At 44.9% G+C, this 144179-nt stretch overlaps 1 protein-coding gene and 2 long non-coding RNA genes across 7 annotated transcripts; 2 read left to right on the top strand and 1 right to left on the bottom strand.

Annotated features, from left to right (window-relative positions):
* The first annotated feature begins 15756 nt into the window (after positions 1 to 15756).
* Positions 15757 to 34139, top strand: LOC107973436 (uncharacterized). The gene is made up of 5 exons (XR_001715719.3): positions 15757 to 16005; positions 22478 to 22663; positions 24247 to 24321; positions 31779 to 31947; positions 33916 to 34139. It is a non-coding gene; the product is annotated as an uncharacterized LOC107973436 (long non-coding RNA).
* A 6729-nt stretch (positions 34140 to 40868) lies between these two features.
* LOC104004947 (uncharacterized) lies at positions 40869 to 119435 on the bottom strand. Of its 5 annotated transcripts, none has more exons than XR_008546378.1 (6): positions 98177 to 102402; positions 79986 to 80188; positions 67625 to 67821; positions 53828 to 54025; positions 47462 to 53744; positions 40869 to 43461 (listed from the first exon to the last, which is right to left on the bottom strand). It is a non-coding gene; the product is annotated as an uncharacterized LOC104004947 (long non-coding RNA). The 5 variants fall into 5 exon arrangements; XR_678052.4 differs by having other exon boundaries at positions 47462 to 47530; positions 98177 to 102361; XR_001715720.4 differs by lacking the exons at positions 47462 to 53744; positions 98177 to 102402 and adding an exon at positions 117603 to 119435.
* On the top strand, positions 66145 to 67571 carry LOC744940 (large ribosomal subunit protein uL10-like). The gene is made up of 2 exons (XM_024354300.2): positions 66145 to 66405; positions 66738 to 67571. The coding sequence occupies exons 1-2, from the start codon at positions 66217 to 66219 to the stop codon at positions 67500 to 67502; spliced, it is 954 nt and encodes a 317-aa protein (XP_024210068.1). The 5' UTR covers positions 66145 to 66216; the 3' UTR covers positions 67503 to 67571.
* Positions 119436 to 144179: the final 24744 nt, after the last annotated feature.

The raw sequence follows: 144179 nt of genomic DNA, 5'->3' as shown, positions 1-144179 counted from the left end.
CTCTGAAGTTGGTGGGAGCATTGCGTTGTATCCTGCCCTTCCAGTCTACTATAAATCTTACTAGATGGTTCTATGGCCTACTTTGTAGCCCAGTGAAACAGCAAAACCTACCAGGTGTGTATCACCTTATATATTTCCTTGCCTCTGTTCCTCTGTGGATGAAACCGGACTTACCTGAACTAAACAGATTATATTATAAAAACTTCTGGGAAGTCCCAAAAGAGTATTATCATGTTCATTTAAATGATCTTATAGTTGCTACAGACTTTGCTTTTTGAATGCAGAATATGCATTGATTTTTTTCATATCCAAAGCTCTAGGGGTCTCTTTATTAGCATGCTTTAACTATTGTGTACTCTAATTAAATGTGAATATAGCCTTAATCTAACTGACTCCCTTGATATTACCCCAATCAGAGATCATGAAACATAGTTATAGCGCCCATGTATTGAGTGTCTACTATGCACAGGTCAGGAAATGTGTCAGGGACTTTACATATGTTATTTTGGTCCACCTTCACAAAGGATTTGTAGAATTAGCTTCAGTTTACAGCTGCTGAATCTAAAATGCAAAAAGGACAAGTTACACAAGAGCACAGGTGCAAGTGGTAGAACTCAAATGCACACTCAGCTATGTCTGGCTCCAAATCCAGTGACATGACATCCTTCTTTGTCTGAGTAGGAACAGTCATAAAAATATTGGAAGGAATTCATGGAGCCTTCTTTAAATAAAAGGCTCATGGTGTCCACAAGATGATCCCACGCTACTCCACCCCAGTGACACCTTGTCTGGGGTGTTGTGAACACTTGTAAAAGCCACATTTTTTTTTTTTTTTTTTTTGACGGAGTCTTGCTCCATCACCCAGTCTGGAGTGTAGTGGCGTGATCTCGGCTCACTGCAACCTCTGCTTCCTGGGTTCAAGTAATTCTCGTGTCTCAGCATCCCTAGTAGCTGGGATTACAGGTGCCTGCCACCATGCCTGGCTAATTTTTTAAATTTTTAGTGGAGACAAGGGTTTCCCATGTTGGCCAGCCTGTTCTTGAACTCCTGACCTCAAGTGATTCACCCGCCTCGGCTTCCCAAAGTGCTGGGATTACAGGCATGAGCCACCACGCCTGGCCAAAGCCACAATTTAATAGGAATTAATACTGGCAAAGGAAGTTGACAAGACAAAGTGGGTCTGAAAATGCAAGGAACTGTTGAAGAGTAATTAGTTTGTTGGAAAAAAAAAGACGGAGAATAGGAGAAACAATCTAACAACTCTCTCAATATTTGAAAAGCTGTAATGTAGTAGAAATGGATTTTGTTCATTCACTCATTCATTCATTTCTCACACATTTCTCAGACACCAAACATGGGCCAGACACTTGCTAGCCATTGGAGAGCAGCTAGAAAGAAGTCAAATGTGCCTGCACAGCATAGCAAGAAAACCAGATGTGAAAAAGCATTGCAAGTGTGATGATTTCTGCAAGGTATAAAAAGGAAGCAAGAAGAAGTCTTTGTTCTTACTCCCTAAGATTCAGTAACACAGAATGACTACTCCTTTATTTTTTTTATTTTTTTTTAATTTTTGAGACAGAGTTTCACTCTTGTCGCCCAGGCTGGAGTGCAGTGGCGCAGTTTTGGCTCACTGCAACCTCTGCCTCCCAGGTTCAAGCGATTCTCCTGCCTCAGACTCCTGAGTAGCTGGGACTACAGGTGCACACCACCACACCTGGCTAATTTTTGTATTTTTAGTAGAGACGGGGTTTCATCATGTTGGCCAGGCTGGTCTCCAACTCCTGACCTCAGGTGATCTGCCCATCTCAGCCTCCCAAAGTGCTGGGATTACAGGTGTGAGCCACCACGCCTGGCCTAACACAGAATAACTCTTACTGGGTAGAAATATCAATAGGTAAAAATAAAAGGGAGGCAGATTTCAGGGTAGAGTAAGAAAAGCTGTCCTGAGTCCCCAACAATGAGGAAGGTGTCAGGAAGAAGTGAGTCCCTGGCAGTGGGAGGGTTCCATTGGTGGCTGACTGACCCCCTCCCTGACACATTCCACAAGGGATTCCCTCATAGGAGAGAAGGTTAGCATAAGCACTGTCTACCAGCGCAGATGCTGAAGTCCTAGAGTCTTGGACTTCATCTTCGACAGAGTGAACAAAAGTTCTCTGAAAGAAAGACGTTTTTCAGTAATGCTGTTCAGCTCTTCCAGTGTGCTACTGTCCAACAATTCAATAGAGCTGTCCAGTCTGCAGGGAAGAAGGCAAGGGGCAACTTAATCCCAAATAAGTAACATCCACTTACCTTTAGCAGATAAGTGAAACCTCCCCAACCTATTGTTAATAAAAGCTTGGGTGAGGGAGAACTTACTGGGTAGAAACTGTAGCATCCAGAACTTAGAGTTACCTGTGCCAGCTGCCAACAATTTTTGGACAGAGAAATGTTTTTAGGAATCCATTTTATCATTGCTCTGCACCATAAATTCCGGAGAGCACCCTTTCTTATCTGCTCAGCCTTGCCTCTTAAGAATGGTTGACTGCTCATCAACGATTCATTCTGGTAGAATAAGGAAGAATGCTCTTGTTTTCTATGACAAAGCCTCCATTTTCTATTTTCATGCTGAGGCAAGTAGCTGCAAGCCTGAGAGATTTATTATTTTATGACTTATGCCAATTTTGGAAGCTTGCAACTTTGAATCAAACTAGGAATGTGAAAAAAAGGGAAAAAAATTGTACAAGCCTAGCAAGCCAGTGTGGAAAACTCAGGAGATAAAAAATATATCTCCTTTGTCCAAATTATTCGAGTTGGAAACATCCCACCTCACAGATCAATTGCCCATTTAATCATAATGCCTTATAGCCACGTGGCACTTCAGGGACAGCTTACAAAGTATGTTCTTGTTTATTATCTTCTAGCCCTCCCAGCAGTCCTCTGCAGTGGGTATGGCTCATGCTATAACAGAGCAGGTGTTGGACTATGAACCAGAAGAATCAGGCTCTATCTCCAGCCACCTCTTTAATTGATGTCTTCGGGCAATTTCACTTAAGCTCTGAACCTCAATTTTTTCTTCTGGCCAAAGGAACTGAAACACCCAGAGACAGATGAAGCTCACAAAGCTTCAGCTTCAGGGCCTGCCACTTGCACAGGTTGTGAACCTAATTTTGAATTCACGGTTTTGTGTTCTTGTCCTTAAAAAGGGCTCCCCAAATTACAATTTCAGGCCACACAAAACCTAGATCAACCTCTTAATAATAGTATACCTCCTCAGCCTAATTCTAGGAAGCCAAAATACAACAGGTGTCTCTATGATCTCAGCTCTGCCCAATGGCCTGTGTTGGTCCTATGGCTCCTCATGTCACAGGTGAACTCTGTTGGTGCCTCTCCTTGATGGCTGCAAAGGGCTCACAGCTGGCCTCTTCTCCAGAGAATGCCCTCAGCTGCACAAGAGGCCCTCATCCTGGAGTGTACACCACCACTCCCATCCAGGATAGCCAACCAACTCCTGATTGACGGGGAGTGATCCCCTATACACAAGGCTGCACCCCTGCCTGAAGGTCGGAGCAACTCTGTGGTGCAAGTCATGTCCTTAGGGGCCAGACTGAAGCTAGACTCCATCTGGGATCACATTCTTGCTTGGTTCCTTCCCATGTCTCATCCTGTTTCACTCACCCCTTTCTGCTACACCGCTGCCCCATTAACATGTGCACCTGAACCCTCACCTGGGGATCAGCTTCTAGGGCACCCAACCTGAGACGTAGAATGATAAGAAGAGTGCCATTTATTTCCTATGTTGAAGACTGTCTGGTTAACTTTCAAACATAGTCAAAGAGCCATAAGCCTCCAAAACCCCTTGCAGCTCAGTCTGTGGTGGAGATGGGTGTATATATATGTTCCTTAGCCAGCAACTTGGTCTGAGACCCATCCTGTGCCCCAAAGTCCACAGTTAAGAGTTCTAAGTACCTTCGGAATAAGTACTTTTGGGAGGGTGAAGGTGGAAGAGCTGACTGTTTTGTGATACCCTACACTGTGACCAACCACCCTAGTGTCTTCTTAGAATCTTTAGCTTTGGGTGTTAGGAAGGACACCAAAAGATGAGAAAAGAATGAACAGTAGCATCGTGTCACTTTCATTCTCTTGGCACCTTCTACCTGCAGGAGATTTATAGCTAGTTCTTTGTCCTGGATAAATAGAGGAATCAAAGAGCTCTCCAATGTTATCTGTCAGTTTAGAGAGAGGCAGAGTTTAGGAGTAAAGGGATTTACAGCCTGCTTCTGTCTCACCTCGTACTCAGTTTGTGACTTTAAAATGAATTAATCATTCATTGCCCTTTAGCACTCCCGTGTATGGCATGCAGGTTTACTTCCACATCTCACAAAGACCAAAGATCCCGAAAAGGATCATCATAACAGCAAGACTGCCATCCATAAGAGAGACATAATTTTTAAAAATTAAAAAAGATAGGCTGGGCATCGTGGCTCATGCCTGTAATCCCATCACTTTGGGAGGCCGAGGCAGGCAGATCATGAGGTAAGGAATTCCACACCAGCCTGAGCAACATGGTGAAACCCCATCTCTACTAAAAATACAAAAACTAGCTGGGCATGTGGCGCTTGCCAGTAATCCCAGCTACTCAGAAGGCTGAAGCAGGAGAATTGCTTGAACCCAGGAGGTGAACGCTGCAGTGAGCTGAGATCATGCCACTGCACTCCAGCCTGGTTGACACAGCAAGCTTCGTCTCAAAAAAAAAAAGATAAAGACAGAGTCTTGCTATGTTGGCCAGGCTGTTTTCAAACTCCTGGCCTCAACCAATCCTCCTGGCTCAGCCTCCCAAAGCACTGGGATTACAGGTGTGAGCCACTGCCCCTGGCCAAGACATAATTTTTAATCATCAAAAAGGACACACAAGAAATTCCTCATGAAGGGGAATAAAATGTGAGGCAGGAAGGAAATATTCATTACCCAGACGGGTGCTTGCTCCCCTAGACTCTTACCCCGAGGGATCTGGAGATAACTAGTGCTCTATCTCCTTCCATTAAAGAGATAGGTATGGGCTTTGCAGGCAAACTGTGAGGATCTAGGTCAAATCCAGGGTCATCATTCAAGGGAGAGATCATTCAACGGGGGGCTGATGAGCTGCAGATTTCAGAATCAGGCTACAAGAAGTTGGGAAAGAGGCCGGGCGCAGTGGCTCATGCCTGTAATCCCAGCACTTTGGGAGGCCGAGGCAGGCGGATCACGAGGTCAGGAAATCGAGACCATCCTGGCTAACAAGGTGAAACCCCGTCTCTACTAAAAATACAAAAAATTAGCCGGGCATGGTGGCGGGCGCCTGTAGTCCCAGCTACTCGGGAGGCTGAGGCAAGAGAATGGCGTGAACCCAGGAGGCGGAGCTTGCAGTGAGCAGAGATCGCGCGGCTGCACTCCAGCCTGGGCGACAGAGCAAGACTCCGTCTCAAAAACAAACAAACAAACAAGAAGTTGGGAAAGACTGACTCAGAGACTGGGGCCCATGGCACTTACCCAGATGAGGCTCCCAATGCCCCATCCAAACCTTAGCAGAACCACGGATATCTCTTTATGCAGAACCATTGGTTTTCTGAGCCAGCAGCTTCCTGTAGACTCTTGGAACTGATCTAAGGATATGGGAGCCTTGAACTTGAGCGGGGAGCAAAATAACTGTATGTGGCTTTGGTTAAATTGCTTGCTGTCCATTCCTTCATGTCTCCTTTACTCATCTTTCAAGGCTGATATCAGATTCAGATTGAAGCACTATGCATGAAACTGCTCTGATGTAAACTGTAAAGTAACAAATGTAAATGTAAGACAGTGGTAACTGTGGAATAAATACCAAAGAGGGCGAAGAGGAAAGCTCTTCAGAATTGGAAGTTCAGGCTCACAATGCATGTAGAGCCTTCCCTACTGTATTAGTCGGTTCTCACACTGCTATGAAGAAATACCGGAGACTAGGTAATTTATAAAGGAAAATATTTCAATTGACTCACAGTTCTGCATGGCTGGCGAGGCCTCAGAAAAACTTACAATCATGCAGAAGGCACCTCTTCATAGGGCGGCAGGAGAATGAGTGCCCAGTGAAGCGGGGAAGCCCCTTATAAAACCATCAGCTCTTGTGAGAACTAACTCACTATCACAAGAACACAATGGGGAAAACTGCCCCCATGATTCATTTATCTCCACCTGGTTTCGCTCACACACGTGGTGATTATGGAACTACAATTCAAGATGAGATTGGTTGGGAACACAACCAAACCATATTACCTACCGTTGAGGGGGAGGTGAAAAGAGTCCCATGCCCAGTGTTCCTGGCAAGAATGAATCTGTGTCTATAGGAGTGTGCACCTGTAGTCTCCCTATCACAAGCAACTGCACATGGCCCATCTGTATTACTGTTCTCTGCAGTGACCTCTGGTTCCAATTACCTTTCCAGCTCCCTGTCCTTCCATGAACCCTGGTAGCACTGGCAGGGGCCCTGTTTGTTCTAGTCTCTTCCCCAGGACAGATGGATGCTTGAATAAACATGTTGGATACAAATAGCGCACCCAAACTCTCCTTAGAAATCTCATTTTGTGCCCTGCATGTTCAGCCCAGATAGAATCTCCACAGACCAGACCAGCTGGATCAGACTCAGCTCTACCCTAGCTTAGTGGTTTGGACCACAGGTCCTCCTGTGGAGGAGGGGTCTCAAGCCACTTTCCCCAGCTCTCTCCCCTCCACTCTAAGTCAACATTGGTCCCAATTACCTCCCTCCTCCTCATTAGGGGCCCACAGTACTGATAATGACCATTTTAAATACCTTTTTCTAAAAATATCACCAAAAACAAGAAAGGCACAAGATAGAAGGCTCAAAGAAAATACGAAACATGTAGTTTTAAATTTTTCATCCTTCAAAGGAAGGACCAAAGATAATTAAAATATTAGTGAAGGAAGTACAGGTAGATAAAAATAGGTATTTACATATATGCTGCCCCTTTAGGGGGGACTTTCAATTTTAAAAACTTAGCTGATAAAAACGATAAAGCTGGCCGGGCGCGGTGGCTCACGCCTGTAATCCCAGCACTTTGGGAGGCCGAGGCAGGCGGATCACGAGGTCAGGAGATCGAGACCATCCTGACTAACACGGTGAAACCCTGTCTCTACTAAAAAAAAAATACAAAAAATTAGCTGGGCGTGGTGGCGGGCACCTGTAGTCCCAGCTACTCGGGAGGCTGAGGCAGGAGAATGACGTGAACCCAGGAGGCGAAGCTTGCTGTGAGCCGACATCACGCCACTGCACTCTAGCCTGGGCAACAGAGCGAGACTTCATCTCAAAAGAAAAAAAAAAAAAAACCGATAAAGCTTGCAAAACCCAGGATGCCTGTGAAATAAACATACCTTGTATGTGCTGCACAAATTATCAATGATTTTTTTTTTTTTTTTTTGAGATGGAGTCTGGCTCTTGTTGCCCAGGCTGGAGTGCAGTGACCTGATCTCAGCTCACTGCAACCTCTGACTCCCGGGTTCAAGCAATTCTCCTGCCTCAGCCTCCTGAGTAGCTGGGATGACAAGCGCCTGCCACCACGCCCGGCTAATTTGTGTACTTTTAGTAGAGATGGGGTTTCACCATGTTCGCCAGGCTGCTCTCGAAATCCTGACCTCAGGTGATCTGCCCACCTTGGCCTCCCAAAGTGCTGGGATTACAGGTGTGAGCCACCACACCTGGCTATTGATGATTTTATAGTGTATAAATATTGTTGATGTACTGGGTGTGATGGTTAATTTTCTGTCAACCTGACTGGGTCACAGAGTACCCAGATATTGGTCAAACATTATTTTGGATGTGAGAGTGTTTTTGGATAAGATTAACATTTAACTTGATAGACTGAGTGATATGGTTTTGATCTGTGTCCCTACCCAAATCTCGTGTTGAATTGTAATCCCCAGTGTTAGAGGTGGGGCCTGGTGGGGAGTGATTGGATCAATGGGCAGATTTTCACCTTTGGTGCTGTTCTCATGATAGAGTTCTCAGGAAATCTGGTTGTTTAAAAGTGTGTGGCACCTCCTCCCTCTCTCTTGCTCCTGCTCTGGCCAGGTAAGATGTGCCTGCTTTCCCTTCACCTTCCACCATGATTTTAAGTTTCCTGAGGCCTCCCTAGAAGCTGCTATGCCTCCTGTACAGCCTGCAGAATGGTGAGCCAATTAAACCTCTTTTCTTTATAAATTACCCAGTCTTGGGTATTTCTTTATAGCAGTGCAAGAATGGACTAATACATTGAGTAAAGCAGATTCCCCTGTCTGATGTTCAATCAGTTGAAAGACTGAAGAAAACAAAAGTTTGACCCTCCCCTAAGTAAGAGAGAATTCCTCCTGCCTGACTGCCTTTGAACTGGGACATTCGTTTTTCCTGCCTTCAGACTCAAACTGAAACGTCAGTTCTTCTTGGGTCTCAAGCCTACTGGCCTTCAGACTGGAACTACACTATCAGCTCTTCTGGTTCTTAGGCCTTTCCACTTTAACTGGAACTACATCATTGACTCTCCTGGGTCTCTAGTTTGCTGAATCACCCTGCAGATCTTGAGACTTGCCAGCCTCTAAAACTGAGTGAGCCACTTTCTTTACACACACACAAACACACACACATATCCTACTGGTTCTGTTCCTCTGGAGAACCCTGACTACCACACTGGATCATCCTCAAATAAAACAGGTATTAAGCTGTTGGACCAGAGTAAGATTTGTTTTCTCCTGCAGTCATAACTCAACCTACTGACCTCTAAAATTCATCATTCTTGTAGCACCAACGATGACTACAGCCCAAAACTTAGACTATCCAAGCATCTGGAACTGAGATTCATACTTTGTTTAGTGGGAAGTCCCGACTTCTTTTATCTTGACTATTGTGTTAGTCCATTCTCACATTGGTATAAAGAACTACGTGAGACTGGGTAATTTATGAAGAAAAGAGGTTTAATCGACTCACAGTTCTGCATAGCTGGGGAAGCCTCAGGAAACTTACAATCATGGCAGAAGGTGAAAAGGAGAAGCAAGGCATGTCTTCTCATGGCTGGAAAGCAGAAAGGGAGAGAGAGCCAATTGGGAGGGGCTATGCACTTTTAAACAATAAGACCTAAACAACCAGATCTCACGAAAACTCACTATCATGAGAGCAGGAAGGGGCAAATCCACCCCCACAATCCAATCATCTCCTACCAGGTCTCTTCCCCAACATTGCAAATTACATTTCATCAAGATTCGGGTGAGGACACAGAGCCAAACCATACAAACTATTAAGAAATATGATTAACCATTTAAGTCAAGTCTGGCAAATAAAACAGGTCATCGAGTGGGTAACATGTTTTGGGACCCAAAATCCTACAGTCTGTATAGTGGGAGGATGTAGGGCCTCTGACTAAAATGGCCATCAGGGGTTTTGCTAGAGCTGGCTGGTTATAAACGTGGAGAGCAGAAGGTATATCCTGTCAGAGAGCAAGAGTGACCAGTGAGAGAAGAAGAGGAGGGAACTTCATGTGGGCCAAAAGCTGGAATTGCCACAGTTACTCTCCTACTTAAAATTCTTCTTTGGTTTCCCCTTGTCAATGGGGAAACTTCAATTTCCACTGCCCATTAACGTGACACACAGGGTTTGGCTCAGCCCTATCTCTCTCTTTTTTAAATTTTTAAATTTTTTTTTTTTTTTTTTTTTGAGACAAGGTCTCACTCTGTCATCCAGGCTGCAGTGCAGTGGCGCAGTCATGGCTGGCTCACTGCAACCTCCACCTCCCAGGCTCAAGCAATCCTCCCTCCTCAGCCTCCCAAGTAGCTGGGACTACAGGTACTCACCCCCATGCCTGGCTAATTTTTTAAATTTTTGTAGGGATGGGGATCTCACTATGTTGCCAGGGTAGTCTCAGGGGCTCAAGCGATCCTCCCATCTCAGCCTCCCACAGTGCTGGAATTAAAGGTGTGTGCCATAGTGCCTGACCTAGCCCTGTCTCTTCACATGACCTACAGACTCTCACCTTCGGGCATCCAGACTATTGGCAGCTTGGTTGACCCAGCGGTGTGACCACATATCAGCTTTTCTCCCTCTGGAATAATCACACATTCTATATGCCCATATGCCTTGGAATTGCCCGCTTATCCTCAAAAATTAGCTGCTCCCTCCCCAGTAACTCATCTCCCAGTTGACCATTCCCTCTTGGGCCACTACAGTAGCCTCAGCACTTATTTAACAACTCTGTAAATCCCTCCAGGTGGAGATGACCATGTCTTATCAGCCACTCTATTTCCAAAGCCCAGCACTGTGCATGCCACATAGATACTTAACTGATGTTTGTTGAATCAAATTGGATTTAAATTAGCTGTGATTCCAAGGTAACAAGCCATTTTCTTTTTCTTGGTTGATTCATAAAAAGTGTGAGAAGAAAAATAAAGTTATAAGTGTATATCGTCCCCAGACAAATTAAAAGACAACTTCCATGTGAATTTTGGATATGGATATACTGGACTGGGCTCAGTGGTTCATGCCTATAATCCCAACAGTTTGGGAGGTTGAGGTCGGCAGATCACTTGAGGCCAGAAGTTCAAGACTAGCCTGGCCAACATGGTAAAACCCCGTCTCTACTAAAAATACAAAAATTAGCCAGGCGTGGTGGCAGATGCCTATAGTCCCAGTTACTCAGGAGGCTGAGGCATGAGAATCGCTTGAACCTGGGAGGCAGAGGTTGCAGTGAGCCGAGATCACACTACTGCACTCCATCCAGCCTGGGCGACAGAGTGAGACTCTGTCTCAAAAAGAAAAAAAGAAAAAAGAAAAAAAAAAGGCGGGGCACAGTGGCTCACTTCTGTAATCCCAGCGCTTTGGGTGGCTGAGGCGGGCAGATCACCTGAGGTCAGGAGTTCGAGACCAGCCTGGCAAACACAGTGAAACCCTGTCTCTACTAAAAATACAAAAATTAGCCAGGTGTGATGGCAGATGCCTATAATCCCAGCTCCTCGGGAGGCTGAGGTGGGAGAATCTCTTGAATCTGAGAGGTGGAGGCTGCAGTGAGCCGAGATGGTGCCATTGCACTCCAGCCTGGGCAACAGAGCAAGATTCCATCTCAAAAAAGAAAAAAGAAAAAGAAAATTCTGCCAGGTTGTAGATGGAGGTAAAACCAAATTTGTCTCCTTAGTTTATTGTCACACTTTAGGCCCAGGATTACACTCAGTTAACTTTATCTATTAGTAATTGTAAGAGGAATGGATGTTCTGGTTAAGCAAATAAAGAACCATATAAAAGAAAACAGAAGGCTTGGGTTCTTGTCCTGATTTTCCACTTACTACCACCTATGGACTTTGGGCAAGTCCCTTCATCTCAATTCCTTCAGTTTTAAAATATGGTTTATAAAATGTTCTTGCTGAAAATGCGGGATAAGCTGGAAATAAATCTGCCAGTTTAAGGTATTATTAGGCATAGATAGCCAATTTCCCAAGAATTAACTTCAGATATATTTAACACCATAAAATATTATACAAATATTGCAGCTTTCTTGCATGATTCAGAAGGCACTTAAGTGAGTGCTCCAGGCTCTTCATGATAAGTATCATTTACCATTACAACATAAATTTGTGCAAATACCAGTTTATAGACAGTTTCATTTGATAGAATGGTACATAAGCCACTTTTAAATAATACTGTATCATTTTGGTATCGGCACCCTGCAGAAAAATCTAATGAGATGATCACCAAGCCAAGCTTTAAGGTTTCAGGAGTTAAATGGATACTTACGGATGTAAAGGTTTGTTTCAGCTCTGTCAGCATAATCACTGTTTACTGGTCCGGAGTGGGTTTGGAAGGGTGGTGGTAAGCATTATGATGTGTCGTCAGTGACTGACATCCAAATCATTGTTTTCAGGCCAGTGCATCAAATATTTGGCCTTGTAAACTTCTTAGTTACAGGGAGGTTGGGCAGCCTTGGGGATTAGTTTCATCCAAAGAGAATTTGAAAGGCTGTCCTTGACTGCAAGCCTGAAAATTCTTCTTTACCACGGTGACATAGAAACTGCATTCGAGGGAAAACATCAGTGCTCCTTCAGACTTTCTAGAAACTATACATTGTGATGGAGGTTACTTCATAAAGAAGTGGCCTGGGAAATGAACGAAAACTAAACACTGAGTCTATTCTAATTTTACCCACCATTAAGAGATGCTAATTTCATTCCCGGGTGGGACCAAAAAGAAAAGGTGGAAACTATTCTTGGTGCAGACTGTGCATTAAAATCTCTAGATTAGCCAGGAATGATGAAACACACCTGTAGTCCCAGCCGCTCGGGAGGCTGAGGTGGGAGGATTTCTTGAGCTCAGGAGTTCAAGACCAGCCTGGGCAACATAGCGAGATCCCCCCCATCTCCAAAAACAAAAAAATCTCTAGAGAAATAAAACTAGTTTGAATAGAGAGAGGAGGCCAGAGAATTGAATGAATGGGAGATTCAAACTGAGAAAGGACTGGAAATGAGACCAAGAAATAAAAAATCATGGTAGAAGGGAAAAAGAAGCTACTGGAGAGACTTTGGAAGAGAAGATTTCCCCTATGCAATGTTGAAGGAAGCTTTGTAAAGCTTTCACATTTTTGACATCATGTCCAAAAAAAAAAAAGCACTGGCAGTGATCCAGGCGGTAACAGTGATCTGGGAGGTGCTAGAGAGAACCAGAAGTCAAGAGTAGCAGCAGTGACAGAGAGTGCCATTACACTACTGCTTTGAAGGTACAGTCTGTGCCGGGCCTTACTTCTCCAGTGAGGTCCCTGGAGCAGCAGCCTCACTGGGAGCTGGTTTGACCAGAAGAATCCCAGCCCTTAGAGGCCTACTGAATCCGAACCTGCATTTCAACAGGATCCCAGGAAACTGGATGCACTTTCAACTGAGCCTTCACCTTTTTTAGGGCTCTTGCAACCCTATCTCCTTCTTCTATTTTTTTTTTTTAAATTAAGACAAGGTCTCGCTATGTTGCTCAGGTTGGTCTCAAACTCCTGGGCTCAAGCATTCCTCCCACCAGGGCCTCCCAAAGTGCTGGAGTTACAGGCATGAGGCACAGTGCCCACCCTCCTTCTTCTATTTTTTCTTTTTCTGGAGACAGATTTTCCCTCTGTTGCCCAGGCTGGAGTGCAATGGCATGATCTTGTCTCACTGCAACCTCCGCCTGCTGGGTTCAAGCGATTCTCCTGCCTCAGCTTCCTGAGTAGCTGGGATTACAGGCGCCCGCCACCACGTCACGCTAATTTTTATATTTTTAATGGAGACGGGGTTTCACCATGTTGGTCAGGCTGGTCTCAAACCCCTGACCTCAAGTAATTCACCCACCTTGGCCTCCCAAAGTGCTGGGATTACAGGTGTGAGCCACACTGCCCGGCCACCAGTTTTTCTTCTTTTCCCCTTCCCTTTTCATCATCTTCTTCCTCAAATTCCAAAAAATGGTCACGTGTGACAATCAATATGGTGGGTGTTTATATCTCTTCCTGGTCCTAATTCAAAGCCCAAGCTAGCCTCAATTCATAAACACGTGAACAAAACAGTTGCATTGGGCCCCAGAAAGCCATCAGGCAAGATGAACCCTCCCCCATAACATCTATATTTGTGTCATTTATTTATACAGAGGCTTAAGTATACACAGTGCTCTGTAGGGGAACATGCCAAGAAAAGAATACAATCCCTGCTCTTTACAAAATATTTTTCTTTTTCTCTCATAACCCTAGGGAATAGCCAGGGTGGGGATGGAATTATGAAATCTTTGGACCAAAATATATAAAATGAATAGAAGGAAGCCGTAGGTATTTTTTAGAGCCTCCAGACCTCTAAGAAAACAAGACTTTCTCAAACAATATGCATGAGCAGATTTTCGCTTCATGTGAAAACAAGCTCAGTTATCTGAAGGAAACTCAAACACACACACACACACACACACACACACCAGAAAAGACACTTTAAAGGCATTTTGTCAAAGATATTTATAAAAGTGCATTTTAAAAGGCTGGAGTGAAGTGGTGCGATCTCGGCTCACTGCAACCTCTGCCTTCTGGGTTCAAGCGATTCTCCTGCCTCAGCCTCCAGAGTAGCTGGGATTATAGGCATGTGCCATCATGCCCCACTAATTTTTGTATTTTTAGTAGAGATGAGGTTTTGCCATGTTGCCCAGGCTGGTCTCAAACTCCTGGCCTCAAGCGATCTGTACGCCTCGGCCTCCCAAAGTGCTGGGATTATAGGCGTGAGCCACCACGTCTGGCCTGGAATAATTTTAAATTTATAAAAAAGTTGCAGAGATAGCTCAATGAGCTCCCATATAGTTGCCCCCCAGCCTCTCCTAATGTTAACATCTTATTCAACCAGGGTACATTTGTCTAAACTAAGAAATCAATGTCGTTAGCTGGGTACAGTGGCTCATGCCTATAATCCCAGCACTTTGGGAGGCCGAGGTGGGTGGATCACCTGAGGTCAGGAGTTCCAGACCAGCCAGGCCAACATGTTGAAACCCCGTCTCTACTAAAAATACACAAATTAGCTGGATGTGGTGGCGGGCACCTGTAATCCCAGCTACTCAGGAGGCTGAGGCAGGAGAATCACTAGGACCCGGGAGGCAGAGGTTGCAGTGAGCCAAGATCATACCATTGCACTCCAGCCTGGGGGACAAAGCGAGACTCCCTCTCAAAAAAAAAAAAAAAAAAAAAAAAAAGAGAAAGAAAAAGTAATCAATATTGTTACAATACTATTAACTACAGACTCTTATTCGGACGGCACCAGTTTTTCCACTAATGTTCTTTAGTCCAGGATTCCATGTTGCATTGAACATTAATACATTTCAGTAAAACAATACAGTGAAGTCACAGGATAACACATGATAATTGATTATCAGATGCAGATGGTGAAAAGAGCTTTGCCTCAGGTCAGGGGGGCCTAACACTCATCTCAGCAGTGAAGGGACGCAAGTCGCGCCCGCAGGGGTGTGAGGTTGTTTCACACAGCGTTGGGGCAGGCATTCCAGCTCTCAGTAAGAACTAATATGGTTCAATGTACGCTAACTCCCCCAAGGAATCTGCAGTTCACATTAGGCAAAGGGTATAAAGCTCTAATTATGAACTCTGCAGCCAGAGTGGACCATGAAGTTGAACATTTCCACAAAGAAGAGGAGAGACTTACTTTCCCATGCTCTGAAGTCACACTTCCTGCCCTGTACTCTAGGAGCGATGCGAAGCCTCAGGACTCAAGCTTATTTCTGAAGCAAAGTCTCAAGTAAAAAAAAAGAAAAAGAAACATTTAGACTTGCCCCTTCTGAGGAGTCGCTGTTCTGTGCCTCTCTAGGGGCCACCTTTGCTCAGAGGCTCCGTTAGGCTGGTGAAGCAGGGGGCTACAGTGGGAGGGAGAAAGGCTGAACATTCCTCAGCGTCGGCGTCCATGGGGGGCTCTCAGCGATGGCCTTCTCCGCTTGCAAGGTCATTGGTCTTTGAGCCGGACTCGCTGCCTAAGGCAGGCTAAGACTGGCATATTAGCATTCCATCTACATTTAACTTGGAATAAATTCTAGATTTAGCCCTGCAGCTAGGATGGAATTTTTCCCCTTCCGCTGCCCTCCCGCTTCCTGCCTTAGAGCTGGGTCTAGGGTGAGGCAGATGAGGGGCCAACAGCGTAACATGCAGGGAGGCTCTTGCACCACCGTGAGAGTGAGCGCATGTCTCCTACAATTTTTCCACTCTAGGTCCTTTGCTTGTCACACAGCGTGGTTACCTCTTCCTCACCTGCAGCTTCAGCCCCACTGTGTTGTCATAATGACTTAGCACCTACAAAATGAAAAGAGGGCCAAAAAAAACCCAAAACGTCTAGCTTCCCCCTCAGTTAAGTGTTCAAAGTGTCCTAACTTCCAGCTTTGAAATAGGACTGAAGATGAACCATGCTCCTGGCACCCCCTGTTGAGAGCCCAAGTTCAGCAGATTGCAGCCATGGGGGACTGAAAATGGAACCCTGGACAAAGACACTTGCTGGGTGACCCAAGGCAAGGTACACTTTGACTGGCACATCTATTGAATGAGTATATTAAGAGTTTGGGGTTTTAGGCTGGGGGCGGTGGCTCACGCCTGTAATCCCAGCACTTTGAGAGGCCAAGGCAGGCGGATTGCCTGAGGTCAGGAGTTCAAAACCAGCCTGGCCAGCATGGTGAAACCCCATCTCCACTAAAAATACAAAAATTAGCCAGGCATGGTGGCAGGCCCCTGTAATCCCAGCTACTCAGGAGGCTGAGGCAGGAGAATCACTTGAACCTGGGAGGCGGAGGTTGCAGTGAGCCGAGATTGTGCCAATGCACTCTAGCCTGGCAACAGAGTGAGACTCTATCTCAAAAAAAAAAAAAAAGGGTTTGCGGTTTTAGAAAGAAGAGAGATTCTAGAATCTCAGAGATTTCCTTTTTTTTTTTTTTGAGACAGAGTCTCATTCTGTCTCCCAGGCTGGAGTGCAACAGCACAATATCAGCTCACTGTAGCCTCTGCCTGCCAGGTTCAACCAATTATCCTGCCTCAGCCTCCTGAGTAGCTGGGACTACAGGCTCCCACCACCACGCCCAGCTAATTTTTGTATTGTAGTAGAGATGGGGTTTCACTATGCTGGCCAGGCTGGTCTCAAACTCCTGACCTATAGAGATCTGCCTGCCTGGGCCTCCCAAAGTGCTAGGATTACAGGCGTGAGCCGCTGCGTCTGGCCGACCCTCTCAGATTTCCAACTCAGAAATGTAAACAGTGGAAAGAAGGCGAGAGAGCAGGCTAGTAGTCTCCAGAGAGATCTAATTGGCAGATAAGAACAGAACTATAAGGGTTATTCTTCTGCCTCCAGATTACCTGGACATCCAAGCAGGACTAGCAGCTCAGAATTGCCCCCAAGCACTTCAGTCTTAATCTTCTCATATGAAAAATAAAGGAATTTTGATTAGTGAATGGTTATCAACCATGACTATTCATTAGCATCACAAGGAGGCTTTGCAAACATCAGTGCCTGAGCCCCACCTCTAGAGATGCTATTGAATTAGTCAGGCCTAACCACTAGTCCTTTTCAAACTCCCCAGATGGTTCTACTCTACTGCCAGGCTTGAGAACCTCTGTGATGGGTGATGTCTCAGATTCCCTCGCTGACACTCTATGATCCTGAGAGATAATAGTTAACTGCTTTTTGACTTGGCTTCTCTGGACAGAACCCAATTCAAACATTCCCATTAAAATGACCAAAAGTGTAAAGAAAGGTAAAGGGTCTTTAATTAAGTCTCTGGCCCCCTGGAAGAAGGAAGCTGGGGAAAAGACAGCCATGAGGGCAAGGTTAATGGTACATTTTTAAGTAAAAACGGCTCCAGAGACTCACAGCCACAGTGGCAGCTAAAAAGTCAAAATTAAGTTTCTCTATGTGCTCTGGCCCAGCATAGGGGCATGGCCTTGTAGCCCCGATCATTATGCAGTTATTCAGCTGCCCTCCCAGGCGGGTGCAGGCCCTTGGGTAATCAGCCGACAATCTCAAGTTGACCTCCTGGGAGGCCACCAAAGCCAATTAAACTAGAGGTCACCTGGGTTCGGCAAGAATGGTGGCCAGCCTAGGCTTCACTGAGCAGCAAGTGAACAGTAGGCTGCAGTGAGTACAGTAGGTGTTAGAGCCTCAGCAAGCTGATCACATGCTGAGCACAGTAAAAGCCTGAAAGGCCCATGGAAGATTGGGCAACAGTGGATTGCAGGACCAAAGTCCCAGGGCAGAAGTTCATCTAGTACCTCACAGTAGATATTCCTAATCCAGCTGCCTAGTGCATTACACAGGGCAGGCTCTTTTCCAGGGCATAAAGGTGTTTTTTCTGTTGTTTTTTGTTTTTAATTCCCCTCCTGTTTTCTTTAGTTTTGCTTTTGTTTTTTTATTTCTCTCTAGACTTTCCATGTACACTATGAATGCCAAGTGCTGTGAATACCAACCCATGCTTTCAAAGAGCCTGCTGCCTCAGAGCATGTGATGTGGAACTTTCTGGTGGCCTGGGCGTGGAGGTTCTCAACCTCAGCTGCACACTGTGTTTAGTTGGTCTGGAGCGAGATCTAGGCATCAGTATATTTTTTAAGCTCCCCATGTGATTGTAATATGCAGCCAAGAATAAAAAAAAAACACTGGGCTAGGTCATTCCTGGCCGAGGTGAGGAGGTGGTGAGATGGATTGGAAGGGGACCATGGCAAGGATTCTTAGGGGTGTCAAGGAGGAGATGAAAGGAGGACTCAGACAAGAGGATCTGGCAAGTTTTCAGAAATCACCTACTGATGACTTTTAAAACTAATGCCATTATTGAATCTTAGTCATCCATTCATCCACTACTCACCAGTGACTAATATTGATGTGTTTTAGAAATATAAAGATGAATTAAGACCCAGTCCCTGCCCTTAGGCAGCACACAGTAGGAGAGACAGACTCATGAACACATGGTGGTGTAATCAAAGTTAGTCATGGACTGTATATGTACTCAATTCTGGGGCCCACAGGGCACCCCATTCTGTGTGTAAGGGGCAAGCTCACCCCAATGTCAGGCATACTAGGAAGAGGCTAAAGCTAAAATATCCAATGAGAGCCTGCAAGGAGGGCCTTGGACAGGGGAAAGACAAGAACTTCTTGGGCTTTCTGGGCTTCCTCTCCAGAGCCTGTGTCCTGAGAAGTCTGTGAAGTAGGTACACTCAAGGATACTCTACTGGACAACTCTGGGGGTGTCATTCATTTGTATTTTATGAAAACACTGCCCACTAGAGTTGTGCACCTAGATGGCATTGCGAGTGTGGTAAGAGAAGCTGACTCTGACCAGAGGGCTCCGGGAGGTGCCTCTGCCGTTTGATAAGGAAGCTCCTATGAGAAACACGGGAACAGATCTATGCCTGTGGGCTCTGAGAACAGCCACATCCAGAAGCCAGGCAGAAGATCCTCTATTTTTCTTTCCGGTTTTCCCAGAGCCTTCAGTGAAGTAGAATTAAGAACAAGTCTGTGGCCACCCTTTGGGCTGGCATGGTTCCAGACACTGGTATCCTCTAGGGCCAGGGTAGTTGTGGCATCCCCAGAACTGCAGAGAGGCTCACCACAGCATGGGCAGGGCTATGGTTTGCACGTGTCTCCCAAAATTTCATGTGTTAAAAACTTAATCCCCAATGCAACAGTGTTGGGAGGTGGGACCTAGTAAGAGGTGACTGGGTCAGGAGAGCAAAGCCCTCATGAATGGATTAACATCATTATTAAAAGAGTGGGTTGTTACAAAGCAAGTCTGGCTCCTGGTGCCTGTTGGTCTTCGGTGCTCACTTCTGCCTTCACCCTTCCACCATGGGATGACCCTCACCTATTGTCAGTGGCATGCTCTTGGATTGCCCAGCCTCCAGAACTATAAACTGAATAAATCTCTTTTCTTTTAAGTTATACTGTGGTTTTCTGCTGAAGCAGCAGCACAGTGAACTAAGATAGGCAGTGACCCAGAGGGATGAGGTCCCATGACTGAGACCTCACCCAAGCACCCACAGAAATATACTAGATGGAAGGGAGGCTAGAAAGGGGAGTTGAGGTCCTGCCACCATGCTGGTGGGGATGTGTAGCCCATGGGCTTGGGTTTAATTTTTTTTTTTTTTTTTTTTTTTTGAGATGGAGTCTCACTCTGTCACCTAGGCTGGAGTGCAGTGGAATGATCTCGGCTCACTGCAACCTCTGCCTCCCAGGTTCAACCGATTCTCCTGCCTCAGCCTCCTGAGTTGCTGGGATTACAGGCGTCCGCCACCACACCTGACTAATTTTTGTATTTTTAGTAGAGACGGTGTTTCACCATGTTGGCCAGGCTGGTCTGGAACTCCTGACCTCAGGTAATCTGCCCACCTCGGCCTCCCAAAGTGCTGGGATTATAGGCGTGAGCCATCACACCTGGCCACCGTTGCCAATTCTTGATGACGTCCAGAATTTTTTCTTGCTACCTGTGCCACATCCTGCTTTTGGAAGAAAGGAGGAGAGCGGTGGGCTTCTGTTGAATCACTCACCACCCACGTTTCCCCATAGCTGACAGGGAAGGAGTTGGCCATGGCCTCTATTGCATTATCCATTGTTCATTCCCATAAAAACAAAGGGATATCTTTCAATATCTAGGCAATGCAAAAACCTTGCCTTCCAAATAAGGTCTAACCTCTCTGATTCAACTTATCAAATAGCTAGCTCTACAGCCAACGGTAAAACAAAGAGACCTCAGCTTTGGGCTGCAGGATTCAGCTTCCCAGATGGGAAGTGAGAGCTTGCTGGGCAAGTTCCTCCTCCACCTCCCACTAGTTCACTTTGACCTTCCTTTGATGGTCAAACCCATTTCTCCCAACCACCAGCATGATTCTGATCACTGTTTGGGTCAACCTGCTGCCTCCTTCTCCACTTGGTCCTCTGCAAGAAAGCAGTGTGAAGCCTCTGGGCTTGTTGATTCAATAATCATCTTTATACTATACTTACTTAGGAAAAAAATGTCTTTGTGAGAAAAGACAGACAACAGACACCATGCCTGATACAGTGTCAGAAAGAAGCACTGTTTATTCAACTGCCTTGATTAGTGAGTGCCAGACAGCTATTAGAACAAAAATCATGTTTTGGGGCAACAAAATCATGCTTTGGGTCTATTTGTGTCATGGCAAGCCTCCACAGAGTGCCCAGATAATGCTTGTTATCGTCACCCATATTAGCCAAATGTTTGGATAAATAAAGATGTTGTATGAAATTCCCTATCTGTTGCTTTAACATAAATTGACATGGAGTGGTACACTGGTGAGTCATGTTCCATTTCATGGCTATATGGTTTCCATGGCCAAAAAAATGAGAAGAGGGCTTCCTTGGGCTGGGAATCTGTGTAAGAATGTGCTTGCTTAATCTGCTGCCCTCCTGTTTGCCTCCTCTGTGTACATACACCAGGTCCACCCCCAAGCCTATGGTTCATTGCACATTAGGTGACCTAATCCTTGAGTGATTGCTGGAATTGTCCACCTGGGGCTAGTGTTTACTCTAAATAGACCCACTACACACACAGGTCAGAGGCCAACACAAGTGAGTCTTGGGCATGCCCCTCCGGTTGACAGCCGCTTTCTTAGATCATCTACCTTTGTTTCCACTGGGCTCTGACTCCTTGCTCCATTTTGGTGTCTAGCTGGCTTGAAACACTTTGGGCTTTGTGTCTTGTTCCCAGGCCCTGGTTGAGTATGATCTAATTCTGTGTCCTTGCATTTGACTGTCAGCAGTGGGCTGGTACCAGCCCTGAAGCTCCCTTGTAACCATACCCCAGCCTATCAGCATCAGTGAGGCCCCTCCAACTCTCCTACCGGACAAGTTCTGGTTTCCCTCATGGACGAGGGTTGAACAAAAATGAAAGATAAATCAGTTGTTATGACTAGAAAAAGTGATTACCAGGCCCTCCCTAGAATCCCACCTCTTTCAGAGATATCCAAGTACAACACAGAGAACCAGAAGTGGCCAATTCATTTTGCCAATCAGGCTACATAGACTCATGAGTCACCTAAGATAGACACACCTTTTGAAAAACAGCTGCAAACAGACCTGGAACAAACACTTTCTTTTGCTGAGAGCAAATAAAAAGATTACGTTAGATGGATCTAGAAACATTTCTTTTATTTTTTTGAGATGGAGTCTAGCTCTGTCACCCAGGCTGGAGTGCAGTGGCATGATCTCAGCTCACTGCAACCTCCACCTCCCAGGTTCAAGCGATTCTCCCCCTTCAGACTTCCGAGTAGCTGGGATTACAGGTGCCCACCACCACACCCAGCTAATTTTTGTATTTTTTTAGTAGAGACAGGGTTATACCATTTTGGTCAGGCTGGTCTCGAACTCTGACCTCAGGTGATCCGCCTGCCTCAGCCTCCCAAAGTGCTGAGATTACAGGCTGAGTCATCACTGACAATACTAGGAACATTTCTAAGATTCAAGGAAGAATCAAATAATCCAGTTGTTAAAAAGGCTTGGATGCAGCTGAAATTCACAAACAGCTAAAACCAGGAGCTACATCTCTGCCAGTCTCTGCTTCTTCCTACAGGAGGTCAAGTTCCTACTCATCTCTAAAGTCCAGCTTTCTCTTCACAGTTGAAAACCTGGCCACCAACAACTCCTGGCTATTTCTTTTTTTTTCTTTTCTTTTCTTTTTTTTTTTTTTTTTGAGACGGAGTCTCACTCTGTTGCCCAGGCTGGAGTGCAGTGGCACAATCTTGGCTCACTGCAACCTCCACCTCCCACGTTAAAGCGATTCTCCTCCCTCAGCCTCCTGAGTAGCTGGGACTACAGGTGCCTGCCACCACGCCCAGCTAATTTTTGTATTTTTAGTAGAGACAGGGTTTCACCATGTTGGCCAGGCTGGTCTCGATCTCCTGACCTCATGATCCACCCACCTCGGTTTCCCAAAGTTCTGAGATTACAGGCATAAGCCACCACGCCCAGCCTAGCTTCTGGCTATTTCATCTTGCAGGTTCATCCACCGGAGAGAGGACCTCCACCCCCGCTCTCCTCTGGTCAGCCATCCTAAACCCTCAGAAGGAGCCATTGGTCCACCTTGTAATACGACTGCTTCTACTGCAGTCCCTTGATGGGGGCGAAGGTGCAGCACGACATGACAGTCCCAAAGGAAGGGAACTGCTGCAAAGGGCCAGAATAGGTGAGATTTATCACCTCATCTTGGTTCTCAGTTCCACCAATCCCAGCCCCATCCAGCAAAACAAGAATTCCCCTGTTGTGTTCAAGCTATGTCCAAAGATGAAGGCTACAGTCTGTTTTCCACAAGCCACTTTTGGAATCCTTACCAAGTATTGGCTTGCAATACAAAGGATCCCTTCTCCATTACTATGTAACTAAAAAAAAAAAAAAAAATTGAGCTGCCCCATCTGAAAAGTCCCTGTGTCTTAGAAAAAGGCTTTGTTCTGTATTCTGGATGAGGCCAATCCTCAACAAAAGGCAATATAACAGAGAGGTTAACCTCACGGCTTCTGGAGTTAATTTAGGGATCAGTTCAAATCCCTGCTCCAACAGTTATAGGTGTATGACACACAGCCTCGGCTTTACTCTCTATAAATGAAGATAACTGATAGTCACTTCCTGGTGTTGGTATGAGGATAATTTGGGGCAAGGCATGAAGAGCACTTAGCATGGCACCCGGGACACAAAAGACCTTTAATGACACTGCATAGACTTGGTCTTCAGTGATGTCCTCTGCCTTTTTCTGCCATCTTCCCCCTCCTGCCATTCCCCAGGGAATCCAAGGCTCTGCCTCCAGGAACAGATGTTTCCCACCTGTTCCTCTTCCATATGACTTTGCAATGGATCTTCATGAAACATACACTCCCACCCCAATCTAAGACCCTTCATGTCTTGTTAAAACAGTGAAGATAAAGTTAAACTCCCCTAGAGTGGGCCCCAAGGCTACTTTCAATTTGGACCCTGCCTGCCTCTCCTGCCTTGCAGTGTCTCCTTAAAAAATCTCACCATGCTAGATCACTTGCTATTTCTCAGATATGTCATGCTCTTTTACCACAATGCATGACTGCAAACACTGTCCCCTCTTCCTGGAAAGCCCCTCCTCTGGCTAGCTCCAACTAGCCTAACCAGTTTTCATGATGTTTGTGATCAGGGGATTCCCAGAAACTTTTGCTGACCCCAACCCCCATTTCGAGTTAGACAAGCTTCCTCTGGCTCCATTCATGCCCACGTTTCCCTCTATCAGAGTCCTTATTACACTGTATTTGCTTGTATGTCTTTGTTATTAAATTCTGCTCTTCTTGAGAACAAGACTACATTTCCAGCATGAAGCACAGAGCCTGGCATAAAGGTAATGTTCAATAAAGTGTGATTGTCTGAAACACCAATGAGTATATTTAGGAAGCCATGTGTCCTGGTAAGAATGAAGATGAAATGTACAGTCCTTTTCCTCTTGTAGCTAAGTGAGTCACTGGGTACAAAACCCATGACCTTGCCCACAACACTCCAACTGGCACTTTCAGCTGCTTCATGGGAAACAGAATTCAACACTGCATGTAAAATACTGGATTTTAAATCCAGAAGCCTACCTGCAAAGTCCCTCTTTCTTGTGATCTTGGTCAAAATGCTTAGCCTTGTTTGCCTTGCCTGTGAACAATTTTTTTTAATACTTGGCTATAGAAAATAAATACAATTATGCCTATAAAATTAAAAAGTATCTTTGATGTTTTTTTCCTACATGGCATTGTCATGGCTGCTATTGAAAAGATGACAATTATCCCAACCTCTAAGCCAAAGTTAGTCCTTGTTCCTGAATACCATCAAGTCATCGTCTGTTACAAGGTAACACTAGACATATTTTGTGCTTTTCTGGTGTCTGAGTATTGCATCTCAAGTGGAGGCCTGGGTCTTTTGTATATGTCTTGTATCTCTCATGACTTTTTATAGTATTCACTAGAGCCCGACTGTGGCCCAGAGCTGTCCTCAGAGGCTATGCTGTGGGACAAGGCCACAAGCAAAACTATAATGAGCTCTTCCTGGTGTTGCCAGAAAAAACAACTCTTGGATAAGGTCAACGAATCTGTCCTTACAAAGATCTCTGTGTTTTCACAGGTCAGCCTCTAGTGAGGTAAGTAATAAAAAGGAAAAGCTGAAAATAACTGCAAGAACAGAGGTTGCATTATTCATCTGTAAGGATTACATATTGGGTTTTAAGAATGCATATATTAAACATTGCTAAGCTTCATCCTGTCTATAATTATTAACACGTTGCTGAGGGACTCATGGTAATTATCATCTGGGAATCCCACTCAGATACTGCGCAACTCTAAAAAGATGGACTAATTCCTAAGGTAAGGCAGTGTTGAGCAGGAATGTCAAAGTGAGCAGCATATAAAATAATAAGGTGGCTGGGCGCGGTGGCTCACGCCTGTAATCCCAGCACTTTGGGAGGCCGAGGCGGGTGGATCACAAGGTCAGGAGATTGAGACCATCCTGGCTAACACGGTGAAACCCCGTCTCTACTAAAAATACAAAAATTAGCCGGGCGTGGTGGCGGGTGCCTGTGGTCCCAGCTGCTGGGGAGGCTGAGGCAGGAGAATGGCGTGAACCGGGGAGGCAGAGCTTACAGTGAGCCGAGATTGCACCACTGCACTCCAGCCTGGGCGACAGAGCGAGACTCCATCTCAAATAAAATAAAATAAAATAAAATAAAATAAAATAATAAGGTAACCATGAGCAATAAAGCCATAAATACATCTAAGAGGCTTGAATGACCCAACCCAGGAAGGAGGAACGATGGCCTTGTTAAGATTCGCACATTTCTTAACTTTATTCTGTTACTAATGGAGCAATCTGTGGTTAGCGTCCCCTAGATAACCAACATATGGAAGCCAGAATGTAACTGAGACAGAAGTCAGCAAGCCTTTGTTCATTGCATAAACATTTAGGAAGCACTCACTGAGTGCCTGGCACAGCAGCAGGTCTATTAAGATAAGTTCCTGGCCCCAAGGGGGAGGTAGACGTGTAAACCAGTGATGTGATAAGGGCAGCGTTCCGTGTGTACACAGAGCATCAGGACAGCCCCAAGAAAGGAGTGGCTAATTCTTCCTGGGAACATTGAAAAGGATATCTTTGAGGACGTGGCTTTTAAACTAAGTCTTGAGAAGCTCCTTTGGCTGAGAAGTGAGGAAAGCGCATTTCAGATGAAAGAGAAAAGCAAGAGCTGTTGGACCCCTGGTCACCAGGAGCCAAAATGGGGCCCTCCAAAGCAAGCTGGCCAGGAGCCTTAAAGCCAGGCTGAACAGGAGTCGGGAGAGCCAGAGAGGAGTGCCAGTCAAGCCCTTTAGAGAGCTGGGAGGTCAACATGGACAAATCAAGGTCAGATGGCAACAGAGTCAAAGGATCAGAAGCAGGTAGAGCAGGAACAAAGAGGTGGGCTGCAGGAGACGGAGGCTCCTGTTTATTGGTGGCAGCCACTTCGTGGGTGGGTCTGGTTTAAAAGCGCAGGGCCAGAATAGACAAGTTTCTAGGCACAGAGCTGGGTGTTTGGGGAACCGTAAGCATTCAGCAGAACAGGAGCAAGTGTTCTTGAGGAAGCAGAGAGGCAGGAGGAGAGCCCAAAAATTGGGGCAGGAGCCAATCGTGGAAGGTCTTGGCTGTTAGCTGAGGAAGTGGGGAATGATTATGTTACCTTAAGCTGGGGAGTGACGCAGAGTCTATTATGACCCACCTCGCCTGGTCTGGTATGTTTATCTTGCTATCTCACGTGTATCTATCCACAACAGTGCAATAAATGCTAAATTTGAAGAAAAAAAAAAAAGAAACTCACAAGAACATATTCAACTTCTGTGAATTATTTTCATGAAATAAGGGCAGACCATGCTCTATAATGCTGAGTCCAGTGGTTTTCAACCCTGACTGCATATTAGAATCACCTAGTGAGCTTTTCAAGATTATAATGAGGGTCAGGAGTGGTGGCTCACACCTGTAATCCCAGTACTTTGGGTGGCCAAGGCAGGTGGATTACCTGAGGTCAGGAGTTGGAGACCAGCCTGGCCAACATGGTGAAACCCCATCTCTACTAAAAATACAAAAATTAGCCAGGTGTGGTGGCACGTGCCTGTAATCCCAGCTACTCGGGAGGCCAAGACAGGAGAATTACTTGAACCTGGGAGGCAGAGGTTGCAGTGAACTGAGATCGCGCCACAGCGCTCTGGGGTGGGCAACAGAATGAGTTCCATCTCAAAAAGAAAGGAAAAGATTGTAATGAGACTGTCAGGTGGGAAGGGTTCCCTGGCAAAACTCCGACCAACCTGTGCACTGGGAGAACAGGGTGGAGCCTTGGGAAGTTCACACCATTTGCAGGAGGGAAGAGCCAGGCATCCTCTGTTCTCAGGTTCCTTTTCGCCTAATAAATTCCATTTTTCTCATCCATCAAAGTGTCTGTGAGCCTATTTCATGGCCAGGTGACAAGGACCCAGCTCTTAGCTGAACTAAGGAAAAGTACTACAACAATAGGAAGCTGGACCCCATCCTAGACCAATTACATCAGAATCTTTGAAGGAAGGGGCAGTCCTGGCATCCGTGTATTTCCAAAACTCCTCCAAGAATTCTAATGTACAACTGGCGTTAGGAACTGATAATCAAAAATGGCAGAGAAAGGAAAAGGAATTTTGTTACTTTTCCCTAATCAGCATGAGAATACAACACAGTAGAAATGAGAAAAGTCAGCAATTTGCAGGCTATAAAGACTCAAGGCTGGATTTCATGGCATTAATCTGAGAGAGCCAGTTTACCATCTTTTAAAAGAATGCGTGTTTTCTTCTGCTCCCAAAGTGCCAAGCTTTCAAGAAATGCATATCTTTTCATTATCCCTGTTTGGAAACCAGGACAACAGATGGCAGGATAATGGATTGTGTCGGCTCAAGTTAGAGTTGCTTTAATTTGTGAGATATCAAATTCATATTGACTGTGGGGACAGGCTGACATGATTTATTTCAAATGGAAATGGAGCCTTCATGGGCTCTGTCTTTGTCCATTACCATAAGACAAAGTCTCACCTTCATAGGTGAGACATATTGGATTGCCATTGATAGAAACTATTTGCAGGGGCTGCAAGAGGTAGCTCTTGTTCTCAGTGACTAAGTGTTGGAGAATCTCCAGATGCCCAACCAGGAAGCCTGAACTTCACAGCAGTGAGGGCTCCCACCCAGCACCCCGCTCCTCCAGATCAGTCAGCAAAGTACAAAGGAAGCCTTGTTTATATTTATTTTTCTTTGCGGTTAACACTTTATATATTCCTACATGTACTCTCAAAAATGCAGCATGACATTTTGAAAAGAAAACGCAATAGGTGCAACCCATTCATTCCTGAAAGAAATTATCTTCAGGGACAAGAAACAGACCCTGCTTGCGGCTCTTGGCAATCCCTCTTCAGCATAGCAGTGTGCAACCCTGAGCCAACAATCAGTCAGAGGCTGCTTGCTGCCAGAAGTGCTCCTACCTCCTGGCGAGGGTGGCTTAGAGAAAATCCCCAACCTCAGTGGGAAAGATAGAGCAAAAGGAGAAGGAGCCGAGGGAAGAACAGGAAAGGCTAAAAGGCAAGCAGTGATTGTTCCCTTCCTGGAAAGAGGTAAAGAGTAGAGCCAAGCCTCAATGGCCAGGCACCTGCTATCTCACTCTGACCTAGCAATGCTTAATGACATTTGGAGAAGTGTCAATGATATGAAATTGGCCTGATATGGTTTGGCTGTGTCCCCACCCAAATCTCATCTTGAATTGTAGTTTCCATAATCCCCAGGTGTCATGGGAGAGACCCAGTGGGAGGTAATTTAATCATGGGGGCAGTTACCCGCATGCTGTTCTCCTAATAGTGAGTGAGTTCTCACAAGGTCTGATGATTTTATAAGGGGCTTTTATAAGTGCCCTTTTGCTCGGCACTTGTCCTTGCTGCCTACATGTGAAGAAAGACGTGTTTGCCTCCCCTTGCACCATGATTGTAAGTTTCCTGAGGCCTCCCTAGCCCTGTGGAACTATGAGTCAATTAAACCTCTTTCCTTTATAAATTACTCAGTCTCAGGTATGTCTTTATTAGCAGCATGAGGACGAACTAATACAGGGCCTTAGCAATCTTCTGGTTCAGAGCTCCCAATTTACAGATGAGAAAATGAGGCCAGAGAAATAACTGACTTGCCTAAGATAGTGAAATAAATCCAGAGCAGTGTTCAGAATTCAGGTCTTCTGATTCTCAAATCCTTTCACTTTGTATCCCCAATAGATTTCAACCTTGGCTTCACATTATAAATTCCTAGAGAGCTTTCATAAAAACAAAACAAAACAAAAAAATACTCAGCCCCAGTATTGGTGGTCTGGTGTATTTTATAGCTCCCCAGGTGATTGTCACTGAGAACCCCTGTATGCTGGCCTAGGCTGACTCAGTGGTCTGTTCCATTTCGCACCATAATGAGCCAAGCCTTGTGCTAAGGACTGGAGCTGTGAAAATGAATCAACTTGCTTCTCAAGCTGCTCAGCATGTGGCAGAGGAGCATGCTGTGAAGAGCTCATTCCAACAGCAGAGTGATGAGTAACAATATCAACATAAATAAGTAATAGCAGTGATTAAGTCTGTATGGGAAGATTGAGGGAGGTGGCATTTGAATCCACATTTAAAGGATGAATAGAAGTTTGTTGAGAGGACGGGATGCAGAAGCATTTTCCAGAGAGAGGGAATAGCATGGACAAAGACCTGAAGGCATGAACAACACAACGTGTTTGTAGTTTAGTTTATCTAAAGCAAGGTGCAAGGTAGGAGCCGTGGAATCAGAGCTATGGAGGTAGGTAAGGGCTGGGTCACACAGGGCCTGATAGTAGAAGCCATTCTAAGGGTTGGGGATTATCCTGAAATGATTGTAAGCACTGAGATATGCTATGCAGAAAAATGATGAAGTAAAACTTGTAACGGGAAAAGAACCCTAATGGTGGTGTCGAAATGAATCGGAAGGGGAAGAAGCCAGAAACAGGAGGAGCAGTTGAGAGAGGAGGTGAAGAGATGATGAGGGTCTGAATGAGCTGGCAATGTAGACTGACAGCAGAGGACAAATTAGCTGTGTCCCAAAGTCACTGCATTTATTTATTTATTTATTTTTAATTTTTATTTATTTATTTTTTTTTTTGAGACAGAATGTCATTCTGTCACCCAGGCTGGAGTACAGTGGTGTGATCTCGGCTCACTGCAACCTCCACCTCCCAAGTTCAAGTGATTCTCCTGTCTCAGCCTCCTGAATAGCTAAGATTACAGGCATGCACCACCATGCCCAGCTAATTTTTGTATTTTTAGTAGAGATGGGGTTTCACCATGTTGGCCAGGCTGGTCTCAAACTCCTGACCTCAGGTGATCTGCCTGCCTCGGCCTCCCAAAGTGCTGGGATTACAGGCATGAGCCACTGTGCCCAGCCAGCCATTGCATTTAGAGAGTAGAATTGATAGGAGAGAGATGGTAGGTTAGCCAAGGGGTAGAAAGGTCTAACTCCAACCTAACTTCTCCCTATTCTCCTTCTCTCCTTCATATACTCTGGACTGAAAAACTCACTCTCCACTTCCTTCAAAAATCTAGTTGTTGTTGCTTTTTTTTTTTTTTTTTTTTTTTTAGAGACAAGGTTTCATTCTATCACCCACGCTGGAGTGCAATGGCACAATCATGGCTCACTGCAGCCTCAAACTCCTGGGCTCAAGCGATCCTCCCACCTCAGCCTCCTGAGTAGCTAGAACTACAGGCATGAGCCACCATGCCTGGCTAATTTTTTTATTTTTTTGTAGAGATAGGGTCTTGCTATGTTGTCCAGGCTCTACTCAGCCTCCCAAAGTGCTGAGATTACAGGCACAAGCCACTGCACCAAGCAAAAATCTAGTTTTTTAATGAAGGAAGGAGTAAAGTTCAGCAAGTCCATGCTCCATGTCCTGAACAGTAGGAGGCATGTTGCCTCCTGAGAATAGTCTTCTTTCTCATCTGCATGGTAAATTACCATTCCTCCAAAACTCTGCTCAAAGTCAGCTGCTCTGGGAAGATGTCCTTGGCCCCTAGAGCCATGGGATGGGTGCCCACAGCACCTCTATATTCCTATAAGTATTAAGAGAATTGTCCCATGGCATCAGTAGTTATGACTTTACACATGCAGCCTGTTCCCCAACCCACTGCTGACACACAAACTCTTTTGAGACAGGGGCACTATTTTTTTTTTATTGTCTCCTGTCCTAACACAATGCATAGAAAAAATACTTGATAAAACCTCATTGAATGAATGAATGCCAAAGGCTGAATTCATGAATTCTAGGGACGTGTTCTACAATAGTAATGATGATGATGCTTCTACGACACTGCAATCTCTCCCTCATAAGTGAGCACCTCAGATTTAACTATCCAGCATCATTTGGAGCACAGGGCGGAGGATTATACTGAGGAACCACACCCATGTCATTTGAATTGTCCACAAGACCACTATAAGGACTTTCCAGGACCATCACAAGGCTGCAAACCGCATTTGAAGAGCTGCTTCTGGGGCATTCTTTCCAAAGAGCCTTTTAGCAGGGCAGGGAGTGAAAGGTGAGGACAACCCTAGGAAATACATAATCCAAGGCTAGGGAGATAGAAGCTTAATATTTACTGCCGTGCCTGGGAAAAGTGAGGTTTGTCGTTGTCATCTGGGCAATTCTCCCTCGGACTAGCTCCTCTCTGTGGCCTCCTGGGGTAACTAATGTCTTCCAGAAGCACTTCTTGCTCCAGGAATCTGGAATCTTAGCTGAGTGCTATGAAGACGGTTCTGATTAATTGATACACTTAAGGTATGCACTAGCGGTTGCTATCCTAATCCTCCCAGGAGATTACCTTTTCAAAGCGCTGGAAGATTAACGAGAATTTCAGATGCCGTAGCAATTTGAAGGGAAAAAATTGTGGCCTCCACAGTGCCAGCTTGCCTGCCATGAGGGAGACATATTTGAGAGTCCTTCAGCTCCCTGTGGGCTGTACATCCAAGCAAGAAAGTCCAGATCTTGCATCTGAGTTGGCAACTGAAGGAAGAGACCTTGAATCAGCACAGCAGTCAGAATTCTGCTTGAGGGCAGCTTTGCTGAAACTAAAAGGAACAACTTTATCTAGAACAGTCTCTCTGCACATTCTCTTTCCCCTGTGGCAGTTGCGATGTTAGATTAAGTCTATGTATATGTAGGGCAGAAGCGAAGTGCAGGAGGGGGTGGAGAGAATGATGGGAAAGAAAAGGCTCCCACTAAACACACATGTATGTCAGCATTACCAGGTGCTCTGCTGAAACCGGTAGGATGAACACCTTCCGAACAGGCTGCATTCCTCCTGAGGAAACTGAGGAGTGTAACCTCACAGTGAAATTCCTCCCAAGGCTTTGGCTCTGCAGGAAGCTTCTGGCTATTTTTCAGGAGATGCGTTTGCTGCAGGAGGAGGTATGGAAGTTGGGCAAGGCAGGCCTGGTAGGGCTGGCCCAGGCTGTCTCTCTCAGACAAGTCTAGACTCAGGACTGTCATGCTACCTGGAAATGAGGTCTGGTAGGAATGTCCAGGCAGAAAAGCTGCTCTTCCTGGGAAAGTTGTCAGCTTTAAATTACCTAGAGAAATTCTGGGGTGGAGGCTCAGCTTGGCACCCTTAAGGTAGTTGCAAATAAGGGGTGAAAGAAACGCTGAGGACAAGTTTAAAAGAAGTTAGTCAAAATGAAAAACACGACATCTGCATCTAGAGTTTCTGTAGCACCTGTTGATCAGATGGGTCAATGTGTTCTTTCAGGGTAATGCTTGGAAGCCTTCACAGGCTTTTTCTCCATCAGGTTGCTTGACTTGATTCCATTATTATTATTATTATTATTATTATTTTATTATTTTTAATTTTTTTTCTTTCTGAGACGCAGTCTCGCTCTGTCACCCAGGCTGGAGTGCAGTGGCGTGATCTCGGCTCACCACAACCTCTGCCTCCCAGGCTTAAGCGATTCTCCTGCCTCAGCCTCCCGAGTAGCTGGGATTACAGTCATGTGCCACCATGTCTGGCTAATTTTGTATTTTCAGTAGAGACCGAGTTTCTCCATGTTGGTCAGTCTGGTCTCGAACTCCCGATCTCAGGTGATCCACCCACCTCGGCCTCCCAAAGTGCTGGGATTACAGGCGTGAGCCACCGCGCCCGGCCTGATTCTATTTTTTAAGGCTAGATTCTTTCTGCCCTAGACCTTAAGTCTGACTGCCAGCATTACTGGACCGGGGCCTCACTATTGACCATTTGAGTTTTCAGTAAAAACATCCCTGTGTCCCCAGATTATATTTTTTCCTACTCTGATTTTAGAAGGAGCTTCTTGCCTCTGTCTCTCTAGATTTAGCTATAGAATTTTCCTACCTCAACATGAAGTTCTCCCAGACTCTAACCCCAGAACATTCAGCATCATCTAAAGCCTCCAAAAGAGACCATCCCCAAAGTAGCGTTCTGGGTGGATCCAAGGTTTTATTTAGCAGCTCCTCTTTTTTCCAGGGCACTACCTACCAAACAGAAAGGCCATTTTTCCAAATGGCCTTGAAGCTTTCCCTAAATGTCTCCTTCTGGATTGGTTTGGCAAACATTATCTAAGTATCTGTCATATGCCAGCCACTTTGCTAGACATTGGGAATACAAAGACAGTAAGACTAGAGAGAGGAAATAGCAAGCCCGAAGGTTCTTTTCTCTGCTAGGAGTGGAGGACTAACCATAAAGTCTGACAGCTCTTAAAGATAGCTTCAACTGAATGGTCTCAGATGGTTTTACATCCCAGATTTTTCTAGGGCTCACTTGCTACCGTCACGGCAATTAGTCTTCTGAGTATTGCCCCATTGACAACTAAGCCAAGCTCTACTGCAATTTTTCTCCTGGCACAAATACATATCTTTGATCCTGGAGGAAAGGTGTCAAAGAAGAGGAAGCAGGTGGTGGGGAAGGCCAAGCCACCCCATGCATTCTGCCTGTAATTTGGCAGTGCCGCCATCTATTGGTTTTTTCATATGTCCAAAGCCTGCAACTGCAGTCTTCATGTCCTTCCCTTTCCCTGCAGAAATGGGTCAGGAATATACAACTATGCTAAAACCAGTCTGAGAGTCTTGACCCACTTTTGAGAGTTTCCAGACCAGTGCAGCTGAAGCTATCCTGCAGCTGTGCCCTTAAGAGAATGATGCAGGCAGCCGGGTTCGTCTTTCTCTGAGCTGCCATGGGGAAGGTGTGGTCTTTGTTTCTGAACATGTTTCTTTATTGCCAGAGTCTGAAGACTTGGAGGAATTATTGCAAAACAGCTCACCTTCCCTCTTCCCTGGGAACACAAGGTGAAGGAAATATCAAAGTCTTAAAGAGCCATTACATTCAGAGCAAGAGTAATCAACGAGCATTTTCATTCCCTTCCTTTACAGTTGGTACCAGTCTTCAGTTCTCAGCCTGTAGGCCCCTGACATGGGGCACTATTCTGTACAGTTCCAGAAACCAACAACAGCCATTCAGCAGGAGTGTTGAAACTGCAGATTGTTCTCCACTGTTCTTCACTGTGGCTGTGTTTGGAACTACCAAATACTAATCCTCAGAACTTGGTCTTGGACCTGGTTATAAATCTCATTCCTGCAACTCTGAACAGTGTGATCTTGGGAGAGTTACTTAATTTTTCTGAGTCTCAGTTTTTCTTATCTATAAAATGAAGTTAGTAATAGTATGGACTTCATAGAACGTATGTGATGATTAAATTACAGAGCACATGTAATGTGTGTAGCACAATGCGTGGTACATAACTAGGGCTCAACAAATGGCCCAAAAATGTGTTGTTGGTCTAGGGTGGGAGACAGTAATCTCCCTTTGACTGTCATTATCTTTTGACTGGGAAGATTGGGTAGGCAACAGTGTTGCCTGTTTGCTGTACTTAGCTCTACTTTACTCTTTTTTTTTTTTTTGAGACAGAGTCTCACTCTGTCACCCAGACTGGAGTGCAATAGCAGAATCTTGGCTCACCACAACCTCCATCTCCCAGATTCAAGCAATTCTCCTGCTTCAGCCTCTCAAGTTGCTGGGATTACAGGCATGTGCCACCATGCCCAGCTAATTTTTCGTATTTTTAGTAGAGACACCATTTCACCATGTTAGCCAAGCTGGTCTCAAACTCCTGACCTCAGGTGATCCACCCACCTCAGCCTCCCAAAGTGCTGGGATTACAGGTGTGAGCCACCGCACCCAGCCGTCTACTTCATTCTTGCTTGGTTGTTTGCTTCCTGCTCTCACCAAATTGTAAAGCTCATTGAGGACATGAACTAAGATTCTGTGGCCAACAGGGTCTTTCTACATAGTAGATAGTCAATAAATATTTGTAGATGGATGCATGGATATTTTTTCAACTGACTAGTTGAATATGACTTCTGATACATATGAATATCAGTACCCAGGGAATACATAATCCAAGGCTGGGGAGACATGAGCTTAATATTTACTAACATTTTCCCTTACCTGCCACCTGTTTCTCTTGAGACATTAAATCCAAAGGCTTTAAATCCTGCTGCTTTGCATGGCTGGGTTAGATTGCATATGAGAATTTTGCAAAGCAAAAAAGATACATCACACCAACTGGCCTCTCAATGTATGCTTCCCTCAAAAGGCTTTCAAGCCAAAAATCCCTCAGCAGTAATTATGTGCAAGGCAAAGAAATTAAGAACTCTGACTGGGAAGACATTAAATGAGTCTCTGGAATGTTGTAAAAGACATATATGCAAGGCTGTATCCTCCCACTGGATTCTTTTCTTGCTCCTTGCCACAGGATCTATGGAGAACAAGTTCTCATACAGGAATTTCCCCTTGCATATTGGGAGAAGATACATTAAAATCGGGTTACGAATCACAGCTGGGTGCTTTGAATTCAGTTATGTCCCCATGCACAATAATGGTGTGTGCAAGGCATCACTCCTAAAGACAACAAAAACCTATAAAATATAATTTCTAAGGCACAGAGTCCCTCAGTAATAAAAATCTGCAAGGGCCAAACAACCTAGGAGTTATCTTTATTCCCTGCCATTAGCAATCCAGAGAACATCTTCTGGGCTTCCCCCTACTGATCTCTTAGGAATCATTGTGAATGTGAGAGCTTAGGGAAGGCAGGTGGTTGATGAACATGAGTGGGTTATTATAGTCTAGAGTGGATATATTTAAAAGACGAGTCTGTTTGCAAAGGAAGCAAAGGCCCAGCCTGGCTTGTAATGACCCTGAGGGAATCAGAATCCCAGAGAATCCAGAGTGAGTTTTGTTTGTGGGGTTTTTTTGTTTGTTTGTTTGCTTGCTTGTTTTTTTTGTTTTTTGGTTTTTGGTTTTTTTTTTTGAGATGGAGTCTGGCTCTATCACCCAGGCTGGAGTGCAGTGTCATGATCTCGGCTCATTGCAACCTCTGCCTCCCGGGTTCAAGCGATTCTCCTGCCTCAGCCTCCTGAGTAGCTGGGACTACAGGCACCCGCCCACCACACCTGGCTGATTTTTGTATTTTAGTACAGACAGGGTTTCACCATGTTAGCCGGGCTGTTCTCGAACTCCAAACCTTAAGTGATCTGCCCACCTCGGCCTCTCAAAGTGCTGGGATCACAGGCATGAGCCACCATGCCTGGACTTTGGTGGGGTTTTGTTTGTCTTGTTTTATTTTTGAGACAGGGTCTCACTTTGTCACCCAGGGTGGAGTGCAGTGGCATCATCATAGCTCACAGCAGGCTTGATATCCCAAGCTCAAGAGATTCTCCAGCCCCAGCCTCCCAGGTAGCTGGGACTACAGGCATGCACCACCACGCCTGGCTGATTTTCTTTTTCTTTTTCTTTCTTTTTTTTCTTTTTCTTTTTTTTTTTAGTAGAGACAAGGTCTCGCTATGTTTTCCAGGCTGATCTCGAACTCCTGAGCTCAAACAATCCTCCCATCTTGGCCTCCCAAAGTACTGGGATTACACACACAAGCCAGCACACTGGCCTGTGTTTGTTTTAATAGAGTAATATGAATAGGAAACGTTTCTCAGTGCCATCTGTAGATTTGCTGCTTGAAGGAAAAAGACTGTGATAATGATGAGACTTCCTCTTTCTTTTTTCTTTTTTTTTTTTTTGAGAAGGAGTCTCACTTCGTTGCCCAGGCTGGAGTGCAGTGGTGCCATCTCGGCTCACTGCAAACTCCACCTCCCAGGTTCAAGAGATTCTCCTGCCTCGGCCTCCCAAGTAACTGGGATTACAGGCACCTGCCACCACACCCGGCTAATTTTTTTAATTTTTACCAGAGACGGGGTTTCACCATGTTGGCCAGGCTGGTCTCAAACTCCTGACCTCGTGATCCACGCGCCTCGGCCTCCCAAAGTGCTGGGATTACAGGCCTGAGCCGGTGCCCAGCGAGACTTCCTCTTTCATCAGGGAGAGGCCCCAAAGGCTATACCGAGGCTTTGCCTGCCAGGTGAGCATGGCTAGGTGGTCGCCCTTCCCATCTTCGAAAATCATTTCCTCTGGGAATCCCTGCCCAGCTGACTCCATTCAGCTTGTTTGCCAGATCACCCCAGGAAGCTCTTAACCCTCACCCACTAGAACATGAGGCACCCACATGGCCCAGGGTTTCCCTCCAAAGATTTCACCATAGTCCCCACAAGTAGGCTTGTGTCTAGCAGGTGTTCTCAGTGGGGAAGGCAGAGGTTGGAAAGAGCGTCCATGGCGCACATCTCTGTAATAATAATGGATCCCGTTTCCCAGGTCCTCACCTCTTCATGCCCCCTCCCAGGGAGGCCTTCTCAGATATGCTAAATGAAGTAGCCCTTTCCCCCCTCCAGCACTCTCTATCTCCTAACCTGACTTTACTTTTTCCCACAGAAATTTTCACCTTTGACACAATTTATTTTTATTTATGTGCTTTCTGTCTTCTTTCACAAGATTGTAAGCTTTAAGAAAGCGGGGATTTCACTCCCGCCTGAGCGACAGTGAGTCTCCATCTCAAAAGAAAAAAAAGAAAAAAAAAAGGAAGCAGGGATTTTTGTCTATCTTGTTCTCTTTTTCCAGCACTTAGAACAGTGTATGGCAATAGTAAGTACTCAATAAACATTCTTGGAATCAATGCCTACTGAGAGGCAGGTGCTTTGCATTGATCACAACCTCCTGCAAGTGAATATTGGCCTCCCAGGGAAGCCGAGAGTCCTCCCCATGCAGGGGTTGAGTGTTCTAATAGGGTATGTTTTCATGGCTGTTGTGTTAGTGAGTGGAGTCATTCTGCCTGGTTAAAAATCTCAGAATATATGGTATGTTTTCTTCTGTTTCTTTCTTAAACTGAAACCGTTAAAAGAACCAGACTCTGCCCTCTTCTTCCTTCTTTTCTCCTCATTGGCTTCGCTTCTGTCAAGAGGTCTGCAGAAAGAAGTCAGCCTTGGCCTGAAGATTAATCTACCTGGAAAATGGCGGGTCACCTGCTTCCTTGTTCTCACTGGAAGAGGTGGCTCAAGGTGGAAAGGGCCAGACTGTCAGCCATGGTTCTTAGTTGGACAACAGAATCCCAACTCTCTAATTTAAGTAGAAAATATGTTTTTTTTGAGAGTGGTAGGTAGTTCACAGAATTTCTGGGAAGGTCAAAGAAACAAGCCTAGAGGCTGGGCAGCTGGAATAACGCCCCAAATCACTCCACAAAAGTGGTCCTGGGGAGTCAGCGTTCTTGCCACTCCTGGGCTCACGAGGGCTCACCCCATCAACACCCAGGCCTGGAGTACTGAATGCTACTACAGGAACCTCATCCACACTGCCTGAGAAAGTGGATGTGGCTGATGCCACTCTCACTTCAATAGGTTCACACAGCACCCACTCCTTATATGACTTGCCATGTTGAGCAGGTCTATGCCGACCTGCAGACCTATCTCCAAAGGCCAAGGATGCTGAGAGGCAGAAGAAAGAGCCTGACAAATTCAGTTTCTCAGAAGGAAGCATTTAATAGCGAACTTGGGAATAGCAGCCATGTCTGGGGCTGCTGCTGCAAGACGGCGATCCACCCTCCAGAAAGTATCCTTTCTATAGCAAGCTTTTAGGGTAAAGTATGGGCAGCTGGTCACACTTTACACTCATGGCTGCTGGGGAAGTTAGATACACATCTCTGTGAAGGGTTATCTATGCTACAGGCATTGTTTCTTGAACTCGCTGTGGGAATGCCTTGGTATACGGGAATCAGACATCGGTCATTATGGTGGTTTTGCTTCAAGATGTCATTATTCTTGCCGTGCAACAGCCTGTTTTCCTACAATAACCAACTACAGAGTCTAGCAAGTGTGTCAGGCTGAGCCTGGCTCATAGGCTGGCCCTTAGGCAGCAAGAGAGGCTAGGGAAGCAAGTACTGACTTACCTTCTATTGCGGGAGGTGAGTCCTCATAAAATGGGGTGGGGCACTCCCCAAATGCTGAACCATCAACAAAGTATGACAAATGTCCACCTCATAGATACACTTAGGTGTCCCAGCCAAATACACTCTTACTAGTACCTTACTCCAGCATTAATTTTTCTTTTTTTTAAACAGCTTTATTGAGATAGATTTTCATGTACCATATAATTTATCCATTTAAAGTGTAAAATTCAATGATTTTTAGTATATTCAGATTTGTGCAACCACCACCACAACAAATTTAGAACATTTTCATTATCCCAAATAGAAACCCCATTTCCTATGGCTATCATCTCTATTCCTCTGTTCCTCCCAGCCCCAGCCAACTACTAATTTACTTTCTGTCTCTAGAGATTTGCCTATTCTGGACATCTTACATAAATCAAATCATACAATATGTAGTCTTTTGTGACTGACTTCTTTCACTTAGCATTCATGTTGGCAAGTTTCACCCATGTTGTAGCATGTAACAGTACTTCATTCCTTTTTGTGGCCAAATAATATTCCATGGTATACAGACACCACATTTTGTTTATTCATTAGTTAGCTGATGAACATTTGGGTTGCTTCCACTTTTGGCTGTTGTGAACAATGCTGCTATGAGCATTTGTATACAAGTTTTTGTGTGAATGTTTCTGTGGATGCATGTTTTTGTTTCTCTTGGGTACCTAGGAGCAGAATTGCTGGGCTACATGGTAATTCTATATTTAACCACTCAAGGAACTGCTGGATTGTTTTCCCATTAATTTCTAATAGTGAAATCTTACAGTCCCCACTTCACAAGAGAGATGGACACAGAAAGGTTAGCAAACTTGCCCATGGTCACATAGCTAAATACACGTCAAAATGGGTATTCAAAGTCCCAGCCCACACTTACTCCACTGCACTTTCCTGCCTTCTACCACCGGTTGTGTCTGCTTTCCTATTCTTTTTTTTTTTTTTTTTTTTTTTTTAGACAAAGTCTTGCTCTGTTGCCCAGGCTGGAGTACAGTGGCGCAATCTCAGCTCACTGCAACCTCTGCCTCCTGGGTTCAAGCCATTCTCCTGCCTCAGCCTCCCAAATAGCTGGGATTATAGGCATGTGCCACCACAACCGGCTAATTTTTGTATCTTTAGTAGAGAAGGGGTTTCATTGTGTTGGCCAGGCTGGTCTCGAACTCCTGACCTCAGGTGATCCACCCGCCTCAGCCTCCCAAAGTGCTGGGATTACAGGCGTGAGCCACCACACCTGGCCTGCTTTCCTATTCTTTACTATCTAGGTCCTCATGTATATTTTCATTTTGGTCCCATCTCCCCTGTTATAAATTCCTGAAGGGGCTGTGTTTCACTTACTCTGTAACTCTGTCCTTGACCTTGTTCTTCCTTCCATCACACTTCAACCCACTGAATAAAGCTGGGAGGGATGCCAGAGGTCTGCTGCATAGCTGGGGTTTGTCCACCCAACAGCCATTCCCCTTTTCTCTCTGGCTAACAGAACCTGGGTTTCTTTTACCTGACAATGGACTGGGCCTGGGATTGAATGGTAATTGGTCTAAACCAGTCATGAAAATACCATCTTCCTCTGCTAGTGATTGGTTTAGCAATAAGCATGTGACCCAGTTCTGGCCAATGAACTGTAAGGAAAAGTCCACCTGGACTTCCAGAAAAGATTTTCTTCCCTCTTAAGAGAGAGTCCTGGGAGAGAACATCCCCTTTCTGCCTGCTGGGAAGTGGGTCTGAGAGGACAAGGTGGCCGCTGGTCACCAGCTGCCAAGCTGGGAATGCTGGAGGAAAGCCTGACCTTCTAGGCATGGGTGTGTAATGCACATGTTCCTCAGTGCTCCAGTGCTGGTGCCTGTATGCTTCACCCTTAGAAAACGTGGGCCTTCTCCCCACATATCCGTGAGTTCCAGCAGCTATTCTTTTCTGTCCTTACTTCTTGTATTAGTCCATATATTCACACTGCTATAAAGAAAACCTGAGACTGGGTAATTTAAAATGGAAAGAGGTTTAATGGACTCACCGTTCTGCATGGCTGGGAAGGCCTCAGGAAACTTACAATCCTGGTGGAAGGCAAAGGGAAAGCAAGGCACCTCTTCTCATAGTGGCAGGAGAGAGAAAGAGAGAGCAAAGTGGGGAACTGCTAAACACTTTTAAAGCATCGATCTTGTGAGCACTCACTATCACTAGAACAACATGGGGGAAATCTGCCCCCATGATCCAATCACCTCCCACCAGGTTCCTCCCCGGACACATGAGGATTACAATTCCAGATGACATTTGGGTAGGGACACAGAGCCAAACCATATCACTTCTCTCCTCTGGGATTCCATCACCCCTGATTCCCTGACCACCTTGGCACCTCAGACCAACTGATTCCCACCCTACTGTCACCTGCTTCACTCCACTCCTGTCCACCCTCTGGCCTCATACTTCACCCTTGGCTCTCCTAAGAGCTCTTCTCAAATAATATTGGCTCTAGGTGGATAAAGTTCCCTTCACCCCTAGAAAGAGGTGGTAGTTGCACAGTGTTACCAATGCACTCAATGTCAAAGAACTGTATACTTTAAAACGGTTACTTGTGGCCGGGTGCGGAGGCTCACGACTGTAATCCCAGCACTTTGGGAGGCCAAGGCGGGTGGATCACTTGAGGTCAGGAGTTTGAGACCAGCCTGGCCAACATGGTGAAACCCCGTCTCTACTAAAAATACAAAAATTAGCCAGGCATGGTCGTGGGTGCCTGTAATCCCAGCTACTCAGGAGGCTGAGGCAGGAGAATCACTTGAACCCTGGAGGCAGAGGTTGCAGTGAGCCAAGATCATGCCATTGCACTCCAGCCTGGGCAACAGAGTGAGACTCCATCTCAAAAAAAAAAAATAGTAAAATAAAATAAAATAGCAACTTGTTCCTAGAGAACTTCACAAATCTCCCTCTCTCCATAGCCGCCCCAGACCACCAAGGCCACATCTCATTGCTGACTCCTCCAATCCCCGGCAAGCAGTTCAGTGTCTCCATTCTGTTCACCCCCTGTGGCCCTGCTCAAATCCTTGTCAGCTACCCATGCCATGGGCAGCCCCTTGCTCCAATGTCTAGACTCATGTGTGCCTCACTCTTGTCCCTTGTCTTAGGCAAATGTCTGATCTGGGGTCTCTCTCTGCCTCTCATTCTCTAGTTTTTGCTCCCAGGCTGAAGAGATGGCCATAGAAAACCACAGAACCTAACTACATATGCATTCTTGCTTTGAATGATTACTTCGCTCTGCTCACAATGCCGTTTGCCTCTGCTGTTGGACTGGAGACTGCTGCCCAAGACATTTCATCTCCTGCAGCTTCCTGGAGCCCCTTCCTCACCTTTTCCTGACCTCCTATCCTCAGCCTCCCTTCCAACTTTGTCAGGAAAGTCAAAGCCATTAGGCACACTCCAGGTTTTCCCTCTGCCCTGCTTTCCTCTTCCACACATCACTCGCCTTTCAAGCAATTCCCCTTTGCTTCTTGCTCTGAGGAGCAGAGTCTGCCCAGTGTCCAGGCCACATCATTCTCCAGGACTCCTGATGCCGCAGCTCCTGCTCGCATCCCGGCCGGTGATCCTCAAGGGCTCTCCAGTGTCTCCAGCCTCTCACATTTTCCTCATTCTCTCCCCTTTGCCCAGAAACATACACAGATGTCCAACATAAAAATTCTTCACTGGACCTTGCTGCTCACATATTCTATTTACTTTTCACCTTGACAGAGAAACTTCTCAGAAAAGCACCTTCACTTTCTTAATCCACTGTCCCTCCTCAACCATCTGCTATGTGGCTGCCACTCTTGGCATTCTACAAAAATAGCTTTTCCAAAGGCCTCCAGTGACTTTGTAATTGCCACACCCCAAGGCCTTTCCTCAGTTTTGGGAACCTCCTGTCCCATGTTTTCTTCTCTTGACATGTCTGCCCCTGCTCTGTCATGGCCCATCCTGGCTTGTCTCTTGACTTTCTGAGAGACCCAGCTTTGACTCTTACTTGCTCCCCATCCTTCTCTCTACAAAGTTGCTCTTAGTGACCATCCCCTCTCAGCACACACAGTTTCCAAATCTATATCTCCAGCTTCTGTGTGACCATGGGCAAATGATCTCACTGAGACTCAATTTCATCATTTATAAGTCAACCATTTGACACCCCCTGAGGTATTCAATGGCCACCTCAGAATTATTACATTTCACCCTGGATCATCCTTTTTTCCCCCAAAACAACTCTTCGTCCTGTTGCTGTTGCTGTTTCTTCTTCTTCTCCTGTTGCTGTTTCTTCTCAAGATACCTGTATTGGATAGTTAGGCTAAATTCATCTGCTGTGACAAAGAAGTCCCAAGTTTCAGTGGTTTGTAATAACAAAGGTTTATTTATGTTACATATGCCATGTAGATCAGCTCTCTTCATTCTGGAAGCCAGGCTAACAGAACAGCCCCAGTCTGGGACATTGCTTATGTCAGAGGGATAAGAAACAAGGTGATGGACCAGTCTGTGGTTCTTCAAACTTCTACTCACGTCCCATTGGTCAAAGCAATCTTGTGGTGAAGCCTGATTTCATGAGGTGGGATATATCGCCTTCCTAAGGGACCCATAGAGAAGGGGAGAAGATTTTTGAAACAAACTGTTTAAGCATGTGTTGTTGTTGCTGCTGTTTGACGGAGTCTCGCTCTGTCACCTGGGCTGGAGTGCAGTGGCATGATCTCGGCTCACTGAAACCTCTGCCTCCTGGGTTCAAGCAATTCCCTTGTCTCAGCCTCTGCAGTAGCTGGGACTACAGGTGCGTGCCACCATCACTGGCTAATTTTTGTATTTTTAGTAGACATAGTGTTTCGCTACGTTGGCCGGGCTGGTCTTGAACTCCTGACCTCAGGTGATGCACCCGCCTCAGCCTCCCAAAGTGCTGGGACTATAGGCGTAAGCCACCACACTCAGCCTAAGCATGTTTTTTAAACAATGATAAAATCTTCTAGCGTTAGTCTCCCAATCACTGGGCTTCATACGCATCTCTGATCTCTACCTCTCCCTGATTCCACATCACTCACTTGCAAGGTATTATTATTGTTGTTGTTGTTGTTGTTGTTATTGAGACAAGGATCTTTCTATGTGGCCCAGGCTGGCCTCGAACTCCTGGGCTCAACAAATCCTCCCTCCTCAGCCTCCCAAGTCACTGTGACTTACAGGTGTGCACCACCACATGCAGGTGCCAGCTACTGTTAATTCTTTTCTCACAATGTCTCTTGAATTCAATACTTAATACATGGTATAATTTTAATCATGGTTTTTATTTTATTTTATTTCATTTCATTTTATGTTTTGAGACAGGGTCTCATTCTGTTGCCCAGGCTGGAGTGCAATGGCGCAATCTCGGCTCACTGAAACCTCTGCCTCCCAGGTTCAAGCAATTCTCCTACCTCAGCCTCCCAAGTAGCTGGGATTACAAGTGCCCACCACCACGCCCAGCTAATTTTTGTATTTTTAGTACAGACAGCATTTCACCGTGTTGGCCAGGCTGGTCTCGAATTCCTGACTTCAAGTGATTCACCTGCCTCAGCCTCTCAAAGTACTGGGATTACAGGAATAAGCCACTGTGACCGGCCTATTTATTTTTTTGAGACAGGGTCTCACTCTGTCATCCAGGCTGGAGTGCAGTGGCATGATTGCAGCTCGCTGCAGCCTTGACCCCTGGGCTCAAGCGATCCTCCCATCTCAGCCTCCGAAGTAGCTGAAACTACAAGTGCATGCCACCACACCTGGCTAATGTTCGCTTTTTCTGTAGAGACAGGGTTTTGCCATGTTGCCCAGGCTCATCTAGAACTGCCTGCCTTAGGCTGCCAAAGTATTGAGATTACAGATGTGAGCCACTTGATCATAGTTATAATTTTTATTGCTGATTTCCCCAACTCCAGTCTCTGTCATATTAGTTAGTGCTCAATATACTTGTGATTATGTTATTTTGCTACTCAGAAACTTTCAATAGTTCTTCATTGCCTTGGGAGCAAAACACAAATTCATGAGCCTGGTGTTCAAAGTCTCTTCACGGTAGAGGTCCTAATCTATATATCTAGAATTATCTGTATGAACTCTCCACTGTGGTCAACTTAATCTACTTGCCACTCCCCAAACGCACCTCTGCCACTCTCTCTCTCTGGAATTCTTCCCACCTTGTCAAAATGCTACCCATCTTATAAAGCCTATGTCAAATATTTGTGTATATTTTATGGTCTCTATTGGATTGTGTGTTCCCTGAAGACAGACAGAGTATCTTTCACATTTGTGTGTTCCATGGGCACCTTGCCCATGGTAGGGGAAGGGGAAAAATTAGCATTTACTGAACACCTCCCGTGTGCCAGAGATAGTGGAAATTGCTTTACATATGCTATCTCATTAAACCCTGAGAGCAACTCTATTCAATAGGGATTATTATTCTAATTCATTGATCATAAAACTGAGGTTCAATGGCGTGATTTTTCCAAGGTCACAAAGCTAGTTATTGGTAGAGTCAAAATTTGAAACTGAGGCTATCTAACAATAAATACATTTGAGGAAGGAAGAAGCAAATAATTATGCTCACAAAGGATAAATCACAAAAGAAATACAAATGGCTAAAAAACACATTGAAAAATTCAGCCTCACTCATCAGCTTTCAAACAGTAATGTTTTTTACCAATCAAAAGTTATTAAACATACTGGCCGGGCATGGTGGCTCACACCCTGTAATCACGGCTGAGATGGATGGATCATTTGAGGTCAGGAGTTCAAGACCAGCTTGGCCAACATGGCGAGACCCTGTCTCAACTAAAAATACAAAAATTAGCCAGGCATGGTGATGTGCACCTGTAATCCCAGCTACTTGGGGGGCTGAGGTAGGAGAATCGCTTGAACTGGTAGGCGGAGGTTGCAGTGAGCTGAGATCAAGCCACTGCACTCTAGCCTAGGTGACAGAGTGAGACTCCCTCTTATTAATATGCAATAATATGTTGGCAAGTGTTGGGGAACAGGGACATTTTGCACTATTGGTAGAAGCAAAAATTGGATCATCTCTGGAAGGCAATATGACCTTTAAAAATGTGCAGAGCCTTTGACCTAATTAACTCCACTTCTAGAAATGTATCCTGAGGAAGCAGCAAGAGATGCATAAAAGCATTTATAATTAATTTATAATTAAGGATGTTTATCTTGGCATGGAAAACCAGAAACAAGCTAAATATCCAACAAGCGGTGTTTATTAAATACACTGTGCTCACACTTATCATAGAACCCAGTATAGCAATAAAAAAATTATAAAAAGATACTTCATGACATGGGAATGTGCTCATAATGTATTAAGTAAAAACATAAACCAGGTGGCAAAGCAGCATTGCAACATGATGCAATATATTTAGAAAATTATGAATATAAAATGACTCAAAGGATATATTCTAAAATGTCTAATAGTGTTTATTTCTAGAGGTGGGTTTTATTTGCATTTTGCTTATTGATATTTTCAAACTTTCCACACTGAGTGTATATTACTTTTTAAAAATTGGGGCCGGGAGCAGTGGCTCATACCTATAATCCCAGCACTTTGGGAGGCTGACAAAAATTAGCCAGGCATGGTGGTGCGTGCCTGTAGTCCCAGCTATTCAGGAGGCTGAGGCAGGAGAATCGCTTGAACCTAGGAGGCAGAGGTTGCAGTGAGCCGAGATTGCACCACTACACTCCAGCCTGGTGACAGAGTGAGACTCTGTCTCAAAAATTAAAAATAAAAAAAAAAAAAAATTGGAGCCAGGGCATGGCCAGGGGGAGGGGGAAGAATGTGTTGATATTAACTATGCTTCCTAGGATCAGAACAATCAAAACACATCAGATATGAGGCTTTCCGAAGGGAGTGTCATCCACTGCCCAGCACCTGCCACACCACACCCTTGGGCTGGGCAAACTTCTGGAACAGTGGGAAGTGCGGGGGCGAGAGCGCCTCACCTCAGTCTCCAGTTCTGTTGCTTGTCAGAACAGCACCCAAGGGCCTGTTAGGAGGCATCATGGTGGTGCCTAGCTGACGGCCAAGGCCCCAAGAGAGGCTTCAGTGTAGGAAGCCATTGAAACTTAAAGCTGAGGAAGAAACACAGGTGCAGATTCCAGAGGAGTTCACATATTCACCTCCTAGAATGCTATATGGTTTGTGGTCAACCTCACCGCCTGAGGAGCAGAGCAGGCTTGAGGCCAAGTGAGAACACAGCCTGGGAGTGAGTCATGGGAGATGGGAAAAAAAGGCGTAGCAACCAACAGAGACTTAAGCTGAAACCAAGTGTAGGAGTTGACAGAAATGAAGGTGGAGATACAGACTTGCAAGGACTGACTTTGAAAAAAAACCTGTTTTTCCAACCAGGGACCTGGATGTTTTTAAGGTCAGATTGCCTTCTAGAGTAGATCTAATTTTTGCTTTTACCAAAAGCAGGAATTTTTTAGGTCTTATGTAGCCCCTAGCTCACACAAAACCATTGGTGGTTGTTTTTTTAAAAACAAACAACTTTTGATTATAAAGAAAATGCTCAAATGAACAATATGCATATGATTCAGCCCTCATGGAAACTTTTTAATACCTGCAAAGCCCCTGACTTCATTCTTCACATCTGTCTTTCAAGGTAGACTAGCAATGGCATGGTCTCCATCTGGCAGATTAAAAACAAAAACAAAAACAAACAAACGAAAAAAAAACCTGAGAAATTAAAATCACGTTTCCATAGCTTGACCATGTTGAAAGGTGATACCACAAGAGTCTACCTCACTGGTTGATTTATTGCTCAAAAGCAGTTCTCAATCCCCAATTCTTTTTTTTTTTTTTTTTTTTTTTTTTTTTTGAGACGGAGTCTGGCTCTGTTGCCCAGGCTGGAGTGCAGTGGCGTGATCTCAGCTTACTGCAACCTCCGCCTCATGGGTTCAAGCAATTCTCCTGCCTCAGCCTCACAAGTACCTGGGATTACAGGTGCACACCCCCACGCCTGGCTAAATTTTGTATTTTTAGTAGAGACGGGATTTCACCATGTTGGCCAGGCTGGTCTCGAACTCCTGACCTCAAGAGATTCACCTGCCTCGGCCTCCCAAAGTGCTGGGATTACAGGCATGAGTCACCACGCCCGGCCCCCAATTCTGTGAAATTCCATATGACAATATTTTTTTCTGGGAAGGCCAAAGCTGTGATTTGGTAGAAGGAGTGGAGGACTTGGAGCTGGAAGAGCTGCCAACCACCTCACTCTCCAAACTATTGCAAACCATGAAAGTGTGAGTTCTAACTCCACATTTCAGAGAGCTGATTAACCTCTTGAGCTGTGGTCTCCTTGTATGTAAAGTGCAGTTCACACCTCCAACAAATATCTGCTGAGCACCTACTGTATGTCGGACATTGTGCTAGGCACTAGCAACACAACTATGAGCCCTTCCTGACCCTCAGGGATTGGTAAACTACGGCCAGGGACTGTCTCTGCACCCAACAAGTTAAAAATGTTTTTCACATTTTTGGATTTGTGAAAAAAAATCAAAAAGAATGTTTTGTAATTTGTGAAAATGTATATAAAATTCCAGTGTCAGAGTCCATAAATCATCTGTTATTTGAATACAGTCACATTCGTTAGTCTATGCATTGTCAATGGCTGCTTCCAGACCACAGTGGCAGAGCTGAGCAGTTGTAACAGAGACCATATGGCCCCCAAGGCCAAAAGTACTTACTATCTGGCTCTTTACAGAAAAAAAATTTTTTTTAATTGGCTGACCCTTGGACTAAAGGAAAAAAACAAGGTAATTGCAGATTCAGAAAAGTTCTATGACATTTAAAAGGTAGGGACCGGGTGCGGTGGTTCATGCCTGTAATCCTAGCACTTTGGGAGGCCGGGATGGACGGATCACTTAAGGCCAGGAGTTCGAGACCAGCCCGGACAACATAGTGAAACTCCATCTCTACTAAAAATATAAAAATTAGCCAGGCATGGTGGCATGTGCCTGTAGTCCCAGCTACTCGGGAGGCTGAGACAGGTGAATCGCTTGGACCTGGGAAGTGGAGGCTGCAGTGAGCTGAGATTGCACCACTGCACTTCAGCCTGGGCAACAGAGTGAGACTCCGTCTCAAAAGAAAAAAAAGAAAAGAAAAGAAATTTAAAAGGTTGGGGGGCGGGTGGAATTTTTCAAGGCTGTTATGAAGGTGGCAATTAAAGCGCCTAGAGAGGACACTCTGTTAACTTCCACAACTGGAGTATTTCCAGGTCCTACTGGCCCAACCTGGTACCAACCAGTTGAAAATAACGGGTGTGTCCAGAACGTCACTGGTTCCTGACCTCCGATCCCACTCAAGTCCTGCGGATGCTCTGTGCTGCGCTCTCAGGCTGCCCTCTGGGGATACACCTGTGTGCATGCCAAGGGTGCTGCTTCCACTACACCAGCGGTGTAGGTGCCAACATGGAGTTACACCTCTGCTGCCCTCACACTCACAGAGATGCTTTGCTGCACAGCGGGGTGAGGACAATGACCCTCTCCTCCACTCAGTATCCCTGAAGTTACTTTGGAACCTAAGCAGATAGCTGTGGCCTCTGTCTCCCTGACGCCCTGCAGAAATGGCTCCTTTAGTCCTTCCCTGCTGCCACCTGCCACTGGACTGGAAGACAAGGTCAGGGATTGGCACTGCATTTTTTCTATGCAAAATTCTTCCCCCGCTTCCTCTCTTCCTATGTTGTCTTCCCCCTCTCCTTCTCCCATGTAAATGCCCCATGTAAATAGATGCCTGTATGGACTAACGAAGCAGTGTCCTCTGGCTGTGTAATCTGCTCTGGCTGTGTAATCTGCTGTATAATTCATATGATATGACATTATCGGCATTTCCTAATCTCCCTCCTAGTTGGCCACCCAGCCCCTTATCTTTATCCTACCCCAACTCCCTCACCCAGAGATACACAGTCCAGTATTTGTTGATTTGAATTGACGGAACTTGGGGCCCAGCAGTTCAGGCAGTCAGTCCCAGTCTCCTTGGCCCCTTCGAGACGGGACCCAGGCAGATCTGTGAGTGCATCAGTCCTGGACCAGTCTCTAGGTGCTCAGCGTGCTGGGGGAGATCTGGGTGTCTGGGGAGGGACCACACAGCGGGATCAGAACCTTGAAGGAGGCTCCTGCCCCTGGTGGCCTGCAGGGCATGCTGGCCTGCCCTGAGCTTCCGCTTGTGGCCCCGACATCCTGCCACTTCTTGCCTGTCTCTCTGCACAGGCTCTGACTGGGGTATCATGCTGTGAAGGGTCCACCAGGCCCTGTGCCACCAACTAGGCCTTCTCACAACCATTACTTAAGCTTACCTGAACTTCACACGCCCCCTGGACCTTGCACCTGTGTGTCCAGGCTGGGTCAGCACCTTGCATTGTTCTCTCCTCACCCCTGCTTGAGCTTCCTACCCCTAACTTAAAAAAAAAAAAATCTTCAGCTTCCTTCTTTAGCCCAGAAACTCTCCTCAGCTTGCATGAGAGAGGGGTTAGGCACAGAACAACCCTGCTGTTCTGATGGGTTAACTTCAGTCTTTCCCAGGCCAGCTTCCTCCCCTTACCCTGAGGGGCCTGTGCCACCAAGGTCCCAGCGTCGCTCAAGGCTCAAGCTCACTTAACCACCATGGCAGCTGGTATCACCGCTTGGCTCCCTCTACTGGAGCAGAACAAAAGGTGGGGAGACAGGTGGAAGGGGCAACTATTAACACACATTGCACTATCTCTCGGTGGGCTCAGAAACTGGGGTGGGCCCAAACTAATGGGACAAGGCATCCAGTTACCATTAGGTGGAAAGACAGAGGGTGGCAGTGGGAGGATGACAGGCCAGTCCAGCGCCCTTCAGCAGGGCAATGTCTATATTCTTCATTTATATACCATTTGTTCTTTTTTTGTTTTGTTTTGTTTTTTGTTTTTTGTTTGTTTGTTTGTTTGTTTTTGAGACCAAGTCTCACTCTGTTGCCCAGGCTGGAGTGCAGTGGTGTGATCTCAGCTCACTGCAACCTCCACCTCCCAGGTTCAAGTGATTCTCCTGCCTCAGTCTCCTGAGTAGCTGGGATTACAGGCGCCCACCACCAGACCTGGCTAATTTTTGTATTTTTAGTAGAGACGGAGTTTCACCATGTTGGTCAGGCTGGTCTCGAACTCCTGGCCTCGTGATCCGCCCACCTCGGCCTCCCAAAATGCAGGGATTACAGGTGTGAGCCACCGCGCCTGGCCATCTCTGTTCTTTTAAGGAGGCAAGAAAGTAATAACAAAGGGACAGAAGAAAATGTACACACAGGACTGCCAAGCAATCTTTCTCTGCTTCTCCTTCCAAGCATGTGATGTGTCCAACTCCCTCGTCTCTCTGTCCCTGCTAACCAGGATAGGATTATTTTAAGTAGGTGAAAAATGTCTTTGACCATGTAAGGCCTCCTGTAACTCTAAAACCTGTTTTGTAAGAGTCTGTGCTCATTTTAATTTAATTAACAAACTTGGAATTGCTCACACTGCTTTCTGATTCTGCAAGATTCATGAAAATGTATGCAAAATGTTATGGGGAATTGGTAAACTATGGTACTCTGTGTCTGTACAGCAATGCCCTTAAAAAGCAAGCTATCTGAGGCTGGCGATCAGGCAAGCTTCAGAACTATTCTCCCACTGGGTGGGAAGTTGGATGGGTGGCTTCCAAGTTTCCTTCTAACTCCAAGATCTTACGACACTAAGGTTAATGGACACTGAAATGCAGGCCAAGAAAAACCATCTAACGTGAGGGGTTAAAAAAAGACTTGACAATGTTTTTTACCCAGAACACGGTGAGCTGAAACATTTCCAGCTAGAGCTGTCAACAAAGAATGTGTTTGCAAAACATTCAGAATTTAAAGTAAACTTCAGCAGGCAAATGATAAACCTTCCCTAAAAAGGTAATCACATGGTGAGTGACCAGATTTTGGATGTGGTCCAAAATGCTTTCACATTTTTAACTCCAAATGGGCTGGGGCACTTGCTTTGGGGGTCAAAAACATGAGAAGTTAGGATAATTGCCTCCTACTCAGCAGGCAGCCATGCGAAAGCTGTGAGAAATAAAGTACCTGGTGGCGACTCCGAAAAGCCAGCCAACCCCTGAGGATTGTGGTGCAGGAAGAAAGGGGCATAGAGTGGGCACACAGCGGTCCCAGAGCCATAGGAAGAGGAGGTCCCGGGGATACCAGGGCACCCCTCAGTCCAGCTGCCGATGCCCTGGCCAGGGGGCAGTGTGGGTTGCTTTGCCATCCTCCTTTCTCCCAGATGCTATTCCAGCCAGTACAGCACCACATCTGGAAAAGTCCTCATTCCATTGAGGCTCAGACTCTTCAACCACATCAAACTCTACCTTTTATTGGGGTGTGGAGGAGCTTTGGTTTTGGCTATATCTGCTTTACAATTTTTTTTTTCATTGTGAAATAGATCGCATTACAAAAGAATGTGCATAACGTATATGTCCAGCTTAAAGAATAATAATAAAAACCAGATACCCATATCCACACCACCCAGCTTAAGGAATTGAACATTGCCAATACCATGAAGCTCACTCCATGCCCACCCTTCCCAATTGTCTTGCTCTCCCTTCCCAAACCCTGGGGCAAGCCACTGACCTGACACAGGTGTTACTCATTCCCTGGCTTTCCTTTATAGTTTTAATCCATTTGTTGTGGATCCCTAACCAATATACTGCTTAGTGGTGCCTTTTGTGAATTTCATGTGACAAAGCCATGCTAATTGTAACCTTCTTAACATGCTGTCTTTGCTCAACAGTATTTTTGAAATTTGTTCATGTCGATGGGTGTAGCTGTAGTTTATTTGGTTTCTTTGCTATATGGGATTTCATTATGCCAAAATTTCTTCTTTATTCTATTACTTATGAATATCTGGGTTGTTTCCTTTTTTAGCTATTATAGACAATGCTACTATGCACATTCTTGTACACATCTCGCATAGAGTATGTGCAAGAATTCCCCTCGGGCACAGCTACTCACAGTGTAGCTGGCAGACTCACTGCTGGTGCCCAAACTTTTATTGTTTTACAACAAGGTCAGGAGCTTGAGCCAGGATGTAAAGCAGCTACATCATTCACTTCACCATTTAGTTCAACTGCTACTTTCTTTCATAGCAGGACTTCCTTTCAAAGGAGCAAGTGGGCCGGGCCCGGTAGCTCACGCCTAAAATCCCAGCACTTTGGGAGGCCGAGGCGGGCTGATTACTTGAGTTCAGGAGTTCAAGATCAGCCTGGACAACATGGTGAAACCCCATCTCTACTAAAAATACAAAAATCAGCCAGGCATGGTGGTACGTGCCTGTAATACCAACTCCTCAGGAGGCTGAGGCAGGAAGACCACTTGAGCCAGGAGCCAAAGGTTGGTCACCAGTGAGCCGAGATCAACCACTGCACTCCAGCCTGGAGAACAGAGAAATATCCTGTCTCAAAAAATAAAAAATAAAAAAATGCAACTGATTTCATTCCAGAAGAAGCTCCTCAATTCCTCCTTCTTCTGCTGCTTGGCAGGGCCCTTGGTGTCCTCTACCTTTTCTCTTCACCTTCATCTGCCAATCTCTGGGGACCCTGTCCCTCATCAGTGAAGACTTTGGTCCCTCACTCAGCCTCTCAGTTTTGCTCAGTAAAAATGTGCTGCATGAGTGAGCTGAGATCGCGCCACCGCACTCCAGCCTGGGTGACAGAGTGAAACTCCGTCAAAAAAAAAAAAAAAGTGCCACATGAATGAATGAATGGTGTGTTCTTTCCAACCCAAACATCTGCCTCAGGAGCTGCCATGTTCTTCCATGAATTCCACCTCCCCAGTTGATTTTTCCAGGGGATGGGTAAGAGTCAAAGTCCTCCCCAGACTTTTTCATCCTGGAACCAAGAAAGGCGGTCAGTGTATCTCCAGTGTAAAAGCTAAGATGTCATTCACCAGGGCTGGCAGCAGCCCTACTTACCACCTTGGGAGGAAGCTGCCTGCAGTGACAGAGGACAGAGTTGAGGCACAGAGAAGACAGCAGCAACACGAGTCGGAGCAAGCATCTGGTAGCACCTGGTCCCTGACTCCTGGGTCCCTGGGCCTGCCTGCATTGGTTTCTCAGCCCCATCTTGGCTTCTCTCTTTTGTCCAAGCTGGTTGAAATGGTTGTTTCACATCTGGAAAGAAAATGAATAATACACCCAACTTTAGGCTTAGTGAGCTGCAGAAAGCTGGAATCAAGGCTGCCCTTTGGACTGCAAAGCTGGTTATTACGAACATTTTTGAAGAATGTTGCTAATTCTTCAGATTGGTGTTACTGCAAATACCAAACTGAAACCAAAACCAAACCAAACAAAAACTCGCAAGCAAATAGGAGATCTGAGGTTGCCATATTGTAGGGCGTTCCCATCTTTCCTGCCGCAGCTCAGGTATCAGCTGGACAGTTCTGCTTGGCGTGCACCACACGACCACCCATGCCTGAACTCTGATCTCGGCTCGGGTCTTCCCAGGTCCTCTTTCCAGGGGTTCCCACTGTGGTCCATCACTCCATGTCACTTTACACCACTGGGAAGGCTATTTCACCACATCCACATGTAAGGACGGGAAAACAGCCAAACGGCACACAACTCCAGGAAGAATTGTTAACACCAGCAGGGACAGCTAGGGATCTACCTCATACAAGAAAAAGGAGTACATGAGAAGCTCTGAGAAACAGCAGGACTCTCCCAAGGAATACTTAGTCCAGAAATAATTCTTTAAAACTGGGTGGAGCTTTAAAACCATTTTGCCACAGAAATCAAAAGCCCTTTATGGGCATTTCATCTGTCCCAGTCCCACCTAAAGTGGACACAAAGCACAATTCCAGTCCCTATCATCACGCCTATATAGGACAGAACAGATCAGCAGTTCCTCCTCTTCCCCATCCCTAGAAGAAAACAGCAATTATTCTTGGGTCACCTGATCACAGAGTGTACAAGAGAGGGGCACCTGGATATGTCATTCATTCCCATGTTTGAAGGTAGCTAAGGCTCAGAGAGGTTAAGTGAATTATCCAAAGTCACACAGCCATATAGTAACAGAACCCAGACTAGAAGTCAGAAACTCTTGTCTAGTGCTCTTTTCTCTCCACTGTGCTGCTTAGGAGCACTTCTCAGGCAATACCGAAGACATTTCAAAGAGTGTGAATCAGAACGTGAAACCAATAAAGTAACTAGAATGTCCTCAGATATCCACATGACAGCCCTGGGATGTCTTGGGCATTTTTTACCCCCAGCAGACATGCAAAGAGGTCCATGAGGGGCAGATGGACTCCTGTGGAACTGTAGGGCTGTGCTTTTCAAACCCTGGATCATGAAATCAACTTGTGGACTGAATAGCTTTTCTGAATAGAATATAAAATACCAACACTGTATCATATGGTAAAGTTAAATATTATTTCACAAACCTTTGATACCATGTGTGTGTGTGTGTGATGTAAAAAGTTTGCTTTTTTTTTTTTTTTTTAAACAGCGATCACTGTCAAAATGTTTTGAAAACTCTGCTTTAAGGAATAACTTCTGGAGAAACTCCCAGCTGTTACAGTTCAATGCTTTTATATTCCCTGCAGGTAGAAATTAATGCAAAAATGCTTTTTTTTTTTAATGTAGTAAACAAGATTTAGAAGCTATTTTAGTAAAGATCCAATTAACCAGAACACTCAGGGAATTTAACGTCCTGGTTAATTGAATCTCTTCATTAATGAGGACAAATTGAAAACCCTTGTCAAGATACAGAGTCATAGAACATTATGGGTGGAAGAGACCTTGGAAATTGGTTTTCACCAACTCCCTCACTATCTTGCTGGCAGAAGCTGAGGCTCAGAAGGGGAAAGTGGCTTGCCCTAGGCCCTAAGGCTAATTGAGGGTTCAAGCCAAGACCTCAGCCCGTAAATCACCTGCCCAACTCTCTTGTGAGACTGGGTTGAATCTTAGTGAAATCATACATAATAGCCCTTGGGCTTGCTTCTTAATATGAAAGCACAGCATTTAGCTTGTCTATTGCCATTTGCTTTTTCTTATAGCTCAGTAAATTTGGTTTTACAGAATTTAGAACAAACACCAAAGATCTACTGGTAGCATCAAAAGGTTGGTGTGGTGTGGTTGAGCATCTTTCTCTCTGTCTCTCTCTCCGTCTCTCCTCTTCTTTTTTTTTTTTTTCTTTGAGACAGAGTCTCACACTGTTGCCTAGGCTGGAGTGCAGTGGAGCGATCTCAGCTCACTGCAAGCTCCCAGGTTCACACCATTCTCCTGCCTTAGCCTCCCGAGTAGCTAGGACTACAGGTGCCTGCCACCACACCCAGCTAATTTTTTTTTTTTTTTGTATTTTTAGTAGAGACGGGGTTTCACCGTGTTAGCCAGGATGGTCTCCATCTCCTGACTTCATGATCTAACCACCTCGGCCTCCCAAAGCGCTGGGATTATAGGTGTGAGCCACCACACCCAGCCCCTCTCCTTTTCCTTTTCTTTGTTTGCTCTGATCTTTTTTCTTCACATACATTATTGGTTTTTCGAGACAGGGTGATAACCTTTTTTTAAAATATATTTTTTATATTGCTTGAGGCTGAGAGAAGCTATTTTCATTCTTGGAACTCCCTAAACCATTCCTGTGACCGGTTTCTGTCTATAAGCGACTACTTAATGAGTTTTATCATATGGAGAATAAACCCTGGGAAACCAAAATGCATAGTCTTGTCCTTTGGTGGCATGCACTGTTCTCTGGGCACATTTGTTCGTTGAACACATACACATAATGTATCAGGCACTAAGGATGCAGCAGGGAACAAAACAGAAAAATCCCTGCCCTTAGGGAGCTTATACTCTAATAGTAACAAATAAGCAGACAGTAAACAAATAAGCAAATAAGCACATAGTAGGTCAGATGGCAATAAAGTCGAAGGAGTGGGGAAAGGCAGGCTAGAGGAAAATAGGGGTTGCTGAGGATGGGTGGTTACTATTTCATATGGAGTAGTCAAAGAAGGCTTGTGAATCAAGAAACAGACGTCTGAAGAAAGTAAGGGCATGAGGCAGCTCACAGTCTGGGAGAAGAGAGCTCCTGGCTGGGGAAAAACAGCATTGTGTCAGGCTACAAATAACTTCCACCAAGTACCAGTGATTTCTGACTCGTCAACTCCACCTTGCCGATGACACTGTCCTAGAGGTTAGTTTTTTTCGTTTGTTGTTTGTTTGTTTGTTTTAATTTTGAGACGGAGTTTCACTCTAGTTGCCCAGGCTGGAGTGCAATGGCACGATATCAGCTCACTACAACCTCTGCCTCCTGGGTTCAAGCAATTCTCCTGCCTCAACCTCCCGAGTAGCTGGGATTACAGGCACCTGCCACAATGCCTGGCTAATTTTTTGTATTTTTAGTAGAGATGGGGCTTCACCATGTTGGCCAAGCTGGTCTCTAACTCCTGACCTTAGGTGATCCACCTGCCTCGGCCTCCCAAAGTGTTGGGATTACAGGCATGAGCCACGGCGCCTGGCCCCTAGACGTTATCAGACACTGATTTAGGGAGAAGACATTGCGCTGTTTCGTTCCATGAGCAAGCACATGTACTAAGGATTCTGTGCTGAAAGATACAGATGATCCCTGCCCACCTGATATTAGTGACAAATCAAAAAATGACTGTCCATGCTGGTCAGGCTACGATTGCAGTAAGAATGCTGCAAAGAAGGGAGGTACAACATGCAAGTCTTCCGGAATAGGAAGAAGGATAATTTCAGGCAGAGGAAATAGCAGGCATAAAGGCACAGAGGTAGAGAGGATGGTGCATTCAGGGATCCTCTAGCTGTTTGGTCTGGTTGGGAGGTGAGTATCAAGAAATGAGGATAGAAGCAAGCAAAAAGTAGAAGCAGAAGGTTGGGCATAGTTGCTCATGCCCATAATCCCAGCATTTTGGGAGGCCGAGGCGGGCAGATCACTTGAGGCCAGGAGTTCAAGACCAGCCTGGCCAATATGGTAAAACCCTGTCTCTACTAAGAGTATGAAAATTAGCCAGACGAGGTGGCATATGCCTGTAATCCCAGCTACCTGGGAGGCTGAGGTACAAGAATTGTTTGAACCCAGGAGGTAGAGGTTGCAATGAGACTGCACTCCAGCCTGGGCGACAGAGTAAGACACTCTCTCAAAAAAAAAAAGAAAGAAATGATGATAGAATTGGGCAGAAATGTGGGTGTCACTGTACTCTCTGTACATTATTAAAATGCTCTCTGTAACACTATTAAAATCCTTCCTAGTTGAAATGAAAGAAGTGGGCTGGGGTGTGGTACTGTCATGGGGAGGCTCTAGAGAGGAAGACAGGAGCACACATAAAATCATAAATTTTAATTTACAGCAGAAAAATAAACTGATCAGACTCGCCTTTTATAAAGATTTCCTTGATACACAAGGGATGCAAAGAGGGAGAGCGTGGAAGCAGGTGAATCAGTGAAGAGGCTGACAGATCCATGGTAATCCAGCTGAGAAATTCCCTGGGCCCGCCCAGAGGGACTGACAGAAGACAGGAAAGAGTGGGTTGAAACTGACGGCTACTGTGAAGACAGGATTGACACCAGCCGAGGGGGGTTAGATATTGGGCACAAGAAACAAGAGTAGGGGAAAAGGGAGTTGTTCTCTCATAGAAGACAGATGTTGGCTTTAACACAGTAGTTGCAGAACTGGCCAATGAATTTGGGTTAGTAGATTCCAACTACAGAATATCACAAAATACAAGATAAGATATGAAATGTCATTAATTCTTAAAAAAAAAAATACCAGGATTTACATATCTCAATATCCCCTCCTTGGAGGCTAGGCATTTCCTCCTACAGTGACGTCACTTCTAAGAATTACTCAGGGCTTCTGAAGGGGACTTCCCTTCATAACCGTATCCCAAGAGCTAGAAAATTCTCATCCTTTTAGGAAAATTTTGATTTTCAGAAGAGATGCAATGTCATTTCCTGCAAGCAGATATGTGGTTGCCTGGGACAGGGAGGTGGGGTCATGGAGCAGGAGGGATGGAATACAGAAGGGTCACAAGAAAGCTTTGAAAGGTGTTGGACATGTTTCTTATCTTGATTGTGGTGATGGTTGCATGAATGAATACATGTGTCAAAACTCATCAAACTGTACACTTACATATGTGCAGTTCATTGTAGGTCAATTCTACCTTGAGAAAGCTATTTTTAAAAAGTTATTTGCTGCAAAAAGTAGTGACTAAGGTCCATCACGAAGCTGAGGAATCCCCCCTCCTTTTTTTTTCAGTGAAAATGTAAGAGAATACTTTTCTCCTGTGTCTTCCAAATTGACTTGGAGCCAATTCTCAATTGTAGGTGGTGGTTTTTTTGTTAAAAAAAATTTTTTTATAGAATCACTGAAACAAGTGATCTTTCTCCACTATAGGACAGTCCTCGTGTGGGCATGTAAGTTCTAGAACATATGTTTTTAAGCTTTACAGGCATGTTCTGTCATCTAAATTGGAATCCAGTGACTTGGCATCTTTTGGTTCTTTTACTCAGGCTCCATGAGGGACAGCTCTCCAGGTCTCAGATTTCCTCATCTGGAAATGTATTTTTCCCTTTGCTTAGCTCATTCGGATAAAGGTTTGGATGAGAAGTGTCATTGCTTCCCCTAGCTAGGATTTGGGTTTCAGACATCCAGGGCCAGCCTCACAGAGCTGGAATCCCAGAAAGCTTTCTTTGCACATGCACGCACATACACACATGCACACCCAACCCCCTGCCAAGAAAAAATTGTCCTCTGACCAGTTTGCCAATGTCTGGCAGTACAGCATTTCTTCCTCCTTCCTTTTAGGATAAACATTTCATTCTCTCAGAATCCTGTTTGAAAATAGAATCCTGGAGGTCAGGCCTGGATGCTGTGCCAACGGGGAGAGCTAAAGGTATCCGGCGGCACCATGAGGACACTGGTGTCCAAGAGAAGAGGCCACCAGAGGAGGGCAGGGAATGCAGAGCGGCAAAGTACCACTGGGGGCCTGAAGTATAGCTACTTCACCATTGTCTTATTCATTTATTTATTTATTTATTCAAAAGGCATTTATGTTGCATCAACATACCCACCTTAATTCAACAAATGGGCTTAGTACAGAGTACAGTTATACAAAACAGCAAGTTTAGCGAAGTTGATTAGCAAGCTAAAACTGCACTCTGACACCTATCAATAGCAAGAGAGTCGGCCGATGGGTCAGCAGTTGGTCCCGCAATAACTCAGAGGGCAGACCACATGTTCATATCAACCTTTAACAGCAGTTTGGAATTAAATGAGACAGAATATTGATAAATGGAAATTTCAGGGAAGTAGTAAAATATGAATGCAAAACAGGTGGGGACAATATTTAAATCGTTCATCTAAAAATAGTCTAATTCCATGCAGTAGCCAAACCCTATTAGGTTTCAAGTTCATTTGGGTTCACAGTTTGTCTGCCGCCTTCTTTGATTTTACCAGGCCAAGATTGGGAGGAAAGAGGGTCCCCTTCACCATCTTTTGTTTGTATTTTTTATGAGACAGGGTCTCTCTGTGTTGCCCAGGCTGGTCTCAAATTCCTGGGCTCAAGTGATCTGCTTCAGCTTCCCAAGGTGCTGGGATTACAGATGTGAGCCACCATGCCCAGCCCCCTCCACCATCTTTATACTAATCCATGCACTGGCATCATCTGAGGCCCAGGTCAAGAACTTAGGGTTTCAGGAACCAGGAAGAAATGTTGAACAGGAGCTGCTGAGAGTTGGAAAGGACTTGGGAGTGAATTACAAGGAAAATTCATCTCTTAAATCTCCCTTTTGATTTGTCTCCCTTCAGACAAACAAAAGTAGAACCATAGTGGGGTCAGGCATAAAATTTCCAAACACTTGGCTGGGCATGGCGGCTCCCACCTGTAATCCCAGCAGTTTGGGAGGCCAAGGCGGGCAGATCACTTGAAGTCAGGAGTTCGAGACCAGCCTGGCCAACATTGCAAAACCCTATCTCTACTAAAAATACAAAACTTAGCCCCGCATGGTGGTGGGTGCCTGCAACCCCAGCTACTTGGGAGACTGAGTCAGGAGAATCACTTGAACCCGGGAGGCGGAGGTTGCAGTGAGCCGACATCGCGCAACTGCACTCCAGCCGGGGTGACAGAGTGAGACTCCGTCTCAAAAAAAAAAAAAAATTCCTGAACACTTACTTGGCATCTCCTGTGTGCCAGGTGCTTGCTAGGCCCAGGAGACATACAGGAGAGGGAAGCAAGGCCCCAGATGTGCCGCAGTTCACATCTACTCAGCTGTAACCCAGGGCAACAGTCTCAAGAACCAAGCTTCCTCCTCAAAGCTCATCCATGAGACTAGCAAAGACACAGCTGCCCAGTAAGTTCCACTGTTGAGGGAGAGAGTGGGAATCAGGGCCCAGGCTGCGGACTGTGGGGAGTTTCATGGTGCCTTCCGCCTGCCACCCTCCTACAGGAACTGCCCCCTGATAAAGGGCTGAGCCCAGGATCCCAGGATGTATGCCATGTGACCCTGCGCTCTTGCCATCCCCTCCCTCTCCACACTGACTGGAGGAGGGTTGGGAGAGGCCATCTGCCGAGCTGGTGACCCAGGCCCTCAGGCCCTGTATGGACGCGGGCTAGGGCCACTTGTCTTCTCTCTCATGGCAATGAGAGCAGCCTCACTCCACTGGGTATGGCCGGATACAGTATTGTTTTACATCTATTGCTATTTGCACGCTGCTCTGTTGAATGTGCCTTTCTCCTGGTGATGTGGAGTAAGCCAGACAGGGCACGAATAGCAAAATGCAAGAGGGAGTCAGGGAAGAAGCTGGTGGCAGGATGGGATGGAGCAGGCCCAGAGCTTGCCAAGGCACCTGGAGGGCCTGGGATGAAGGTGGCCAATGCCACTGCAGGGTCTTTAGAGCCAGCCAGACAGGCTCCAGAGCCACCTGCTGTCCTCCCTGCTGCATGGCCCCCGGAAGGCTTGACCCCATCTGGCTCCTGTCTTAGATACATCTATTAGATATCTGTGGGAAGCTCCACATCACTCCACTTGGGGCACCATCAAACTCACCCCCAAGCCCCCCTTACTTGAGTGTGCTTGAGAAAGTTTCTGTTCTGGCAAACAAATGAGCCAAATGGCAGTTGTGCCAGAAGCCTCCCGCCTCTGCTGAGCGCAAAGGGTGGAAACCATGATGTGGTCCCAAGGAGACCAGGGTGGTCTTTCCTAGAGCCCTTTGCCCGTTTTGGAACAAAGAGGGTGAACCCACAGCTCTGTTTACCTGCTAGGCGCTTAATATGGTTTTTGGTTTTTTTCTGTTACAAATCAGTTTGCCAAAGTTTAGAGTCAGCAATGTGGTCCAGCAGAAATTAAACTAGAGCAGGGTCACACATCTGTAGCTCCCTTAATTAGCTGTGTGAGATTGGCCAAGTAATTTAAGTCTATGTCCTAGTTCTCTCATCAGAAATACAGGACAAATAATATTTGCGTTGAAGATTTCATGTGAAGATCACGTGGGAAAACAGGCACAAGAAGCCTTGGAAATGCATGAGCAAGAGCAACACTGTTTCATGAAGTGGGAATGAAAATGGGAGGAATGAGGGTGGTATCACTCATGTCAACCAGCCGAGAAGTCCCTACCATCCCCCTCCACCAAGCTCAACGGCCTCAACTAAAGAAGCCAAAAGATCAATCTCTGAATCCCTCCCAAATAACCCAAAGGCTGTGGCTACCTGCCTACACCAAAGTTGCTAATTCCACAAGGAATGTTAGCAGAATTGGAGTTTGTTCCCCTCCTCCACCCCCTCCATCTCCATCCTCAGATACAGATATAGATATATAGATTAGACATATAGATAAGTATAGGTATATACATAGATATAGATATAAATAGGCATAGACATAGATATAGTTAGAAACAGAAATAGATAGATATAGATAAGTATAAATATCAGTATAGGTGAAACTGCCTTTACAAAAATTATAACTAAGGAAATCATGAGAGTGAAAGAAATCAGACCTAACCAACTCCATCTTGCTTCTAACCTATAAGCTGTGCTTGTTCATTCCTAGGCATAGGCTGAACTAACTTTGGGAAGGAATTCTGTTCATGGTTTGACTCTGAAACAAAATTGATAATAGCCCTTTCCCAAAAAGACCTTCTTGCTTGGGGGCCAGTCTGCCTTTACAGGACTAACAAATTAGCTACAAGATTAGAAATTACAGTTTAGGGGCCAGGCGCAGTGGCCCACACCTATAATCCCAGCACTTTGGGAGGCAGAGGTGGGCAGATGACTTGAGGCCAGGAGTTCAAGACCAGCCTGGCCAACATAATGAAACTCCATCTCTACTAAAAATACAAACATTAGCTGGGCATGGTGGCACACGCCTGTAATCCCAGCTGCTCTGGAGGCTGAGGCAGGAGAATCACTTGAACCCGGGAGGAGGAGGTTGCAATGAGCTGAGATCATACCACTGCACTCCAGCCTGGGTAACAGAGGCAAGACTCCATCTCAAACGAAACAACAAGAAAAAGAAATTATAGATTAGGGGTCATGCAGCCTCTTGTTCCAAGACTCTGAGCCTCCTCAAATTGTTCCTGGGAATAACATCACTATTGTAAAACCTGGGATCAGTGCTTGAGATATTTTGCAGACCCCGCACTTGATGGATCAGCTAATACCACCCAGACTGGTAATCTGGCTCAACCAGTTCTGCGATCCCACCCAGGAACAGAAGACAGCAAGAAAAACTCACTTCGACCCCTTATGATTCCATCTTCAACCTGATCAATCTGTGCTCTCCACTTCCCAAGCCCCTACTCACCGATTATCTTTAAAAACTCTGATCCCTGAATGCTTGGGAGACTGATTTGAGTAACAATAAAACTCCAGTATCCCGCACAGCCAGCTCTACATGAATTACTCGTTCTCCATTGTAATTCCCCTGTCTCGATAAATCAGCTCTGTCTAGGCAGCAGGCAAGGTGAACCCGTTGGGTGGATACATAGGTATAGATACTTAGAGGTATAGGTATAGGTATAGAGATAAAAAGATGTAGACATCAAGATGCTTCCAGCTGCAGGTAGCCACACAACCCAGTTGAAAGTGGCTTAAACAGAGCCAGGCACAGTGGTTCATGCTTGTAATCCCAGCACTTTGGGAGGCCAAGGCAGGCAGATCATGAGATCAGGAGATCGAGACCATCCTGGCTAACATGGTGAAACCCCATCTCCACTAAAAATACAAAAAAATTAGCCAGTCGTGGTGGCGGGCACCTGTAGTCCCAGCTACTCAGGAGGCTGAGGCAGGAGAATGGTGTGAACCTGGGAGGTGTAACTTGCAGTGAGCCGAGATTGTGCCACTGCACTCCAGCCTGGGCGGCAGAGCAAGATTCCGTAAAAAAAAAAAAAAAGAAAAGAAAAGAAAAGAAAGAAAAAGAAAGAAAGATGCTTAAACAAAATTCTCATAACTAGTTCCAGTTCCAAGATGTGTTAATTTAGTGGCACCTCAGCGCCATGAAGGACTCAGAACTTCCCATTTCCTTTCTACATTGGCTGATGTCCTCAGGCTTATTGCCACAGGGTGTCACAAAGGCTGCTTTAGTGCCACACAGTGCATTCTCCCCGAGACACATCCAAAAGCAAGAGGGGAGATTTTTCTCCAATGTCTCTTTTTATTAGGGCAGAAAATATTCAGGAATGTTCTCCTTCTCACACACACCCACTCCATATAGACCCAGCCTCTCTGGAGGGAGTGGGCCCTGCCAGCAAGGAAGAAGGACAGGGTGAGGGGGTGGCATGGAGGAGACAGCTGAAGGGATGGGGAGAGGGTTCGAGTGCACGGAATGGCTCAGGTGCAAGAATTCAGTTCATTCTTGCTAAGCAAAGCAAGAGGAACTTGTTTCTGAGTCTTAATTGGCCCACAAAATTGCTGTGGAAGCTGAAGAAGTCTTAATGGTCACCCTGCAGACCTGGGCCACCAACCGAGCTGCTACTTGGTCTGTGCTCAGAAAGCCAAGGGCTCCATAGCCAGACTTCCACGGCCAAACTCAGGAAGCCCCCAGGAGTATTGCCAGCTCAATGACTACACGGTGCCCACCATAGGGCACACCACCCAAAAGGTGACTCAACCTGCTTCTTAACACCCACAAGGCCAGGGACCAGACACTGAGATGTCCACTTTGGCTACTGCAGAGAAACTACACACTTCCCCAACCAAATTGTCTAAGAGAATCTTGCCCACCCGCCAACTTCAGCCATTTAAATGTCACAGGAGAGCATCCAATGGGCAGAACGAAGTTACAGCAGAAATTATAGCTGCAAGAGAGTCTGGGAAATGTGATTGTGAGCTCTAAATCCCCTGCAATTACAGGAAGGCACCACAGAAGAAGGGTGGAAGACACTGAGCTCCAGTCCCCCAAAATCTACCACAGCAGTTAGCTGTGTCTGCCACCCCCTTCTCTCCACAGTTTCTAACTTTGATTTGGGTCATTCCATATGTTGAAGGGGAGAAGGGAGGAACTCTATCCCAGAATCCAGGGTTGCAATGCATGACAATTAACATAGCTCATTCTCCTGGCCATGGTAATTGGCTGAGGCAGTCACATGACTGTGGGCTGCTGAAGCTGATCAAACCTCAGGACTTTTGCTCAAGCTCCTGGAAAATGGGTTTGCTCTTTCCAGCTGAACATAAAAAACTCTGGAGCTGCAACATCCACCTTCCACTGGGAGCGAAGAGCCTTCTGAAAAATGGAGGAACTGAGATGAGGCAAAGCCAATATGATATTTTGAACCCTTGGATTCAGCCCTTCCTGAGGCCACCTAGGCTTTTGAGGAACATGAACCAATATCTTTTCTTTTTGTTTAAGTCAATTTGAGTTGTTATCTGCAAGAAAAACAGATAGAGGAAGGTTATCAAAGACTCACTTTGATTATTTTCTTGAACATGCAGGCGGTGGTCACTGGCTTACTGAGATCAGTCCTCCAGCTCCTTAAAAGTTAACTACTCACGGGCTGGACACGATGGCTCACGCCTGTAATCCCAGCACATTGGGAGGCTGAAGCGGGAGGATCACGAGGTCAGGAGATCGAGACCATCCTGGCTAACACGGTGAAACCCTGTCTCTACTAAAAATACAAAAAATCAGCTGGGCATGGTGGCGGGCGCCTATAGTCCCAGCTACTCGGGAGAATGGTGTGAACCCGGGAGGCGGAGCTTGCAGTGAGCCGAGATTGCACCACTGCACTCCAGCCTGGGTGACAGAGCGGGACTCCATCTCAAAAATAAATAAATAGCTTCTCTTGCCAGGCGTCCTCGTGGAAGTGACATCGTCTTTAAACCCTGCGTGGCAATCCCTGACGCACCGCCGTGATGCCCAGGGAAGACAGGGCGACCTGGAAGTCCAACTACTTCCTTAAGATCATCCAACTATTGGATGATTATCCGAAATGTTTCATCGTGGGAGCAGACAATGTGGGCTCCAAGCAGATGCAGCAGATCCACATGTCCCTTCGCGGGAAGGTCGTGGTGCTGATGGGCAAGAACACCATGATGGGCCGGGCGCGGTGGCTCACGCCTGTAATCCCAGTACTTTGGGAGGCCGAGGCGGGCGGATCACGAGGTCAGGAGATCGAGACCATCCTAGCTAACACGGTGAAACCCCGTCTCTACTAAAAATAGAAAAAATTAGCCGGGCGTGGTGGCGGGCGCCTGTAGTCCCAGCTACTCGGGAGGCTGAGGCAGGAGAATGGCGTGAACCCAGGAGGCGGAGCTTGCAGTGAGCTGAGATCGGGCCACTGCACCCCAGCCTGGGCGAAAGAGCAAGACTCCGTCTCAAAAAAAAAAAAAAAAAAAAAAAAAAAAAAAAAAAAAAGAACACCATGATGCGCAAGGCCATCCGAGGGCACCTGGAAAACAACCCAGCTCTGGAGAAACTGCTGCCTCATATCCGGGGGAATGTGGGCTTTGTGTTCACCAAGGAGGACCTCACTGAGGTCAGGGACATGTTGCTGGCCAATAAGGTGCCAGCTGCTGCCCGTGCTGGTGGCATTGCCCCATGTGAAGTCACTGTGCCAGCCCAGAACACTGGTCTCGGGCCCGAGAAGACCTTCTTTTTCCAGGCTTTAGGTATCACCACTAAAATCTCCAGGGGCACCATTGAAATCCTGAGTGATATGCAGCTGATCAAGACTGGAGACAAAGTGGGAGCCAGCGAAGCCACGCTGCTGAACATGCTCAACATCTCCCCCTTCTCCTTTGGGCTGGTCATCCAGCAGGTGTTCGACAATGGCAGCATCTACAACCCTGAAGTGCTTGATATCACAGAGGAAACTCTGCATTCTCGCTTCCTGGAGGGTATCCGCAATGTTGCCAGTGTCTGTCTGCAGACTGGCTACCCAACTGTTGCATCAGTACCCCATTCTATCATCAACGGGTACAAACGAGTCCTGGCCTTGTCTGTGGAGACGGATTACACCTTCCCACTTGCTGAAAAGGTCAAGGCCTTCTTGGCTGATCCATCTGCCTTTGTGGCTGCTGCCCCTGTGGCTGCTGCCACCACAGCTGCTCCTGCTGCTGCTGCAGCCCCAGCTAAGGTTGAAGCCAAGGAAGAGTCGGAGGAGTCGGACGAGGATATGGGATTTGGTCTCTTTGACTAATCACCAAAAAGCAACCAACTTAGCCAGCTTTATTTGCAAAACAAGGAAATAAAGGCTTACTTCTTTAAAAAATAAATAAATAAATAAATAATAAATAAATAAATAAAAAGTTTTCTACTCACACTGAAGTGACGAAGTCCAGAGAAGGTGGAGAGCTGTGAGCAGCCAGAGCGAGGGCTGCAGGATGGTCAGCGGCAGCCTCTGCTTTCCTCCACTCCACAGACACTACTCCTGTCTCTAACTTGCCCATGGGCTGGAGCTGTGCTAATTTTGCTCTTAAATATTATTAGAGGTCTTAACATCTTCCTCGGGGATCCCACTGAAAAGTAATAACATCAGAACACATTATTACATTTTCAGATACATCTTAAAATATATACTGTATCTAAAATTTTACATTTTGGATGAATAAACACTCTCATTAATCAAATAAACCAATTAATAACAGCTAATATATATTTCTTTTTTCTTTTTCTTTTTCTTTTTTGTTTGAGATGGAGTCTCGCTCTGTTGCCCAGGCTGGAGTGCAGTGGCATGATCTCGGCTCACTGCAACCTCCGACTCCCAGGTTCAAGCGATTCTCCTGCCTCAGCCTCCCAAGTAGCTGGGATTATAGGCACCCACCACCGCACCTGACTAATTTTTGTATTTTTAGTAGAGATGGGGTTTTGCCATTTTGGCCAGGCAGATCTCAAACTCCTGACTTCAAGTGATCTGCCCGCCCCGGCCTCCAAAGTGCTGGGATTACAGGCATGAGCCACCATACCCGGCCTACCCCATTTTACAGAATGTGATTATTATGCATTGCATGTCTGTATCAAAACATCTCATGTACCCCACATACACCTACAACATACCCACAAAAATTAAAATGGAAAAAATGGTTTTAAGTATAAGGAATATTAAAAATATCCACAAAAGAAACACAAATGATCAATAAACATTCATAAAATTTAAAATATATATATTTTTTTCTTCCTTTCTAATATCAAAGATGTTGCACGTATGAACTACTCAACACATTTAAGCTGATTTTTTTTTAAGCCACAGCCTGGATGAGGAGAGACAGAGGCCCAGGGAACCTGACTGTCCTCAGCCTTGAGTGAACAGCAGGGCAGGGAGAACCCCAGTGAGTCAGTGCCCAGTGGACTCTGTGTTGTGCGGCCCAGATCTCCCTTTAGGAAAGGAAAGCTGATTGCCCCAGATGCTGGAGGGGTTGTCAGCTGATAGGTCTCAGCTATCAATTCTCTTGGGGAATTATCATGGCTGCAGATAACTGCCTCACCCAAGATCATGCCTCCTTTCAAGGGCAGCCGGTATCCCCGATGCATGGAGAAAGGTCAGGCTCCCTCACCTCAACTGGGATAAGTGAAGGGCCCGCCCAACTCCAGAGCTCCCTGGTGCCTGGCTGAGGCCTTCATGGGGCCTGAATTGCAGTCCAGCTTCCTTCCCTTCCTTTCCCTTCCCTTCCTCAGGCACTGATCCTAAAGGCACTCCGTAGTAAACATCCTGCTCTCTAATTTCCATTGGAGTCGGCTTTCCAGGAAACCCCCTGCGCCACTGTAGTACAGGCAGGAGTTCCTGGACTCCAGGATTTAACTAGGTAGAACAGAAAAGAATTCCAAACCCATTTACAGCATCTATTCCTGCTGCCCCCCTCCCCGCTCCATCTTCTTGTGGAAATAAAATTACCCTTCATGGTCCAGCTGCATGGCCCGCCTTCTCCTCAAAACTCCCCTGAACCACGAAGCAGCGGTGTCCCTCCCTGTCCTGAATTCCCACAGCATTTCATGTGTCCCCTTTTCAGGAAGCATCATCTGCTGGTATTTCCTTATTTCTGCATTTTCAGTGTCAGCCACTGAGTTCTTGAGTCTGTGAGACACCTTCTCAGAGCCATTTTTCTGATCTATAAAATGGGAGCAATGATACTCCTGGGGGTTTAATGAGCAACCAGATAATCTCCTACCCCAGTGCCTGCCCCACAGGAAAAGCTCACTAGGCTAATTCCCTCTCTCCTTCTTCCTGAAGGGACCACTCTCCTCAGCCACAATGGGAGGTTTTCCCTCTTTCTGCTCTGGGGAGGAGGGGAGCAGCAGGAACCCCCCTGAGGACATTTCTGCCTCGTGGGCATCTGCCTTTTCCACACGCTGCCCTCCATGGCAGACTGGCTACTTGCAAAGAAAAATGGCATCATTTGGGCTTTGAAGAGACAAAGGACTCACACAGGTACTCCTAAGTGGTCAAACTGCAGTCAGCTTGTCCTAGAACATCTAAATCTCCATCTATTTTTAGGATCAGAGTTAATTTTCTGGCTTGGTGTGAGCTGCCAGGATGGGGGAGGTAGTTGAAAGGAGATGGTGTTTCACTCCTAGGTCTCTACCCAAAGGAACTGAAAACAGGGACTAGGGCAGGTGCTTGTACACCCATGTTCACTGCAGCACTATTCACAATAGCCGAGAGGTAGAAGAAACCGCAGTGTCTATCAACAGATGAATGGATGAATTGTGCCATACACAGACAACGAAATATGCTTCAGCCTTAAAAAGAAATAAAGTTCTGGCTGGGCACGGTGGCTCACTCCTGTAATTCCAGCACTTGATGGGGGCCTGTAATCCCAGCACTTGAGGGGATGAGGCAGGCAGATCATGCAAGGCCAGGAGTTTGAGACCAGCCTGGCCAACATGGTGAAACCCCATCTCTACTGAAAATACAAAAATTAGCCAGGCATGGTGGAAGGCACCTGTAATCTCAGCTACTCAGGAGGCTGAGGCACAAGATTTGCTTGAATCCGGGAGGTGGAGGTTGCAGTGAGCCAAGATCGTGCCATTGCACTGCAGCCTGGGTGACAGAGCAAGACTCCATCTCAAAAAAGAAAACAAAAAAAAAAGAAAAGAAAAGAGAAATGAAGTTCTGACACATGCTACAATGTGGATGAACCTTGAAAACATTATGTTCAGTGAAATAAACTGAGACACAAAAGGACAACTATTACGTGATTCTACTCATATGAAATATCTAGAATACCGAAAGTCATAGAGATAGAAAGTAGACTGGCAGCCACTAGGGGATGGGAGGGAAGTGAGAATAAGGGGTTATTGCTCAATGCGTGCAGAGTTTCTGTTGGGGACTATGTCAGCTAGACATGGTGAAACTAGACAGTGGGGATGGCTGCATACTAAATGTGAATGTATTTCATGCCCTGAATTGTCCACTTAAAAATGGCTAAAATAGCAAATTTTATGTTATATACATATTTTAGCACAATATTAAAAAATATTGTAATATCTCGGAAACCATTGCACTATAAGTGGGTGAATTGTATGATATGTGAATTATATCTCAGTAAAATATGTTATAAAAATAGATTACTATTCTGGGTCAAATTCAAAGAGCTGTGTAAATTTGAAGACAAGAAAAGAAAACAAAAAAGAAAAAGAAAACCCCATAATTGGACAAGTGGAGTGGCATTATTTTCAGCCACGGTCTCCTTCCAGACTTCCTTCTTCCTGGCACCCAGAGCCATTTTAGGGCCACACAGTCTCCAGCAGAGTTTCTTGGAATTCATTGCAGGCAAATGCAATCTCCCAGGACCTCGGTCATTTCATCTGGCAGCTAAAGACTCCCCAGGGTCGGGCAGGCCTTGAACAGATGCTAATGGTGTTCCTTCATCTCTCTGTACCTTTGGAGCTGGTTCTGGGTATAGGGTAGTGGGAGTAGGGACCTCAAGAAGCAAAGAAGTGCTCTCTTCCATCAGGACTCAGAGCCGACCAGGCTGGCTGCAGAGCACTAAGATGCAAGAGGCCACATGTTTTAATGTGTCCATATTCCCTCCCTCAACTCCCCACTGTGGTCCCCAGTCCCTACCGCCACCACACACATAGCCTTGGACCCCAGGCCCTGGGACACAAGTATGCGTGGAGTGCGCTGAATCTAACATGATAATTAATTAGGTAACCCACTTTGCATCATAGAGGAGTCAAGGACTCAGAGGCCTACAAGGGGCAGATCTGAAACCCAGGTGAATGAAGCCAGTCCCAGCAGGCCAGGCAGAGCAGACAGCAAATGGGGTTAGCTGTTGCCACAAGGCTCCAGCCACTTGCTGCCATGCGGGAAAGTGGCCTTGTGTTGCCAGTGCTTCTGGATTTTAAAAAGGAGCCAAAACAAGGTTTTTTAGGTGAAATCTCTTAGTGTTAATTTCATTGCTGGCAACTATTTCAATTTTTTTTAAAAAAAGGAAATTAAAGCCAACTTCCAGGCCTAACAACATATTATTGGTAATATAACTGCAAGCCCAATATGAATTGTGACCTGCTGGTTTTTAACATCTGTTTAAACATAATCAGGCTGGGAGCAGTGGCTCACGCCTGTAATCCCAGTACCTTGGGAAGCCAAGGCAGGTGAATCACATGAGGCCAGGAGTTTGAGACCAGCCTGGCCGACATGGTGAAATCCTGTCTCTTCTAAAAATACAAAAATTAGCCAAGGGTGGTGGCAGATGCCTGTAATCACAGCTACTCGGGAGGCTGAGGTGGGAGAATTGTTTAAACTCAGGAGGCAAAGGTTGTAGTGAGCTGAGATCACGCCACTGCACCACTCCCGCCTGGGCATCAGAGTGCGACTCTGTCTCAAAAAATAAACAAACAAACAAACAAATATAAACATAATCATTGTGATCAGGAACTGGTGCTGAGCTGATAGTGAGGAAGCTGATCCTGTCCTTGAACACGGGCCAAAGGAGAGCCGGGCACTCTCAGAGGCTGCTTGCTTTAATTTACTACAAACAGATAAAAATTGGGCTGCAATTTATTTTAATTTCATGGGATTTTTAAACAATCTTATTTCCATTTGATGTTGATCATCCTAACGATGATTATAATGAGGATGGTCAAAGAACTCACTGGTTTGGGTTGAAGAGCACATGGGGTTCTTGGGGGAGCAGCAAGTACAGCGGGGTAGAGCGTGTGCTCCTTTAAAATTACACCCAGGACCACGGGTCCTCCTGCCTATGCCCAGCATGTGTCTCGGGGCCAGGTCAGAGGTTTCACTGTCAGATAGATATGGTCTATGCCACAGCTTCCTGAGCTGCGACATGGAAACACTAATACCTCACAGCGTCCTTGGGAGTTAAATGAGACACCTACAGGCTGGGTGCGGTGGCTCACATCTGTAATCCCGGCACTTTGGGAGGCCGAGGCTGGTGGATCACTGAGATCAGGAGTTCAAGACCAGCCTGGCCAACATGGTGAAATCCTGTCTCTACTAAAAATTAAAAAATTAGCCAGGCATGGCGGCAGGCACCTGTAATCCCAGCTGCTTGGGAGGCTGAGGCATGAGAATACTTAAACCTGGGAGGCAGAGGTTGCAGTGAGCCAAGATCGCACCCCTGCACTCCAGCCTGGGCGACAGGGAGAGACTCCACCTCAAAAAAAAATTTTATATAAATGAGACACCTACAGGTCTCAGGTCTGTAAAATATCAGGCCACTTCCCAACAAATGCTTTACCTGTCCCACCCCCTACACATCTTGAGCATACCTCATCCTTGCTTACCAGGTCCAGTTTTAAAAAAAATTACCTAGATCAGAGATAGACTTTGGCCCATGCCAAACCTCAGCGCTCTCTCTCTTTCTCTCTCTCTCTCTCTCTCTCTGTGTATATATATATATATATATATATATATATATATATATATACACACACATATATATATATTTTTTTAGGCAAGGTCTCACTCTGTCACCCAGGCTGGAGTGCAGTGGTCTGATCGTGGCTCACTGCAGCCTCAACCTCCTGGGCTCAAGTGATCCTCCTGCCTCAGCCTCCCAAGTAGCTGGGACTACAGGCACACACCACCACGTACAGCTAATTTTTTTAAAAAAAACTTTGTGGAGGCAGGGTCTCACTATGTTTTCCAGGGTGTTCTTGAACTCCTGGGCTCAAGTGATCCTCCTGCCTCAGCCTCCCAAAGTGCTGGGATTACAGGCGTGAGCCACTGCGCCTGGCCAGCTCCATTTTTAATAGTTGACTGTCTTCTTCTTGACAGATTCTTTTTTTTAGGTAACTTTCATAAAGTTCCAAAATAATAATAGTTATTGGCATCCATCCTTTCTCTTTTAAAAAGGAGGGCAAGGGTGTATGTCGAGGACCAACGCAAACAGGTATGGACAGGTGGGCAGAGGTAGGGTTCAGCCAAGCCAGGTGAAAGGGCTCAGGGGGACGTCCAGCACCCAAGGAATGAAGCCAGCATCTTGGCCTTGAAACACTAGCTGGTCAGCTCTTTCCCCAGAGAGGCCCCTCTGGCTCTTGGGTACCTTTGTCTGCTGGGGGGAAGGAAAGGAAGAAAAGTGATATGTATCAAGCACATTTGCTTCTCCTTTTCACTCCCCACATCACGTAATGGTCACAGAATCCTGTTCATCCTTCTGAAGGACGCTTCTCATCAACCCCACATTCAGTGCTCCACTGGGGACCTCATCACGATTTGCCTTCAAATCTCCAACTGCTCCACACTCCCCCAGACCACCTTCTGGGGACCTGGGGCTGGGGCCAGGGGAGGCTCCACCTGTCTTTCCCAAGCTGAGAGTGGGGATGCAGACACTCAGTGGCTCTCAAGGGAAAAATGATTCCTTAGCCCCAGTCCCTCTGCAGCCTCAGGGCCCAACCCCACCATGCACCCAGCACCGAAGCCACACTGCGTTTATCATCATTTTCTGAATAGGCCAGGCCCAGGCACAACTCAGTGCCATTATTGACAGTATTGCCTTTGTGCCTGGCTTGCTTTTTTTTTTTCACAAGCCTTTAAGATGTTGTAACCCCATTCCTGCAAACAAGGTATCATGAAAGTTGGGTCCTTATTCCAGGGTTCAAGACAAATTTCATGATGACACAAGGCATGTGTTAAGGAATATGCTTGACTAGGGGAAGGGCAAATTTACCAAGCCAGGGCCTGCAAAATAAATGAAGGCAGAGGTCCCTGAACCCATCCATCTTCCCACAGCTGCTGGACCACATTGTGGGTCTATTTAGCAATGGAGGCCCCCACTGCACCTGTCATTCTTTTTTCATATCCTACAAGTAAAAACAAATTCAACAAGGCACTCTGGTGCAATGCAGTCTGGATTTGCCAGCTGTTTATAGAAGTTGTCTGAAAGTGCCAACTTCCTGGCCCTTGGAGCCCACAGGACAGAAGAGACCTTCTTGTCAGGGGAAGAACTGCTAAGGCCATGGGCTAGGTTCAGATGCAGCTTCTCCAATACAGAGGAGATAGGAATCTCCCATCCAGCCCAAGCAACCTAGGAAAAGCCCCTGGGGTCACTTTAGACAATTCTGCTCCTTCCACCAAGCGAGCAAACTGAGGCTCAGAGCTTAAGGCAGGTGGGAAAGATCACATACCTCAGAGGTGGTGGAGTCCAGATTCTAGATCAGGCTCTTCCTACCATGCTGTATGTCACAATCACCCTCATTATCCAATCCAGGGTCCTCTGCAGCTGTGTGCAGGCCTCATTCTCTCAAGGAGGGGCCCCCCGGAGTCAGCCCACCCATAGGTATCTCGAGTTTATGGGAGGTGAGGGTCCTGCCCTCCTGGGTTCTCCAGGATGACTGGAACCAAGAAGAAGTCTTGAGGATACCAACAATACAAGTTCAATTGTGCTGCCTTATCACCCGAGATTTCTAGATGGCAGGGTCACTTTTTCTAAGTTTGGTTGCCCAATTTTTAGTGCCTCCGCCAAAAAAAACCCGTGCATGCTAAAGTAAGTGCAGATATTATTAACATCTCATCTCCCTTTCCCAACAGCAGAAACAGGGGCTCAACACAGATAATAGTGAAGTCCTATAGTGGGGCATGTGTGTGTGTATGTGTGTGTGTGTGTGTGTGTGTGTGTGTATGGATCCCCATGTGGGGTTCTGGGTTGAAAAACCTGGCAGGGGAGTTTGATAAACTGTCCTTACCTTTCAGAGGATTCTGTGCAGTTTTGTGATAGCCAACCCATATGGGTCAAAGACTGCCATAAACTACGGACCTCTAATAGACAGCAGATAGAATACATAGCAATTTATACCCTATACTTGCTGTAATGTCAAAGTTTCAGACAATTTAATATAGAGGAATTCCAAAAGTAGTTTAAACACACACACACCATCATAAAATGGTGTTAAACCTGTCCTTCCCTGGCCCAGGTCAGGATATTTCAAGACATATTTATATCCCCCACCTCTCCTCCTCCCCAGTCCTGAGCAGTCTTCTACTGCCCCATTTGATCATGGTACTAGCCTTGACCCTGATCAGAATTATTTAAAACAATGCTACTAGCCTTGCCCCTAAGGATTCATGTGTCCACTGATTGGCCTCCATATGGAAGACACTCCTTGGTTTCTGCTGTTTGCTGGAATTATTTTGCTGTGTCTGAGAAGTTGTTGAAGGGATGGCTTCATGCATCTACAGGCTCTATCTCCTCTGCACAGCTGTGGCAATGTCAGCCCTCAAGGTAAATGCAGTGAACACCATGCGAGAAATCCCCGGTTGGAGACAAGATGCTGTGCGATGAGGATGACATTCCAAATAGTGCAGCAGGCATTTGGAGATACAGCCCAAGAAATTCCAGAGGGCATGCAAATTACTGCCAGCTACAGTAGATACTGGGACATGTGGATGGATGATCTGAGGGTGGATGATTCCGGAGTCATTTCGGGAATGCACAATGACCCTCTCAGAAAGCAGTCAGCCAGAAGAAGGCCCAATGAGGATCCAAGAGTGACCTTGTGGTCCTCAACCTTACTGCCTTAGTAATGGGTGGAAAACAATCTAAATATAAAGGCATTTCTTTTTCTCCACTGTGCTTGCCTTGCTCAATTTGCAAGTCCAGGGACAAGGCCTACTATCTGGGATGTCAGAGAGCTAAGATTCCATTCTTTAATCATCCTTATTTTTAGTCATGGGAACAAGGGATTTGAATTACTATGCTATCATCTCCTTGGGCTAAAATGCATCTTCTACTAAGAATCTTCATGGAAACATTAGGTCTGATTTTTTTTTTCTTCCATAACCTTTATTGTTGGGGGCATAGGTATTCTCCAAAAACTACTGTTAAATAATCCAGATTTGCTAACCCATCTATAATATTGTTCTGATTCCCTCTTTAGTTTCATCTTCTCCGTCATCATCATTACTCCACAGATCACTTAAATCCCCCTACTTGCACACCTACTACCTAGAGAATGTTGTTTTCAAAAGTCATCTTTCCTTTAATAGATAACTGCACAGAACAGCAAGCGTTATGCTCGTCACGGAATTTGGAGAGCAGGCTTGCGTTTGGGAATTCAGCAGTCAGCAAAGGTGCTGGTCCTTTTTTTGGAGACCTGTCAGTCTTCAGTTGAATATCAGAGTACACTCCTGACCTGCTGCAGTTTGCATTCAGTGATTTTGACCTTTCCAGTAGGGTGTGTTGCAATGGTGAACTTCCTCTTGGCTCAATGAGCCTCATTTGGAATCAGTTGGGTAATTATGTCTTTTCTGGCTTCCCACCCTTTCTAATTAGTGTACTTTACCTAACCTGAGCCAGCTGCAACTGTCTCAAACTCTCTGCATCCCTTTCTACTTAATCTAAGCAGCTTGCTTGACTAGACAGTAAATATCAATGGCTAAAAGACTCAGAATTCTTCCTCCCCCTCTCTGTCCTCTCCCATTTTTCTTCTTCCTTGTCAACTTATGTGATAATAGTACCTTGATTTTTTTTGTTGTTTTTGTTTTTGTTTTGTTTTGAGATGGAGTTTCTCTCTTGTTGCCCATGCTGGAGTGCAATGGCATGATCTCGGCTCACCACAACCTCCGCCTCCCAGGTTCAAGTGATTCTCTTGCCTCAGCCTCCCAAGTAGCTGGGATTACAGGCATGCGCCACCACGCCCAGCTAATTTTGTATTTTTAGCAGAGACGGGGTTTCTCCATGTTACTCAGGCTGGTCTCGAACTCCCGACCTCAGGTGATCCGCCCACCTCAGCCTCCCAAAAGTGCTGAGATTACAGGCGTGAGCCACCACACCTGGCCAATACCTTGATTTTTAATCATCCTTTTTATCTTTCCAGTTAGTGTCACACCTTTGAGTTCATCTGGGATAGGAGGGGAGAGGGGGCGAGTTGGAGGGCTGGTCTGAGTGCCCTCAAGATGAGAGCATTTCCAAGGCAGGGTCACCTGCTTAGACAGTTGCTCTGACCCCCTTCCCATGTGGGAAGACAGGACAGAGCCCAGGCAAATCTTCCTTGCAGTGGAAATGACCGAAGTCTGGCTCTTGGGATGCGTAGCTTTGATGAAGGTCACTCGGAAGCTGTTGGCAGGTATGAGCTCAAAACCTTGCTTGCTCTCATCCTACACATCTCCATGAGTTCAATGCTTCTCAGAAAGTTCTAGTCACAGAACCTTCACTTGAAATGAAATTCAAGCAGAATTGCACTGTTTGGAGCAGATAGCAGCTGAGTAGCTGAGAGCCAGGGATGTGGGGGTGCCAGGAATAGCCTTCCCCTCAGTCTCCCCTTGCCCCACCCTCTGTCCCTGCAGTACCCCCACCAAACATCCCAAGAACCACTGCCCCCCAGACCACGCAGCCTCCTTTAGCCAAAGGGTGTTGTAAGCTGAGCCTTCCCTATCCCCTATTCCTCTTTTCCCCAACCAGAGAGGACAGATGCTCCCAAGTAAATGAGCTGAAATTCAAGTCAGAGACATTCCTAGGGGCTGTTTACTTGGTGTTCCATGCCTAACAGGTTCGGATGTGCCCTCTGGCTGAATCATGCCTCTGATGGTCCAGCAGATGTTGCCAAGAAGCAGGGTTGGCGTTGGGCAGCAGGGTCGCCACTGCAGACATGTGGCATCTGATACCTCCCCACCTGCTTGACCCTTCCAGCATCTCTTCCTTCCGCAGACAGATTCCTGGCTCTGTTGTTTGGGGTTTCCTCATGCCTTCTCATCCTTTCTGTACTGTGTCTGCACTGAGTCTGAGATCAGGGAAGCATCTCAAATTACAGAGCAGGGATTTGGGAAAGGAGAGAAGATAAGGAAATGTTGATACCCAAGAAAGTCCTGCTTTTAAAAAAAATTATTGGGTAGTACTCAGCAAGCTTTCAGCGGAGCGGGTAGTAGACTCCACATCCCTTTGTACTTAATCTAAGAGGCTTGTTTGCCTAGGCAATCTAGACATCTCCTGCGAGCAGCAGTAGTGTGCCGGACCTGGAGTCAGAAGCCTGGTTCTGCTTCCAGCTCAGCAGTGAACAGTTCCAGTGACGCTTTAAACTTGGCCTATATTGTTAATAAAATAAAATGTCATTTCCAAGGCCTCTTCTAAGCTCTATGTTTGTGTTTAACAGGCCACTGATAGCTTACTGCCTGGCAGTAAGTCCTCAGCCCCCTTCAGAGCAAAGGGGTCCAGGAGGCTCTTTCAGTGAAGTTGTTCTGGACAGTGTCCTGCACCTTGAATGAAATCAGCCTTGTAACCTGGCTCAGGCCAAAAGCATCCATACACTGGACCAAGGGAAGCTAGTCACTAGTCAGGTGGCCCATAGCCACTCTATCCGAAGGGGACCCTCCTTATTGATGGTGACCAGACCTGAGATTCTCTCATGCCAGGAAGATGACTGAAGTTCTTACAGAGAACATGCTGGAGCAACCCAGGAAGACAGGGTAATCTGAACAAGGACTGCCATTGCTCTACTTCTTCAGGGCACCCCCATAGGCCAGTTCCGGGAGCACTGTGACCTAGCACTCAGTTTCTCATGTGGCCTTATGGTCAACACCCATCACCAGAGGAAGGTCAGGCCCATCTTGTCCTGGCAACCTAGTATCACCTGGAGGCGATGATTCCATTCTATTTTGCAAGGAGGTCATGATGTGTAGGAGGTAAGTCCTGGGTCTTAAATCAACTGAGATTGCAAAGCGGGTGTTGAGCATTACTCCTTGTTTCTAACCCTACACATAGGATTAACTCCACGTGGGTCAATGGAGCAAAGATTTCTTCAAAATCAGGAGCCTGAGTAGTTTATTACTAATAAGGTGACCTTGAAAAAGATGCTTGACCTCTGTCTTAGTTTCCTCACCGCCTGATAGGGACAATGTTGTTCAATCTACCTACGTCCTAGGGCTGCTGTAGAAAGAAATCAAATGGAATCATGTACATGAACATACTCAGTCATACAATGGACTAATTAAGTAACTGTCCTTAAAACCCAGACAGTGAGGGGCATGAGACAGGAGAGCATGGAACTAACAGCACTGGCTCTGGAATCAGACTTGGTTGAGTTCAGATCATGGCTCTGCCAATTCCCACAAGAGTGACCTTGGACAAATTACTTAGCCTTTCTGGGCCTCAGTTTTCTCATCTGTAAAATAGCAATAATATAGCACTTACTTTATAGAGTTTGTTAAGTTAATGTATGTCAAGAGAAGTGCCTAGCACATAGTAAATGCTCCCAAATGTCCATTATTATAAAGAATACCACATACCTCTGGCCAGAAGCACATTTGTGGGCTCCCACAGCCCTCCTGTGCCCATAGAAGGGAAGCGCTTGCTCTGGACCTTGGCACTCTTGAAGGGATGCGTGGTGGGTCTTCCTCCAGCAGAGATGGTTCCTGGCCTCCTATTCTGGCACAGTTGACTGTGAGACCACGTGCAACTTCCGCCTTCCCAAGAGCTTCAGTTTCCTGCCCTAGAAAAGAAAGGCATTCGTAATGACCTGTCCCACAAATGGTCACTTAGATTGCCTCATTTGTGGCATCCTGGACAAAACCCCTACTCCATGATTTCCTGGATGTACACCCTACTGCAGAGGGGCGCATGAGCCCACGCATGCCACCAAATCAGCAAGAGAAGTCGAGTAAACAACCCTGGGCCTAAAGAGCTCCCTCGGGAAGGCATGGAGAATTATTTTTGCTTTAAATACCTCTAAAGAAGGTTTAGAAAAGGGACTCTCCAGCTTTTCCTTTGCCTTTACGTTTTCTGGTTAGGAACATTGAAATTTCCTATCTTGAGTCCAGGATGAAGTGGACATTTTTAAAGGGAGTTTTATTTCCAGAACACAGTCTGTTCTTCTCAGCAAAGCCCTTAATTGGAAACAGTTGTCACTGACCCCATTGGCATGCCCCGGGGTGGGGAGGGCATGCACCCAGCCTGCAGTGATTTTGCTCTGCCATTTCCAAGGAGGCAGCCTGAAGAACTGAGCCCCATATGCTGGGGGCCTCGCTGGGCTGACCAGTCTGCTTGGTAAAGGGCCGGGGCAGAGGGTGGTTTCAGCTGTGCACACTTGGTTTCTGCAGTGGTTCTAATTCAGGCTGTCCAGAGACGATCATCTGGATGACCCCTAGAAAGTTCCCCTCTGGAGCAGGAGAACAGGAGAGGAAGAGGGTGGCCATTGCACTTAGAGTGACTCTTCTGTGTTGGGTTAGCTGCTGGCTGGATTTCTGCACTTGGCTGCAGCCTCTTGTAGCTGATACATTCATACCCAGCCAGAATGACAGCCTTGGCTGCAGGTTTGGATTTCCTAACACCCAGATGTGAGCTGTGAGTGGCACACAGCAGTGACCAGTTCCTAATATTTGCTCAGATGACACAAAAGTCTTTGTCCTTGAAGCAGATCCCAAGCTAAACCTTGGACTCTGTCACCCCGGCTTCCACAGATGCTTGCTTCATAAGTCCTAAGGTAAGAAATAGCACAGCTCCATCCTCCAGCCTTACCAGGAACGGATGCCAATGTGCAATCTCAGGAAGCTTCTGTGTTAGGAAGATGCTGGCGGAGAACTTGCAGTGAATGACCCGGATCATGCAGGCCCTGTCAGATGACTTATGTCACTTTCCTCAAGGAGAAAATTACACTCTTTATACTTGGCTGAGGGGAGGAGGCATTGAGGTTTTCTTTGTGGAGGTAAAAAAAAAAAAAAAAAATGTTTTGCAGATTTTGGCTTTTTTAACCTCAAAAATATTTTTAATTGGCTTTTTTAACCTCAAAAACATTTTTAAATGTAAGATGTTTTCTGAGGTAGAGTCTACGTGAGGTGTGACACTGTAATTGTGAATCCCACCATCCAGCTAAGCTAAGGCCTATGGAGCATAATTCACTCTTTCCTTCAGCAAATATTTGAACAGTGTAAAACTAAAACAGCCCATTCATTAAGCAATGTGCAAGGTTCTCCCGCTGAAATATCCTGAAGTCATAAGATTTGACCGCTGGGCTGCAGCAGTCAGAGTCCGATCAAGACCTTCAGAGACCATGAAGACAGGACCCATTAAGGAACCTCACCCCAAATTAAAGACAACACCAAATTGCATTTTTTTAAGCATAAGGGAAGGAAATCAAGGATCTGATTTTTCCTAAAACGAATGTTTCAGTAACAAATAATCTCCACCTCTCCCATCTTCCACCCCCACTTATTCCCATCCCTCCACCCCCTCTCCACCACAATGCTCATCCACCAGAGGAAAGTGGGGGTGGGGCAGGGGTTGCACTTGAGTGACAGATGTGAGGTTATGGCTAGAAAGTGAGAGCTTAACCCCAGGGGAGAGAGTGACTTCCTTTCACAGCAAAGTGGTCTAAAGTAGGCCAAGGCAGCTGGTTGGGAGAGGAATGAGAATTCTCAAGAGGAGATGAAATTAATGCTGTAATCTCAGAGTGGGGAAGACGTAGCGGACTTTAACTCAGGAAGTTTCCATGAAAGAATTGAGAGCCTATGAGAGAGAAATACTGGAGTGAAATCAAAAGAGTTGACATGAAGGCCATGCAGAAAATTATCTTGATTCTTCCAGGAAACTAAGGACAAAAGCAATAATTCAGTTTCCGCAGAGAAATGTGTGTTCTTGGGGAAGAGTGGAGGAAATCACTCAAGGAGAAATATTGGCTTTTAAAGTCACTAGACTCAAAGACAGGGTTGGGGTCATGGAAGGGAACAGAAAACTAGAAAGGCTTGGAAATAACTTGGTGATATTTTTGGTTGATACAAGCTGAACTTTCTTTTTCTTTTTTTTTTTTTTGAGATCGAGTTTCATTCTGTTGCCCAGGCTGGAGTGCAGTGGCGTGACTTTGGCTCACTGCAACCTCCATCTCCCGGGTTCAATCAGTTCTCCTGTCTCAGCCTCCTAAGTAGCTGGGACTACAGGCACACACCACCATGCCTGGCTAATTTTTTTTTTTTTTTTGCATTTTTAGTAGAGACAGGGTTTCACCATATTGGTCAGGCTGGTCTCGAACTCCTGACCTCAGGTGATCCACCCGCCTCAGCCTCCCAAAGTGCTGGGATTACAGGCGTGAGCCACCCCCGCCCCAGCCTATACAAGCTGAACTTTCTAAACTCTAAATCCCATAGTCTTTGGTGGACTGCATCCTAGATTCACCTTTCCTTAGCTGTGTACCAAGAGGTTGGATGCAGTAGGCACTGTGGGGAAGGGGCACTGTAGGAGCCACAAAGCGGAAAGGCTGTGAATCCCAGGGTACCCTTTGGAAAAGCCGCTGGGAGAGGGTGACCTACCCTACCACACAAGGGACAATGTAAAGTATCTGCAGGCTTCTGCTTGTGACTGCCCTGAGGCCAGGTTTTCACATAGCAGCTTTTCTGTCTATTTGTTTTACGTATTTCTCTCTAAATAAGTTTCTTTAGCTGTTTAAAAAAAAAAAAAAAAGACAGTTCTCAAAGCAAGGTTCCCTGGACCAACAACATCAGCATCACTGGGGATCTCAGAACCTGACCCAGTGGTCTGCCCGGCCCAGACCTACAGAAGCAGAATCTATAGGGGTAGGGCCAGCAATCTGTATTTTAATAAGCCCTTCTTGCGATCTTGTTTGAGAACCACTTGTTTAGCAAAAGGGCAGGCCCATTGAGCTATCAGAGTCTTAAATATTTCACCCTTGTGCTATTTATGGGTCTATTTTTGGCTTTTGTATTTAAACTGCCTTTGCAGAAATGCACAAGGTTTCTGTGCCATAGAACTCAATGTTTCCGGGGTTATTATGCATATTACTGAATCCACAATTTTAACCTTGGGGGTGAGGAGGAGGTACAGCAGGGCCAGCATGTAATTTGATCAACTCAGTCTGCCTTCTTTTTCTAGGTTGAGGGGAGTGCAAAACAGTACACAGAGATGTGGGGAGGGGGGCTCCGGCTGCATTTGACTTCCCCTGAGCTGTCTGTCTGAGGCAACTGAGAAGTACCCTTAAGACCTACACCAGCTGGCTCTTGCCTTTGGAAACAAGTGCTCAGAGGCCGGCATGTGATCCGCCAGCAGCAGCTAGGTTGCTCACATGCTTTCCGTCTCCTTTTCCTTTCCAAATTCAATTATCTTGCATTTCTCAACCCTGAGTCTCCTCCCTAACCCCAGGAAAAATGGGATTTTAGAGCCCTGGAGACTCAGTTATGCAGTTATCCCTTAGCCTCCTCGCTCCTCCCAGCCAAACATTCCAACTAGCACTCTCCCTAACTGGATTCCAGACCTGCCAAGACATTCCAGGACAGAGGCGATTCCTTCCTGCTGGCTGCCTGGCTCAGGTTGTCAAGCCAGATATGTGAGGCCAAGCACAGGTATCTGTTAGAGAGGCCAAGAGATGCGTGATCCCTGCAGCCTCTGGTGCAGAGGAGCAGGCAACCGGGGCTTGTGCAAAGCTTGGAGACAGCGAGGAGCAGGAGAAGACTGTGTGTTATGTAAGGGAAGCATGTGGGTTGCGTGCTGCTATTCACCTGTTGCTAATTAGTACACTGCCTGTCAGGACTCAGGCGAGGAAAACATCTTCCTCCGACGCACGCTCACCTCACTGTCAGAGTGAAGACATAATGATCCAGTCTAGAAGGGTTCTGTCCAACAGAAAAATGTATTGAACCACGTGGTATGTTAGGTGCTGAAGATATGAGATGAATAAACCAGGGTCCCTGCTCACAAGGAATTTGTGATCAAGAAGAGAGACACAAACAAGTAAACAGTTGTGTACAATCCATGTGATAGAGAAAGCAAAACTACCTTTGGTGTACAAAAATCCTACACTGCTTTGAAAGTTGAGTCAGGCCAACTCAGAGGTCCCTTCTAGAAGTGCGTTCTAGGCAGGGAGAACAGTAAGTGCAAAAGTTGGGGAGTGGGCCTGGGGTTCTCAAATCCTGAAATGGCAAAATTAAGCTAAGGTTGCTATGCCAGGTACAGAGTCAGGAAGGCTGCTTCCTCTGGACGGGGCCAGCAACAAGACTCAAAATGCGAGTAGGAGAACCCAAGGAAATGTAGGTAGGAACAGGTCAAGACATGGACAGAGAAGGGTGGGGAGAAGTGGCGTGCAGGGAGATTGCTGGGATCATGAGCTAGCACTGAGGCTTGTCTTTGTGAGCCTCTGCAGAGGACGCTTGGGAGCAGGAGCCTAGCATAGAAGGCAGGGTCAGGTGCTGGGCACTGTGGCTCATGACTGTAATCCCAGCACTTTGGGAGGCTGAGGTGGGTGGATCACAAGGTCAGGAGTTCGAGACCAGCCTGGCCAATATGGTGAAACCCCGTCTCTACTGAAACTACAGAAATTAGCCAGGAGCGGTGGCATGCACCTGTAATCCCAGCTACTTGGGAGGCTGAGGCAGGAGAATCACTTGAACCTGGGAGGCAGAGGAGGTTGCAGTGAGCCGAGATCATGCCACTGCACTCCAGCCTGGGCAACAGAGCAAGACTCCGTCTCAAAAAAAAAAAAAAGAAAGAAAGAAAGAAAGAAAGCAGGGTCACAAGAGAGGCAACTGGAGTCCAGAAACAGTTTAAATCCCCCCCTCAATGGCGTTCTGTATTCGGGAAGGCACTAGCAGGAATGAGAGGGATAGTCCAGGAGTGGAGAACCGAAATCTGCCCATTTGTACACAAGATAAAGTTTTGAAAAAACACCAGGGAGCAAAGAATATACAGGGGTTGAAAAGTTTACAAAGCAAAAAACAATCTCGCAGAGGCATGTTTTGTTCTATTTCCCGACCTACAAAGAGATCTTCCCTCAAATGTCAGGCTCTGGCCCCAGCTCTCTTTTCCTCTCAATGTCACTCTCATGGCCCCACCACCTGGGCTGTGACTTCAATGACCATGAACACCCTCAGTCTCCAGACCAGCCTCTGTCCCAACAGACAAGTGCTTACTGGACACCTTCACCTTGAACCCCCATGGACACTGCAACCCCAACATGTCCAAAAGTGAGTATGCCATCACCAGCCCTCCCCGCCATCCCCTCGCCATTGGGCCCTAGCTCAGGGAATGGTACCTCAATTCACCTTAATGCCTGACCCAGAAATCCAAGGAGGACTTTCTCTCATCTCCTCCTTCTAATCAAATTATTTCCTAAACCACTCTGGAGCCTATTCACCTCGTATAGTTTGCTATTGCTGCTGTAACAAACTGCCACAAACTTAGTGCATTAAAACAACACAAGTTTATTATCTTATAGTTCTGAAGGTCAAAACTCCTACAATCAAGATGTCAGCAGGGCTGTGGTCCTTCTGGAGGCTTTAGAAAAGGATCTGCTTCCTTGCCTTCCCTAGCTTCCAGAGGCCACCTGCATTCCTTGGCTTGTGGCCCCTTCCTCCAGCTTCAAAGAAAACAGCAGAGCATTGTTGGGGCCCAGAAAATAATATCCCAAAATGAAGGTCTCAGAAGCAGCCTCAGAAGCAAAAGTCACAAGATTTGTAACCTCCTCAATTGCTCCTATAGATAACATAACTATTGTAAAACCTAAAATTGGTGTTTGAGGGTATCTTTCAAACCTTTCATTTTGATGAACCAGCTGGTGCCATCCAGACCAGTTAACCCATTACCAAGAAACTGTCTCAATTGGTCTTGTGACCCCCTACCCAGGAACTGACTCAGCACAAGAAGACAGCTTCAACCCAGTGTGATTTCCTTCCCAACCCAACCAATCAGCATACCCATTCCCTAGCTCTGTCTCTACCAAACTACCCTTAAAAAACCCTAGCCTCTGAGTTCTCAGGGAGGTGGATTTGAGAATTATCTTCCGTCCTTCTGCTTGACTGGCCCTGTGATTAGTGAACTCTTTCTTTGCTGCAACACCTGCTGTTCTCAGTGAACTGGCTTTTCTGGGCAGCAGGCAAGAAGAACCCATGAGGAAATTACATTAGCATTAGATCATAATCTTTTTGTCCAATCATATTTCTACATGGCTGTCCATACTTTTCTGAACCTAATCATAAACATAGACAATTTCCCCTGTATCTTTGGGTCTTCATTCTGAAGGCTCTTGTGTTATACACAGAGCCTTAAATAAATAAGCCTTAAATATGTTTATATGCCTTTTCTCCAAGTAATCTGCCATTTGTGAGTTGATTTTTCAGCAAACCTTCAGAGAGTGAAGGGGAATTTTCCCGTGGCCCCTACAGTTTCAACAAAGTTCTCTCTTCTTCCATCTTTTAAGGATTCTTGTGATTACCTTGGGCCCACCCAGATAATCAAGGATAACCTCCCCATCTCAAGATCCTTAACTTAATCCAAGTCTTATAAAGTAACATTTTCACATGTTCTGGGGATTAGGAAATGAACGCCTTTAGGGGGGCCATTATTCTACCTACCACACACCGCTTCCTACCCCAATACCACTGCCACCATCTCCTTCATTTGGAGTCACCAACACACTCCTAAATGCATAGAAGAATCACAAAGTATTTAATGAGGGGAAAAACAAAAGAGAGAGAAGAAGGAGAAAATAAAGAGAAGGGGAGAGAGAAGAAGAAAGCCTCTTCCCATAGACTCCCTGAAGCAAAGGATGCCTTTCATTCCCAATCTCTTACCTAGTTTCCTTGATCCAGTATTTCCCCCTCCAAATCATTCTTGGCCTTGCTCTTTCCTTTTGCCCTTGCTATTTGCTCTGTCTATAATTTCAATCTCTATTTCCTAACAGTCACCCCCACTCTGCCTCAACCCCTACACAGAGCACCTGGCTAAGTCCTGTTCCTTCAGGTCTCAGTTGAGATGTCATTTCCCCAGGAAGCTTTCCCCAGCTCTCAGGTTTAGGTCTCCTGGGGTCTCCAGTAGGTGCCATTGTACCTTGCTCTTACCTGTCCTAGCCCTTATCTCATCCAAAAGTCATCATCCATTCTCTTGTCTATCTTCTGCTCTGAGCTTTCAACACTGAGAACAAGGTATGAATCTTTTTCCATGTTTCCCCCCAAGTACATTGTACGGTTCAATAAATATTTTCTGAATAAGATTTAAAAAATAAAATAACACTTCTTTTCATTCAACCTCTTTGGAAGCCAGATCTGATCTAGTTGCTTGTGTTCAATGCCAGCCCCAGGTCTTGCTCTTTATTGATGCTTATTACCTGTTGCTGGCTTGATGGGAGGGTGTGGTGACAGTCAATAGATGCATTCCAGTGGGAAAGGAGGGGGCAGTAAACAGTTCAGGGCTTCTCAGTTGGTCCCAGATCAGGAAGGCAACTGAGGACAAGGCCCTGGCAGAGAGGCCTGGAAGATTTTCCAAAACTGGGATCCAGAAGAGAGGTTTCCCCTCTCAGGTCACATAGGCAAGGCTGGACTCTGCTGTCTGTAATTTCATCACTGGCCAGAGTAGGATTTCTGAGATGTAATAAGAATTCCAGGACAGCACACATGAGGCAGCAGCTGGCTGGCAGCCTTATGCTAGATGAAGCCTGGGTGGCGAGGCAGTTCCCCAGCAGGGACACACACTAGGGGGGCCCACATTCCTTCCTGCTCCACCCGCCGTAACCCACCTCCCCTTCCCCCTTCTCATCTGTATTTCTGAATGCCAGGCCCACTCAGGCCAGACATTTAAGACAGCACCACCAAACTTCTAGCACCTTCAACAGTTGTCAAGACTGATGAGAAAAAAAAGAAAGAAAGAAAGAAAGAAAAGAAAAGAAATTGTTAGCAAACGACTCTTCCCCGTCTGTTTTGATAGATTAAGGATTGACAAGATCATAGTTTGTCTCCTTCAGGAGTTAGTGTGGCCAATACAAATCATATCAAAAGTACTTGTTAATTTAGTTTCTGTAGACTAGAAGATAAACAAGTATCTCTTGCTCTCTCTTCCTCTCTTTTTACTTTAAAAAAAAATTTAAAAAATATTATAGGACTTTCACAGCCAAAGTCAACTTTTCACTTCCTTTTCAAAAATTTCCTGGAAATTTTTGTTTTGGTTTCTTTTCACAGTTATGTGATATTTACTTATTTGTTTTTCTCTTAGTGAATATTTAGGTTGTTCTGGGTTTTTTCTTCTTTCACATAATTCTATAATACATTCTTCTGCATATCTTATGTACACATGGGAGAATCTCTTACGTGGAACTGATGGTTAAGTACTTCCACATCTTTACTAGATAAGTAATTACTAAATTACTATCCAAAATGGTTGCATCAATTTATACTTCTGCCCACGGTGTACATGTTGCTCTGTAACTTCTCAAATACTTTGGCAAATGGTTGTTTTTTTACCAATCTTATACATATAAAATGGTACCTTGCTTTGCTTTAATTTACATTTCCCCGGCTACTACTGAGATTGGCATCTTTTCATGTATTTATTGGCCTTTTAGATTTCATCTTCTGTGAATTGTCTGTTCATATCTTTTGCCTAATTTCTTATTGAGACATTTATCTTTTTCTAATCAATATACAGTTTGGATTGTATATAAATTTGTCTATATGATTTGAATCCTATAGAATGCATATGATTCCAAATCATATACATTCTGAATAATAGTCCTTTTTTTGTTTTGTAGAGATGAGGTGTTGCTATTTGGCCCAGGCTGGTCTCAAACTCCTGGCCTTAAGCAATCCTCCCACCTCAGCCTCCCAAAGCTCTAGGATTACGGCGTGAGCCACCATGCCCAGCTTGGATACTAGTCTTTTGTTCTTTATAGGCTATATTAATTCAAGTCTTCCAAGAAGCAGAAATCAAAACAAAATTGGAAGTGCAAGACAATAATGGGGGGTAATACCTGCGCAGGATAATGGGGAAAAGAGCAGGCATGGTTGGGGAGAGTTTTCAGACCCCAGTGCAGGTCTTTATGCCTGTGAAAGGGAAGAAGAGGAGAGAGAATTGGGTGGGAAAAGCCTCCATCTGCAGGGCAGCTCTGAGAAAGTCAGCCAGGCTAATGGGGAGCCTCAGAAGAAAGTTTGCCTTTTAAAGAAGTCCCACATTGAGCAGGAATGACTCAACTCTGGTACTCCCTCCATACTCAGACATTGGCTAGGATCGGTCAGAGCTAGCAGAGCCTCTGCTAGAACACAGTGGTGGATCCTGAAGATGAGGCAACTCCAGGCTGTCAGCCAATCACACCTCATAAGTGTGTCTCTGTTGAAAGGAGCCGAACAGCACACTCCCCTGACTGCCACATTGCAAATATCTTTCCCCAGTTTGTGTTTGTCTGTTTTTTATTTTACTTTATGGCATATTTTGAGGAAAAGAAGCTTTACCTTTTTTTGTTTGTTTGTTTGTTTGTTTGTTTGAGACAGGGTCTCTGTCACCCAGGCTGGAGTGCAGTGGCATGATTACAGATCACTGCTGCCTCAACCTCCCTGGCTCAAGCAATCCTCCCACCTCAGTCTCCTAAGAAGCTGGGACTACAGGGGCACACCACCATGCCTGATATGGTTTGGCTCTGTGTCCCCACCAAAATCTCATGTTGATTGTAATCCCCATGTGTTGGAGGAGGGGCCTGGTGGAAGGTGATTGGCTCTTGGGGGTGGTTTCTAATGGTTTAGCACCATCTCCCTAGTGCTGTCTCATGATGGACTTCTCACAAGATCTGGTTGTTTAAAAGTGTGTAGCACTTCCCCCTTCTCTCTCTCTCTCTCCTGCCACCATGTGAAGATGTGCTTGCTTCCCCTTTACCTTCCATCATGATTGTAAGTTTCCCAAGGCCTCCCCAGCCATACCTCCTGTACAGTCTGCAGAACTGTGTGTCAATTAAATCTCTTTTCTTTATAAATTACCCAGTCTCAGATAGTTCTTTATAGCAGTATGAGAATGGACTAACACAATGCTCGACTATTTTTTCTTATCTTTTGTAGAGATGGGGTCTCACTAGGTTGCCTAGACTGGTCTTAAACTCCTGGGCTCAAGTGACCCTCCCACCTTGGCCTGCCAAAGTGCTGAGATTATAGGCATGAACCACCATGCCCAGCCAAAGCTTTACATTTTAATGCACATAAATTTACGAATGTTTTTCTTTAGTGCTTGTACTTTTTCTGTTTTATGATATTATTGCCTACACTGTGATCTTGGAAGTTTTTCTGTATTTTCTCCTAGAAGTCTGAAAGATTTACTTAAAATTTTTTTCACCTAAAATTTCATATTATTGGGTTTGTTTTCAATATGGGCTATCAAATTCCCAGTACCACTAATTGAATAATTTATTCTTTCTCTACTCATCTGCATGTCACCTCTGTCATATATCAAGTCTTCATAAGTACAGAGATCTGTTTTGCGAGTCTCTATTCTGTTCTATTGGTCTGTTTGTCTCTTTCTTGGCTAAAGCCACACAGTCTTAATTTAACAGGTCTTATAGTCTTATAGGGTGAGTCGCTCATCTTGTGTTTTTCAAAATTTCTTAACTATTTTTGGTCCTTTTTCAGAACAATGTTAGAATCATCCTGTCTAGACCCATAAAAAAAATCCTATGTGAATTTGATTGGAGTCACATAGAATTTATAATTTGGGAAGAATTGAAATTTATGACACCAAGGCTGGGTGCAGTGGCTCACACCTGTAATCCCAGCACTTTGGGAGGCCAAGGCAGGCGGATCACGAGATCAGGAGATCGAGACTATCCTGGCTAACACGGTGAAACCCTGTCTCTATTAAAAAATACAAAAAATTAGCCGGGCGTGCTGGCGGGCACCTGTAGTCCCAGCTACTCGGGAGGCTGAGGCAGGAGAATGGCATGAATCCAGGAGGCAGAGCTTGCAGTAAGCCGAGATCATGCCACTACACTCCAGCCTGGGCGACAGAGCGAGACTCCATCTCAAAAAAAAAAAAAAAAAAAGAAATTTATGACACTGTATCTTCATATCATAAATACATCTTATCTATCTATTAAAGAATACCTAGGCCAGGCACAGTGGTTCACATCTGTAATCACAGCACTTTGGGAGGCCAAGTCAGGAGGATCACTTGAGGCCAAAAGTTTGAGACCAGCCTGGGCAACATAGTGAGATCCTATTTTACAAAAAAAAAAAAAAAAAAAATTAGCCAGGTGTGGTGTCACCCACCTGTAGTCCCAGTTACTTGGGAACCTGAAGCAGGAGGATTGCTTGAGTCCAAGAATTCAAGGCTGCAGTGAGCTATGATGGTGCCAACTGCACCCTAGCCTGGGCAACAGAGAGAGACCTTGTCTCTAAAAAACCCTAAGAACAAAAACAAAACAAAACAAAAAGAATACCTAAACAAGTAAAGTTTTATAATTTTCTTCATAAAGATCATGTATATATTTCTGCTACCTTATAGCTTTTGTTTCTTTTATAGGTGTGAGCTTTAAATTTTTTTATTTTCTAACTGTGGTTGGTACCTTAAAATGCAAGTTAATTTTTGTATAATGACCTTCTATCTAGTAACTTTGATGTGTTCTCCTAAATTTTATAAGGCTCTCTTTCACACATCTCTGGAAAGTTTAGATACTTCTGTACCGGAGCAAAAGTCATCAGCAAGCACTTACCCTTGGTGACAAAAGCAGTCGGAGCAAAGGACTAACTCGCAACCTCCCTTGCCTAAACGACTGCAGCTTGTTCCTAAATCTTACTATCCTATTGACACATGCAACAGCAACGCCCCCTTCTGGAGACCTGCCAACAAGACAGAAGTCTCCAGAGAGAAAGCCCTCGTGCTTGTTTAGATCAAAGATCCAGACCAAGTGGCCTCGCTTGAGGTCAGCCTTGCTGTTACAAAACAGAATGATCCCCAGGCAAAGGGCTCAGAGCCAGCTGGGTTAGATGAGGGGCTGCCTGGGTGACCTGATTAGAGGATGGTGTTTCTTGATTGGCCACATCTACTCTGTCCTTCCACTCCTACTTGAAAAGGCCTTGGGGACATCAGAAAGCAGGCCAGAAGGAGGAAGCAGCACTGCATGGAGAAAGAGTTAGCTGAAGCCTGCCCCTCGCCCACTGAACACCCCTGCTCAGCCCGCGAGCTGTTTCCCAGCTAGGCTTCCACCCAAAGCATCCATCTGGCTTGATTGCTGGGGGCAGCTGGCAGCTTCAAGAGACCTGTGAGGCCAGGAAGATGCATTCCATAGCTGTTGGCTTTGAGGTCATCCTATGTGATGCTAGAGAAAGAGAGACAGAGAGAGGAGGATGAATAGCTGATGCCCATTTGTTGGGCACTGGCATCTCATTGGACCCCAGCTGTCTCCATGCAATGGCCCAGAAGCAAGGTGACTTTTCCAGAGATCCCATTTCCCCTTAGAGAAAGGCCATTTCTCCATGGCCTACTTGGGTGTATAGGATAATGGCCTGATGTGAAGCGCTAGGTTTTATTTCCATATCTATCAAAGCTGAAAGCCAATGGGGCAGAGTAAAAAGTAAATGAACCTGAAGTCAGACAGATCTGAGTTCAAATCCCTATGTGAATTCAGGCAGGGTGTCATCAACTCTTCTGAACTTTGATTTCATCCTCTGTCTAAGGGGGAAGAAAATACCTTCCTTGTAGGGTTGTTGAGATGATTAAATTGAATTAAATCATGTACATCGCAGCAGAGTGGCTGCCTGATAAAGCTGTTTTTAATCCTTAGAAGGATAATCGCTGAGTCACCTCTCTAATGGATGTGGGATACTTGCCAATCTCAACCTTTTCCCAGTGAACTAAGAAATGTGAGTTCTCCTGAAATGAGAGGCAGCCACTAAGTCCTGTGTTCTGCGCTCAGGATGGAGTTTATGTATATATGGTAACTCATTCTATTCTTACGAGAACCCTGTGAAGTGGATAGAATGGATATTATAGCCATGCTGCAAATGAAGAGACTGAGGTTCAGAAAAGCACCATGACGTCTTGAAGTCATGAGCAGGATATAGAGAGCAGAGATAAGAAGCTGTGTGTGTCCTTTCCAGAAGCCTTTGCTGTGCTGCCCAGGTCATTACCCTTCTCCTGTCTTGACAATCTAGTCCTAGACCTCAGGTAGTCCCACAGGTTTTTTGTTTTGTTTTATTCTGTTTTTAGAGACAGAGTCTCACTCTGTCATCCAGGCTGGAGTACAGTGACACAGTCGTGTCTCACTATGTTGCCCAGGCTGGTCTCTAACTCCTGGACTCAGGCACTCCTCCTGCCTCAGCCTTCCAAAGCACAGATATTACAGGCATTACTGTGCCCTGCCTTAACCCCACAGTTTTTAACTTAGCTCCGGGGCAATCCTGATCTCTCTTTTTCAGAGGATAAATTATTTCAATTGCCAGGAGCAACAGTTCATTGACCTACATGACCCTTCCGGGCTCTAGTGTTAACAAGAATTGACTGAAAAGCTATGGTTTTTTTTCTATTCTCGCTTTTCCTAGGAACTGCCATTTTGTGTAATGTCCATGAGCTGGAAAGTACAATCAGATAACATTGAAGAGACAAGAAAGGCTCATGGGAAGAAAAAAAGGGCAAAAGAAGCATTTTTATAGGAATCAGCAAATCAATATTTAAACAAAAAATGATTTCTCTTATTATATATTGTCTTTACTAGAATGATCTGTGCAGCTACTGGTCCCTTCATTCATTTGTAAGGTTCTGGAGGGAAAAGGTCTGTGTCTGTGTTTAATCTTCTTGTTGCTGTTTTTTGGGATTTTTGTTTGTTTGTTTTTTTGTTTTTGAGATGGAGTCTCACTCTGTCACCCCGGCTGGAGGTACAGTGGTGTGATCTCGGCTCACTGCAAGCTCCGCCTCCCGGGTTCAAGCCATTCTCTCACCTCAGCCTCCCGAGTAGCTGGTACTACAGGCGCCCGCCACCATGCCTGGCTAATTTTTTGTGTTTTTAGTAGAGACGGGGTTTCACTGTGTTAACCAGGATGGTCTCGATCTCCTGACCTCGTGACCCGCCCGCCTCAGCCTCCCAAAGTGCTAGGATTACAGGCATGAGCCACCGCGCCCGGCCCTGTGTTTAATCTTCTACTACACCCGGCCTGGTCTCTAGCATGTACACAAGTGACTCAAGTGGCCCCTAGAAGGAAGGAATCGGTGGCCATCCTCCAGAAATGCCTTCAACTCTGGCTTTTAGTTATGTCTGACATTCTCGCCATGAGAGTTTTCGTCTCTTGGAGACTGTTCCTTTCCACCAAGTTAACCAGATCCCACACACTGTCCCCAGAGCAGAGCAGGACACCATGGGAAGAGCCTTGGAAGAAGAAAGTCGAGGGAAAAGCTGACACATGGGACATGGTCAGTCCTATGAGGGACCCAAATGAGAATATGTGCTAGGACATGGAGCATGGTTCCAGCCTCCATAGAAAGGAAGAAAAATCAGCGTCCCCGAGAAGGCAGACATTGCTCACACCATCATTCTGGCAGGACTAGTTTGGTTCCATGATGCAACCCGGGCTGCAAGGCTGAGCAACTCCAAGTGGTTCCTGTGTGAATTGAGATGATGGCCTTGGTCTCATTCCTCTGGTCTCCAACAAAATTGGGATGGACTACTACAGACCTCTGGGGAGCCCAGAATGCTCTTCAGAGCAGGCCCCACCCCCAGCCTTTGCTGCCCAACAGCCTGCTGCTACCACCCAGGCAGTGGCCTTCAGTGAGCTCTCTTCTTAAAATGAAAGAACTTACATACAAACATGTAAGTGAGAATGGATGTTACAGCAATCAGTAGACAATTTTTAACGCAACTTGCCAGCTACAAGCAAGCATGGGGAAGTAGCTAAATTTGTAGAGACCCATTCTCAAACAAGGTCTAGTCCTGTTTAGCTCAGATCATTCAGCTTACTTCAGAATTCCATTTAACAAACTCCCCCCAGGGACTGACTAGGACTCATGAGTTATTTGTGCCTCAGGACATCCATGGGAGCCAGGCCTTCTCTAGTACAGGATCCTCTGTGCTGGCTCAGGTGAGAGTCCCTTGTTTCACCTTCCTCCACCCCATGTGCAAGCTAGGGTTTCTTCTTCACTGAGGGGATGCTGGTGATTCAGGTCCTTCCTGGGTTTATGCAGAAAGAGACCCTGGTTCTCTTGACCTGCCAAGCTATGTGAAAAAACACTCAACTCAAGCCAGATATTTTACAGTCCTATCTAGAGGACTATGGGAAATTCATTTGACCTCTAAGAGCCAGAGTTTTCTTCCTAGGGAAATAGAGATTCTGCTACCAGCCCTGCTTTTCTCCCTGGCTGGCTGCAAGGTTCAGGGCCTTGTGAAGTGTACATCCCTGTGTAGAGAGAGGGAGGGATTCATGCTCACACACTCATCTTCTGCTGGGATGCCTAGTTCCCCTGGCTGTGTGTTCACCTGCATCCTAGAGGCTCCACTGTGGTCAGGATCAGCTCTAAGTCAGGATACAGTTATATAAGTTATAATTATATAAGTTTAAGCTGGTCTCAAACTCCTGACCTCAGGCGATCCACCCACCTCGGCCTCCCAAAGTGTGGGGATTACAGGCGTGAGCCACAGCACCCAGCCCTAGATGTTTTAAATGGAATATTTGGTGTCCCAAACCTAGATTACAATCTGAAGAAGAGTAGAAACAGACCTCTGTATAAACAAACGTAAAATTGAAGCCAATCTCAGTTGCTGGGTCAGGGTTGAAATGTCATGATCTCCCAGCTGTGAGCAATGTTTGAGATAGTCCAGGTTAATCCCTGCCTTTTAGAGAGGAAGAAAGGAAAGCCTGGCCACTGGCTCCGCATCACCCCTAAAGGTAATAACAAACCAGGACCCAGGGCTAGTATTTGTTTCTTGAGATTTAAACTTTTTCTCAGTGTGTTTGGATTTTTTATATAAGTTATAATTATAAATATCCTGACATAGATTCTTTCCTTCACACTCAGCCTCTGTCTTTTACTCGCTTGGGTGATCCCCAAGTCAGAAACTGAGGGTAATGGCTAATATTTGTTTCTTAAGCTTTAAACTTTTTCTAGTGTGTTTGGATTTTTTACATAAGTTATAATTATAAATATCCTGACGTAGATTCTTTCCTTCACAAAAGCAGAGAACAGCTAAGATCACCCAGTGAGTAAGAGACAGAGGCTGAGTTACTACACAGTGTGAGGGTGATAGCAAGAGTTGGAAAAAAAAAGATGGATTTTTTTTTAAACTTCCTTGAAAATAGTGGAAGGATACACAATATTGAAGGAGGAGAACAAAGTTAGAGGACCGACACTATCTGACTGCAGGAGTTACTATAAAGTTGCAGCAACCAAGACAGTGTGGCATTGGCAAAACAATAAACGAAGAGCTGGGCGCGGTGGCTCACGCCTGTAATCCCAGCACTTTGGGAGGCCAAGACGGGTGGATCACTTGAGGTCAGGAGTTCGAGACCAGCCTGGCCAACATGGTGAAACCCTGTCTCTACTAAAAATACAAAAATTAGCTTGGCCTGGTGGCACACACCTGTAATCCCAGCTACTCAGGAGGCTGAGGCAGGAGAATTACTTGAACCCAGGACGTGGAGGTTGCAGGGAGCCGAGATTGCACCACTGCACTCCAGCCTGGGTGACACAGCGAGACTCCATCTCAAAAAAAAAAGGATAAACAAAGAGATCAATGAAACAGAATAGAGATCTCAGAAACAGACCCATATAAATATAGTCAATTGATCTTTGACCAAAAAAACAAAGGCAATACAATGGGGAAAAGAAAATCTTTTCAAAAAATGGTACTGGGACGAGACATTTATATTCAAAAAAATGAATGAAGACATAGATCTCATACCCTTCACAAAAAAATTAACTCTAAATAGATCACAGACTAAATGTAAAACACAAAATGGTAAGACTCTTAGAAAATAACATAGGAGAAAATCTAGATAACCTTGGCTTTGGTAGTGACTTTTTGTTTTGGTTTGGTTTTTTATTATTATTTTTTTTTTGAGACAAGGTCTCTGTCACCCAGGCCGGAGAGCAGTGGCGCAACCACAGCTCACTGCAGCCTTGACCTCCCAGGCTCAAGTAATCCTCCCACCTTAGCTTCCTGTGTAGCTGGAACTACAGGCACATGCCACTATGCCTGGCTAATTTTTCTGAAATTATCTGTAGAGATAGAGTCTCTCTATATTGCCAGGCTGTCTTGAACTCCTGGGCTCAAGTGATCCTCCCGCCTTGGCCTTCCAAAGTGCTGGGATTACAAGTGTGAGTCACTGCACCCAGCCAGGTTATGACTTTTTTGACATGACACCAAAGGCATGATCTATGAAAGAAAACATTGATAAGCTAGACTTCATTAAAATTAGAAACTTCTGTTCTGTAAAAAATACTTATGATAATATAAAGAAAAGCCACACACTGGGAGAAAATATTTGCCAAAGATGTATTTGATATGGGACTATTATCCAAAACATAAATAAAACTCTTAAAACTCAACAGTAAGGAAACAAACAACCAATTAAAAATGGGCCAAGACCTTAAGAGAGAGTTCACCGCAAAAGATATACAGGTGGCAAATAAGCATACGAAAGATGCCCCACGACGTATGTCATCAGGAAAATGCAAATTAAATCAACAATGAGATACCACCTACACACCCTTTAGAACAGCCAAAATCCGGAACACTGATGTAAGGTACCTGGAAGTGCTTCGGTCAAGGAATAGGCTGAGGCGGGTATCCAGGCCTGCATGAGTCAGCAAGTTTGGCACGCAGGCGCACACCTCCACTTGTTATATAAACTGTTTGTGTAAGTTCATACTTGACTTGGAGCCACAGTTGTCTGTAAAAGGTATAACTGCCCTGTTAACTCTGTGCACCAGAGACGTGGCTCTGGGGCTCGGCTCGCCTCAAATGGCTTGACATGGTAGGCGCGCAGGCGCCCAGAGAAAGAGAGAGCGAGTCAGAGCTGTCCGTCTGAGCCAGGACACAGCTCAGCTCACTCATTCCCAGAGAGAGAAAGAGTTAAGCTGCTCACCCTGAAGGCAAGGGAGAGCCGGCCACGCAGCTGTGTGTGGGAGCCGCCAGACTAAGCAGCCGAGACAGGGCGGACAGTGTGAGAGAAAGCTGTTGATAAGAGCTGCTGCTGAATAAAGTCATCTTTCAACTGCCTACAGCCCCCCGAGTGTTCTTTCTGCTCATCCAGCCACTCCCTTCGGACTCAACATAACATTTGGTGTAGTCATGAACCTGACAACTGACAACATCACATGCTGGCAAGGATGTGGAGCAAAAGGAACTCTCATTCATTGCTAATAGGAATGCAAAGCAGTACGGCCACTTTAAGGATAGATTGGCAATTTCTTACAAAACTAAACATGCTGTTACCATACGATGTAGTAATCATACTCTTTGGTTTTAACCCAAAGAAGTCAAAAATGTATGTCCACACAAAAACCTGCACATGGGTGTTTATAGCAGCTTTATTCAAAACTGCCAAAACTTAGAAGCAACCAAGATTTCCTTCAGTAGGAGAATGGATAAATGAAACTGTGGTACTTTTAGTCAATGGAATATTACTCAGCACTGAAAAGAAATGAGCTATCAAGCCATGAAAATACATGGAGGAAACTTAAATGCATATCACTAAGTGAAAGAAGCCAGTTTGAAAAGGCTACATACTGTATGACTCCAACTATATGACAACATGGAAAAGTCAAAACGATGGAAATGGTAGAAAGATCAGTAGTTGCTAGGGGTTAGGGTGGAGGGAGGTATGAATAGGCAGAGCACAGAAGATTCTTAGGCCAGTGAAAATACTCTGTATGATGGTTTAATGGAAGATACATGCCATTATAAATTTGTCCAAACTAACAGAATGTACAACACCAAGAATAAACCCTAATGTAAACTACGGACTTTGGGTGATAATGATGTGTCAATATGGGTTATCAGTTGTGACAAATGTACCACTCTGGTGGAAGGGATGTTGATAAGAGGGTGGCTATGTATGTGGGGGGCAGGGAGGATGTGAGATATTTCTGTATCTTCTGGTTAATTTTTCTGTGGACTAAAACTACTTAAAAAAATAATGTCAGCCGGGCGCAGTGGCTCACGTCTGTAATCCCAGCACTTTGGGAGGCCGAGGAGGGCGGATCTCGAGGTCAGGAGATTGAGACCATCCTGGCTAACGCGGTGAAACCCCATCTCTATTAAAAATACAAAAGTTTTTAGGCGTGGTGGCGGGCGCCTGTAGTCCCAGCTACTTGGGAGGCTGAGGCAGGAGAATGGCGTGAACCCGGGAGGCGGAGCTTGCAGTGAGCCGAGATCACGCCACTGCACTCCAGTCTGGGTGACAGAGCGAGACTCCGTCTCAAATAATAATAATAATAATGTCTATTTTTTTAAGTTTCTTTAAAAAGAAATATGCAAAGGACAAAGCAGGGGCCCCTGAAATGTCATCACTTAGAGCAGTGGTCTCCAAACTACTGTGATCACACAGACCATTAGAAAATAAGTTTGCACACCTTCCTTCAATGCATGTATACTGTATTTATTTATAATTTTTAAAAAATAATTGTAGAATCATGGGGCTACCTTTTTTTATACAGAGAGTACAGTTGCTAGACAGATAAGGACTGCTATATTTCTCTTATTCAAAGGGATGTTTTTTCTCTTCTCAAATAAAAACTGACATGAGTCGGGCTAGTTAAGCAATTTCATCTTTTCTCCGGTTACAGATCTGATTTCATAAGACACAGTGATCACCTCTTCTCTGACAGGCATTGAAGAGAACACACTAATAAGTCGAGCCACTCTGCAGAACGCCACGGCCCACGTTTTGCTTGCTTTTTGTTTCCATCTAGACTTCTTTCGTGTTAAATGGCCCTCACACTTTTTCTGCCCACTTGCTCCAAGCATCCTAGATGTTTTAAATGGAATATTTGGTGCCCCAAACCTAGATTATAATCTGAAGAGTAGAAACAGATCTCTGTATGAACCAACGTGAAAATGAACCCAGTCTCAGGTGCTGGGTCAGGGTTGAAATCTCGTGATCTCCCAGCTGTGAGAGATGTTTGAGACAGTCCAGGTTAATCCCCGTCTTTTAGAGATGAAGAAAGGGAAGCCTGGCCACTGCCCCTAAAGGTAATAACAAACCAGGACCCAGGAGCCACATTCCTCACCTCCCCAAGTCAGAAGCTGAGGGTAATGGCTAATATTTGTGCCTTGAGCTTTAAACTTTTTCTGAATGTGTTTGAATTTTATTTATTTATTTATCTATTTATCTATCTATTTATTTATTGAGACAGGGTCTTGCTCTGTTGCCCAGGCTAGAGTACAGTGTACACAATTGTATTTGTGCCACTGCAGCCTCAAATTCCTAGGCTCAGGAGATCCTCCTGCCTCAGTCTCCCCAGTAGCTAGGACTACAGACATGCAACCACCACCTTCAGCTAATTTTTTTTTGTAGAGATGGGGATCTTGCTATGTTGCCCAGGCTGGTCTCAAACTCCTGGCCTCAAGCAATCCTTCTGTCTTGGCCTTCCAAAGTGCTGGGATTACAGGTGTGAGCCACCATGCGCGGCTTCTTTTTTTTTCTTCCCCCTATGATCAGTTAACAGAGGATAAATGTGTTCTGTTTTTTTCTCTCATTTCATCTTCTCAAGATGTTGTATTTGGCAAATGAGGGAAAAATCAGGCCATGTAGAGGGAAATGACTTCTCTGTAGATGTTCATGAAGTGTGCCTCTGGGTTGTAAGTGGAATCCTAGCACCTAAGTTTCCTAATACCTACTTCTTTTTTTTTTTTTTTTTTTTTTTGATGGAGTTCCGCTCTGTTGCCCAGGCTGAAGTGCAGTGGCATGTTCTCGGCTCACCGCAACCTCGGCCTCCCAGGTCCAAGCTATTCTCCTGCCTCAGCCTCCCAAGTAGCTGAGATTATAGGCACCTGCCACCACGCCTGGCTAATTTTTTGTATTTTTAGTAGAGACAGGGTTTCACCATGTTGGCCAGGCTGGTCTTCAACTCCTGACCTTGTGATCCACCCACCTCGGCCTCCCAAATTGCTGGGATTACAGGCGTGAGCCGTGGCACCTGGCTTCCTAATACCTACTTCTAACAATAAATAGGATATTACTATACATTGCAAGAGCAGAGCTCTGTAATAATTAAGGAAGCTGGTGATTTATAAGGAAAGCCTGGTATGTCAGTTACTGCAATTATATACATCTAAGCTTGACGTGAAGAAAAGTCTCTGGTCTGCGTGAGGACAAATCTACTCTTTAATACAACAGAATGGTCTAGCACAGGAGATTTCTCAAAGTGTAGTACCTAGACCAGCAGCATCAGCATGATCTGGGGACTCACTAGAAATGCAAAATCCCCAACCTCACCTCAGACCAACTAGATCAGAAACTCTAGAAGTGGGGCCCATAATCTGTGCTTGAACAAGCCTTTGAGTTTGACATCTGCTCTGGGGCAGTGTTCTCAAATTTTGGTCCTGGGACCCCCAGCCTCAGGATGTCCAGAGGGGGCTTCTAAGATGGGTTATGTGGAAGTGCAAGGAACTGAAAGGACCAATGGTTTATTCCTTCAAGTTCAGTGTTTCCCAAACTGGCCTAATTGTAAGGATTACTGGGGACCTCTTAAAAAGACCAAATTTCTGGTCAGATGCAGTGGCTTACCTCTGTAATCCCAGAACATTGGGAGGCTGAAGCAGGAGGATCACTTGAGCTCAGGAGTTTGAGACTAGTCTGGGCAACATAATGAGACCCCATCTCTACAAAAAAGTTTTAAAACCTAACCAGACATGGTGGTTCATATCTGCAGTCCTAGCTACTCGGGAAGCTGAGGTGGGAGGATTGCTTGAGCCTGGGAGATCAAGGCTGCAGTGAGCTGTGATTGCACTGCTGTACTCCAGACTGGGTGAGAGCAAGATCCTGTCTCAAAAAAAAAAAAAAGACACTATTCCTGGCCCCTACTCCAGGGGATTCAGAATCAAACCAGGAGACAATAGTGGCAAAGGGCAGGCTCAGATTCTGATGCAGCCCCTTGGAAGATGTGGCCCACTCATCCTAACTCACTTGGAAATTATTGCTCTGGGACTCCAAAACGACTGATTTAATTTATAAAATCCACCTCAGCCCAACACCATCAACATTTGAGAGGGACCCAGTTACTGGTCCTTCGTTCAGTTAATAAGTATTGTTCAGAATCTATTGTGTTTTAAACAAGGGAATAAAAATGTTTTTAAATAAAAAATTCTGTCTCTGATTATTTTTTAGGGTTATGATGGATGATCAGGCACACAGAAGCCCAAGGAGACCTCTGAAGACAAAGCATTCGGTCTAGATGGAGGAAAGACTGTCACTAAATGGAGGGAGAAGAGGGAGGTTACGTAGGAGAGAGCAGCAAGAAGATAAACGGGGAAGGGAAGGACCAAAGAAGCTGACATCTCCTGGGAAACTACTGAAGGATGAATCTGGCTCCTTGGACCCATGGGAGGGAGACCAGCTTGATGGGTTAGTACCAAGGTGAAGGCTTTTTTTGGTTTTGTTTTGTTTTGAGACGGAGCCTCTATCGCCCAGGCTGGAGTGCAGCGGCACGATCTCGGCTCAATGCAACCTCTGCCTCCCAGGTTCACACCATTCTCCTGCCTCAGCCTCCTGAGTAGCTGGGACTATAGGCGCCTGCCACCACGCCCAGCTAATTTTTTGTATTTTTAGTGGAGATGAGGTTTCACCGTGTTAGCCAGGATGGTCTCGATCTCCTGACCTCATGATCTGCCCGCCTTGGCCTCCCAAAGTGCTGGGATTACAGGCGTGAGCCACCGTGCCCGGCCGAGGTGAAGGCTTTTGAGGCTGCTTTGTTTAAGCACCTGCTCTGTCCCTTTCCAACAGGCAGTTGGCTCAACCTATTTGAGCCTAAATCTCCCCATCTACGAATAGGCTGATAATAGGACTGCTCTCAAAGAGCTGTGACCAGCAAATGTAATGAGGTTGTTGGTGTTTCCCAGGCTCCATCAGCTGGTGTGGCCACACAGCTATAGCTAGCAAGAAGCACGCAGTCCACGGGAACCATTATGATTCTAAACACCTTCTGGCAGAACTCAAACTTTTTCTAAGTCATCGCCTCTTAGTCAACAGAAAGGCTGTCCCCTTATAGACCCTTCCAGTGATGATCAGTCCTGTTTCTGATGTACTTTATTTATTTATTTATTTATTTTTTGGAGACAAAGTCTTGCTCTGTCACCCAGACTGGAGTGCAGTGATGCAGTCTCGGCTCACTGCAACCTCTGCCTCCCAAGTTCAAGTGATTCTCCTGCCTTAGCTTCCCAAGTAGCTGGGATTACAAGCGTGCACCATCACACCCTGCTAATTTTTGTATTTTTAGTAGAAACAGGATTTCACTATGTTGGCCAGGCTGGTCTCGAACTCCTGCCCTCAAGTGATCCACCCACATTGGCCTCCCAAGGTGCTGGGATTACAGGCATGAACCACCGTGCCCAGGCCTTCTGATGTACTTCAAAGCCAGACTACACACCAATAAAAGAGTTTATATGCTTCGGCTCATTCCATTGGTGAATGAGGAGAGGTGGAGCAGGAAAGGAGCCTGTTCCTGGGGTTGCGGGCCCAGCAGCTCTCATGGCTGCCTATGCCTCCCTCTGGCTCAGTTTAAACTCAGCGGGGCTTAATCCCAGGAGCACCATCTCTTTGCTGCGGAGCCAAACAGGTTCCTTCTAAGGGTTCGCTCTGCATCTCTTGCTCTTCCTAAATCTGGTTGCCTCTTTCCCACCATAACTTGATACTTCAGGCGAAAACAAGGCAAATTGATTGGAAAAAGCTGAGATTGACAAGAATTTAATTTTCCCTGAGACACCCTTTAAAAAGGGGGCAGGCCAGCGCTTAGAGCTAAAGCGGGTTTATTGACTGGTAATTGGTTAATTATCTACACCAGTGGTTCTCAAACTTGAGCGTACATCACAACCACCTGGAGGGTTGATTCTTACACAGACTGCTGGGCTCCATATCCAGGGTTTCTAATTCAGCAGGTCTGGGGTGGGGCCTGAAAATTCGCCCTTCTACCAACCTCCCAGGTGATGCTTATGCTGTTGGTTCCAGGACCATACGTTGAAGACCACTTACTCTACATTTTGGAGAAAGAAACTAGGAGTTTTCAAAAGCTATAGATTATCATTAAAAAGCCAAAGTGAAAGATACTCTCCCTCAACAGCTAATTATAATGGAGGCTAAAAGGAAGCATAAAATATCACTAAATAGGCATCAGATAATCTATGACATCATACTTGATTACAGTACTGGTCCTCATCACCAGTGCATGGTGTTCAGTTTATCGTTTGTGAGCATGGTGGTCGTTTCTAATTTTGTTTTTAATTTATAGAGAACTTTGGCATCCAGTATAATATGAGGGCACTTGAATGACCCATTGTTCCAAAACCATCTCCTGTTTTGAGAGAAATTTCCAGCATTAGAGTCACAAAGTTAGTGACGCTGTGTCTAGATCTACATAGGGAACTAAACAGGGAACCCAGAGTACCTTCTGGCCTTCTCTCATTGAACTTGGAAGCATTAATTAAATTAGTTGTCAACACTTTGGTGCTGAGACAGTGAGAAGCAAAGCACCACGGGAGAACCATGGCTAAAATCAGCCTCAGGAAGAAAATGAGACGGGGAAGCAGCTTGAAGATTTGGGTCTTAGGGCTGGGCATGGTGGCTCACGCCTGTAATCCCAGCACTCTGGGAGGCCGAGGTGGGCTGATCACCTGATGTCAGGAGTTTGAAACCAGCCTGGCCAACATGTTGAAACCCTGTCTCTACTAAAAACACAAAAATTAGCTGGGTGTGGTGGCTCATGCCTGTAACCCTAGCTACTTGGGAGGCTGAGGCAGGAGAATCACTTGAGCTTGGGAGGCAGAGGTTGCAGTCAACCAAGATCGCACCACCACCAAAGTGAAACTCTGTCTCAAAAAGAAAAAGAAAGATTTGGGGTCTTAGGTGGCTGTCCAAGGACAAAACAGGGAGGGAAATACTGAAATAAGGTTACGGGCTGTATCAGGGCACCTGCTTTCAGGTACCGCCATCTCGATTATCAGAGGGGTTACAAGATGCAAAAGTGAGAGCAAAACAGGTCCTGACTGCTCCAAAGGGAAATCAGCAGAGTCATTAATGACTTGGCTCCTGACCAGCCCCGTGTGCCCTGTTTAATTCACAAGAGCCTCTCCTCCCTTATGCACTGTCCCAGTTCTCTTCCCGTACCCAGGAAGGCATGCTTTCTGTGTAGGTCATTGCACAAGGAGACTGGGTCACTTATTTCTGGGAGGATGTGGTGCAGGTCCATGGAGGGGAAGATCAACAGCTCAAGCTCAGAGAGAAATATGTACCCTGAAATTCGAGATGCCTCGTGCTAATTCCCATGGAGACTGGTGTCAGGTAACTGAGGACAAGACCGTAAACACAGTCGCATCTGACCCTGTTCTGCAGGCAGCATCTAGGGGATTCTCTCTCCCTGGGGCAGCCTCCTTGGGCATAGCAGCCAGCTCTTGGTATAGAAACCTCACCTGGAAAGGAATATTTCCATTGTGCAGGCTCAAAAGAGGCTTCACAGTGAGCTCAGGGCCTTCCTGGACAGTGATGTACTCAAATTGGGGGGACTGATGAAAGTGTTGGGAAGCAGGATGGGTAACGTTAGGGTGCTCAAACCCAGAAGGCTGAAGGTTACGCCAAGAAAGGCTTTTGAACATATCAAAGAAACTGATTTTTGTAGCCTTCTGCCCATGAGCCAGGCTCTTTGCCTGTGTTGTTTTATCCTCACTACAACCATGTGAAGGTGCAGAAATAGGCTCAGAACTAAGTCACTTGCCCGAGGTCATCCAGCAGATAGTGACAGAGCCAGGGTTCCATTTGACTCAGAGCCCATGCTCCGTCCATCCCACCATGTAGCCCTCTAAAGGGGAACAGCAATAGGATCTGTAATTCAGGAGGAAAAGGTGATATTCAGGTATTCTCTGTTTCTGCAGCATGAGAGCTTTAGGTTAGATGCAAGTGGGGATTGCTCAAAACAAAAATGGATTGTCTCAGGAAGTTAAAGAACTCCCTTTAGGGGATGATTCGGGAGCATGACCCTGCCCTGAAGTGGAAGAATGCAAAGTGAAGGAGGGCCCTCCGCCATCTAGGGGCAGCCCGGAGGAAAACGCATGGATGTGGGGCCCGCACGTGGTTCTGGGGAGTCACAGGACAGGGAGAGCTGCTAAAGCCCCCCAACCCCACCAAACACACACACACAATCCAAAAGACTAACTGAAAATGTGGGGCCTTTTTTTAAACTTTGCTACTCAAAGGAATGAAGCTGTAGTTTACACCAGGTGTCAGGTGGCTGTTTTTGGCTGTTAGACTTGCCTGCCCCTTCCCCGGGACACCCTTCCTCGCCCAAGATAAATGCTGTTGCTTATTCAGACTGCTTGGAGGAGGAGAAAGCCAAATATTTGTACCCAGGAGACTTTTTTTTTTTTTTTTTTTTTGAGACAGTCTCGCTCTATTGCCCAGGCTGGAGTGCAGTGGTGCAATCTCAGCTCACTGCAACCTCCGCCTCCCAGGTTCAAGCAATTCTCCTGCCTCAGCCTCCAGAGTAGCTGGGACTACAGGCACACGCCACCACTCCCGGCTAATTTTTGTATTTTTAGTAGAGACAGGGTTTCACTATATTGGCCATGGCTGGTCTAAAATTCCTGACCCCACATGATCCACCATAGTCGGCCTCCAAAGTGCTGGGATTAACAGGTGTGAGCCGTCACACCCAGCCCAGACCTTCTCAGCAGAAGTCCATCCAACCCTAGGGGTTTGCACCCCGTGGGCCCTGCCAGGAGGGAGGCAGCTGTATGTTCCCATCTGTGGAGGGCTGGTGTGTCCTGCCACAGAGTCAGGGGTCCTCAGATCATGGGTGCCAGCCAAGAGTGGAATGATTAGGAGCAAAAGCAAATCTAAACCCTGATAGTCTCGTGGACTTCAGCATCCACAGGTGTCCCCATCTGCAAGCAGTTCACCACCAGAAATGAGCTCCCTGGTGAGGGGCTCTGTGTGTAATTGGCTCCTCTGAGAGGCTCCCTGCCCCCAGCAACTGCGGGCAATCTCACTTCCTAGAAGCAGAGAGCTTTGCTCCCCAGTCTGGGTGAACAATGTCAGTTGCTCAGGGGATATCCTCTTTGACCACCTTGCCTACCCAGTGTCCCAGACACCCTCAGGTGTTCCTATTCACCTCTCCTACAACGCTGTCTTTGCATTCAGCCATCTCTGTTTTCCCCAAGCGTCTAAATCCTTTTTGTTCTTCAAGGACTAACTGGAAGACACTTCCTCCCTGAAGCCTCCCAGGCTACCCAGCCCATGATGATCTCTCTTTCCTGTGAATTTTTCACCTGTCTATACTGCTCATTTGGCCTTCTCTGAGACCTCAATTCTCCTAACCATTAGTTGCCTTGACTTTTTAGCTGTATCTCTGTACAGATGATGTCGCTTTTTTAAATATTTCCCCCAGCACAGAGCACACTCAGTCCAGTGAGCACAGCAGCCATTCTGATTACCGGGCTACCTGAGTATGAATTATGGACAAACTTCTTTAAAAAAAATTTTTAGTGGGCCTACATTATATCCTCTCAGACACAAATGTCCCAGCCTTCACAGGGTCTATCTGTTCATAGAGAGGAAAAAAATAAAACAGAAAACGGAAAGTATTCATAATGCCACCATCCAGAGTCAACCTGTGCATGCTAGGATATATCCTTCTGCGTGCATGTGTGTGTGTGTGTGTGTGTGTAAACAGCCTCATTGAGATTATCATTCACACATATCATACAATTTGATAGCCACGTGGAAAACATCAAATTAGATCCATTCCTCACATTAGGCACCAGGGTAAAAGTTTTGGATTAAGCACCAAATGGATCAAAATCTAAATGTAAAAATGAAATCATACAAATAATCCAAAAAAAAAAGAGTGGAATACTTTAAATGTAGAAAAGACAAAATCTTTTCTAATTATAACTCATAAAATCCCTAACTCATAAAAGTAAATAAAATATTAACAAATTTGGTTCTGTAGCATTATAAAAACATCCTAAGTAAAATATCCAAGTAAAATCAAAAGGCAAATGAAACCTGGGAGAAAGAATTGCAAATTGTATCACAGACAGTTAAGGTTAGTTAACAGTTAAGGTTAATGAATTGTTAATATCCTTAACAATTAAAGAACTTCTCAGAAGAAAAATCCTAATAACCTGATAGAAAAAAGGGCAAAATATGAACAGACATTTCACAGAAAAAGTAAAGCAAATGAAACTAATGAAAATATGTTTACTATTATTTTCCTGATAACAGAATTGCAAACTTAAAATACTGTATACTATGGTACCATTTCTTATCTTTCAGATAGGCAAAAGTCCAAAAGTTGGACAATATAGTCTATTGGTGAGGCTTTGGGGAAACATTGTCCCCTGTTGCTGATGGGAATTCAAAATCATACAATCTCTGTGGAGAAGGATTTTGTAATATCTGGCAAAATTACATGTGCTCTTTCCCTTTGACCCAGCAACCGCAGTTCTAGGAGTCTATTGCAAACATAAATACCAGAAATGTGAAGTGGCATATGCTCCAGTTATTCATTGCAGCACTATTTATAATAGCAAAAACTGAAAACAACCCAAATGTCCATCAGTAGGCCATTGGTTGAATTCATTAAGGAGTATGCACACAGTGAATTGCTGTGCAGCAATAAAAGGAAGGAGGATAGATGGCCTCCAGAGTATAGTGGTAAGTAAGAAATACAAGGTCAGAAGAGTAAATACAGTATGCTAGCTTTTTTTGTTAGAAAGGGAGGAGGGGCCTGGCGCGGTGGCTCATGCCTGTAATCCCAGCACTTTGGGAGGCTGAGGCAGGCAGATCACCTAAGGTCAGGTGTTTGAGACCAGCCTGGCCAACAAGGCGAAACCCCATCTCTACTAAAAATACAAAAATTAGACAGGCATGGTGGCAGGCACCTGTAGTCCCAGCTACTCAGGAGGCTGAGGCAGGAGAATCACTTGAACCCGGGAGGAGGAGGTTGCAGTGAGCTGAGATGGCGCCACTGCACTCCAGCCTGGGCAACAGAACAAGACTCTGTCTCAAAAAAAAAAAAAAAAAAGCCACTCATGGTGGCTCACGCCTGTAATCCCAGCACTTTGGGAGGCCAAGGCAGGCAGATCACAAGGTCAGGAGTTTGAGACCACTCGGGCCAATATGATGAAACCGCATCTGTACTAAAAATACAAAAATTAGCCGGGCATGGTGGCAGGCACCTGCAGTCCCAGCTACTGGGAAGGCTGAGGTAGAAGAATTGCTTGAACCCAGGAGGCAGAGGTTGCAGTGAGCCAAGATTGTGCCATTGCACTGCAGCCTGGGTGACAGACCGAGACTCTGTCTCAAAAACAAAAAAGTTAATTAGAAAATATTATCTCTAAGATGAGATGAGAAAGAGAATGACAGCTGTGACAGCTGAGTGGGGAAGGGGCAGACAGGGAGGCTAAATTCTTTGCTTATATTTCTTTTATAATTTTTACTTTCAGCATGTAAATATGTTAGAGTATTGAAAAACAAAATTAAACTTAGAAAAGGCAACCCCCTTCAATCAAAAACAAACTCAGCCAAATGATGGTTATAGTATAGCAAGTTGATTTTGTAATCACAGGGAGAAGAATTATTTTAAGTGACTTTAAAACGCAGTACTTTGACTGAACATCTCTCTAGGAGGATACAGCCTAGGGGCAAAGAGAACCACAGAGAAATCTGAAACCATATTTGTCAGTCTTCCTAGTTATTCTACCGGACAAATGGCCCAGTTTCTTCAACAAATAAAATGTACAAAAATTGAAAGGGAAACATTCTTTTATGGATTAGAAAAGACTTAAGAGACCTGTGACCAAATGCAAGGGTGAAAAGAGAATTTTGAAATAATCAAAGAAAATTGAACGGTGATATCAACTGATATTAAGGAAGTGTTAATTTTGAGTGTGATTTTATTTAATTTCATGGTTTATTTTATTATAGTTCATTGTATTATTATGGTTCTGATTAATTTATATTACGGTTTATTTGAGTAGTGTGGTTATGGGTTTTTTTTTTTCCTGTTATGAGATTTTTTTCCCCCTTTTGTCTATGGTATATTTATTTATTTCTAATTTTATTTTGAGTTGTTTGTTGTTGTTTTTTAAAAATTGTGCCTTTAAGTGAGATTCCCAGGAATCAGCAACAGAAGCTCAGTGGTGACTAATGCTCTAGATGTCCCAGGGCTCTAAGTTCTACGTGGAATACCTAAGTCAACAGTGAATTTTCAGAAGGGGCAAGTAAAAAATGACAGCCTTAGGACGACGGCAGCGGCGGCCCAGCAGGCTCCGCGCATGGGTCCGCGGTGGCTTGGGGTCCGCCCGCGGGCTGCGGTGCGAGCTGGCGGCCGGCTCCCCTCCTCCCCCGCCGGCCGCCGCCGCTGTGATTGGGCGAAAGATGGCGCTGGGCGGACGGAAATCCTAATGACAGTCTCCAAATTCGCCTCCATCTGTACCATGAAGTGGTGAATCATATCGGAAAGATGCTTTAAAAGCAGATTCTCTACTGCACGCTGAGGAACAGTACAAAAAATGGCTGAAATCAGGTGGACATAAAATCGACAGTATTAAAGAAATCATATTGAAGGATGAATCATTGAAGACTCCATTTCCCAACTGAATGATTGTTCTTTCTCACAGTTTACATTTTAGGAGAGCATTGGTATTAAATGGACTATATTAAAATGATTTTCGGGAAAAAAAAAAAAAAAAAGAAATGACAGCCTTAAAGGCAACGAACTTATAACAAATATTCTGTTGGATCAAGTTGATTGAAGCAGGAAAACTTTCTTGGCATGAAAAATCACACCATCAGAGGCCAAGAGCACAGGCTCCCGAGTTCCAATTCCAGCTCTCTCACTTCCTACTCTCTGGCCTTGGGCCCGTTACTTAGCCTCCCTGTGCCTCAGTTTTTCTATTGACAAAAGGAAAACGGGTAGAAAGAAAACCTATCTGATAGAGCTGTTGTGGGGAATAATTAAGTTAAAGACATGTAAAGTGCTTAGAACAGTGACTGGCACATATGAAGCACAATATTATTGAACATAATAAATCTGATTTTTTAGCATTTAATTTTTAGAAAAAATTGACCAGTCATGTATATTGCTCCTTTTAGTTTTTTGCCCCTTTCTTTTTCATTTTTCTTTTTTAAAAGACAGAGTCTTGCTCTGTCGCCCAGGCTGGTGTGCAGTGGTGTGATCACGGCTCACCACAGCCTCAAATTCCTGGGCTCAAGCGATCCTCCCGCCTCCTGAGTAGCTAAGACTACTGGTGTGCACTGTCACACCCAGCAAATTTTTTTGGGGGGGGGGGGGTAAATACGGGGGTCTCACATGTTGCCCAGGCTGTTCTTGAACTCCTGGCCTCAAGCGATCCTCCTGCCTCAGCCTACTTTTACACCTTAAACTAGTGTACCACGTAAACATGCCAATGGGGGAAAGACGACACAATCTACAGTGATGCTCCCTCTTCTAGCGACTCCGGGGGTGCAAACTGGGGCCTACGGAGTGGAGGAGCACAGGCTGCCCTGAGGGCCGACCAGGCTTGGTGCCAAATGACCTCACGATGGCCTCCCCCGGGAAGCCTCACTCCTCCCTTGGTCCAGATCAGGAGTCCTTCTTTGCCTTTTTTCCACGGTGGGTAGCTACTCCTCGAGGGCACATTCATCACAGTAAAGTAAATGAAATTCCCATAGTTCTCCTCTCCCCTGCAGAGGAACGCATGTTGAGGGTAGAGCTCTGTTTCACTCTCCCTGGTAATCCCCAGCACTGCACCCAGCTCCACAGCGCTTCAGATCCACTTGTCAAAGTGAACAGAACTGGGGGCCAGGGGACAGCCTGTATGTGACAGACCCGCTTAAAGGACCTAGTGCCTGCACAGAGAGGAACCGTCAGAGGAGGCGGCAGGAGCAGAGAGGGAGCCACAGGCAAACTCCTAGTCTGCATTTCTTTCTTTCTTTCTTTCTTTTTTTTTTTTGAGACAGAATCTCGCTCTGTCGCCCAGGCTGGAGTGCAGTGGCACAATCTCGTGCGGAGGCACAATCTCCGCCTCCAGGCTTCAAGTGATTCTCCTGCCTCAGCCTCTTGAGTAGCTGGGATTACAGGCACATGCCACCAGGCCCAGCTAATTTTTGTATTTTTAGTAGAGACGGGGTTTCACCATGTTGTCCAGGCTGGTCTTGAACTCCTGAACTCAAGTATCAGCCCGCCTCAGCCTCCCAAAGTGCTGGGATTAAAGGCATGAGCCACCACGCCTGGCCTTTTGCTTTTGGGAGACAAGGTCTCACTCTGTTCCCTAGGCTGGAGTGCAGTGGCTGGGACACGACTCACTGCAACCTCAACCTCCCTGGCTCAAGCGATCCTCTCACCTCAGCACCCCTGAGTAGCTGGGACTACAAGACACATGCCCCCATGCCCTGCTAATTTTTGTATTCTTTGTAGAAATGGGGTTTCACTATGTTGTCCAGGCTGGTCTTGAACCTCTGGGCTCAAGTGATCCACCCGCCTCAGCCCCTCAAAGTTCTGGAATTACAGACATGACCCAACACACCCAGCCCTAGTCTGAGTTTGTACTTGGGGTCCACCTTGTCCAGTAACTTAAGTTCCACCTCCTCAAAAAGATGCTTGCCTAATCATCTTTACTGTATGTTCCTTGCCTCATTCCACAAGCCTTTACTGAGAAGCCCCCTGAAATACAATCTTGCCCCCACAAAACTTCCGAATGATAAAAGAGAGGAGCCTCATCAAAGAACATAATCAACAGAGTGAAAAGGCAACCTAAGGAACAGGAGAAAATATTCACAAATCATAAACCTGATCAGGGGCTAATATCCAGAACATATAAAGAATTTCTACAACTCAACAACAAAGAAACACAAATAACTCAGTGAAAAAACGGGCAAATGACTTGAATAGACATTTCTCCAAAGAAGATATACAAGTGGCCAACACGCACAGGAAAAGATGCTCAACGTCACTAATCATTAGGGAAATGCAAATCAAAACCACAATGAGTTATCACCTTATACTCACTAGGATGGCTATTATCCAAAAAATAAAAAATAAAAACCAAAAGAAACAGTAAATCACAAGTGTTGGTGAGAATGTGGAGAAATAAGAACACTTGTGCACTCTTGGTGGGAATGTAAATGGTGCAACCACAATGGAAAACAGTGTGGAGTTTCCTCCAATAATTAAAAATAGAATTATCAATTCCACTTACAGGTATATACTCAAAAAAAATTGAAAGCAGGATCTCAAAGAGATATTTGCACACCCATGTTTATAGTGCAGTATTCACAATAGCCAAGAGGTAGAAGCAACCTCAATGTCCATCAGCAGATGATTAAACAAAATGTGGTGTACACATACAATGGAATATTATTCAGCCTTTAAAAAGAAGGAAATTCTGGCCAGGCATGGTGGCTCACATCTGTAATCCCAGCACTTTGGGAGGCCGAGGCAGGCAGATCACTTGAGGCCAGGAGTACGAAACCAGCCTGGTCAATATGGTGAAACCCCATGTCTACCAAAATTCAAAAAAAAAAAAAAAATTAGCTGGGTGTGGTGGCGCATGCCTGTAATCCCAGCTACTCAGGAGGCTGAGACATGAGATTCACTTGAACTCAGGAAGCGGAGGTTGCAGTGAGCCGAGATCACACCACTGCACTCCAGCCTGGGTGACAGAGTGAGACTATATCAAAAAAAAAAAAAAGAAGAAGAAGAAATGTTTGAGACTGTAAATTTTATGTTATGTGTTTTGTTTTTTGTTGTCATTGTTGTTTTTTAGATGCCCAGGCTAGGGTGCAGTAGCGCAATCTCAGCTCACTGCAACCTCTGCCTCCCGGGTTCAAGCAATTATCGTGCCTCAGCCTCCCGAGTAGCTGGGATTACAGGCACATGCCACCACACCTGGCTAATTTTTGTATTTCTAGTAGAGATGGGGTTTCACCATGTTGGCCAGGCTGGTCTCAAACTCCTTACCTCAACTGATCTGCCTGCCTCAGCCTCCCAAAGTGTTGGGATGACAGGCGTGAGCCACCTCGCCCAGGCTATGTTATGTGTTTTTAGCACAATTTTTTTTAAGAGAAAAGGAGATGCAAAAATAATTCTAGCTGGGCACGGTCGCTCACGCCTGTAATCCCAGCACTTTGGGAGGCCAAGGTGGGTGGATCATCTGAGGTCAGGAGTTCGAGACCAGCTTGGCCAACATGGTGAAACCTCATCTCTACTAAAAATACAAAAATTAGCTGGGCATGGTGGCGGTGCCTGTAGTCCCAGCTACTCAGAAGGCTGAGGCAGGAAAATCACTTGAACTTGGGAGGCAGAGGTTGCAGTGAGCTGAGATCATGCCACTGTATCCCAGCCTGGGTGACAGAGCAAGACTCCATCTAAAAAAAAAAAAAATTCTAAATAGTTGATTGAATAATCTCAACTACTTGGGGATAAAACATGATTTTTCTCCTAATATAATTGCCCCCAACTAATCCAGACTGACCATCCTTTTTTTTTTTCTCAAATAGAGGGTTTCTTAATCACATCTTTGCCACCTTCCATAGCTTTCTAGCCACCTTTGATTATTTCCGATTTAAGACTCAGCCCTTTGCATCCTGAAGCTTCAAGTCTCATCAACTCCCTGTCCACCCATGCAGACTGGGTCTGTCTGTGACTCTAGCTTAGGCTTGATCTCTTTACCCATCATCTTCTCCCCTCTGTAGAGCCAGCCCTCCAGTGTGTGCTGGTGCAGGAAGAGAGAGAGGCAAAGGGCAAGTGTCTCCTCTCAGCACAGCAAGGTTGCATGGATCCATCCTGCACGCCCTCAGGAGCTGAGAACTCAAGGCAGCAGTTCTGGGCCCTCTCTGCCAGGCAGTATATCCCTTCCCCACTATCTCCCTCCCATCCTTTTCTCCACAGCCCGAGGGCAGATTGACAAGCCTGAAGGCCAAGCAAACAACCATCTGGGAGCACAACTCTCCTTACAAACACCTCTGGTTTTTCTTATGATTCTCTTAGGTCCCCACCCCATTCCTTGGCTTCAAGAGAGTGAATAACCCCTCTCCCCAAGACCAGTCCACCTCACCCTCTCCTTTGTCAACCCTCAGAGCTTGAATGGGTAATCATGGAACCAGTTCGGACTCCCCCTATAAGGCAAGGGGAGCTTGGCAGGCTCCAGCTTTGGGGGGCTTACTGGTGTCTCTCGGAATGGAGAGACCTTTGATTCTCACCTTTAGACCCTCTTTCAAGCTAGTGGTGTCAGAGGAGGGAGAGATCACTTTCAACTTTCAGTGACAGGGAATCAGAGAAAACCTTTTTGGAGAGGGAACATTTGAACTGGGCCTCAAAGGCTAGGTCAGATTTGGCAAAGTGAAGATGAATGGTCAGGTGAGAGAGAGGGAAGGCAGAGGCGAAGGCTCAGACACAAGGAGTTTCGTGGCACGCAGGTGTACCAGTTAGCTACGACAGACATGCGTGCAGGAGAGTGGAGAAAGGGAGTGAAAGCATGCCCAGTGTTTCACGTTGCCTTTGGCTTGGTCTGAGCTCAGTCTGTCCCATGATGCTTTGAGGAGGGTGTAGGCAGCTGTGCAGCCATTCTCAGGACCTGTATTTGCATTTGCACAGGCCAGTGAAGCTGAGAGTACTGAAGTTCACTGATGCTGGCCAGGAGCTGTTTGGAATGACTGCCAATCTTGAAAGTAGAGTCCGTGTATCTCAAGACATAAAATTAGCAAAATTCTTCTGCAGCCAATCCCATTTTCTTGCAGTCTTCATGCAGAAGCACCAGCTTCTCTGAGCATTTGAATCACTCCACACAGCTCCTTCTATCCTGAATGACACTGCCCAAAATACACTGAAGGCCTGTCCAGCACCCTGAAAATTCCACGGCTACACAACATGAGGAAGCCGAGTCAGGGGAACAGGGGGATTCAGGTTAGCTGTGGCCACTCACGTGCTCTGTGATTTTGGACAAGTCAGTCTCTGAACCTCAAATTCATCAGAAATGCAGGGGTGATACTAGCTGCCCTAGCATAGGATTAAATGAGGGAGGTAATGTGCATGAATACGTTGAAAAGTGTCAGCCGGGCATGGTGACTCATGCCTGTAATCCCAGCACTTTAGAAGGCTGAGGCCAGTGGATCGCTTAAGACCAAGAATTTGAGACCAGCCTGGCCAACATGGTGAAACCCCATCTCTACTAAAAGCACAAAAATTAACCAGGCATGGTGCTGCGTGCCTGCAGTCCCAGCTACTTGGGAGGTCGAGGCTTGAGGATTGTTTGAGCCCAGGAGGTGGAGGTTGTAGTGAGCCAAGATCACAACACTGCACTCCTGCACTCCTGGGTGACAGAGTGAGACTCTGTCTCAACAACAACAGCAACAACAATAAAGTAGTGACATTGATGTGTATCTTACATGATGAATGCAGTTTCCACTCCTCTCAAGACCCCAGAGTATAGTGCATAGGGAAGCAGAAAGCATTTGTGTTCCCAGGGGGGAGGCTGGCTGTGCAGGGAGGACATGATCAATAACACAGCCAGCTTAAAATAAGCATCAGTGTCACCAAAACGCTGCTTCCAAACCAACCCCTGATGTTCTAGGTCCACCATTCCTCTGTCCCACCTCCCTGCTTTACCTCTTTTTTTTTCTTTTGTTTTTTTTAGACGAAGTCTCACTCTGTCACCTAGGCTGGAGTGCAGTGGCGTGATATTGGCTCACTGCAACCTCCGCCTCCCGAATTCAAGCAATTCTCCTGCCTCAGCCTCCCGAGTAGCTGGGATTACAGGTGCCTGCCACCATGCCTGGCTAGTTTTTGTATTTTTAGTAGAGACAGGGTTTCACCAGGTTGACCAGGCTGGTCTTGAACTGCTGGTCTCAACTGATCCACCCACCTCGGCTTCCCAAAGTGCTGGGATTACAGGCATGAGCCACTGTGCCCGGCCTTTCCTCTGATTTCTATGGCACCTATCACCATGGTATGCAGGTACTCACATCAAATCTGTTTTTAAGTTCAAAACAGAGCCATATGTGGGAAGACGCATTTCTCTTCTGAAGCCTTATCTCTGAAGCTGAGCTTGGAGTGAAGTGACAGGCGGAACCGACTCCTTGGAGGATGGAATCTTGAGGTTTTATGTGGGAGCAGAAGAGAAGCAAGCACCAAATATCTATCAAATGCCCACAGAGGGAAACACTGTAGTAGCTGCCTAGAGATTCAGTCCTGCTCAAGTTTCCCTGCTCAGATCTCAGGCGCAATTTTGAGAAATGTTCTTCTTCCTCAGTGGATGACCTCACCCTTTATGGGGAGGCGTGCCCATACGCACAATAACACAGTACTCATAAAGTCCAAGAGAGGCCGGTCCAGGCCTTGGCCAGGGAAGCATCCATGGACTTGGGCGTTCGTTGCAGAATCTTCAGACAGGTCTGGATGAGGGGTGAGGCCCTGCCTTGGAGGGGCTGCCCTCCCTCTGTGGCATGGAAGCCCTGCTGCCTGTGACAGGAGGCGACTGCACCTCACCCGCGGCCTGTATGCTGCAGGACCCAGCGAAGAGCTTCCTTAGCTTGCAGCTGTGCAGACACTAGGAAAGGGAGCACCTACCAGGGAGATTTGCCTTCTTGGTCCGGTAGCAAATGCAGTCCCGCCGGCCCACCTGGTACAGGTAGGACGTTCCGCAGGCCTTCCAGATCTCCTTGGCAGGTTTATGGGCGAGAGAAAGCGGTTCCCAGCCTCCTGCCCTGATGCGGCTGCACTTTCTGGACCGCCGTGAACACTCTGCCCCCTGCCTGGCCCCCAAAATACTCTTCTGTCTCTACAGTTGTGCCACCTTTCCCCAGCACCAGGGAGCAGCTCGGCAGGGCCAGGCTCTGGGGGCCAGCACATGCGTTCTTCACAAGCCTAAGAGGGCTGTCGTGAGGGAAAAAAAATGGCATTATATGACGTCATTCCAGCTTTCATACCCTTTCTGGAAATAAGTGAGGATATAAAGAAATAGACATAGATTATGTACACACATACATGAAGGGTAAGTACTTGGAAATGTTAAAGAGTTCGTTTTAAAAGTCCTTAGGCAGCACCCCTTTCTCAAGTTAATTCCCACTTGATCAAAGGTGGAGCTGCGGGCTCCGAGGAGGCGCGGTCAGGGTGGGAGGCCTGGGCTGCGCGGACCGCGAGCGAGCCTCCTGGGTCTCCCTCCTTAGCGGAGAAGATCCTCCAGGCTAAGGTCCAAGGCCCATCTCCCTTGGGGTTGTGGCCGCCCACCTCCTCCCCGCCACCCTGGGCTTTGGCTTTGTCCTCAACCACGCCCCGGGAGTGCGCGGAGCGGTCGCGGTCCTGTTAGCCAGGGTTGCGTTCCCGCCGCGAAGGCCCGGGCGCGCGCTGCTGTGGATCGACTCTGGGGCTCCGGCCACCAGGTGGCGCCACACGGCTACCTGCGCGCCGCTCTGAGGAGGTGGGATCGCCGCGGTGCAAAGGACCCAAGACCGGGGGTAACCGGTCACCCGAGCAGACCCACCGCCCGCACTGCCGAGGCTCAGGCGCCCCAGTTCGGTGCCAAGAGGCACGCCCCGGGGCCAACCTGGACAGGTAGCTTCAGCAAAATTGCCGGACAGTTAAAAAAAAAAAAAAGTTTCCACCCCACCCCCCACTCCCAAATCAATTCAAAAATAAAAATTAAACTGTGGGCTGGGCGCGTCTGAAACCCCGTCTCTACAAAAAATACAAAAATTAGCCGGGCTTGGTGGCGTGCACCTGTAATCCCAGCTACTCAGGAGGCTGAGGCAGGAGAATCGCTTGAACCTGGGAGCGGAGGTTGCAGTGAGCCGAGATCACACCACTCCAGTCCGGCCTGGGCAACAGAGCAAGACTCCGTCTCAAAAAAAAAAAAAAAAAAAAAAAAGTTAAACTGTGGTGGGGAAAGTTGTTGGCGACAATACAAACCCGCATGAATACAGGCAGCGGGGAGCATGAGTTCTGGAGCCAAAATTGCTGAGTTCAAATCCTGTTTAATGACCTTGGGTGCGTTATGTAACCCCGTATATAACCCCATTACGTCATCTGCACATGCAAATAATTTACTTAGAACTCACGTCATGAATTGTTGACAGGAATTAAATGAGTTGCTACACCATATATATTTATACGTGTGTGTTTTATATATTTAATGTAAGTGCATATAAATGTATGTATGCATATAATCATATGCATGTATAATATACAAAATTATGTACATATATAACATATATGCCTAGTACATAGTAAGCACCAGTGTTAGCTATATTTTATGCATTTATATATTTATTCGTTATGCAAGTTCTATGAATTATTAATTTTTAAAAACATTTTCACTCAAAAGAAAGACACTATTGGGGTTTAACCTTTTTTTTATTTTTTAATTTATTTTTGAGATGGAGTATCTCTCTTTCCCCCGGGCTGGAGGACAGTGGCATGATCTCCGCTCACTGCAAACTCCGTGTTCTGGTTTCAAGCGATTCTCCTGCCTCAGCCTTCCAACTAGCTGGGATTACAGGCGCCCGCCACCATGCCCAGCTAATTTCTGTATTTTTAGTAGAGATGGGGTTTCACCGCGTTGGCCAGGCCGGTCTTGAATTCCTGACCTTCTGATCCACCCGCCTAGGCCACTCAAAGTGCTGGGATTACAGGTGTGAGCCACCGCACCCGGCCTTTTTTTTTTTTTTTTTTTTTTTTTTGAGATGGAGTTTCACTCTTGTTGCCGAGGCTGCAGTCTCCCGGGTTCAAGCGATTCTCCTGCCTCAGCCTCCCAAGTGGCTGGGATTACAGGTGCCTGCCACCATGCCCAGCTAATTTTTTGTATTTTTAGTAGAGACAGGGTTTCACTATGTTGGCCAGGCTGGTCTTGAACTCCAGACCTCAGATGATCCACCTGCCTCAGCCTGCCAAAGTGCTGGGATTACAGGCGTTAGCCACCGCTCCCGGCCTGTTAACTTTTTATATGGAAATTTTCAAACATTTACAAAAGTTGAGAAAACAGTATAATAAACCCACATGGGCACATCACGCAGTTTCAATAATTAACACATTGTCAATTCCGTTTTATCTATACCCCAGGACCCCTCTTCCACTCAGCTAGGCTATGTTAAAGCAAATCTGAGATTACCTATAATTTCATTTGTAAATACTTGACGATTATGAAGTATTTTTTAAAGCTCAATGTTTGATACTTCCTTCATGCACAATGTTATATTCTTCAGTCCATAGATTTCCCATGACACTGGAAATCTTTTCCAAACCAGCATTTGACACAGAAGTTGGAACTGTATATTGAATCAGTTATGAAAAATTTGGAGCAGTGATTTATTTGCCTGAAAAGCATTTCCCCTTCTGAAGAGATATGTTCTCCCTGAGGAAGGGAACATTACGCTCAGCCACTGGTTCTCTTCTAGTGAGAATCTACGGGGTGTTCTTTTATCTGCACTGACACATCCCAGGTTGAATGATCACTCCATGGAAGGAGATTCTTGTAATTAGTCAGATTCCTACACTCAGAGGAGGATCTATCCATTTCAAGAAGGAAACCACTTCTCCAGACACTTGAAGGCTCTAGGATATATGGCCAATACTGCAGGTGAACCACTGTCTACTCAAAGTGTCTTTACACCAGTGCCAAGTCCCATGCATACTAAAAATTTAAGCACATTTATTTCCTCAAGGAATGTTGTTAACATGTTAAATTATTTACTTAAGATACTAATACACACACATCCCTGCCTAATAATACATTAAGAGGCCTTTGAGACAGGAGAAAGACAGAAACCAGGGAAATAGTTGTTCTTATTCAACTGTATGGTTTTTGGGGGGGTTTTGAGACAGAGTCTCACTCTATTGCCCAGGCTGGAGTGCAGTGGCACGATCTCAGCTCACTGCAACCTCCACCCCCCGGGTTCAAGCGATTCTCCTGCCTCAGCCTCCTGAGTAGCTGGGACCAAAGGTGCACGCTACCATGCCCAGCTAATTTTTGTATTTTTAGTAGAGGCGGGGTTTCACCATTTTGGCCAGGATGGTCTCGATCTCTTGACCTCATGATCCACCCGCCTCGACCTCCCAAAGTGCTGGGATTACAGGTGTGAGCCACCGCACCTGGCCTTCCATGTTTTTACTGTTGCCTTCCCCCTTCTTGATGTTGCTGGTGTTAAGGTTTCCACATTTGATGTACCCCATCTCCATACCTCCCCATGGTCCTGTGTAAACCCCAAGTCTTCTAAAAAAGCCCCGTCTTTCCCTTCACTGAATTTCTGCCTCTACCACACAATTAGCACTAATGTACGTGGACATGCCCCCTAGAGGCTGAGCTTGCGTGAAGGGACCCAGGCACTTCTGGAGAGATGGGACCAGCCTAGAGGAGCTGACATGCATGAGGAGCCCAAGCAGCTCCAATTTTGTAACCACCCATTAAAGTGTGACAGGTGAGGGGGAGGAAAGGCATTGCCCCTTCCTGAAGAACTAGGACACTGAGGGGACTTTGGGAGTCTAGGGAACATGATGCCATTTTGTACTCTGGCAGAGCCCCAAGCACAAACCGCACCCCCTTCAGGGGGGTTACGTGCCTGAGTGTCATGGGAGGCCACTGCCTCCCAGGGCTTCTCCAGCAGCAGGTGAGCCAAGGAGGAAAAACAGGGTGGGGGAAAAGGCCTTGAAATCACTGGATGAGTTTTACAGGGAACCTGAGCATACTGCAGAGGAGACATAGGTTATAACCATAATGTGATCCAGCATACAACCACAGACTGGGGAGGCTGAGAAAACAAAGGTTATGCTTTTTTTATTTTACAAAAGCACTCTTAAAAATTACAATACACAAGCCAGATATGGTGGCTCATGCCTGTAGTCCGAACTACTAGGGAGGCTGAAGCAGGAGGATTGCTTGAGCCCAGGAGTTCAAGGCTGCAGTGAGCCAAAATCGCACCACTGCACTCCAGCCTGGGCAAAAAAAAAAAAAAAAAAATTATAATACACACTCATAACAATTTAAATAAACTTAATTATAGTAAGCTAATATATTATATATAATAAAAATATATAAAAATATATCTCATATATAATATTGACACATATTTTGTAATATATTATCATATATTATATATATATAATGTATATATTTTTTCTCCTCCCCTGTCCAATTATACTCTCTTGAAGTAACCAGTATTAGCATGCTGGTGTATATATCATTCCATATTTTTTCTACGCTTACACAAGCACTGAATCACCTGTTGAGGTCTCATTTATGCTTTTAACAAAAACATGGTCATATTTTTCATTATCATTTACCACTTGTTTATGTTTACTTAATATGTCTTCTACACCTTCCCAAGTCAATACATATAAATGTGGTTCATTCTACTTGATGACTGATTGCATGGTATTCCATAGAACAGATGTACTAGAATGTATTCAATGAACCCATCACTAATCACGGGTTTTGGTTATAGCTCATCAGCTTTGTTAATTGTTTCATCTGGGCTAGTCCTGTTTTAATTGTAATCTCCTAAATAACAAAGGCCATACCGTAAACACAAACTTACTTCTCAGAACTTCGTCGTTGCCTACATATGTCACACATTTAACATGACGTGAATATCCCTTTAATTTTGGAAATGCACATAATTTCTTCTCATTTGTTAAAAGGAAGACAGTTCTTAGGATGATAGGCTTATATTTGGCATGTTTACTGAGCAGGAGGAGATAATTTTTTAAATTTCATAATCCCATATGGTCTGATTTTTCTCCATATGTCAACCTCCTTCCCAACAGGTGCGTCATACTTTCCCACAGCACTACTCTTGTATCTCTACAGAAATCATATAAACTCTACCCCCATACCATAAAATGATTTAAGTTTCAGAGTGAGACTGCCTAATCCAACACACACATTTTAAAGATGAACAAAGCTAAGCATTCATAACTTAGCTACCTAGCAGAGGAGCCAAGGCTGGAACCTATCCAGGGCTGTCTCCACTACAGGACACAGCCGCACCAGGGCTGGGGAATGGCTGGGGCGCAGCACATAGGCGACAGTATTTTTATTTGTATAAATTATAAAGTAGGTCGTTAATTTATAAAGTAGGTGGCTAATTTATAAAGTAGGTCGTTAATTTTTCTCAAAGACTTAACAGGTAGCTGATGGGTGCCACTTGCTAACCACCTGTTTAAAGAAGGAACTCTTGCTGCTGGACCTCAGGTCTACAGCTTGTTTTTCCCCAGAGGCTGCTCTTTCTCCAGCTTGTGGTTTTCTCTGCATCCAGCAGCCAACAGAGTCGTGAATGCCCCTCTTTACTTGCATTCCCACACCATCCCTGGCATGCCAGTGTGCCCTGGCTTGGAGTTGAGGCTGCTGACTATCTAGTTATATAAAGGTAAAATCCTTCAGGCATAGCCAGAGGAAGCCTGTCAAGGGTGGACACAGATTTGTGGGGCCTAAACTTACAAAGTTTTTGAGATCATCTTTAATGGAAAACAATATAAAAATGTCTTATTTTTGCCATTTATAAAAGAAACATATGCACACATTGCTAGATCCTCTGCCTGGTGTCTTAGAAAGGTCTAGTCCCTGACAACTGAAGGGTGCTGAAGCTTAATTTCCTTTATCTTCAGGGCACAACTTCCCCTGGGCCTTATATGGAGTCAGTAGGGACACACCTGGGGCACCCTTTGATCCTTCACATGTAGATGGACAGAGCTGCTCAGACCCCTCCACGAGGTTGTGCACACAGTAGCCCAGAGTCCAAGAGTTCTGGGACAGTCCCTGTTTTCAAATATTTAATTATGTATCAAACGATGCATCTTGACTTTTCAAAAAATATAAGTGACAAGGTTACAGAATAGAAGTACCAAAGAAAAACAAAAAAAAAGCAAGCAAAACAAAACAAAACAAAACCAACACCTCAAAATGCATACAAATCAGGATGGAATTACCAATTGTTCCCTGTGGATTTTTCCATTCCCATCTCAGAATGGAAAGAGCAAGCCCAGGACGGACAGTAATGGCACCCAGCAGCTGCAGAGTGCAAAAGTTCCCACCTGCTGACAAAACAGCAGGAATCTTTAGAAGGAAATTCTTTTCCCTTATTAGGTAGCAGTAATTATGCTGCCAAGAAAAATCTTGCCTTCATAGACATATGTTGCATAAGAAATAAAGTTTAGGTGGAATGGACAAGTTGAGTTCAAAAAACTACTGAAGAATCTCCTTCTAGTCCCTGTCCTCAGCTTTCCATTCCATAGTAACTAGACCCGAGATTTCAGAGCACAGTATTGAAGCCGCTGTGCTGCATAAGTATCTCACACCCAAAGACTCAGGCAACTATTCCACAGTTTTTTTTTTGTTTTGTTTTTTGGTTTTTGTTTTTTTGAGACAGAGTCTCACTCTGTCACCCAGGCTGGAGTGCAGTGGCGTGATCTCGACTCACTGCAACCTCCGCCTCATGGGTTCAAGCAATTCTCCTGTCTCAGCCTCCCAAGTAGCTGAGATTACAGACCCCCACCACAATGCCTGGCTAATTTTTGTATTTTTAGTTGAGACGGGGTTTCACCATGTTGGTCAGGCTGGTCTCAAACTCCTGACCTCAAGTTATCCGCCCACCTCTGCCTCTCAAAGTGCTGAGATTACATGCATGAGCCACCACGCCCAGCCAGTTCCACAGACTTCTAAGGGGTTATCAGGGAACAAATGTGTAGTAAAAACTGTTCACCAAGCATTTATGAATCATCCAAGAAGGTCAGGATAGGTTTTTGTTTTGCTTTACGGGAGACATCCTGAATCTGAAAGGCAGAAGACACCTACCTATCTGGCAGGTCCAGGGTTAGCACAATGTATTCACTGCCCGTTCAAGAATAGTAACAATGATCATAATAACAGTCATAACTATTGTTTGTTAAGACTATGTGCTTTAAATGCATTATCTCAGTTAATCCTCATACCAACTTTGTCAATATTCATATTTCACCTACAAGAAAATAGACTTAGTGATGTGAAGAGACAATGTCATACAGCACACAGTGCTAAAGTTGATAATCAGACCCAACTCTATCAAACTCTAAAGGCCATTCATTTAACCACCGTGAAAGAAAATAAAATCTCAGGACCCCATTTCATGATGCTAAAAGGAAAACATTAAGCTGAAAGCTGAGTCATGGCCAGAAATTGCCTTTCTCTTTGTTCCTAAGCAGACAGCTACAGATAAAAGGCCGGATGTCTCCACAGTCAGCTACTCTATGTTCACCTTATCAGTGATCAGTGCTGATTTACTGAGTGGGAGACGACTACATAATTGTCTGTTCTCCTACTTGCTCCTTTTCTCTTGCAACATGTGGATTCAGTCATGTGACCACATCCTCCCTCTTTCTCTTCCAGCCTACTTTTCCCCTTTAAATACTGAAGGCTTCAAAATGATCTTTGAAGAAAAGCCCCGACCACATGCTGTTTCTGTGGTATCTGTGTTCCGTTCTTCCGGCCATGTCCTTAACCTTGGCAAAATAAACTGCTAAGTTGATTGAGATCTGTCTCCGATACTTTTTGATTTATACCACTATACTTTCCAGTCTTTTTTTTTTTTTGAGACGGAGTTTCACTCGTTGCCCAGGCTGGAGTGCAGTGGCGCAATCTCGGCTCACCACAACCTCTGCCTCCCAGGTTGAAGCAATTCTCCTGCCTCAGCCTCCCAAGTAGCTGGGATTACAGGCATCCGCCACCACGCCTGGCTAATTTTATTTTATTTTTTTTAGTAGAGACGGGGTTTCTGCATGTTGGTCAGGCTGGTCTCGAATTCCTGACCTCAGGTGATCCACCCGCCTCGGCCTCCCAAAGTGCTGGGATTACAGGCGTGACCCACTGCGTACAGCCTCCAGTCTTCTTTAATAGGCAACAGATGGATTTCTAAGCAGTTACCTCAAGAAAAAAAAAAAAAGAAAAGGAAAATTCCGTGAAACAAATCCACAAGGATTAGCCAATCCCTACTTAGTGATGATGCCTGCAGAAAGTGCTGTTGGCCAGGCTCCATTCCCTCACCAGTCCCAGCAGCAGAATCACCTGAGTACTTACAAAAAAGGCAGATTCTTGGGCCCACCCCCAGATCTATTGAATCAGAATCTCTGAGAATACAGCCTGGGAATCCTCATTTAACATGACCCACCATACCCCAACTCCCAAGCAATTCCCCTTCACACTGAAGTTTGAGAAGAGCTGCTTGAAGGATGAGCATTCCTCCCAGCTTGCCTGGAAGATAAGTTTATACCTGTTATCCTGGCATATCAATAGTGCCTTGCTTTACCCCCATAAGTGTTCCAGTTTAGACAACCAACTTGCATGTATATATTTCTATATTTTTTGTACCAAAATAAACCATACTGTACATGCTATTTTGTAACCTGAAATTTTTATGCAATGATTTCTACTTTTCCACATAAACTTTTATCTTTTCTCATACCAGTCTATATTCAGATGTTCTCAGTCATCTTTAAAACATTCTCTACATCTGGTTTAATCAGTCTACGCATTGCGTTATAATAGTTTCTCTTCTAAACTAGTTAAGTTTCTCTATCTCTTCCTCCCCACCCCACATCCCCACTTCTCTCTCTCTATCTCACACTGACTTGTTAATAGACTAGGCCAGATGTATTATAGGCTGGGCCATGTTTTGGATTTTTCTGGACACTTCTTTATGGTGTTAGTTTGGTCCCTTGTTTTCTGTATTTCTTATCAACTGAAAATTAGATTAAAATTTTTATTCTTATCAAGTTTGAGCCAAGTTTGGCTATACATCACAAGTAATGTTGTTTATTTCATCTTATATCACATCAGGAACATGTACTATCTTGTTGACCCACAATTAGTGACACTGAGATCAACCACTGAATGGAGTGACTTTTTGATGCAATGACAGGACACAGTTACATTCTTTTCCTTGCAACTGGGTAAAAATCTGTATGGTATCACTTTGGCTCTATATAAATATTCAATTTCCCATCAACCTAACGCTTTCAACAATTTGATACTTGTTGCCTGAGTTCAGGGTGTTGCAAAATGTCAGTTCACTAGTTCTATCAATCTTCTACATGATTAGCAGATCTTCTTCAGTAGAAAAGAGATTTTTCTTCATTATCTGGGACCATTTAGTTACCATGAAAAGCAGTTCCTATTGGAAAGGCAAGTTAAATGTTTCTTTCCTTTTTTTTTTTTTTTTTTTTGTTGTTGTTGTTGTTGAGAGAGTCTCAGTCTGTCTCCATGGCTAGAGTGCAGTGGTGCAATCTCAGCTCACTGCAACCACAGCCTCTCGAGTAGCTGGGATTACAGGCATGCGCCACCACACCCGGCTAATTTTTGTATGTTTAGTAGAGATGGGATTTTGCCATTTTGGCCATGCTGGTCTTGAACTCCTGACCTCAAGTGATCCAACCACCTTGGCCTTCCAAAGTGCTGGGATTACAGGCATGAGCCACCGCACCCAGCCTGAATGTTTATTTCTTGCGCTTTGATTATTTTCAAATTAAGGAACTAGTTTAATAGCCACTTGGGCCCAATTTCTGTGGTCCATTTGCAATATCTCCATCAAGAGAGCGAGCACCTTCCAGAAAAGTCTAGTGGTTATAGGAGAACTAAACAATGCCAAAAACTTTGGCCACATTATGCACAGATACAACTGGCAACCAGAAATACTCCACTGGAAATGGTAGCCCTGATGAGAAGTCATGGCCTAAGCTAACTAGTTTTTCACATCTGATTCTCTAGTCACATCATATACTGCATTTTTTTTTTTTTTTTTTTTTTTTGCTCAGGAAGTTCTTGAAGAGCGCTTCATTTATGATAGAACACACTCTGTTGCCTCTCAGAAAAGAGCTTTCATTAAGCAGAAACAGAGCTGCTCTAGTAAATGGGCTCTCAACAAACAGGAGTACTGTACCAAGCAATAAGACAGTGATTCTTTGTGTTCTGAGTTTGACACGTGGTGTAGGACTTCTCTGCCTGGGCACTATGGCTCACGCCTGTAATCCCAGCACTTTGGGAGGCCGGGGTGGGCAGATCACTTCAGGTCAGGAGTTCGAGACTAGCCTGTCCAATATGGTGAAACCCCGTCTCTACTAAAAATGCAAAAATTAGTCAAAAGTTAGCCAGGTATGGAGGCAGGCACCTGTAAGCCCAGCTACTCGGGAGGCTGAGGCACAAGAATCCCTTGAGCCCAGGAGGCAGAGGTTGCAGTGAGCCGAGATTATGCTGTACTGCACTCCAGCCTGGGCAACAGAGCAAGACTGTGTCTCAAAAATATAAAAATAAAAACAGTATTTCCAGAGGACACACACCACATACTGTGGCATATTTTATTTTCCAAAGATGGTAGCTATAATCTCTCTTATCCCCCATGCTCTTCTTACAACATAATTTTGACACTTCTCCCCCTTGGAAGTAGAGTGCCCTTAAATCTGGAAAGGTTTATGGCATGGATGAAGTGACACTAAGGATATGCCACAATTTGTTTATTTATTCACTTTTTTTTAGATGGGGTCTTGCTCTGTCACCTAGGCTGGAGTGCAATGGCATGATCATGGCTCACTGCAGCCTCAAACTTCTGGGCTCAAGCAGTCCTCCCACCTCAGCCTCCCAAGTAGCTGGGACTATAGGTGCATGCCACCATGCCTGGCTAATTTTTTTAATTTTTTGTAGAGACGATGTCTCATTCTGTTGACCAGGCTGGTCTCACATTCCTGGTCTCAACCAATCATCCCCCCTTGGCCTCCCACCTCCCAAAGTGCTGGGCATGACCCACTGCACCTAACCTATTTATTTCCTTTTTGATGACACTTAGGTGTTTCCAGTTTGGGGCTATTACAGATAAAGTTGCTGTGAATATTTATGTATGAGTCATCGTAGAGACATATACTTTCTTTAGGAGTGAATGGCTGGGTCATATGGTAGGTATATTGTTTAACTTTTGGAAACTGCCAAATTACTTTTGCAAAGTGGTGGTACCATTTTACATTCCTATGAAAAGTATATGAGAGTTTCATTTCCTCCACATCTTCACCATCACTTAGTATGCTCAGTCTTCTTTTTTTGTTTTTTGTTTTTTTTGGGGGATGGAGTCTCATTCTGTTGCCCAGGCTGGAGTGCAGTGGTACAATCTCGGCTCACTGCAACCTCCGCCTCCTGGGGTCAAGCAATTCTCTTGCTTCCTGAATAGCTGGGACTACAGGCAGGCGCCACCATGCCTGGCGCCATCTTTGTATTTTTAGTAGAGATGGGGTTTTGCCATGTTGGCCAGGCTGGTCCTGGTCTCAAACTCCTGACCACAAGGGATCCACCTGCCTCAGGCTCCCAAAGTGCTGGGATTACTGGCGTGAGTCACCGCACCCGGCCTCAGTCGTCTTAATTTGGCCATTCTAATACACATAGAGTGGTATCTCATTGTGGTTTTCATTTCTATTTCCCTAATGACTAATGAATAATGATGTTAAGCATCTTTCCATGTGCTTATTGATCTTTTATGTATCTTCTTCAGTAAAATGTAGATTCTAATCTTTTTGCCAAGTTTTAATAGGGTCATTTTCTTATTGAGTTTTGAGAATTCTTTGTATTTTCTAGATACAAGTCCTATATCAGAAATATATGTTGCAAATATTTTCTCTTAATCTGTAGCTTGTCTTTTCCTTCTCTATTAGAGCAGAAGTTTTACATTTTGCTGAGTTTATGAGTTTGGGTTTTGGATTTTTTTAATAGACCAATGTTTTTGGTGTCGTAAGAAATCATTACTCAAAAAAAGGTCACAAAAAGTTTTCATCTATAAGATTCATAATTTTAGCTCTTGCATTTAGGTCTTTCACCCATCTTGAGTTAATTGTTGCATATGGAACAGAATATGGCTAGAAGGGATCTTTCTGCATATGTATTTCCAGTTGTTCCAACAATATTTGTTGAAAAGAGGGTCCTTTTTCCACTGCATTTCTTTTCATATTTGTAACAAATCAGTATGCATTATCAATATATGTGTGGCTTTATATCTATATTCTGTCCCATTGATCTATTTTTATTTTACACACCTACCACAGTCTTGATTACTATAGCTGTATAAGTTTTGAGGTGGAACCCTCATGAATGGGATTAGTGCCCTAATAAAAGAGGTCCCAGGGAGATCCCTGCTCCTTCTGCCATGTGAGGTTACAGTAAGACAGCCATCTATGAGGAAGCAGGCCCTCACCAGACCCGGAATCAGCTGATGCCTTGATCCTGGCCTCTCTAGCCTCAGACAGAGAAATAAATTTATGTTGTTTATAAGCTACCAGTTTGTGGTATTTTGTTATAGCAGTCCATCCAAACTAAGACTTACTCCAACTCTGGTTTGTTTTCAAAGTTGTTTTGGCTATTCTAGGTCCTTTGCATTTCATATGAATTTTTACAATCAGCTTATAAATTTCTACCTTAAAAAAAAAAAAAAAAAAAAAAAGACCTGCTGGGATCTTGACAGAGATCGCATTAAATCTATAGGTCAATTCAGGGATAACTGACATGTTAACTATATTGAGTCTTCTGACTCATGAACAAGATATATCACTCAATTTATTTAGGTCTTCTTTAATTTCTCTAAGCAATGTTTTATAGTTTTTCAGTGTACAGGTCCTGCATATCTTTAAAATTTTTTTATTTCTAATTATTTTTATTGTTGTTTTGAGATGGAGCCTCACTCTGTCACCAAGGCCGGAGGGCACTGGCACAACCTCAGCTCACTGCAGCCTCTGCCTTCCAGGTTCAAGCGATTCTCCTGCCTCAGCCTCCCGAGTAGCTGTGATTACAGATGCCCACCACCACACCAGGCTAATCTTTGCATTTTTAGTAGAGACAGGTTTTCTCCATGTTAGCCAGGCTGGTCTCAAACTCCTGGCCTCAAGTGATCCACCCACCTCGGCCTCCCAAAGTGCTGGGATTACAGGTGTGAGCCACCATGCCCAGCCTATTTCTAATTATTTGTTGCCTATTGACTTTTTAATTCTTTTAATTTTTATCGTTTAATTATGTTTTAATTTTATCGTTTACAGTTCTTTATGGTTTTGTCCTTTTTTGTTTAAAAGCATCCCATATTTATTTCACTCATGTAAAATCATCTCATCGGAGAAGGTAAACGTTTTTGCTTTTTAATTTTTTCCTGCTCCCTGCATAGTCTGTTTTCTCTAGGTTTCTGTCTTTCATGTTAAAGGATTAATTTTTAGCAGTCCATTCATAATTAAGAAGGACACACTAAAAAGCCAATTAGCAGCTCTGCATGCACGGGCAAGGAGGGTTCAGTAGTAGCTATCACTGTAACTGCCCATTTAACAAGAAACCCTTAAAATGTCAGAATCTGTAGTATTTTTGCCTTTGGCTAGACAACTTCTCCAGAGAAAAATCCTCCAATCTGCTTAATGAGCTATAAGCTGATTGCCAGAATTCTGGGAGCCTAGTTGGAAGGAGGGAGCAAGAAGAATGAGGGTGGGCAGTCTCAGTCTTCCATATGTAGATTTGCACTTCATTTTCATTTTCAGAACGGTGCCTCAGCGCTCATTCTCTCTGCCTTTGTTTCTGAATTTGATGCTTCTCTACTTGAATTTCTCAAGAAAATAAGCTTCCTTCCTTGTTCGGAGGTAAGGGAGAGGTAGCCATCTGGCAGGGTCAGATATGGAAAGGAATCTGTGGTTTTAAGTCTTCCTTATGTTCTTTCAACAAGACTCTGTTATGAGCCCCTCTCACCTCTAGCTAGTTAACGCGACTGAAAGGTTCCGATTCCTGAACCTTTCAGAGTAAACTTTGTAAACTGGCATGCCTACTGGCATTTTCTCTGCAGGCTACTTTCCATTTTTCATTGGCTTCACATTTTTCAGTTTGTTGACATCACTAATTTGCTGGTTTCTTCTATCTTAGGTGAATTTAAAGCATGCTTATTTTTTGCACAAGTGTGCAATCCACAACATTTATCTAGAGGTCAAAATAGTTTTGAATTACCAAGTAATAACCCAAAGTAGCAGTCCTGACCCTTCGTGCCATCCAGTGTGGCTGCAGAGTTCTTACGTCTAAGGAAGGGAGGGAGGCTGAAAGGTGGGGCCTGGTTCACTCAAATTAGTAATTTTAAAACATTGTCATTTGTAAAGATATATAAGAAAGTGTAGATGACTGTTTTCTTTTTTAAGAGACAGTGTCTTGCTTCGTCACCCAGGCTGGAATGCAGTGGCATGATCACTGTAACCTCAACCGCCTGACTTCAAGTGATCCTTCCACCTTAGCCTCCCAAGTAGCTGGGACTATAGGCACGCACCATCATGCTGAAGTGAGAAGTGCTTGAAGCCAGGAGTTCAAGACCAGTCTGGACAGCATAGGGAGATCTGATGTTGTTTTTAAATTTTTTTTTTTTTTAGAGATAGGCTCTCCCTGTGTTGTCCGGACTGGTCTTGAATTCCTGGCCTCAAGCGATTCTCACGTCAGCATCCCCAAGTGCTGGGATTACAGGCATTAGCCACCTCGCTCAGCCAATTTCTATAATCCTCCTATAATGGCAAACCAATATAAAAGTAAAAATTAAAAACTGCAACATTAGACAGAATTGCCCTTATGTAAAAAGAATGAAAGAGTAATTACAAATCAATAAAAAGATGAGCACCCAATAGAAAAATAAAGATGGCTAAAATATGTGAAAATAACATTTTTCACCTATAAGGTTAATAAAATTTAATAGGCCATTTCTTGAATTGAGGGGTGCAATTTGGCAATTCTGTCAAAATGTGAAATGTGATTACTCTTTTCGACTGAGAAACTCCAGTTCAGGAAGTATCATGAGCACATAAATGGGTGCTTGAAAAGCTATATGATGGGTAAGCATAGGCAGAGAGTAACAACAAAAAAAAGAAAACTATAGAAAAATAAAACTAAGAAAAGCTGTATGGCAAAAACCCATCAGCATGGGATTGATGAAGTAAGTTACCATTCCATCTCACAGTGGGATACTCTGCGGCAATGAAAAAATGATAGTGGGGAGGTGATTTTCCTTTTGTTTAAACCTTTTTGACTGAATCTTTTCTAATAAGCATGTCTTACTTTTATAATCAGAAAAAGCAAGATTGCCATTTCATTTTATTTACTTAGAAGCAATTTTGAATAGTAGTTGAGAGTATGACCTTGGGAACAAAATTGCCTGGGTTCAAGTCTGAGCACCACCTCCTTGTTAAACCTTCAACAAACTGCTTGATGTCTTTGCTCCTGTTTGCCTGTCATTAAAAGGAATATAATAACAACCTCATGAGGTTGCGGTAAGAATTAAATAAATTAATATACAAGATATTAATACTTGGAACCTACCTGGCTCAAAAAAGGCAGTTGATATGTATTAGCTATTATTATTTCATTTTGGAAACACAAAGATTATTTAATGATTTGTGTTTAGGCTGTGTCAAAATGTCTCTGGCATCAAACAGCTGTTTTAAAATGCCAGCGGTCAATGGGAAAAAAACAAGAACCAAGTGACAGGTTTAAATATTGGAAAGGAAGAAACAACATGTAATTATTTGCAGATGATCCAATTGCCTACCTAAGAAAATCCAGGAGAATCAACTGAAAAATTATCAGGATGCATAAGAAAATTCAGTAGAAGAATAAAAGAGACATATTTTGAATTCAATAGCCTTACGCTATACTAGCAATTACTAGTTAGAAAATAAAATGGAAAAAAAAAGATTCAATTCACAATAACAAAAAAATATAAAACCTCTAGAAGAAAGTTTCACAAGAAATGTATAAATGCACACAAAGAAAATCAAGGTGTTGGCTGCTTTCCGGAGGCTCTAGGGGAGAAGACATTTCCTTGTTCATTCAGCTTGTTGGCAGAATTCAGTTCCTGACAGTGACAGGACTGAATTTACCTGCTGGCTGTCAGCTGAGGACTGTTTCCAGTTTCTAGAAGCTGCCCACATTCCTTGGTTTGCAGCCCCCTTTTTCTACCTTCAAAGCCAGCAACAGCAGGCAGTTCTCCTCATGCTTTGAATCTCTCCTTCCATCTCCTCTCTCTTAAAGAAGAGAAGAAAGTTTCTCACTTTTAAGCGTTCATATGATTAGATCAGGCCACCTAGATAACCCAGGAAACTTTCCCCATCTAAAGGTCGGTAACCCTTACTCACTTCTGCAGAGTCCCTTCTGTCATGAAGGTAACATATTTACAGGGGCTGAGGATTAGGATGTGGATATCTTTAGTGGGACATTATTTTGGGGGGCTGTTATTATAAGAGTTAAGAGTGTCTGCTTTGGAACCAAACCTCAGGGTTTAGAATCCTGGTTTCAACATCTAACGGCTGAGCAAGATTGAACAGCTTACTTTACATTTCCCCATCTTTATAATAATGGCCTCAGCCTCATCTGTCATAAGAATTACTTAACATGTATATTTAACAGGATGCCTAACATACAAGTGCTCAATAAATGTCAGCTATAATTATTAATAGTCAACTTAAAGAAGGAACATTTTCTGATCTCAATTAGGTTTCACCTTGTTTCCAACCCAGGGCTGCAGCCTGTCGAGAGTTTTTAATCTTGATTCTGCGGTCTTCAGTATTGTAACTTCCTTCTAGATTGGTGTTATCTTCCCTTTGATAGCATGCTTGCTCCTTCATCTCAGTCACAAAGTCAGGCAGGGTCACCCTGTGGCTTTGGCACAAATGGAGGCAGTTCTCATCTGTGAGAACAACTTTACACAGAGACCACGACTACATGGGCAAGGTGCTGACAGGAAGGGGAAAGGAAATACAGAGTTCCCTGCCGTTACAGAGTTCAGAGACAAATGACTGTTTTAACAAAAAAACAGAAAAAAATGGGGTCACTGCAGTGGTACCCAAGGCCTACTCTATGCCATTTAATTTGGGTTTAATTAACAAATAAGATAAATAAGAGAGATATTATCACTATTCTACAGATTAACAAAAAACAGGCTCACACCATCGTTAGGGCTTGTTCAGGCTCATATGGCTAATAAAGGGCAGCATAGGACGCAAATCCAGGATTTTTGACTTTGCTAAGTCCTATGCTTCCTCCCCTCGGCACCTTCTTTAGAAGGATATGGAAACCAAAATGGAAAACAGTTTCCTATGCTTATCTAAAACTGGAGTAGGGTCTGCCACTGGCAGACAGTTCTGTTTGTTTGCCACATCTGAGAATCTCAAAAACCCCAGAAAGTGGACAACTAAATGATGGAAAAAATCCTGGGGTGTTGATGAAAGAAGAGCTACTTAATTAGAAGAAACTAAAAATGATAGAAAAAAAAAAGAAAATTGAGACTCATCAACCTAGAAATGTTACAGTCGAGAAAAGAAACCTATCAAATCCAGACTGACAGAACTAAGAAGGACAGGGACTGTTTATGATAATCTAGTTGGCACTTTTCAAACACCTGTAAAGTACTTATTCACAGACCAGAAAACAAACTTATCAAACTCTGTATCTCCACAAAGAGTGCTGGCCAGAAATATTCAGGCAGGTAGTCATGCCAGTGAGTTCCTGGGAAAAAAATGCTAAGTTGAATCTTTAGAAATTAAATTGTGTTTTCCCATAGGAACAGCAATATGATGAGGGGTCCTGGCCAAGGGGGTATCATGTCAAATAAACCATACATATGGCCAACATAATATTAAAACTCTTATGTTGTCTCTGGAAAATTCCATATTCATTAAAAATAAAAGGGTCTTTATGTACCATATCTTGGTTATATAAGGAATGTCCATCTACCATAAGCTGCATATACAAATATAACTTATATATATATATAAATACCAAAAGTTCTATAAAAAATTTCCCTTAAACCTGAAGGTTAAAATTTAAAAAAAAAATTTTTTTTAATAGAGATGGGGTCTCACTACATTGCCCAGGCTGGTTTCAAACTCCTGGGCTCAAGCGATCCTCCCACTTCAGCCTCCCAAAGTGCTAGGATTACAGGAATATAATCCTAAAATGATATTAACTTTGCCTGCCTTTAGAATTTAGGAGGGTTTTTACTGATGTTATATGAATGAGGCAAGTCTTTTGTGTGTGTGTGTTATGAGAGCCAGGGTCTTGCTCTATTGTGTAGGCTGGAGTGAAGTGGTGCCATCACAGCTCACTGCAGCCTCAACCTCCTGAGCTCAAGCAATTCTCCTACCTCAGCCTCCCAAGCAGCTGGGATTACAGGCACACACCACCACACCCAGCTAATTTCTTTTGTAGAGATGGGGACTCACTGTGTTACCCAGGCTGGTCTCAAACTCCTGGGCTCAAGTGATCCTCCCACCTCAGCCTTCCAAAGTATAGGCAAGGTGTGAGCCACTGTGGCCGTCCAGCAAATCTACAAGAAAAAACAAAAGCCAGGTGCAGTAGCATTGTGTCTGTGGTTCCAGCTACTCCAGAGGCTACGGAAGAAGGATCGCTTGAGCCCAGGAGTTCAAGGATGCGGCACGCTATGATTGTACCTATGAATAACCAGTGCACTCCAGCCTGGGCAAAATAGGGAGACCCCATCTCTTAGAAAAAGCTGTCCAGGCAGGTTGGGGTAATTTGAATTGTCAACTTGCTATTATTTTCTAGTACCTGAGCTAGACTTTTTAATCTATAAAATCCATTTGTATTGCAGAAAAACCACGGATTCACAATGGCAATGATTGGATTGTGGCAGTTGATATCTCCTATTGTGGTAGCATAGGGACTCTCTGGAATACCCTTATCTCTTCTAGAGATTTGTATTGAATGTCACCAAAAGTACTTTTCTACGTAGTATTTCATTATGAGATCAGTTGGTCCTCAGGTATTGTTGCTATTCCCGTTTTACACGAAAGGAATCTAATGTTTAACAGTCATCTTAAATGACTTGCTCCCAGTCACACAGCTCATTAGCGGCAGAGCTGGGACAAGCAGCCAGGTCTCACAAAGTCCTAACCCAGTGCTCTACTACACAATACTCTCTCAAAATTATTGGGAATTATTTTAGGCTCATCCAAAATGACCAGAATGTAATGAGTTATTTCTGTCCCTTCTTAACTCCACCACATTATCTTGGGCTACTTTATAAACTGTGCCTTAAATGAAAAATACTACTCTTTCCCGCAGGATAACCAGCAGCTGTCTGCCAGCACAAAGATACTTCTTCCAAGAATCTTTGGGAGCTGGCGAGATGTATACATGGTCAAATCAGGATTTCTAGTTGATAATAGTATGACCATAATCCAGACAGTAGACTACAATCCAAGTCTTCCCAGCAACGTCTTTCCTATTTAACCTGTTTTGTTTTTTTTGAGATGGGGTCTTGCTCTGTTGCCCAGGCTGGAGAGCAGTGGTACGATCTTGGCTCACTGCAGCCTCGACCTCCTGGTCTCAAGCAATCCTCCCACCTCAGCTTCCCGAGTAGCTGGGACTATGAGCGTGCGCCACCACACCTGGCTAACTTTTGTAGAGACAGGGTCTCGCAATGTTGCCCAGACTGGTCTTGAACTCTTGGCTTTAAGTGATACTCCCACTTTGGCCTCCAAAAGTGCTGGGATTACAAGCATTGCAGCTGACCAATTCATTTTTTAAATGCCTATGATCACTCCCTCTCACCACTAGATGGCCAATGGCATAGTGAGACTTTCTTCTGACTATAAATGCTCTGTTCAGATTTTTCTCAAAGCCACATGACTGCAGGGGGAGTAATTATTGCGTCTCTTCCTCCCAAGTCTTTAGGATCTGGTATACTCCAGATTTCTTCAAGCTCAGAAAGGCCAGTCTTCGAAGAACACAGCTTTCGAGATATCCAAATCCAATACCTAGGTGTGCAAACACTGATTTCACTCCCTGCATCATAGCAACCCATTCTATCTATATCCTGCCCCCGTCCACCTTACCCATAACTTGACTAAGAGGAGGTAGTTGATGTCAATTGGGAATCACATGGGATGGAACCACTGCTGCTTAACAACCATTTCCTCAGCTATCTTCCCATAGGCTGGGATACAAAGTTCCCAGTCCGACCTCTCTCTCTGACCTCTACCAGCTTTAAGGAGCCTCACATGAGCATTTTTCATGATGCAGGCAACTGGCAGGCAGTCTGATCCTTTCCTTTATTCACTAAGATTGTTGCTAAAATGCAAAGTTACTAGGTAACAAAAATAATATTAAATTAACTTGATCAATTTAAGAACCCTATATGGATAATTCAGGCAAGAATAAAACCTTTACTCAATAGCAGTTTTACCTATTTTATCCAAAGAACTTCAGCAGCCCCTTACCACACGTGTTAACTGCTGAGCCAGAAAAGAATCAGAAAAAGTATGGAACAGAACTGCATTCTTAACAAACCATGCCATGTAGCCTAACTTCTACATTATACAGATGAGGAACTAGACCTAGGAACTGGGTTGCCCAAGACCAAATAGTGACAGAAATTACTAAAATCCAGGCCTTGCCCCTCAGTCTCTGCCCTTTCCGCTGTACTCTGCCACATATTCTTCGTTGGAAGAGCATCATGACCCATTACACGGCCCTGAGCTCCATCCCATGTGTCCCACCTGGTGGCAAGTAGGTTGAGGATGGGACTCCATCTATTCCCTGTGCACTTTCAGTGTCTTGCTCTACAGTTTATAAACCGTGTGGCCTTCATTCACACATAATGGCAATAATTTGCCAAAGCAGTCTTACCTTCCTCAGAAACATAAACAAACAAAAATAACAGGTTTTACTGATCCTGAGTCGAGTGTTTAAGAAGCAAAACTGCAGGGGGCAAAGGGTTATTACACAGCAGGAGGAGGTACAAAAGGTGTGGAGCTATTTTAGTCTTTTTGGTCAAGTGGTGAAAATTTTGGCTCAAATACTAGTGCCTTGCTGAGAAATATTGTGGGATAAGTGACCATACTAGGTCTTTGTAGGACAAGCTTGAATTTGTATTGGCAACAGTCATATAAATATTACTTACCCTTGTAACAGTCTAGCAAGAAAACCTCTACCATGACTGAGGTGGCTGATACTGGCATCAGTCCTCTCAATTTTCTGTTAGGCAGAAAAATCTGAGGTTTTATTATGTATCATACAGGTGCATAAAACAACACGCATTAGCTATCTCATTTTACATTTTTTTTCCAGAAGATTCCTAAAACCCTCTAAAGGATTTATAAATACATTGCACACATAATTTTTGTTTTTATGGATTTTTGTCTATATAAATCAGTCTCTTATTGAATTCCTCTTCAAGACTTTGAAGCAGCTATGTATATACGTTAGCATGTGTGCCAAAGTCTAAATGAAACTGGGTAAACTGGTTAAAATAGTCTCTTAATTTTTCAAGAAAATGTGAGTACATTCATGAATAGATCCTCCTGCAGGCTGAGACTCAGTGAGAGTAGCTCAAAATTAGTTAGGATAAAGTCTGTAAACTCAGCAACCAAAGCATTACTCAGGCTTAGGAACACAAGAGAAATTCTATTTTCTATTCATGGAATCATCCCCTCCCCACCCTCAAATCCTCTTTCCTAACCGTTCACTGTGCACAAGACCTCAGTGGGCTCTCTTGCCTGGCTCTAATCTCTTGTCCCATAGTCCAAGGTGACCAGAAGTAGCCAGCCACCCTAGCAATACAATCATAAACCAGACCCAGGATCCCATCTCCTGCTGGTGTGGGAGTGAACTAACTCAACAGATTCTCCCTACACACCTTCCCCAATGTATCTAACCGGCTACATTTAAGCCTTGCAGACCCATATTCGCCCTTATTTAAAGGAAAGGATTGCTGGGCTAGACCTACTTTGTTACTGTAGTAAAATACTGTAGCAAAATAAAATTACTATTTTAACTTTTAAAGTATACAATTCAGTGGCATTTAGTGCATTCACAAGGTGTACAACCATCACCACTATCTAGTTCAGAACATTTTAATCACCTAAAATATATCTTGTAGCCAATAGCAATCACACCTCCATTACCCCCAGCTGGCAACCAGAATTTTGCTTTCTAATCATTTACGAAAGCAGTTAACATTGCTTAGGCTACTACAGCTAATACTTCTACTCACTGAGAAAAGCCAATTATTTCAATGACTCAAAAGGGCTTTTGTGTAAGATTTTGAGTATTAACATCTGGATTCAAGTCATTATATCCCCGTTTATTTTGTTAAACTTGGGCAGATCACAAAAATCTGGGTCTCTCATCCCCAATTTGTGAAACGGAATGATTATACAGCCTTCGCGCCTCCACCACAAGTGCTGATCATTCCTTGACCTTATTTTTTCATCTTATAGTGGAATTCATAAAAGCTAAAAGATTCAGATTATATTACTCAAAGACTAAAGACTCCCTAATCAATTTTCAGTTCCTCTTAAGGATTTAGGAAATAGTCTGCCTCATATTTAGAAAGAAGGCTTAGCCATTTTTTCGTTGCTTCCCTTCTAAGCTCAAATTAACCTACTGACTTTTTAAAGCTAACCATCTGCCTGAACTTGCATTGTCTGGCACACTAAGTGCACTTGATAGAAGCTGGAATAAATGACTGAAATATCCAAGAAGCCAAATCGTTGCAAGTGACACTTCTGATATGGTTTTTGTAGAAACTGAAGGTTTTTTGGTTTAAAATTGTCATTATTTCTTTGAATTTCTAAGTTGCAATGAAAATAATCTTATCTACTTTACATTCATGCTTTGTGTCATCAAAAATCAAATATTTTTAATGGAAATCAATGGATAATAAAATTTGTTTTGAATATATACACACATAGTACAACTAAGTCAGATTCTGCAGATTATCTGGGATATCAGTATTTTTTAAAAGTTCCCCACATGATCCTTTTTGCTAGTCATGAAATCATCTCCCCACAAAATAAAACGTTCCTCTCCTAACTGTCGAGAAGCACTGCTAAATATCACCGTGCAGCACCGGCATTATCTATCTACCTTGTTTTTCTTCCCCTACTCTCCGAAGAAAAGGGTGTTTCACATAAAGTCACATCCAAAAATCACCTTAATAACCTAAACTTCACAATCATAAGTTGTAATCAAGTTTCACACTCCCAAGCTATACCACTGGTATTGTTATTTAATAAGCTATACTAAAATTATGGTAACAACGAAAGTCTTTCAGGCCATTTACTGTTTTCCGGGCTCTCATTAAACTATGATTACTTCCCAGAAAAAAAAAAAAAAAAAACATTGCTTCTTAATTTCTTTTGGTATTACTAGGGAGAAAAAAAAGGAAAAAATAAATGATGACCAGATTACAATTATCAACTCAACTCAAAGCAAACCTTTCAAGGTTGCTCTGTAGCTTAGCCTGATTACTGTGTCACCCCACAAGGGAGCTGTGAAAGTTTCCAAATAAGAAACTGCCACTAATTCAGTAATTTTACTTTATTAGCAGTTCTGTATCACTTACAAGGGTTTAACGTATACAGTAGAGATGACTTCTAATTTACATATAAATAAGCTTTCTGCTCTTAAAAATTAAACGACCCTAGAGTTGATTTTAAATGTTCTCACCACAAAAAGTAAGTATGTAAGGTAGTGGATATGTTAATTAACTTGATTTAGCCATTCCATAATGTATACATTATACCCCATATATGTAATTTTTGCCCATTAAATTTTAGAAACTATTAAACGAGCCATTAACAAATCTACACACAATACTTTCAGTAAGTGTCCATAAATATTACATCTATGTCTAAACTTTGTGGTATCTGACAGAAGAGTACAAGGTACAGTCTCTTGCCTGTAATCCCAGCACTTTGGGAGGCTAAAGTGGGAGGATCATTTGAGGTCAAGAGTTAAAGGCCAGCCTGGACAACATAGCAAGACCCCCATCTCTACAAAACAAAAAGTTTAAACATAAAAGAGTTACAAAAAAATAAAGCCTACGGTTGGCAAAAAGACAAAGATAAAGCATGTTTAAAATAGGGCCTTTTCGGGCGCAGTGGCTCACGCCTGTAATCCCAGCACTTTGGGAAGCCGAGGCGGGCAGATCACAAGGTCAGGAGATCAAGACCATCATGGCTAACATGGTGAAACCCCGTCTCTACTAAAAATACAAAAAAATTAGCCGGGCGTGGTGGTGGGCGCCTGTAGTCCCAACTACTCGGGAGGCTGAGGCAGGAGAATGGTGTGAACCCAGGAAGCGGAGCTTGCAGTGAGTGGAGATCACGCCACTGCACTCCAGCCTGAGCAACAGTGAGACTCTGTCTCAAAAAAAAAAAAAAAAAAAAATTGGGCCTTTTGTCAAACAATTGTCAGTGCTTTCATTTGATTGTGCTGTTTGTAGATTAAACTGCTAAAGATGAGATTTAGGCAAATGGAGACCCTTAAAATACATAGGTTGTGTTTTCAAACTCAAAAGAGAACTATGAAGATGGGTGTATTTTGCACGAAATACCAAACTAGCCTATGCTCAAGGTGGTTTCCACTGTGTATTCCATTTTTCTCTACTAGGTAGTTTCCCTCAAGACAGCAAAATGGCTATAACAGTCCCAGGCCTAATCTTACACAGGCAGACCACACCCCTTAGCGAGAGCACTTCCTCATCCATTCTTCAACAAATCCTAGGTGTCATTCTCTTTGGATCAACCTAGGTTACCTGTTCAACACAGAATCAGATTATTACCTTGTTTACAGCAATGGTTCCCCACCCAATCTGATATCCTTTTACTCTGCTGAAATAAAATTCCTAGATAATACCTACCTACACACAGACACACACAACTTAAAGAAAAACCAAATAAAACTCTTAATTGTTAAGGGAGAAATAAAATTTACGATAAAATGTACGTTGTAATACATAAATACTCAGGTACGGCTACAACAGAAGACAGAGATGAATGTGACAGCTACAAATGAAAACTGACCCTTGTGTATTATAATGGCAATCCCAATAATATGTTGATGATATAATTTTCCAAAATGGCGAACAACTCTTGAAAGCATTCTAAACATTATTTCCTTGATTTATAAGGTAGTTGTATTGCTAAAAATTCAGTGTACTGCATATTAAAACCACACAAAAATATTTTGCATTAATATATTAAAAAGTCAGACGCTAGGATCAGATCATTATAAACAGGTTTTTTACCTATTTGAGTATCTGATAGGAAATCAGAAAGTCATGCAGGACAAGGGATAATTCTTCCTGGTCCTACCCATCAAATTGTTTGCAGTGTCCCCTAACCACTGAAGAAACACCCCTACAAACTGTCAAAATACCCCTCTAGGAGGACCTGCTGCCCTTATTAAGAGGTACTAAGAGTGATGAGGCTAAGTCAATGAGGCTCACTCAAACCTTGATTACTGCTACAAAATAGGGGAGGGTGGAATGGAGGATAGAGAAAACAATATCCAACATTACTACCTTCCTCATTTGTAAATTAAAACTAAGAGAATTTCAAGTGTTCCCTCGAATGAAGGGCTTTCTATGAAAGTAGCTAGTAAAGCAAAGTCCATTTTGTTTGTTCAAGTTCAAAAAAACATTAGAACTAAGATCCCTAGAAGACGGTATTTTGCTAAATAAAATATATTAGGTTTTAATCAACATTTGAATCCATTTGATGGAAATGCTAGGTTTTAGGCAAAAGCA

This window comes from Pan troglodytes, chromosome 12 (genome assembly GCF_028858775.2).
Source record: "Pan troglodytes isolate AG18354 chromosome 12, NHGRI_mPanTro3-v2.0_pri, whole genome shotgun sequence".
In the NCBI taxonomy this organism is placed as follows: domain Eukaryota; kingdom Metazoa; phylum Chordata; class Mammalia; order Primates; family Hominidae; genus Pan; species Pan troglodytes.
Note: the sequence above shows the minus strand (reverse complement) of the source record. Positions and strands in the feature narration are given on the sequence as shown.

Excerpts from the sequence above, each read along its gene's own strand:
- LOC744940 (XM_024354300.2), top strand. The coding sequence starts at position 66,217 with ATGCCCAGGGAAGACAGGGCGACCTGGAAGTCCAACTACTTCCTTAAG. Across the intron at positions 66,406-66,737 it reads AGAACACCATGATGGGCCGG|GCCATCCGAGGGCACCTGGA; the intron begins GCGCGGTGGCTC and ends ATGATGCGCAAG.